The sequence below is a fragment of the Malania oleifera genome, chromosome 4 (genome assembly GCF_029873635.1).
Source record: "Malania oleifera isolate guangnan ecotype guangnan chromosome 4, ASM2987363v1, whole genome shotgun sequence".
Classification (NCBI taxonomy): Eukaryota; Viridiplantae; Streptophyta; class Magnoliopsida; order Santalales; family Ximeniaceae; genus Malania; species Malania oleifera.
The window spans coordinates 102096376-102240554 of NC_080420.1; the positions used below are offsets into that span (position 1 = coordinate 102096376).

Sequence of the window (144179 nt, forward strand, 5' to 3'; positions counted from 1 at the left end):
CTTTAATCCTTTTTAATAATGTCAACTGGATCGCCAAGTTAGCAATGAAAGCCTAATGATTACCATCCACCAACTCCATGCCAAGGCTTTCAAGATCCCATCTAATATGATGATGACCTACTACTGTAGATACTAACGCGTGCTTTGACTTTCGACTCAACACATCGACTACCACATTAGCTTTCCCCAGATGATAGCTAATGGTTCAATCGTAGTCTTTGATTAGTTCCAACCACCTTCTCTGCCTCATGTTCAACTCCTTCTACGTGAAAAAGTATTTAAGGCTCTTGAGGTCCATGAAGATCTTACATTGTCCACTGTATAAGTAGTGTCTCCAGATCTTCAACGCATATATTATTTCCGCCAACTCCATATCATGCGTAAGGTAATTCTTCTTGTACTCCTTGAGTTTCCGAGAAGCATAAGCAATTACTTTCCCCTGTTGCATCAGCATACATCCCAAACCCTTTAATGATGTGTCATTGTAAATCACAAAACCACCGTCCCCAGATGGGATGGTTAAAATTAAAGTAGTGATCAGTTGGTGTTTCAACTCTTGGAAACTCTACTCAAACTCGTTGGTCTAATCAAATTTCACACCCTTCCTCGTCAACTCTATCAGAGGGCCAAATAACTTAGAGAATCCTTCCACGAACCGCCGGTAATACCTAGCCAATTCTAGGAAACTCCGAACATCCTGCAAGCTTTTTGGTTTCACCCAATCAACCACTACTTATATCTTACCTAGATCAACTGAGATACCAACTCCTAACACGACATGGCTAAGAAATGCGACCTGATTCAACTAAAACTCACATTTCTTTAACTTGGCATACAACTTCTCTTCTCGTAGTACTTGAAGTACCAAACTCAGATGGTATTCGTGCTCTTCCGAACTCTTAGAATATACCATAATATAGTCAATGAATACCACTACGAATTGATCTAGGTACTCATGGAAAACCATATTCATTAGGTCCATAAATACCGCCGAAGCGTTAGTCAACCCAAATGGCATGACCAAAAACTCGTAGTGACCATATCTGGTTCGAAAAGCAGTCTTTGCAACATCCGCAGTCCTAACTCTCACCTAATGATACCTTGACCGTAGATCGATCTTTGAAAAGACCTACGTTCCCTGCAGCTGGTCAAACATATCATCTATACGAGGCAACGGGTATCGGTTCTTTATTGTTACCTTGTTGATCTCGCAGTAATCAATGCACATTTGCACTAACCCGTCCTTTTTCTTCACAAACAATACTGGAGCTCCTTAGGGCGAAATACTAGGTCAGATAAAGCCCTTATCCAATAGTTCCTGCAACTGCTCCTTCAACTCTTTAAGTTCAGCTGGAGCCATCTGGTATGGAGCTTTAGAAATCGGTGCCTTACCTGGCAGTAATTCAATAGCAAACTCCATCTCACAATCTGGAGGTAAACCGGGTAAGTCTTCCAAGAATACATCCGGAAATTCATTAACCACTCGGATATCTTTGAGTTTCAAATGATCCTATGGTGGTTCCTTCACATAAGCTAGGTACCCTTGACAACCGTTCAAGAGTAACCTTCTCGCCTGCATAGCCGACAAAATCTATGGTGTCGAAGGCACACATGATCCCACGAACTCATATTCCTGCTCCCTAGGAGGTCTGAACACCACCACTTTTCTACGACAATCAATCACCGCAAAATTGGAAGATAACCAATCCATCCTCAGTATAACATCAAACTCGTACATGTCATATACAACCAGATTCACTGGTAGCGACCTTCCATGGATTAGCACCGGGCAGTTCTCTAACATCTTCCTACAGATCAATACACTCCCAGATGGTGTAGCCACATACAACCCCTCATCCATCACTTGGGTTTCAGCCTCACATAGTTTCACAAAATTCACAGATATAAAGGAATCGATTGCTCTTGAATCGAATAAAACAACAACTTTATTTAATAACATGGTACCCATCACCACGTTGCCAGCATGTTTTGCATCCGTTGGAGTAAGTGAGTATACCCTCGCCTGAGCTGTGCTCTCCCGAGGCACCTGGTTCTATCCCCGGTTCTGACTCGGTGCAAGCGTACCAATCATTTGCGTATGATAGGCTCGGGCTTTATGGCCCAATTTGCCACAGTTGAAACAGTTACCCCCAAACAACCGACATTCACCATCATGCCATTTATGGCACCTGATACAATGCTCGTGAGTCTCTTGTGGACTCCACAATTCCATACCCTAGTGATTACCCGAATCGTAGTTCCTCTTTTTCCACCGCCCCTGATGGGAACCAATCTGTGAACTAGAAGGCACCAGCCTCTAATTTTGATCCTGTACCACCTCATCCTCTCGGAGCCCAGCCTCAACTACAGTGGCTTTCTCCACCAGAACAGGAAACTCTTAAATCTGAAGCATTCTCACCAGCCTATGGATATCCTTCCTTAGACCCTTCTCGAACCTTCGAGCCTTTTTGTACTTGTTCGAGATCATACACAGCGCAAAGCGAGACAACTCTATGTATCTACCTACGTAACTCTGCACTGTTAAGGTCCCCTGAGTCAGACTCGAGAACTCATTTGCCTTTGTGTCACGGACGGAATCCGGGAAGTATCTCTCAAAGAATACCTCCTTAAAGTGGCCCCATGTTATCCCTGATGAATCAGTTCTCTGCTCCTCAAGCAGACTCACCGACATCCACCACCTCTCAGCTTCTCCTGCCAGCTGAAACGTAACATAGAGAACTTTTTGCTCGTCGGTGCAATTCAGAACTTTCAGTATCTTTTCTGTCTTTTGCACCCAGTTCTCTGCTACAATCGGGTCGGATCCCCCAATAAACGTTGAAGGATGCATGCAGGTGAACTTATCAATGGTGCAACCTGCAGCCGTAGGTGGACACTCGCATCCTCTAGCACTTCGCCCGATCTCTCACATAATATGCCTAGTCAAACCTTGAGGCATGGAAGGTGACTCTTCACTCGCTGTCCCCTCCGAACTACTATCCTAGTTGCTATCCTTAGGCTCCATACTGAAAAATAGTATAGGAATAGGTTAGCATTCTTATAACATTGCACAATTAACACAATCATTTGCAGAATAATCATGTTAAACTTTAGATTCTCAGGCCTAGGTCTACCCTACCGTCCAAACACGAAACCATCAATGGTTTACCGTGATTTTACTGAAATCATTATTCTAGGAAAAACACATAACACCCTCCCAATGAGTCCCTGTCTAGTTGCAAGACAACTCTTTACCTACTCTACCTATTTCCTACATCCTATACTATGGTATGTTCACATAACTATGCCAAACCAAGCCTACAAGACCTAATAATCCGGATAGCTCTGATACTGAGCTGTCACGCCCAAACCTGGAAATGGGCCTCAAGGTATGATTTAGTAACCTAACTTGTCCCTGTATCATACAACATCCATGATACTACACAATATAAGGTCTGACCTCGTGGGGTTCACGTATACCCTATCCTTCATCATATACACAAGATATATATGCAGTGGAAAAATTCAAACTAGTACATCCATAAAACCATACCAGAGTCTATACAAAACAGGATCTAGTCCTATAATACAAAACATGATTCCAGGGTATCCACATAACCTAAAATGACACTCCAGCCACGGTTTAGTACTTACACAAGTACCTAGACAGTGCTAACTAACCACCACGCTCCTGAACTGCTAAGACACCAGTTTCGGCTACTCGAGGGTCCTGAAAAACATTTGTATGATAGGGGTGAGACACCTCTCAGAAAGGGAGAAACATGTAATATCAGTGTGTGATACATGAGTGTCATTTCAATGGTAAAACATAAACATTTCACAATTCTAGTATTTTCACAAACAGTTCCAGTATATATCTCACAAAACATCTCGGTTTAGTGTCGTCACACTCTTCGGCCTAAGACGGCCGCACAACACGGTGCCCCCAGTAACCCAATGTAGCCCAAGCCTCACAGCGTTCAACCGGTGCAAACATTGTACAAACTTATACCCTTTGGTGACCAACCAGAATCATAGGTGGTATCGCACACCCTCGGCCTCAAGTTGGATATCGCTGCCTACGGTATTATTTCGGCATGCCTCATATCTCTGTCTTGGGTTGATAACCGACATGCTTCGATTGTCCTAGGCCTTCAGTTTTATCTTGACTCAAAATTTTCACAAAACATGGAACAATTTGGAACTCACGTTCCTATATCTCATTTCAAGTACTCACAGCCTACGGTAGTTAATCGGCACGCTTTTCCACCAACATACCATTCAATATATATAAGCTCATTCCACACTTATTTGGGTACACAAACAATATCATATAAGGTATTCCAAAAATACAATTTAAATAATCAAAGGTACATTCATCTCTATATTACAGTTTAATCAAATATATAGTTTTCCAACAGAAATGAAGATGATACCCGAAACCCCCAATTTTTCCCAAAAACTGTAAACCCGAAAATCCCGTCATTTCACTTGATAGATTTTCCCAAATAAGTAGCCAAAACATCTGCATAATCGTAAAGCATAGTTTTCCCGATTTAGATTACAAAAATAACTGATATAAATAGAAACCCCTTACCTTTTCCCGAAAATCGAAACACAAACTATACGGCTCCTAAACAGTGAACCAAGTTCCTAAAACCTAAAAGTTGAAGAGCACAACTTCAATATAATCCTACGTACTACACATCTACTAAACCGAAAATGAAATCGGACCCTTACCTCGATTTTGAAACAAAACCCGAAAATCCTAGAAATGAAATTCTGATCCGCTAAGAATGTAGAGATTCTCCTCTTGATCCATGTGGTAACATCGGATTGTTGATTTGGGTAATAGACAGCCTGAAACCCTAGAGAGAGAGAGTGTGCATGGTTCGAGTTCTAGAGAAAGAGAGAAAGAGAGAGAGAGAGAGAGAGAGAGAGAGAGAGAGAGAGAGAGAGAGAGAGAGAGAGAGAGAGAAAATTTTTATGTTTCTTAACAATGAAGCAACAAAAAATTCAATTTATAGACTTTTGACCCGGCTAGACTCATCGACGAGACGACGTCCTCGTCGATGAGCATAAGAAGGGAGTTCGTCAACGACAGAGTTGCCTCATTGACAGCCTGAGATTTTAGAATTTCCCAAAATCCATCAGCATCCTCTCATCGACGAACCTCTAAATTTCATCGCCGAGCTATAGAAGGGGCCTCGTCGACGAGAAAAGGAGCCTCGTCAACGAGCCCTACTAGTTTCCCCTTTTTAATTTCCTTCCTCTTTTCTTATTTATTTAATTCCAAATTCTCGGGTTGGTTTCTTACACACATACACAAAAATTACAAAAAGAAGAGAATTCAAAAAGAGAAAAATAGACAATTCCATGCCCGCCATTCCTGTGCTGCCACCTGGATTACCCAATTCACCTATGCAGGGAGGAAAGAATGAAATTAGTTAGCAGCAGAAAGGAAAATACAAAAACAAAAAGGAAATAAAAATGCCCTGCTCACCATTCTTGGGTTGCCACCTGGGCAATTCATCTATGCACAAAAAGAAAGAAATCAGAAATTCATAAAATCAAAAGGGAGAAATCACACGTGAGTTCTTAAAGGGAATTTTTCCCCAACACAATTCGTTAGAGGGGAAATTTGTTAGGGGAATTGGCGCCAAATATATTCCCAGACTCCTTATAAATAGGGAGTCCCAACACTGCAGCAGGACACAGAGGAGAGCATAGGAGTACTTCGCGAAAATTGAGAGAGAAAAGAAAGCAATTAAGAGTAGAGAGGTTATGCCAAAACAAAACATGAAACAAAAAAGAAGGGTGATGGTTTTGCTGGGTTGATAGCAGATAAAGGCTTTGCACTACTCAGTAAAGGGAGCAGAGGATAAAACTCTAAAGAATTTAGAGCACCGAAAGCAGAGAGAGCAGAATTCAGAGCGCTAGGACAAAGCACTGTCACACACAAAGTTAGAAAAGAAGACCAGAGGAGAAAGAAAGAAGAGGTAAAATACAGAATATTCACTTTCCTTTCGTTCAATTCCTATCGATTATGGGTAAAGTTCAAGTGCAGGCACTTCCCCCCTCGGTGTTCAAGTTATAATTTTAACTAGAACCCAGGCTCTTTGAAGGTCCAAACCCATACCCGAGTTCGTACCCGAATAGAGATCTGAACCCCTAACCATGTGCCTCGAACCACTTGACCTGAACTAGGGTTTGGGTTCAAAGCCCATCTTAAATAAACTCCCAATACTGGTTCATTAAAAGGAGCCCACTAACTCCAATTTTCTTAAACTGAGCCCATTAGCCATTTTCAAAAAAAAAAAAAAAAAACCTGAAGCCCAATTTGTTTTAATAATAAGTCAGGCCTTGTTTTAAAATAGGTGTGGGTCGGCCCGTTTTAAAATAATAAGATAGGCCTTGTTTTTAAAAAGGAGTGGGCCGGCCCATTTTAAAATAGTAAGTCAGGCTTCGTTTTAAAATTGGAATGGGCCGGCCCATTTTAAAATAATAAGATAGGCCTTGTTTTTAAAAAGGAGTGGGCCGAGCCATTTTGAAATAGTAAATCAGGCATTGCTTTTTAAAAAGAGTGGGCCGCCTATTGTTTTTTAAAAAATCCAAATCAGGCCCAAAATCACTTCCTAAGATACCCATGCCCAACTCACTTAAAAAGAAAAAAAAAATCCAAATCAAGCCCAAACTTGCTTCCTAAGATACCTAGGCTCAACTCACTCAAAGCCCACACGTGTCTTGGACAAGTGACAGAGCCTATGTGGCTCACCCGGGGTCACCTGGGTTCACACAACCCATCCAGGTTGACTTGCACCTAACTCACACAATTCACCTTGAGTTCACTCACATGAGTCAACCTTGGTTTGTTACGCCCAACTCACTGAGTCGAAGATGAGTTGCCTCGTCTTCAACCTTCACCCACACCTGTGCCCTAATTCCGGACACTAGAAACTGAAACCCCTCACCATCAACACAAAGAATGCAGTTGATACATCACTAGTATTTTTCACAACGAAAACAAAAGAAAAATAAAAGCTGTAAAATAAAAGGTGGGGGGGGTGGTAGAGGATACTTAGCTTGGTTAGGTCTTCAATGGTTTGATTGGTTGAACCTCTGTCTCAGGCTTTATGTTCAACCTTGCTCCTGGGAGCACCCTTTGGTGTTTAGGGTTTGAACTTTGGCCTTGCACCTCCGAAGCCTGTAGTAGGTTTGAAAGTGTCTAGGAGAAGATACTTAGGGTTACAGGGAACTAGGGTTTTCAGGAATCTGTTCGAAAGAGAGAAACCAAAGAGAAGAGGGAGACTGAGAGAGGAGAATAAAGGAGGATGGAGGAAAGAAAGCAGTCTTATTCGCAAGAAAGAAGAGAGAAGAGACAAACAGGGAGAAAGAAAGCAGAAAAGAAGAAAGCAGAAAGAAAGACAGAGAGGGTGAGAGAAGGGGGAAGAGAAGAGAGAGAGAGAAAGAGAGAGGGTGTGTGAGAGAATGAGAAGCAAAAAATGAATAGATTTTTTTTTTTTGCTTAAGTATCTTAAGCTCAGGAACCGTAGAATCATTCCACGTGGTAGTATCCCTCCCGTTGGATCAAACCGCATATAGGGTCTCCTTGCAGCCGTTGGATCTCTAACCTTATCAATGGTCTAGATTGTTTGTGTAAGGACCCATTGTAAGAACCCAACCCGTGAGATAGGGAATAAATAAATAAGAAAAGGGTAAAATAATAATTTGAGTAGGCTTCATCGACGAAGCCAGTGTTTTTATTGACGAAGGCCCTTCTATTGTTTGGCGACGAAATGCAAAGGTTTGTCGACGAGGAGAAGCTGAGAGGTTTTGGGAAATCTTGAAATCTCAGGCTCGTCAATGAGACTACCACTACATCGACGAATTTCCTTTGTTGGATCGTCGAGAAAGACGCCGCCTCATCAATGAGGTTGGCCGGGTCAAAGGCTCTATAAATATCTACTTCTTTGCTTCTTGGCTAAGATATCCAAATTTCTCTCTCTCTCTCTAGAACTCGAAGCTCCACTCTCTCTCTAGATTTCTTCGCCGTTCGTCATTAGAATCGACGAACCGACGTTACTACGAGGATCAAGGAAGGAATCTCTATGTGTTATGTGGAACGGATCGTCATTTTGAGGTCTTCAGGTTTTCACCCAAAAATTGAGGTAAGACTCGGTTTTCATTTCCGTTTCAGAAAATTTGTAGAGAGTAAGATTGTAAGTAATTATTGTACTATGATTTATAGGTTTTGGGAACTTGGTTCGCTGTTTAGGAGTCGTAGAGTTTGTGTTTGGATTTTCAGGGAAAGGTAAGGGAATTCTGTTTATATTGGTTATTTTTGAAATCAAATTCGGTAGAACCGTGGTTCACGATCTTGTGTGTGTTTTGGATACTTATTTGGGGAAATCTAACGGGTAAAAATTATATGGTTTTCATGTTATAGTTTTGGGAAAAAGGGGGCTTCAGGTTGCATCTCTGGTTTCGTTGGAAAACCGTGGATATATTATTGAGTATATTGTGTCATGGAGATGATCGGTAGCCTTGACTTGTTTTAAACTGTATTTTGAAAATCATGATTTTGTGATTACCAAATAAGTGTGGAATGAATTGTTATGTGAATATGCATTGAGTTGTGATTTGCCGAAATGAGATATAGGAACGTGTGTTCTGAATTGTTCCAAGTTGTGAAAGAGTGTCTGACTCTATATCCGAGGGTGTGAAATACCACCTGCCAGTGGAAAAAGTGTCTGACTCTATATCCGAGGGCGTGAAATATCACCTCTTACCGGCTGATCATCGAAGGGTGTGGATCCACTAGATGTATCGGTACGATGCCATTGGAGCTTGAGGCTACGCCATGTGCCGGGGACGCCATGTAATGCGGGCCGGATTTGTGCCAAAGAGTGTGACGACACTGGGTTGATTGATCATATGTGTGTTGAGAACTATACTGGAATTGTTTTGTGAAAATACTGGAACTGAATTGTGTATGTTTTATGTCATGATAACACTCAAATGTCACACACTGATATAACCTGGATCTTCCTTATTGAGAGGTGTCTCACCCCTATCGTACGTACATGTTTTTAGGTCTTTCAAGTAACCAGAACTAGCGTCCTTGTGTTGGGAGCGTGGTGGTCGATTTACTACGTGGAGTACTTGTGTAAGTACTAGGACTGTAACGGGGTTGTCGTTTTGGGTATTGCTGGCACCCTGGGTTATGTTTTGTAATATGGAGATTAGACTTTATTTGTATAGACTCTAGTATGGTACAATGTATGTATGGAATGAACTTTTCCACTGCATATATGTTGTGTATGTGAAAGTGTATAGGGTGTATGGGAACCCCATGTGGTCGGACCCTCATTTTTTATAGTATCATGTGTGTTTTGTATGATACAGGGACATGTTAGATTATTACATCACATCCTGGGTCCCATTGTCGGGTTTGGGGCGTGACACCCATCATGAGGGTTTGCATGTCCCTTCGCTCGCTCGATGACACGTGCCCGCACCGCTCCCTAGACAATCAATGCTGATGGATGTCACTTTCCTCCGCCGTTGGATCATTGCTTCTATCAACGGCGTGATCTTGTTAATGTCAGCACCTCTGATATGTTTGCTGGCCACCGTTCGATCCAAATTCCTCGGAGGGCCACGATTCACCCTTGCCAACAGCTCTGATGCACCCAACTTCGAGTTCGATCTCCATCGCACCAATGGACGAGATCCCACTGATGTCAGAAGGAATTAATGATGACATGCACGCTCCCACATGCATGGCGACACATGGCTGTCCTGCCCTCCGCCATTAATGACTCTCCGCAGCTCGCCGCAGGCCATTGGATCGCCCTTCAGGTGATGCTCAAGATCGTGCCACGTAGTCGATCCTTACTTGCATGCCCCTTCCACTTAGATGTTGCCACATGTCCACCTGACCCTGACCCAGCCTTAAACCAGTCACCCCCCACTCATTGACCGGTTCCCGAAGAACAACCGCAGACTAGTTCCTCCTAACCCAGTATGGCCTTGACCTTGCCTAAAACGGTTGTCCAGCCCTCCTTTTGACCGGTTCCTCTCTGAACCGGTTCGGTCTTCTGAACAAGTGGAAAACCAGTTCAGCCTATTATTATTTAAACTTTAAATAATTCATAGAAAATTTAGAAAAACTCATAAAATTTAGAAAAACTACCAAAGTCAGGAAAATTTGGGAAAAATTCTACAAATGTTTTAAGCTGGTTCTCATTGCTTTTTCCTTCTTAGAATAATTCTTATGTTAAAAATCATCAAAAATAAAAAATACAAAATTTCACAAAAAAATATTTTTTTAGATTAAAAATTGTTTTTGAACTTAGGAAAAATAACAAAAAATCAGAACATTTTTTGAGGCCTTGAAAATTGTTTCCATCTCGAATAAATTCAAAAAGCTCCCGGAATATTATTTTTCGCTTTGAAAATTCTATAAAAATTTCAAAATCTAGGGAGTGTATTTTCCTAACTGTTTTCTCGATTTTCCAATCCCGATGATTGCAATGGGAGGCATTGAGCTCTTCGGAGTATGGTATGCCCTGATTCTATGAGAATACTTATATAGTATTTTATTTTGTGCATTTTCTTTGATTTTTGAAATTGAGTAATTTTCAAAAGCTTATTTAACTTATTTTGGGATAATTTTCAATTAATCTAGTACCGTTTGTAAGAACAAGCGTATAGGGGGTGCTAATATATTCCCCTCGCGTACCCGTACTCCCGGACCCTACTTTAGTAATGTAAATCGATTCTACCCTTAATTGGGTAGTAATTAAGCGTTTTAACCACACTTCAAAAGGTTAGTGACGACTCCTCACACCTTATTTTTCCACAAAAATACTTTTTCAAAATTCACACAATTTTTCCCAGTTTACAGCCACACCCGTGCCAGTGTTTTGGCAAGTCCGGGACGTCGTGACAATTATGCTCAATAATTTTTAAAAATAAATAAAAAAAGCTTCCATAAAAAATTTAAATTGACCGCAAAACTCCAACTATCATATCTTCAAGAAATTCTTTCATGAGAACACATTAATTTGTCATAACCATTAATTCGGTCCCAAACTTTTAACATCGAGAGATCCAAGAGTAAATTACAACAATGTCCCTGTTACACATTCCCAAAGATTGCCATAACTTAAGGAGGGTGCCGTCATTATCACCATTTCTATCTTACTTCTCCAATAAAATATATCATATATAATAGTTGCAGGCAGGTGCGATGCGCGTGTTCTACAATTTTTGAGTAATAATTATAACAAAACAGATCAATAAATAAATATATTTAAAAAATATTATTTTAAGATAGTTATAGGTGATTATAGAATATTTTAAAAATATTTATGGGTAGTTATAGGATATTTTAAAAATATAAATGAATAGTTATAGGGATATTTTTAAAATTTTTATAGATAATTATAGGGGTCTTTTGGAATATTAAAAATCATACTAAGGAGGGGAAATTTCCTTCTTAATAGTAGAGATAATATAGGTCACGTCTCAAATCAACCCTACATTCTTATTGATGGGCGGTCCTGATGATATACCACATGATTAACATTCAAACGCGAAGCACTGTATCAACACACCCTTACACGGCTAATTAATTAATTAACGAGGAAACGAAATACAAAGTGGCGGTTATTTCAGTTGAAAAGGGAACCGTTAAATTTCAAACATGGGATGTTCCCTCTTCCCTCTTCCCTCTCTACCCTGCTTGCGCTGGTATGCCTCTCTCTCTCTCTCTCATGGCCGCTTGTTTGAATTCTCTTAACACTATTATTAATTATTAAATATAATTAGAATTATAAATCATTAATTGTAATTATAATTTTAATTTTTCATATCTCTTGATTTGTAAGTTTCAACGTGCAATTGAAAACGCAGAGGAACTCTCCACCACACTATCATTCTGGGCAGTCCAATGATGGAGCAAGGTTAATTCACAATTTTCTCATCTGGGTTTTCAAAATTATATATATATTTATATAAGTTAATAATGCTTTGAATAATGCTTTTTTTTTTGTTCCTTGGGCTCAATTTTAATTTACTTAATTTATTTTTATTATTATATATGCGGGTATTTGAAGGTGGAGATGAACAGAAGAAAGAGATGGTGGTGCAACTAAATCCATATGAGGGGAGTTCCTCTCTGTTGGGATTTGGGGGCACTGGATTTCCCAGTGGGGTTTATGATAAGCCTCTTTCTTGTTTCGGTTGCGGTATCGGATGGTTCTTGTGAGTTCTTAATTTTATACGTAACAATAATCTTTTTAAATGATCGTGTGCCAGCATCGGGTGACAGGCCCCTGCTAATTCGAAGGGGTTCGGGATTTGATTCAGGATTCAAATCCCAAACTCCTTTGGGATCAACTTAACTTATTATGATTGTTACTTAATAGTTGTTTCTTTGCATTTTCCTTTATTACATATATAAGAATCTAGCTATAATAATTTTTTGAATTTTTTTTTTTTTTTTGCAGATTTATTGTGGGGTTTGCATTTCCACCATTCTGGTACTATGCTACCATTCTTTATTTTAGAAATTACTATCTTGAAGACCTGAGGGAGAGACCCGGGCTGGCTGCATCTGCAATTGCTGTAATGATTAAATGAATTTTTCAATCATTTTTTTTCCCCTCTGGGGGAGGGAGAGAGGGGGATGTTTGGGAAGTCAGAAAATCCAGTAAATTATTTTCTTAGCACGTTTCAGTAATCTTTGGATAAATTTTTTACTGATGATTTTTTTTTTGGGGGTTGCAGGCATTGATTTTGTCGGTAGCTGTGCTGATTTCCCTGTTGGCTGTCTTGTGTTAGCAATTTTCTTAGTAGTCATTAGTCATCAGTAGGATTTTTCAGAAACCAATTTTCTTGCAGTAGGGGGGAGAAAAAGAAAATGCACATGTTTTTCGTTGTCTGTAGGCCTTTTTTTCTTTTCCCATTTTCCCTAGAGCAAGAAAATTCGGGTTTTACCCTTGTGGGTAATTCACTGCTTGTATCCATCAATTGTAAAACACGAAACTTCATAAATCCTCCTCCTGAAACGTGTTTGGAGGGTATCATAATATTAGACTATTATATTCTTTGTCTTGGATATTCCTTTGGTTCCTGTTTGTCTGATGGGATGAGGAGGACTTGGCCGGAAAATGCTTTACTATATTTTCTTATCAGGAATATAAGGAATGGGCACAGGATATATACCCTTTGCACATATTATCGAACTAGACATAAGGGAGGAAGTGGTAGAATGCCATATCCCGTTCCACTCTTTCTTGTGCCTTCAAACAAAAACAAAAAGGCCAGAAGATAGCAGCTCTCACATACTTGGGGAAATCTGTGAAGGGAAGGATAATCAGAGAAGGTGCTTACGTGATTACCAGATATTTCGAGCTCGACCATTATACCTTAACATGTGATCAAATTATTATTCTTTTGAAATTTTGCATTTGAGAGCATGATAATTGAAGTTGCGGATTTGAGATCATGTAAAATTTTCATTACCAAAAATTAACTTCATTTTACAAGCACTGCATCCATGTTCCTATTTGCAGCCCTTAACATTTATTGGAATCAATTTGCATACAGGCTGATATGCTTTAGGTTTTGTCTGTGTATTTGTATTTGTTTTTTTTCTTATGGCATACATTCTTCAATTTATTTATTTATTTTTTTCAGTTTGAAGATAAATATTAGCCAAATATTAAGCATGTTTCATAATAAAGAAATATTTGTCACAAAAAAATATAACAGTAAAGGATTTTGAGCACAATCTCACAATTGAGGCATGCATAAACTTGTAATCTTCACTGTCCATCGCTTGAGGTTTCCTCATCGACAGGCTCCTTAGAAGATGGCACAGAATGGGAATTCTTTAGTTCCTCCAACTGCAACACAAATGAGAAAAATGTGATTTTTGAGATCAATATTGATAGTGATATTTTCAGTTAAGATCACAATAAAAATGTAATTTCTGAAATGCCAATGCTAAAATAGACGAGTGGTAAAATATTAAGACTCCATTTGGATTAAGAATTTTGATTGGGAAAAGGAAAAGAAATGATAAGGAAACTCATTTTCCATAATATTTTCTCTATACTAAATACTAGTAAAAATGAAAATTTTTGTTCAATGATTCAAATTTTTTTTTTTTTAAAAAAAGTTAATTATTTGGAAAATCAAATTTTGTCCGTTAAATTTGATGTACTTTTTGCTTTCTCTCACTTTCCTTAAAACCAAACATGAAAAAAATAGATTTTTTTTTCAAATTTTCCTTTCCTTTCCCTAACATTCCAAAGTTCCAAATAGGGCACAAAGAATAACTTAAGTAATAAACATATTCGTAACAAGCTCAGAATAATACCAATAGAAAATAAGGGAGAAGCGACTTGAATGATTTGATGAGATAAGGGAGAAGCGACTTAGATGGCTTGGGCATTTAAAACAAGGACCAAGTAGTGCACAGTGAGAAGGAGCAAACTAGTTATTGGTAATGTTACTAGAAGAGGTAGGAGTACACCTAAAATAACTTAGAATGAGGTTATGTCGTTGTGAGGAATGATTTAAAAACTCTTAAGTTAGTCGAGGAAAATGCATTTGATCATGTGAATTGGCAAGAAAGGATTTATATAGCCTACCCCATTTAATGGGACTTAAGACTTGTTATAGTTGTTAAGGTGAAAGTTCTTGAATCCTCTCTTTCCAGTCAAGTTGTTTAGTATATACACTTAGGTGTTGTTTGGTTCACCCCAACTGTCAAGATTTATGAGAATGTGGTGCCAATAGCATTTCATTCCCATGATTGTTTGAGCATGAGAACCTAACCTAACAGGAATGAGAGATTTCTTGAGAATGTAAATTGTAAAGATTCCCACAACACATGGGAATCCCATTCCCACCTCTCCCATGGATAAGTTTCATAAAATCTCATTCCCATGGAAATTCTACTTTTTACACCAAATTTTTTCTAACTATTTTGGCATTGGACAATGCTCTTATAATATAGTACTATCACACTCCATTATTATATTTAAAATAATAAATTATTAGTAAAATGGAAGTAACGATATTATTATTGTGTTATAATAATATTATATAATGGTTAATATTTAGATACCATATAGATCTCAACTATTTTCATTAATTAATTATTAATTGTTGGAATTTTTTATATATGATTTTTGAAAACTTTAATACATGAATTCAACTAAGTACGTAATCTTAGTAGTTTTCATGTTAAAAATTTAATTATTCTTCATATATTAGTCACACATGTCAATGGTAATAACGATTATCTTCTTGAGATATTGATCAAAATTTCCATGTTGAACCAAACATGGACATGGAATCCTATTTGGAATTCTTACAAAGTAAACTAAATTAAAAATATTCCCATGAAACAGACATCCCATTCATGGGAAGGAGATTCCTAGGAATGCCATTCCATGGGAATATTTTTTATGCTGTGAGCCAAATGCCCCCTTGGATTACATTTGGTTGGAGGAATGCCTATTTTTAAACATAAATCAGTTATAATAGAAAAATTTTGCAGTTGTACAGAAAAAAATATGATATTGTTGTAAAGGAAATAATAAGATATAACATTTTATGAATCCATAAGAAGGAACAGACAAACAATAGTTATTCCTAAATTTTGCCATGAGAATATCTATTTCTTTCCTATTTCATATTGGATGAAATAACAAGTAATAGACAAGGAATAACTATTACTATAGGATTGCCTATTCCCCTCATTGTATTCCATCTTATTCTTAAGAATAGCTTCCCGTGAACCAAGCATAATCATAACACCATTGGAGGAATGTGTGACTAACATAACAGAGTATTAAATTACATTGTTTCCTATGTATTTTGTAATGTATGAAGATAGCACTGCATTAATCTGGAAGAGAACTATAGATGCATCTATTAGCTACCCAGCAAAAAATAAACGATGGATCTATTACCATTAGCCTTGTTCCTCATAAGCCATCTTCGTATTAGCATTAACATTTTGAGATGGGGTTCCAGCATTCGGTAGCAAGAAAAAAGAGGAAAAATAACTAAGATGCCTGAGCATAGTTACAATGTTTCAAATATTATTCACTTCCTGCCCTAGTATGGAGAATGCAACTACACAATGAAGCATGATTGGTTTCTCACACAGGAAAAATGGACCCAGTCAGAAGAAAGATGGGAATGTTAAGTCGAGTATCAAATACTATAGAGCTCATACTTGTCTACCCTGATTGTTGTAGCAATTCTTGCTGCGGTGTCTGACAACTAATATTACAAAAATAGGATGGCCAGTTTATTCTTGAACATTTTGTTGAATATATATGTTCTGTCGGTGGAAGCTCTAAGAAAGCTGAAAAAGGAGAATGCCAATTTTGGATCAAAAGGAATTCCGCATAGAGCTACAAGTAGCAAACTGATCTAAGAACCACAACAAATCGACATAATAACAGCCTAAAGAATCAAGTAACTTTAGTCAGTGACTGATGACTCAGTTTTTCAACAGCTATAGTGATATGCATAAACCTCACCCAAGATTTAAAATAACTCTTGCTATGAGATAACATTTTTTATGTACCAACATCATATGCCCCTAAATAGAGCTAGGCAACCCTGTCATGGCTACCTTTCCTATGAAAATGGTCAACCAGGGAATCTGCTTTCAGTAGGTTTTGATAGAACTTTCAGAATAATGAAATTGAAAACAGATGATGAGATAAGAGAACTTAAGCCTGCAAACTGCTCAGCAATAATTTACGATAGTGGTGCCTTGTCATAGAAGTAGTAATAAATTCATTAATGAGAAAGACAAGTTTTCAAGGGGTTGGAGGATAATAGATCCTACTACAAAACCAAAGGAACAAAAGAAACAAGTACGGTAATGCTCCCCTCCAATTCCTCCGAAGATCTGAAAAGAGTATTCCCCAGAAAGAACCAAAAGAATGAGCCCAAAAAAGACGCAAGGAAAACCACTCCATCCAAAAGGATACAAAGTTGGGTTGCCTTGCCATTAAAAATCCTTACATTCTATTCCGTCCAAAGAGTACAAAAGGATGGCTAATATAGCACATCTCCAAAGGGCCATCCCTTCCTTCCTTCTCCCAAAGCCTCTATAACGCACTTTTAAGAAGGCTTCAAGTGTCCGTGGGAATACCAAATCCTCACCAAAGACTGAAAAAAGCCTAACCCAAATCTCCTTAGTCAACAGGCAATGAAGGAACAGATGGTCGATAGTTTCATTACAACCTAGCACATTAAACAAATATCTGGGCTTATAGCTTTGTGAGGCCTTCTTATTTGCAGAAGATCATTGTTATTAAGCCAGTAAAGGACCAAGGGCCACTTGAAAGCCCTTATTTTGAAAGGAAACTTAACCTTCCATATGAAGTTATTCAAAGGGAAAATACAAGGGGACTTGAGGATGTCACAAGTTGGGAGAAAAAAGATTTGGTTAAAAAAGGACCAGATGAATCCCCTAGCCAAATTTACGACGTTTGGGCTCCCGAATATTCAACTAACCAATTAATTCTTTATAACGTACTCTTTTTTTTTTGACAAATAAGTTATTAGTTGTTGACATTTTCCCATAATTTTCAGTAGACCTCTTTTGAGATAAATAGTCTTTTCTATGTAATTCCAAATGCGTATTATGTCTCTGTATCTTATTGGTAAAATTGAATACTTGAAATTCAACAGATCTCTAGAGTCATCTCTCACCATGGGAGAAAAAAATTCCAACACTCTCGATAAAATGGTTAAATCATCAATCTCATTAAGAATCCTGAAAAAATGAAACTACCAAGAGAGACAGCCCTTTTCCGAAGTAGAAATTAATAATCAGAGTTATATGTAATCTAGACAATATAAAGAGATGGGGGACTAAAGACTCCAATGGAACCTCACCCGCCCAAGTGTCTTCCCAAAAAGGCATGCTATTTCTGTTCCCAACTTGGAAATAAGTGAAAGGATTGAACAAATGGGATATCTGGGTAATGAATTTCCAAGGACTTAGATGAATCACTTCCTCTAGCAGCGCACCCATTCTGGTGCATACCATATTTACTTCAAATTACCAAGCGCCAAAGGGAGTCAACCTCCAAAGCCCTTTTCCAACTAGTGATGTTTTTAGACACCATGCTCCCAAGGCCCAAACCCCCTTTAAACTTAGGTCTTCTAATCCTATCTTATCCCATCTAACTAGGTAATCTCCCTTACCCTTCCCTACTCTTGACCATAAAATCTCCCCCATAATCCTATCAAAGGCCTCTGGCAGCCCAACAGGAACTTTGAGAAGAGAAAGGAAATATATAGGTATATTTAGAAAGAGCAGCATTAATGAGAGTACGGCAGCTTCCTAATGATAGGTAACTAGGTAAGCCCACTTCCACGCCCCTAATCTATTTCCCACTCTCTCCACAGCAGGATCCCAGCACGAGGTATAGCTAGGGTTACCACTAAGTGGAAGACCCAAATAAGTCAGAGGCCACTCCAAAATTGTACAACCTACTAGGTTAGCCAAGCCATCCAACTCTATCAAACCTAAATTGATACCAGTTGTCCCACTTTTAGGCATGTTAATTTTGAGTAAGAGTTTTGCAAGGAAAACAAGGGTATCATCAACGAATTGGAGATGAGAAACAATGACCTTCTCCCTACCTTACTTGAGACCCTGGATAACATTAAGACCTTGGACATGTTTTATCATCCTACTCAGCACGTCCACAACTAAGGTAAAGAGAAATGAGGGGAGAGGATCCCCTTGCCTCAAACCCCACGAAGGTAGAAACTAATCCCTCAGTTGGCCATTCACAACAATTGCCATTGTTACTATGAACAGACATCCTTAAATCTACTTCCTCCAAACCCCATTGAACCCCTTCAAGGCCAACACATGATCCAACAAGCTCCAATTAACCATATAATAGGCCTTTTAAAAATCTAACTTGAGTAAAATACCCCTTCCCCCCCCCCCCCCCCCTACTCGCAACATTCTTCACCACGACATTGGCCACCAAAACAACATCTAAAATCTGTCTATACTTGATAAAGATAGATTGTTCAAGACTATAGATTGCTTCTCAAAATTCACTTAAATAGCTCTCAAAAAAGTGATTTTGGAAAAGTACTTTTTGCAATAAGTGTTTGTTGTAGTACAAGTCAAATAATTTTTTTTAATTTTTTATTTTTGTAAAAGTGCTTCTTTTAAGTGATAAGTGCTATAAGAACTTTTTTTAAGTGCTCCCGAATGGAGGCCAAAACCACTTATGCAGAAGTGCTTTTTAGAAGAAGTGCTGAATTTTATAAGTGCTAATAATAAGTGATGAATTGGAAAAGTGCTGAAAGTAAAGTGGTGTTTGATTGTGTTTAAAATAAATGGTATTTAGATACTTACTTTTATTATAGGGACTATATGATTATTCAAAAATATATTTTAAATTACAAATATTAATATTTTTATTATTCATTTCATTAATAATTATTTGAATTATTTATTAAAATTTAAATATTTTTGTTAAAAAATAATATACTATTATTATTTTTAATTAATAATAATCTTGTTATTAATGTATATCTATAATATATTACTATCATATTAATTTATAATAAAAAATATTATAAAAATAATATGATATTATAAATAATATTATTATTTAATGTTTTTTATTCATTCAAAAATTTAATTATATTTTATTACTAATTAATAGGTTATAATGCATGATAAAATAATATATGATTAATGTTTAATTAGCAATTTAACTAATAATTATGTTAATTGTTATCTTTAATTAAAAATTAAATATTTTAATTAAGAAAAAATAATATAATATTATATTTTGATTAACAATAATCTTGTTCTAAATGTAAGTTTATAACATATGATTATCATATTAATTTAAGTTGAATAATATAATCAATTAAATTTGTATTTTAATTTTAATATTAATTTAAATTAGATGGTTCTTCTTCTTTATTCTAGAATTGAATTATGTTTCATTGATATTTAATATATTATAATACATATTAAAATAGCATATGATTATCTTCTAATATACTTTTTCAAAATTATAAAATAGCCACTAAATATTCATATATTTACAAAATTGACCCTATCTATGAACAATGCCACTTATAAGTAACCAAAAAGCAATCTTAAATTGCTTCTCAAAATTCACTTAAATAGTTCTCAAAAAAGTTGTTTTGAAAAAGTACTTTTTGTAATACAACAAGTCAAACGCCACTTTTTATTTTTTTGGTGTAAGTACTTATTTTAAGTGATAAGTGCTATAAGCACTTTTTTTTAAACCATTCTCCCCAACACCTCTCAAAGCCCTTTAAGTAAGACGCAAGAATTTTGTGAAGGCTACTAACCATGCTTATCAGTTGAAAGTCTCTCACCCTCTTATCTTAGGGACGAGCTATAAATGTAGTGTTCACATTCTTACCCACCAACCCATTTATGTGAAATTCACGAAAAAGTACATAAGTTCTTGAATCACTTCCCAACTATTTTGGAAGTTACGGTAAACCCATGAAGGCCTGGGGCGTAACCCCTATCCATCTCAAAGACTGCACCCCCCCCCCCCCCCCCCCAACACCCCAAATCCTTTTAATCTCCTTAATGTCAAAAGGCTTTTCTAGCCATGTAACAAGGTTTTCATTGATAGCACTCCAATTTGTACCTTCAATGACCCACCCATTCGAGCGCCCCTTAGTGTACTACCTTTTGTAGAAATTCATTATCACTTTAGCTGTTTCCAATTCCTTAAATCAAATTATTCCTCCTCCTCCCATTGGCTACTTCATGAAAAAGTTTGGTATTACAATCCCCTTCCCTACCCACTTCCACTTAGATTTATCCAATTTTTACTATTTTTAAAGATAATAACCTCCAAATCATTGCCAAGTTGTCCTTTACTAAGTCTATCCTCTTCGCTAGCCAAGCCACACTCTTCCCATCTATCCAAACACTCAATCTCATTTAAAATCAGTTTTTTTTTTTTTGGGTCTCTCAAATCACCGAAAACTTCCTTATTCCAAAATTTCAATCTGCTTTTCACATCCTTCAACTTTCCCATAAATCTAAATCCACCCAACCCTAAACATTTTTCTCTTTCCACCCAGACTTAAAGCATTCCCTAAAAGAGTGGGTCGACCACATATTCTCAAAACAGAAAGGAGTAAGTCCCCAACAAACAAGGTTGGAATCCAAGAGAACTGGGCGATGATTCAACACTGGTCTAACCATAACCTCCTGGGCAGCATTTGGAAAAGTATCCTCCCGTTCATTGGTAAACCAAAAACAATCAATACGAGAGGAAGCAATCCTATCTTCCCAAGCTACCCAGATAAAGTGGTCGTCACTTAGCAGTTTATTAAGTCCACACTCTTGAATAACGGATTAAAAAATTCTCATGCTACTAATCACCCTAGAACCCCACAAGGAATCTTCCAATTATGCTCACTTGGTGTCATGAGCCATGATTGTCTTAGGTCTTGTCCTTGCCTAGAGCGCTTCTCTCATGCTCATTCAGTGGGTAATGATCATGTAATAGTGATGAAGAATTTGCCTTTTAAGTTGAGGGTGGCTAAGGAAAAGAGGAGAGTATGATTCCTTGATTATATTGATATTCCGTTGTGTTAGGGTGAGATTTGCATAGAAGCTTTTTAAGAAAAGGTAAGTGTTTATCAACAGTGTAAAATTTACTAGCTATTGTAATCATGTTTAGCCTACTTGGCTCACTGCATAACACACATTGCCTACGGAGATATAATAAAGAGGATTCATGTCGCTTTGCTATTCAACGTATGATTCACTCACTTTCATTGAGAATCCTAAAGAAATGTGTTGCAATGCTAAATATAGAGGAGAGAAGACAAGAAGAAGACAAGAAAACAGGAGAAGAAGAGAAAAGGAGGAAAAATCATGCAATAGTTTCCTGGAGTCTATGTAGGGATCCATGTCTGCCCTCTTATATATTATTAATAATAATAAAGTCTTAAATACAAAAAAAAAAACCCTATTAACATAAACTATTTACTAAAATAACATATTCTCTTCTAACACCCTCCCTCAAGTTGGAGGTATATAAATATCACCTAACCCCAGTTTGTAACAACCATTAGACAAGGCAAGCTTAAATAAAGGCCTCATAAAGCATTGCCAAACTGATCTATAGATTTTACGAAGGGAGTCCTCATGACCTTCTTCAACCCAATGTCTCATACTAAAGGCAATCAACTTCTATGTTCCTTGTACTCTCATGAAACATTGGATGGTTAGCAATATAAATGGCAGCTTAATTACCACAAAACATATTTATTGGCTTCATTACTAAGAATCCCATCTCTAACATAAGAGACTTCAGCCAAATAAGCTCATTCACAATATGAACCATAACCCGATATTTTGTTTCAGCACTACATCGTACATTAGTTTGTTTCTTACTATGCTAGATAACAAGATTACCTCCTACAAATATAAAATATCTAGTAGTAGACCTTCAATCATCATTAACAGATCCAGCCCAATTTGTATTAGAGTATCCCACGATCCAGGAGAGCCTTTGAGATATTGAAAAATCCTACAAATAACATTCGAATATGGTTGTTAGAAATTTTCTATGAACGAAATCACCATTCCCAGTGCAAAAGATACGTCAAGTTTAGTGACAATCAAATAAATCAACTTGCCAACCAACTGCCTTATTGAGGTTTGTCTTCAATGTCCAGTCCAACATCCCTAGACAATTACAGATTGGGATCCATAGACATATCAACTGCGAATAAACCAAAATTTTCACTTAGCAAGTCTAGCATATATTTTGCTGAAATATATTCAACCTTTTCCTAGACTGTACAATCTCAATACCAAGAAAGTAATGCAAAATAACCAAGTCCTTGATTTGAAATATTGCTTGAAGCCACTGCTTAAGATCTGCAATCCCGCTTTGGTCATTGTCAATGATGATGTATCATCAACATAAACTATAAGAACTAGAAGTACCACACCTGTCTCTTTTTTGGTGGACAAAAATTGAATAACCAGAGTAGCATTGGATAAAGTCAAATGCAGAGACTACAACACTAAATCTGTCAAATTAGGCTCGAGGAAACAACTTAAGACCATATATGGCCTTATGCAACCTACATACTTTACCATCCTCCCCATGAGGAACATACCTAGGAGGTTGCTCCCTATATACTCTTCCTACAAATCTCTATACAAGAAGGCAGTCTTCACTTCCAACTGATATAAGGGTAAATAAAAAATTAACTGTCAATGAGATCAATACACAAACAGAATTTAGTCCAGCACCAGGAAAGAAGGTCTCAAAATAATCAATACCATCTGTTCAGGTGTACCCCTTGGAAATCAATTGAATCTTAAGCCGTTTAATAGAGCTGTCAGGAAGATATTTCATGGTGTAGGCCCAACAACACCTAATGAAATCTTTACTAGGAGGAGCATCTACCAAGTCTCATGTCCCTTGAGTGGTCAAGGTATCCATTTCTACTTCTACCACATGCTTCCACCCAAGGTTAGCACTTAGCAGGTGCTTCAACATACGTGGAAGGGACAGAAATTGAGAAGATTGACAAGGCAAAAGAATGCATAGGATTAGGAAGGTGAAGAACTGAAACATAATAAGAAAAATAAGCAACTAAGGACTATTGAGCACATGTTTGAGTACGTTTCTGGTGAGCAATGGACAAATCCCACATTGGGATGGATCTCCAAAATCTGAAGTCAAAAAAATGATAAGCAGAGGAGGTGCCTGCATGGAGATAGTGACGTTTGTGTTTGCTTTTTGTTGTTCATAAACCTTCAATTGTTTCTCTTGATCAATGACTAATGGATTTGGAAGAGGAGCAGACGATTTCTTGAGAGGGATAAGGGTAGGAAGAAGAGTATCAACACAAGAGGTGGAACCATAAATTGTTAATGGAATCAAAATAGAATCATCCAAAGGTGTTCCCCATGGTCTTAAATTTCCATAAAATTGTTGAAATTTTTGTCAAAATTTCTGCTTTCCATCACCCTTGAGATTGAAATGACAGTTGATTTCCATCTTATAATTTAAGTCAAAACAATGAATCGACCAAAATTCATCTAAATCTTGAAATTTCAGCAAGACTTGTTTAAGTTTTAACTATAGAATGATATTTACTTGGAATTCAAATGTGAGATTCATATGCAAAATGAAATTTCATTCTTAATTTACCTTATTTTTTTATTGAAGCAAAAGATTATTACAAAGGCTTTTGAAATTATGTAAAAAATAAACACATTTTATTTAGTATTTGTATATAAATAATATTTAATTGATTTATGAATTTCATTTACGTTAATTGAATATGTTCAGCACACACATTAAATTACAAATATGACATTAAATTACAAATATGTTTAATACAAATATTATATTACAATTGTTGCACCTCATATGCAACATAGATGTATTTAATTTATAATTTGTTAATTCTTAAACGTACACTATTTTGTCTATTAACCATTTCTAAAGTTTCATAAAAAAAATTTCATGCTTCACTACTAATTTCCATCATTTTCAAATCAAAATTTCCATAATTTTAGTGCTTTGAAATTTTAATTGAAATTGAAATTTAAGGCCTTAGTGTCCCCTAAAAAAGGTGACATCGACACTAAAGTGTTTCCTATGATTGTGGGATCATAACATATATATGCTTTCTGAGTTCTCAAGAACCCAACAAGGACACATTTAATAGAACGAGGAAAGAACTCGTCCTAGCCAGTATATAGAATGTGAACAAAACATGTGCACCCAAAGACACGATGATGCACAAAAGAGAACATGAATGTTTCTGGATCCATGATGGAGAAGGGAATTCGCTCCCCAAAGAGAATCCTGTCGTGTAGAAAACAGGCTGCAAGAAGAGCATCGATCCAAAAGGTTTTAGGAATATGCATATGACGAAGTAGAGTTCGTGCTATATCAAGTAAATGTCTATTTTTCGTTCAGCTACACCATTATGCTGAGGGTTATGTATGCATGATGTTTGATGAATAATCCTTTTGGCCAGCAAAAAGATTGAATCTCATTTGAACAAATTTAAGTGCATTATTAGATTGAAAAATTTGAGTACCAATGCCAAAATGAGTTTTTTGTTTCCTAGCACAATTGAGTAAATACATTCAAAAATTCAGATTTATCAAATAGATTCAGGTCATAAGCAAAAAATCACCCACAAAGGACACAAAATATTGATGACCAGTTAAATTCTTCACTCCACATGGACCTCAAATATCTGAACGAATAAGGGAAAACAATAATTTACTACAACTTGACTTTAGACAGAAAAGATGTCATAATATGCTTTCTCAATTGACATGCAAAATACTCAAAATGAGAAACGGAATTGAACATAGTTAAAACTTGTAATTTTTAAATGGATGGATGACCCAAATAATTGTGCCACTAATCAAGAGAAACACCATGAGTAGAAATTGAAGAAGCCGTACAACAAGAATTGGATCCACCATGACCTCTATCAAAATAGTATAGGCCATCCTTCTCAAGCCATCCACCAATCCATTTTTTCATTCAGAGATTTTGAGTAACACAATGAGAAGAAAAGGTGGTCACAAAATAGTTATGAGACTTAGTTAATTTCGAAATTGATAGCAAGTCCAAGGGAAATTTAGGCGCATATAACACAAACGAAAGAGGAATAAAAGGAAAATTGACAGAACAAGAAGCTCATGTAACCAAACCATTGGCAAGAGTAACCTTAGAGTGGAAAGTAGTGGGGCCACAGTAACACTAAATGTAAAAGACTGAGTTTGGAGTTGTTGAATCATGCAAAAAAATTGTTAAAGTCCTCTTGGGACACAGTAGATAATATACACAACTCCCTAGTGGAATAGCTAGGTGCATTTAAAGTGTCAATAATAAAATCGCCCTTTGTAAGAGACATATTGACCCAATTATGTTTTCCAAGGAGATTCCAACAATGATCAATGGTATGATTTTCCTTATCAAAATGTGTGCAAATGCGAGAATTGCCACGACGAACTCCTTGTCCTAACACATTAGCTGCCATGACCACAATCCAAACCTAGTCCTCGTCCTCGTCCTCATCCTCCAAAACTTTCCCTACTATGTTTAGAGGCAACATCCATGGCTGAATTATCAAAGGAAGGATCTTGAGAAGAAATGAAGCAGCACACACTAGCACAAAATAGCACTTTCAGGACCTCAAAAAACCAGAACTTACAACACTTCAGACCTTCAAAAATCCAAAACTTCAAGAGGCAGCTATGACTACAGAACTGAGCTTACAATATCCTAGGAGGAATAACTTAACCACAAAGAACTGGGAAGACCACAGCAAAGTGCTGCAAGCAAGCACCTGACAAACAACCTGGCAGCAGCTACAGGAATTATGGCTGGCAGCGACTGGGAACGAATGCGGGCAAGAACATGAAATAAGTCTTAGAACACCAACAGCAGCATAATGGAAACAGATTTAATGGACTTCAGATCAGCAAATCACCAAGAGGAAAGGTTTCTTTAAACTACGCTCAAACCAACCAGAAAATTAGATTTGAGGACTGATTACAGGACAATAAGGAGAAAACCATAAAAACAAAAAACAAAAAACAGAGTATCAAAATCAATTTAGATAAATCAGATTTGAAGGAGATCAATGCTCTGATACCATGTTGTAAAGTTAAAGATAGAGGAGAGAAGAAGATATGAAGAGAAGAAATGAGGAGAAGAAGAGAAAAAGAGGAAAAAACTGGGCAGCAGTTTCTTGGAGTCTACATACAGCTCCAGGTCTGCCCTCTTATATATTATTATCAATAAAAAAATCTTAAGGGCAAAAATACCCCCATTAACACAAGCTAATTACTAAAATAACATATTCTCTTCTGATAAAATGGAAATCCCAAGAAAGGAAACCCCCCTCAGAAGAAAAGAGAGAGCTGATTGGTGCGTTATGCATGGAAGAGAGCTTAAAAAGATGAGCGATCAACCTTTCCAATGAGACATCACCCACGCAAATGTCTTCCCAAAACTGAATCCTGTTGCCATAACCCACTGTGAACATGATAAAAGGAAAGAAAAAACAGTCAACCTGAATGGACTTCCAAGGACTTGCATAAGGAACAAGACCACTTCCTAAATATCCCGCCCATTTTGATTAACTCCATACTTCTAATCACCATGTGATATAGGGAATTAACCTCTACGAACAATTTCCAATTAGAGAGATGTTTTCAGAAACCGCATTACCAAGGCCCCGTCCCTTTAGACTTAGGTCTGCTAATCACGTCCCAACCAATGATATGGTCCCTCTTATCCTCCCCAATACCAGTCCAAAGAAAATCCCCATCAGTCTATTATGAAAAGTAACAAAGTATATCCTTGCATTTGATTTTGAATCCAATCAAGATCCAACCATGGGACAATGTTTTCCTGGGTTCTATTTTACTTACAACACTCATTTATTGCTCAAGTACGTGGTCACTCCTGCACATGTGCTTTACTTGTGGAAATTGCAGGATTCAACATCATCTGTCATCATCTCTAACCGCACAAGACAACATGCAATTGGTTGGATCCAAAAAATAAACAAAACATTTCATTACCGCAGCAATGAATTTCTACTGAAAGAGTGCAAGATGATAAATTATCATTCTTACAACATGAGTATCTGTCTGTGTGTGTATTATTCATCTGTATATCAATGTACACTATAGGCAAGATCCACTTATACCTAAGCTTAAAACTCGTTGATTACCCCTCTCAATTACTTTTCATGCACTTCATATTTTGACATCCCAACCATTGGTTCACATTATCATCTTGTTTTTTTCAAGTCGAAACAATGTTTGATAAACTCTTTTGGTAAGCATAAAGAAGGTATATATGTATACAACATGCCCAATTATAGGTGTTAAGGCTTGATATACATTGTTGGCCAACACTTAAGCTTTTAGGTAAAGTGGTATTCTGACATGGTATCAAAGCAGGATACCGGGAGGTTGTGGGTTCTAGTCTTATTGCCCGTGTTTATTATGTGATGTTTACAAAATTATTGTATCCCCTGTAATGGATGTTAATTATCGTGTGTTCATCTCCCCACATACTGTCAGGCTGCACGTGTGGGGGAGTGTTAAGGCCTGGTACACATTGTTGGTCCACAACCTAACAGTCAAAAGGTAAAGTGGTATTCTAACAATAGGAACTCACTCTCACACACACACACACGTGCACGCGTGCACACTCTCAAGCTGAATCTTAGCTGGCAGCATAGGCATCCAATAAACAACCTAGCACTTTAAAATTTTCAAAGTTCTCAACTGAGGATCAAAAAAACCCTAGGATGTGCTGCCTGTACCATGACATGCATTTACTGAAACTTATGAACTTCTAATCTCAGTCTACATACATGTTGTACAAAACTTTTGCAAGAGCTTGTTGCAGCAGTTTATTCAGCAGCTGCTTTAAGAACAAATCAAAGGATGCAAATTTTTAATTCAATATTTTCAATACAACTTATTATGTCATTAAAAATTCGAGCATTATGGCATTATAATTTTCTCATCTATCAATATGAATATACTTCACCAAAGAATATCTCTTTTAAATTTACATCCTCAACATCTGCTCAAATACATTAAAGTGCAATAACACTTTTCACCTACATGTTTACATATGCATACAGCAAAAGTACTTCATTTTAGAGCATGTGCTGTACTGCAACCTGCTCCTGTTCCATAAGACCAAAATGTTCTATGTTCTAGGTGACATGGAAATATACCTAGTCTTTTTCTGAAAAAAATTTTGTAGTTTCTATTGACAAATGTTGTACCCTAATCATGTCTATGAACTTTCAGAAAGTTTGAAATTTGAAGCTTTTTACTTTCAGGAAACATCCATGGGTACCTCAGCCAACAATTCAGAATCCATAAATAAGCATTCATAGTTAAAGCTTGATATACATTGTTGGCTCACAACCCAACAGCTTAAACATTTAGGTAAAGTGGTAATCGAACATGGTACCAGAGCTGGTCACCACGTTTATTGTGTGGTATTTAAAAAATTGTTGGATTCCATATAATGGGTGATATTATCGTGTCCTTATCTCTCCATGTGCTGTTGGGCAGCACGTGCGGGGGAGTGTTAAAGCTTAATATACATTGTTGGCACACCACATAACAGCTTAAGCTTTTAGGTAAAGTAGTAATCTAACAAGACAATATTTGGACTACTTCACCGCATATATAAGTGCAAATCCTGGCACAATTTGATTAAAGTTATACCTCCGTGCAGGTCTTTTGGTGCATGACTACAAGGTCATTATACTTCATTTGCAAATCTGACAATTCAGCTTGCAGCTTTTCATATTCAGATACAGTTGGACCACCTAATTTTTGTTGTATGAACCTGTCAAACCGAATGAGCATCTCATCAGACTGCTCTGCAAGGTTATTAATGAAATATATATATATAAATATATATTTTATATGTATGATAGCTTTGTTTGATAAGCAAGTGATGTCTCTGAATTATAATCTAAAAAATGAGTTTTCAGTTATGGCACATATTTGTAAAATGCTTACAGAAAACACGTCATTTTAATGTAGGCAACCAGACAGAGGTTCTGCAAAAATACTTACGGAAAAAATGTTTTGTTTTTAATATAGCCTTCCACATTGCATGTTATAATATCTTGTTTCATCGTTCCCTACTTTGCCAGGATCTGATATGACCCTTTCCCCAATCAGGAATGGACAGCAGGAAACATAATGGGGTTTAGCACTACCATTTATCCACACCCACCCTCATCCAGTCATCCCCCAAAACAGTCGTCTAAAATGATGCCATGATTTGATTTCAGATCTGGTACAACCCCCAGAGACTCTCAGTGACTATAGCTACCTTGATCTTTATCAGAAGTAGCTGATTTTTTTTAAAAAAAAAATTATTACAAGGATACTCGAAAAAAGTATTTTCATATAAGCATTATCATAACATCATATCATATGTTTTTCTTACCAAAAGCTATAGACATATAATGAAACTAACTTTTAGAAGTAGAGATAAAGAATGAAACTAAAAGTTCAGAGTTTTAGCCAAGTTTCAATATCCATAGAAATGAACTTACTCAATGGCAGAGGAAGGTTTATCATTCTGCTCATATAATGCAACAAACACTACAGCAAATTTTAAAAAAAAATAAAAATGAATCAATATATTATTATAAAATGCAACCATCAAGAAACTAAAATTTCATAATTTAAGGAGCGACATTGGTGTATAACATGGAGTACTCGAAACATTAAACAAAGCAGAACCTTTGGTTAGAGCATCGAGAACTCCACTAGACTCTAAATACTTCCTAAAATTTTCCTTCTTTGCTTCTTTTTCCTGCATTAATTGATAATAAGATAAAAAAAACATAAACGATTTTATGATGATGATAAAAAGATATAAAGCTAATGTCTAAACCAACTACACACTTCGCCTTTGGCTTCTAAGGTTTTTGTGGGGTGTATGTTCGATGTTTTAGAGAAGAGATTAGGGAATGGCTCTTTTGTAAATTGTAATTGTTATTTACCTTTCTTTATTACTTGTTAAAGAAAATCTTGTCCTCTAGCTCTTGTACCTTTCCTTCTTAACAAATTTCTTTTTCTGTCTAAAAAAGATCCAAACCAACTTATTATTGAAATTTATAATTAGTCAACTGTGCCTTTGATGATCAGATGATAGCATAAACCAGCAGAAATAACAATCGTACAGACATTTTAGTCCGCTCAATAGTACTAAAAGATATGCATAAGACTTTATGCTTTGGCTTTGATTTTTTTTTTTTTTCAACAGGCATGGACTACAACAGAACTGGTTCTCCATTGCAACAATATCTGGTTCTTTTAAGCCAAAGATTTACCTTGAAACACTCGTTACTCCTTCCATCTTGCTCAAACCTCGCTTTGTATACTCAACAACAGATTATACAACAAATTGGGGTAAAAAAAAAAATTAGAAAAGCTCTTCAACCCACAAATTTGAGCGTACCACCAAAAGAAATCTCCCAAGTGACTTGTCTATTTGATAATTGTAAGCACAAATTCATCATGAAAAACCCATCTACTGCCAAAAAAAAAATCAGTAATAGCTCCCAGGACAACCCAGAGCTCAATGCAATTAATTCAATTTCAAAAACCACTTAAAAACCTTATCCATAGAGAGATTACTTTCCTAGATCTACCTCCAAAACTTACAAAGACATTCTTGTCTGAAATAAACTAGTGGAGAGAAAGTGAAGTAAACTAAATCAAAATTAAGATCTCACTTAAATGAGTAATAGGGCTTCAAAGCTGGCCCTCTTCTCCATCATTTTTCCCCCTGAAAAGTTTGGTCCTGAAAGCTGGTTAACTAACAGAGGACTTGGTGAATGGAAAAGGATCCATAGAAACCCAAGAGATCTCAACATCTGTGCTAAAGGTTGAGAGTGTAGCTCATAACTGAAGGGCCAATCTTAACACTAAGCATTTTCACAACTATCATAAATAATATGCTACTGGAACTACAATGGTCACCCTAATAAAACACCACATGCATGTCACAAACATAACAGCATAATTACAACGTAAATAACTAACATAAAAAACACACATCCGCACATGACGAAACTATCCCCAAACCTTGGATAACTGGATACCTACATTGTGAAGGTCCAAAAGGGTTGTAAACTAAAGCTGAAAAACAACCTGCTAGTTGATGTCCTCGCATAATAAAAAACCCGCTGAGCTTAGAGACAACCTTGGGCCGGCCTTCCTCAAACACAGATGGAGAACTATGTAGTCTTGTACTGTTTGGGCCAGCTCACTGTATAAACACTTCCTCCTCACTGTCTGTGGGTTCTCTCATATACGTGGTCAGTCTCTTTTCTCTTTGTTCTGGATTCTATTTGACCATGTTAACAGAATTCATTTTAGGACATGCGCGGGAGAATGATCTATCGCACTACACCCATATAACTCCAACCAGTGTTTATCAGGATTATTTGGTTCAATTGGCTAAAGCAGAGTGAGAGTAGTCTCAAGTTTGGTCTCAACATGGTCCAGCCACTTCTTCCATCTGTCTTTCAAACAAATAAATTCCTTTTTCTCCATCTTTTGCATAAGTTGCACCTTGTTCATAGAATCAAAATGCCAACTGTTAAGCTTTGTATTAGTCCCACATTGCATCCACAACTCCCTTTTCCTTTACTATATACTCAGTGGGGTCAATTTGATTCTGAGGTCTATGAAAGATCTGCAAAGACCAACAACACTCCCACAAAGGTCCGTGATTTCTTTATGTGCTGTTGATGAGCTATTACCCTTGTTTCTACAAGGATGTGGATGAAATTTTTCAATCTTTAAGTTCATAATATCCCTTTAAAGTGGTCAAACTGATGCTTGGTCACCATAGTGTCTTTTTCTCCTTTTTATTTTTTATTTTTTGTTTGACTAGTCAGATATGTGTGCACTGTGGGGCAGCTGTTGGCTGGCTTGCTGAGTAAAGGTTTGCTGGCTCTATAGGATCTTTTTGGCTTTTGAGCTATTGGGTATGAATTTGGGTCATTGACAGGCTACTGGTACAGGTATTTGGGTCTACCAGGACAATTTAAGTACTGGGTCAGGCTTGGACAGCTAATATCCTTAATTTCTTGTCTTCTAAACACGGCAGACAAGGGAAAGAAGCTGCAAAAATGCATTAACGGTTTCTGCTGCGATTGTAAGTTGGAGATGAAGGGCTAAATGATGTTGCAGTTTTTAAACAGCGAGATTCCTTGGCTTTGGTGATATATCAAGGGCTAGTTGATCAATATGGTGTTGCTGCAACAAGATTGCTCATGCTGGTTCAAAGAGAGACTGATGATTGACTGGATCAACACAGTATGGGAGTGGTAAACACAAACCACAATTAAAATTTCCTACTAAATGAGGAATAGGATTTCTACACTGGTCTCTCCACATGGACTATCCTCTGCACCATCACCATCCCTATATAGAAATCAGAACTTGTTTAAGGAGATGAACCGCATCAAATGTCAGGCTAAAAAAAAGATAGGTGCACCACTGCTAGCATCAAAGCACACATTAATAAAAAATTATCCCCAAGTTCCCATATCCTCTAGATAGATCATAAATGTGACAGCCCACACCATTAGACTTGCCAGACCTTAGTAATCCACTTATTATGATCCCAAGTTCCCAACCTTGAACTCTTTCAACCATAATTCCCCAAAACCATTTACCTAGGATGCCCAACTCTCCCATTGTTAGAGGTTTCCCACTTTCTTAACAAGTCTCCATATCTTACCAAGTGAAATTTGAAGTCCTTTCCTGCAATGCTCCAAAGGAAATCATTTTGAATGTCCTCCAAACTCATTGCCACAAAATGGGAAACATAGAGAAATGCATTAAGTAAATAACAATTTCAAAAGTGTACTATTAACTATTGGACGATTATTTCTCTCCCACCAGGCTAATTCCCTCTTGGAATTTCCCCTCAGTTCAATATCAAACACTTCTTCTCAAAACTAGCTATGTAAGGAAGATCCGAATAGGATATTGGAAGAGCCCACACCACCCAAGCTATTTGCTGAAGATGCCCATTTATACCCTCTCCAATTGAAATCAATTTGCTCTTTTCCAAATTGACCTTAAGCCCAAACAGCACTTCAAAGCACATAGAGAATTTATTGCATCTCTACTCCACAAAAAAAGATGCAAAAAGTGGTTATGTGAAATAATACTCATTTGTCATCACTTCTACCATAAAACAACTCACAGTCCTTTTATCAATAGCTTTCAAAGTTCAAACTGCCATCAACATGAAGAAAAATAGAGAGGAGAGAGGGTTCCCTTGCCTAAGATAGAGAAGGAGTGAAGGTCTATAGGATCCATAGGGTACCATTGATAAGAATGGAGAACATGTGTCCAAATTCACCTCCCAAATCCTCATCCATTTTCTCCAAAGTTTTTCGAAGTCCATTCTCCCCAAAATATTAATGAACATCCCAACTAATACATTTATAACCTTTCTCCATATCCATCTCACACTTCACACCTCTATCCCATTCTTTAATTTAATCATTAATTCCCTCATTTTCTTTTAGGGGTGGTCAAGATTTGTCTCCTTCAATAAAGGCACTATGAGAAGGCCCAATATCCTTGCTGATTACCTTCCTTGGTCTCCTACCAACACACTTTGGGGATTAGGATCACTCCACAAGACTGAAGGAGCCTAAGTCCTTGAAATTGATTGTGCTGTTTATGTGGTCTTTGGATCATGAATTCAACCAAAAATTCTTGGAACCCTTGGAAATCCCATTGGAAATGATACATATTCCCACAAAGTTCTTCAACATTGGCATTCCTATCTCCATTTTAGAAGGTAGGTATCTGGATTCCCAACTTGTCAAAATTATTAAATATTATGAAGTGGCAAAAAAAGAACATAATCATATTTTTTCAAATCCAAAAAGACCCTAGTTACAAAGTCAGCTGAACATGATTAAAAACATAGTCTGACACGCATATGTTTGAAGAGTATTCATTATTATGATAATAATGATTATTATTGTTGTTGTTATTGTTGTTTTTATTATTGTTATTATTACTTAAAAATAGTTATGTTATTGAATTCACCTTTGAATTATGTAGTAGTTCATAACTTTTTCTATTAATGTTCTTGGTATTGTGGTTTCAATGAGTGGGCAATTTTTAATATTTTGTTTTATCCATTGAATTTTGTGCTAAAATATCATGTACAAAGCGTACAAACCATTTTTTTATTTTCTTTTTGTGAAGTATCACTTGTTGAACTTAAGGATACTTTGAGAATAGAAAGTTATTTTATCATCGTTCCCCAAAAATGAACCCAAGAACATATGCTTCTAGACAAAACATGAGAATTCTATATTTCCACTAAGTCTATATCCTGGGTATCAATATTCTCGAGAATCACAATGTTGGAGGACATTTTACATGCCACGGAACAAACGCCACATTAAGGATTCAACATAGAAGTATCGCACAAACAAGCAAAAAAATCGCCTTTCTTGTAAACTCATCCACCGAAAGCTTCATCACCACTACACTCATTGTTTTGAATAGTTCCACCCCGTCAAACAGCCTATCAAAAACCATTCGTCTCTAACAGAGTCCTATCCAGAAGCTGTGAATACAGATACAGAATTTTTAATACCGAATTGAATACAGACATAGTACAATTAAGCCCACGATTCATTTTTCAGGTGCTCATTTGCGTGGGGAAAATCGAATCGGCCAGCCGAGATTCATAAAAGGAAATTTGGCAATAAACACAACACCTTCAAATTTGACATGAACATTATTCGTGCGTCGTTGAATTAACTTCAGGTAATCACTATCAGATTAAATTTAAGAAGGTACATTCCTAAATAATGAAGACAAGATTAACGATCATAAATGATAGAAAATTATGGAAAAAAACAGTCAAAAATGTGTCAAGTTGGATCTAGAACATACCATTTCTTTGCTGCAGCTGTAAAGTCCAAACCTAGGCCAGACAAAAGGAAATTTATTCTGGGTGTGATTGAAACTTGGCTCCGAGGACATGAGAGAGAGAGAGAGAGAGAGAGAGAGAGAGAGAGCGAGAGAGAGACACAGCTCCCGACAGTAGTCTGGTGAAGTGTCTCACGGTATGTCATGGGTAAAACGGTGCCGTTTATAATAATAAGGACAAAACTTATCTCCCCCCTAAAGTTAAACTTTAGACACTTGTGCTATTTAAAATTTTTTATTATTTTTTTCTCCACAAAATGTAAGAAGAGATTAATGTCTCTTTGACAAAACTCAATCAAGGTATGCCAAATTATTAAAATTTCAAAGAGGTCTTTTTGGTTTTTTGAAACTTACAGAGGTTACTGTCTTTTAGTCAAATCTTAAATGAGATTAGTATTTTTAATCTCTCTTTTTTTTTAATTTTTTTGAACTTCCATAAGACAATAATTGCAACCACATGCATACATCATCATTAGTCCAATTAAAAAAATTTTGGGGATTTTTTATCATGATAATAAGAATGACAAATTTGCGCTTTCTAAATTATCAAGCTATTGCAGAGATACAAAATCACAATAAAGTTTAGATAATACTCACTTTGAACGAACTTTCAAATTACAATGTAAGCCTTTTTTTTTCTTAGTGATTTTGACGCTAACTTTCAAACAGCATAGCACTAAAAAAACCTAAGCTCTCTAAATTCTACATGCCAAAAATGTTGATTTTGAGCTCCAAGCACCAATTTTGGACCCTAAAGAAAACTAGTTTCGAAACACCAAACATAAACTCCTAAAATACACTAAAGATACTACTTAAGACGTTTAAAACACGAATTAAATGACTAATTTTGAAACATAAAAAAAATTAAACTGAACCACATTGTAAAGGAAAGCTAAACATTATATGTGCCAAACTTAAATATAAGCTATTCTCCCTATTAAAAAAAACAAAAAACAAAAAAAACAAACTAAAATTTAAGCATCACTACTAGTTGGCCACATTTCCTCATTGAGAATTTGAGATATAGGTCTGCCTTGATCAAAAGGGCTAGGGCGTGAGCTTGGCTCCCTATCCTGACCATTGAAATGGCTAAAAAAAACATTGTCCCTCCTTTGTGAGCTTGCAACCATTGGGCTCTACCACAATCAATGATTACGAACCTCCCGTGGGCTTAGTATGCTTGAATCTAAGTTAAGGCAAAGTTGAGGTTGCTTGGTGGGAGAACTCATGCCGCTCTTTGAGAAACCTTTGAACATATCCTCCATCCAAACCTTCCCTTGGTCTTGAAATCCACTAAGGTGGCTTCATCATCGTAATGACCTCTTGGGGGGGCATTGGAAGTCAAATTTTGGTTTTCTTTAGCTATTAATTTTATATGAATCAACTTGGTAGGAACTAGGTTCTTTCCTCGTTGTGTTTCCTTTTTCGAAATTTTCTAAGCCAAGACTTTCTTGGTCTCTGTTTTCAATAGCACCATAAGGGTGGGTACCTCTAGGTTTGGCGTTGATGGTTGCACCTTTTCTACTTCATTTGGTAGCTAGCAACACAATGTGGTCCCTTGTGTGCGTGCCAAAGATGTGTTTGTTGATTGTTGATGCAAACACCTTTTTAAATGTGGTGTAGTAGAAATAGATGTGGTACTAGGGTTGTTATGCCTACACATGTCAGAGTGATAGGAGTCCTATTACACTAGGGAGTGCCCTATAAGATAGGGAGATAGATTCGTAGAAATTGTGGAAGGAGGGAGAAGTGGGGAGATGAATAGAGAAAAGGGAATGAAAAGAAAGAGAGATAGAATAAAGATAGCAAATAGTATGATAGAGAGAAATAAAACAACTTTGTGGGTAGTTGTATTAGCATTGGTGTGATTCAAATGATGTGTTTAAGATCATTTACAAGATTAACATCTATTTATATATACCCATTCCCAAGTCGAGTTCTATCGTATCAAAATAGTCATAATATTTGTGTCACAATCTTGCTAATCTAAATAATCATGTTAGGAGATGTGTGGCTCATATGTGTGTCGGCAGCCGCACCCAGCTGAAAATGTTGAAACTGGAGATGGACGGCCACCAACAATCTGCCTACCACGTTGACATTACAGTTTCCTTATTTGACTTCTTCCCCCTTCCATGTGTGTATATATATATGTGTGTGTGTGTGTGTGTGTTTGTAATTATGTGTGATATGTGCGGTGAATTGAAGTAGTGTGTGGTGAAGCTGCAAAGACTTGTGTGGTGCTGTGTTGTGTGAGTTGCAGAGTGCTATGTGTGAGACAGAGTGAATCCTTGTAGCAAGAGTGTGAGAGGAGTTGAGGGCAGTAGTCTCCTCCTTCTCCTTATGTAATTCTCCCAAAGATTATAGTGATTTTCTGCTCTCCCGTGAACATAGGTCATAGTAGACCGAACCAAGTAAATTTGGTCTCATATTTTGGTTGCTTAGTTTTGCTTGAATGATTGTTGCTCGAAGATCACTTCCCAACAAATCATATGCTACAAACTACAATGGCGGACCACATGTAGATGCAAAAAACTATTGTCCTATATGATAATATGCACACAACAAAATGTATACAAGGAAACTATTGAGAGAGTAAATTAACAACATATGATAATATGTGTACAACAAAATATATTCGTGAAAACAATTAGTAGATGCAAAATAATATTACATGCAAGGAGGTTGAGAGAGAAATATTGAAAATTTACTCCTATATATGCGTTATACGATTCTGAAAGAGTGAGAGCGAAGAGAGTAAATTAACAAGATATGATAATATGCACACGAAAAAATATATATGAGAAAATAACTATAAACAAAAGAAAAATAAATTGAAAAAAAAAGATATGTAGATACAAAAATATTACACCCAAGGAGGTTAAGAGAGAAATATTAAAATTTATCCTTCCCTTCTTTATATGCATACAAATTATCATTATATGACTCAATATTTTGTAATATATATATATATAATTAAAAACAATTTAATTACAAATTTGTTAATATAAATTTAATTTTTATTATTTATATTTAAAATAATATGGTTGTGTGCTCCATCCCTAGTGTTTAAAAAAAAATATTAAAAGAATTGACAAAGTTTTGGTAGAAATCATAGGTTGCCAAGTGACTTATCATTTGGCATAAATATTATGTCTCAAAATCAATGTACACTTAACACTTTTCCCTCCCATTATTTCTTCAAAAAATAATAATAGCAAAAATCATGTCTTTGTTATGAAAATAATTAATTAACTAATTAACCTTCAAGGATTCAAGTCCCCTTGGTAAAGATATCTTCTAATTTTTATAAAATGGAGTGGAGGGAAAAGGTTGCAGAGAAGTATTTATTTAGCGATATTATGTAGTGTGTACTCACAACCAGTTATTAATTAAGGGAAGCATGTATGGTTTTAACAATCCATTTTTCTTCTCCAAAAGAAAAGCCCTAAATTTTCTATTTATATTTATAATATTTACAAATAATGAACGTATAAGTAATTTAATATATTATATTTTATTTAATTTTTTTTAAAAAAAAATTATTTCCCATTATCACTTAAATTCTTATTATCCTCTAAAAAATAGTACATTTGGAAAAGCAGGGCATGCATTTAAAATTCAAATCAATATTTTTAACTTCTAATTATCCCTTAAAAATAATAAATTTAAAAAGTGAGGCACAATGTGCCCACAATTAGCAGTATTAATTAAAGAGACCCTAACCTGTTTTTAACCTTCCTTGTTTTTCAATTATTTTTGGGAAAAAAATTATTTCAACACCCTTCACATTTTACACATATTTTATTGAAAATAAATTAAATAATTAATATTTATTCAACCTATTAATTTCCAAAAATCCAAAATCATCTCTATTTTTGTTTCAAAATTTAACCTACACCTAAATTTTCAAAAGAGTAATCACTAAAAGTACGCCCACATTTCCAAAAGAAAATTAACATATCTCGACATGGTCTAACATTTTTATTTTCGTTTGAAGCTATAAATTCTAACCATTAAAATTTTATTCTCCCACCACATCACATCCAAAACTCCAAATCTCAAATATTATGTTAAGTTTTTAAATTTAAAACTTTTAGACTATCACATATATCCTTTATAAAAAAAATATAAAGAATTAATTCCATTTCATTGTGTGGTATAAAAAGTCATTAATGTAACAAATTCGACTCTATTCCATTCTTGTGCAGCAAACATGTGTTGTCTCCTAAAATATGAATTTCTTAAATTCAACTATGTAAATTTGTATGAAACTCGATAATATTTTATTCTATATTTTATCCAAATATGCATGAAATACAAATCCAAAGTTCGAACCAAGATCCCAAGAACAGCGTTGAGTTAACTTTGGTGTTTTCATCCAAGGAATATAACATGAACTTCATGGAACAAATAATCTGTGATCTAGAAAGGACACCCTTCAATTAGAAAAGGTAGGCAGCAGCTGGGATAAGAATTCCCCCCAACTATACACTTGCTGTAAACAAATCTGGTGCAGTAAAAAAGATGGGCCACTAGGAGAAGCAAATTTGATAATGGGAACTGAAGTTCAAAGGAAATCTACTTGAGTGGAAATTCTGCAGAGGATCAAAATTCTCATAACACATTTAGAGAGAGTTGAACGCTGGCTGTTTTGATAAATGTGTCAAAATAAGTGTCTAAAGGACAGAAAAATCAAATAAAGAATGTTGCTTTACACCTTCATCTTGATAAGCAGGTAGAAACTACAGCCACAAACAGCATTATCACCAAGCCACAGTTTACAAAGCTATCGGTGTTTTCAATTTTGTCCATGGTACTCCATAATTGTTTAAAAGCACCCTGTTGATCCTGCAGCATATGTGCCATGGCCTTAGTGTCAATGTAAAGGGGAACAGTACAAAATCAACAGCGAAGAGAACTTCATAGAACCAACCTTTCTGTCTGGGTAACTAATATCATCCAGATCATTTGAGTTTATTAACAATCTCTGTCCATCATTGTGCGTGGACAGCTCCAATGGCATTTCAATTTTAACGTTGCTGGAGTATTTGCTGGAGGGAGCACTATAAGCTGAATCAGTATGAATTGTCTCCATGACTGAACCAAAAAAGTTTGTTACAGGTACCTGGAGAGAGAGAGAGAGAGAGAGAGAGTAGATGTCGTTTCAATCTGATTAAAATGCAACATAATCACCAGATTGTAACTGGTTTGGAGAACACAGACTAAAGCTTTAGGAGGTTGACGGGAAGTTTTTCAACAAAAATTTGAAAGGTCTGATAACCTTTAGCAAAACAAGCATCAAATACTTAGAAATAAGCTATTTTTTGTTTAACCTACTAGAAGCACATTGGTTTATGAAACAGCAATCAACTTAAACTTGGAAATTACAATGACGACATCCAGTCTTTCCCCAGCACCCTTTTTCTTTTCTCTCATTTTCTTTCTGTTTTCACAATTTCAGGACTTTTCTGCTCAAAATAATTGCAAGGAACATTTTTGCAAATTTAACATCCACTAAAATATTTTTTTTTTTTAAAGTGAAGGACTTTCCAACATTTCCAATAAAAAATGTGATGCAAAAAGCAATAAACTATTTCTCAATTAATATTTGCAACGTGAAATACAATAATTGAAAGAAACAAAAAGATGCGTGACAAGGTTTAATGTTCAAAATTATATGTATGCAACCATCTACCGTGCTACAGAGAATAAAACTCTTCACATTTCATAAAGGGATGTAATAAGTAAGGCATGATGGGGCTCACTCTATTTTAAAAGCACAAACACATTTAGTAAAACAACTAAGAGAGATCAACAATGGCCAATGTGAGGCTAGACATTCAATACCTCCTCCAACCGTCGTTGGTATAGATCTGTTCGGTAATAGGCAGTTGACATCAACAAATTTGGATTGTATGAACTGAAAAGACTGCAAAATAACCACAGAATTTACAACCATGACCCGTACAAAAATTTATATTGGCTATATAATAAAGATATACCACAAATAAACATATTAATAGCATAAGAAAATGTTCATTCATAACAACAATAACAACAAGCCTTAAGTCCCACTAGGTAGGATCGGCTACATGAATCATTTTCCACCAATTCACCCAATCGAGAGCGTTTTCCTCTATTAGATTAAGGAAAAATGGTCATTCATGTAATAAAAAAATGTCAGAACACGCATTCCTTCACTGGAAAATACAAAACCCAGAAAGCATTAAAAAATGTTAGTATTCTCTCCCACACAATAGAGAACTGTGGGAGGTATGGACAGTTTTCCTGCCAAATGGATTAAATTAGCACATACATAGCTCCAACTGGATTCCAATAGCAATGATAATTCGGAATATCACACACTACATATTTGATTCCATCCACAATTTCTTTTCCCTGAGTTTGAGTCGAGATGGCTTTTGCCATAGTTTTGAAATTGAGATTCTAATCGTGAATCGAAATTACAATTTTGGGAATTGTGAATCGTGAATCAAATTGAATCATCAGATTTGGTACAAATTTCCAACATCAATTCTAAGTGACATGCATATATTGATATATAAACAATAAGCAAAATGGTACAATACATTTACATTATAACAATAAAAAAAAAAAAAAAAACACACATTTCATGTGTGTGCTTTCACTAAATAAATAAAAAGTAAGGGAATGAGTCAAGAAATATTATTTAAAAAAATGGACATCATGCTCTTTTATGGAAGGAGTCGAGACAAAATAATGAAAAAAACTGAACTTTTGGTGATTATCAACAATTGAAAAAAAAAAAAATTCATGCATATTCGTTCTTGATTAAAGAGAAAAAAAAAATTAAATTTAAAAAGGATAATAATTAAACAAAATACTAAAAAAAAGTAATTAAAACAACTTTTGAATCTTAACAACAAAAAAAAGTAACGCCTTAACAGGTGTGTTCTGCCCCTTCTTCATAATGGCAGAGCACTATACTTCAAGAGTGAAGAATGGTTTTTGTGAAAGCAACATAAGACCTAAAGTTCTATTTTCTCCTTTTTTTTTTAGCACAAAAAACTGATGTAGACAAGGAATGGAAGCTACCAGTGTAAATTTATTTTTTTATTTTTTTTTAAAAGCAATTAAGAAAGATGAGGTTTTAAACCAGTCGGGCTTGTCAGGATACAATAGGTCTAGAATCGTGTGAATCAATAGATTCAAATCGATTCACTAGATTCACAAGGTGAATCGATAGATTCAGCAACGATTCAATTGATTTTAGATTCGCTCATAAGATTCAAATCAATTTGGTGTGGAATTGATATGAGTCGTATGAATCAAATCATGAATTGTAAGATTTTAACAAATATGGGTTTTCCCAGATGAAGAGAAAATTGGAATCAACAACAGATATGCAGTACTGCTCTTATTATTCAACCAATTTTCCAGGTTTGTTAAAGCAAGTAGGTCCATTCATGGTCAATTTTGGTTGGTTTCAGGCTGCCTGCATCACAAAAGAATTTAACAGAGGCCACAAGATAAGGATAACATCGATACACTCAAGAAGAATAATTTTGATGTAGTTTGGTTGGTGCATTCAGTTTAGAAGGTCAACTAAAGAAGTTGGAGTTTACATCTTAACAATATTACTCAAAACAAAATGGAATGGGAAAACAATCTTTGGAAATCAGTTAATCATCCAAACAAGTAATGGAGATTGAGGATCAGAATATCAATAATATAAACGTCTTTGTGCAAAAATGTAGTCACAAACTTTCAAAAAAAATATAGGTGAGGAAAATGGGAGACCACCGAGGGATGATGGTTTTTTTTTTTTTTGGGGGGGGGGGGGGGGGGTTGCATGCCAGCACAATGGGAACCACTGCCAAGAGGGGATTCGACAGAGTAGCCCACAAGTAGACCATGGGCCCTACCTTGGGGCCTTTCCATGGAGGCTGCAGGCCTCAATATGCCTTGTCTACCATAACATAAGAGCTTAGGCATTTAGGCCAAGGGGTTACTTAATATTTACAGCCATTGTTGCCAAGAGGTTGGGTTCATTTTATGTTGCCTACACTAATCATCTATATGTTAAATTTTCCTATTCCCATGACAGGCATTGTTCAAAATTTGTTCATTTCTCCATGTGCAGGGGAGTGTTAAGACAAGATATGCATTATTCTTAATGGAAACTATTTGGCCAGTTTACCTGGTTATTAATAGTTCATGAACAGTCCTAAAAGAAAAACACAATTTTATTTTAAAAAATAAAATGTAAAAAGAAATTGACAAAGTTGGAAGAAATCATAGGTGCCAAGTGACATATTATTTAGCATAAATACTATCACCTCAATTGTGATAACGTTTGCAGTTCAAGAAGGAAATGTCATTATCCACCAAACACTTGTTGGTGTGGTGAGGTGGGGTTGGTGGGGTGGGGTGGGGAGGGGAGGGGGGGGGGGGGGGGAGGGGGGGGGGGGGAGGGGGGGTGGTTTATTTCCCAGATAGCTAAAGAAATGCACATTACCCAAAAAAAGAGAAAAGAGGATGAAAAAAGACATGTAAATTGTCTTTGGCATGAAATTAATAATTAACTAGGCCTAATCAATTTGTTGGTTTTATCAGTGGAATCAGAGAGACAGATTTGATATGGAGATACAATATAGCCTTTAGTTTCAGGCTTAAAATTTAAGCATAATATCAGAATTTAACGATATTAGGACACCCAAAATATAAGTTGTTCTTGTATTGGTAGTTAAATAAAAGCAACTTCAAAATCAAATCCTAGTAGGAATATGGCAGGGGCATATTCTTTCATTAATATGAAAATCACGGTAATGCGATTTTTTACAGTTGACACACCATATTCCTGCTAGAATCAAGAGTTCAGTTCTTTCTGAAAACTATACGGGCCTATAAATATAAAAATATAATATGATATAAGAACATAAAGGATGCTGAGAAAAACTGAACCAAAACATAGTATTGTCTATTGGCTGCTAAGAAACAGTAAGCTAAAGCAAATCATAGTATCATCCATTTACTTTAACATAGCAATCTAAGGCCTATAAATATAAAAATATAATATGATATAAGAACATAAAGGATGCTGAGAAAAACTGAACCAAAACATAGTATTGTCTATTGGCTGCTAAGAAACAGTAAGCTAAAGCAAATCATAGTATCATCCATTTACTTTAACATAGCAATCTAAGGCCTATAAATATAAAAATATAATATGATATAAGAACATAAAGGATGCTGAGAAAAACTGAACCAAAACATAGTATTGTCTATTGGCTGCTAAGAAACAGTAAGCTAAAGCAAATCATAGTATCATCTATTTACTTTAACATAGCAATATAAGGTCGTTGTATACCTGCTCAATGAAGCATTATCATACATATTTAGCCTTTCAAAAAAGGAAAGGGTGTAAAAGGTGAAACGATCCACAACAGAGACACCAACCTGCATTGAAGAGATAATTTAGGACAGCACAAAAACCCATAAGCAAAACAAATCCAATTGATGTGATATAAAATATATAGCTGGTCAAGGTCAAATTCATATAAATGTGGCAAATAATGCTAAACTCCACACTTACATCAGAATCTAAGTGGTGTGAGTATGAATTTTCTCCTTTCATGCTACTTCCGATGGTTAGAACACCAGGTGAATGAAGCTGCAGGACAAGTAATTGTTCATTTTATATGAAGATCATTCCTCAAATAGAGAATATTTCTGAATTCAAAACAGTACATCAAAATCTCCCACAAACAAACACTGCCTAAAGGGAATCAAATAATCAAAATTGATGGCCAGGATAAAAAGATAAAAAATAAAAAAAAAAAGCATAACTTTTAAAGAAAAACTTATGGTTGACCAAAAAAATATAATAAAAATAAAGACAAGGACTGTAAATATTTCAATTTTCGAGGTTTTGACTGTTAATATTTCAATTTTCAAGGTTTTGTGCAGCAAAGTAGGTAATAGCTATGCTCTTCAATGCATTGAAATTGACTAGCAATAATCATTAACAATAAATAATATCTAATGTAAGAGCAAACCCAGAATCTTTGAAGGGTGAAGTGGTCCTTTTTGGTTTGTTATGAAGGAGAGATATGATTTGGCCTCACCTTGCGTTTGGGATTTGGGGCTTTCAAGGGACTACCTTTGGTTGATAGTAAAAGGGATTGTTGAACTTGCTTCTTATCTTTTTTAATTTTTTTTTTTTTAATTTTTATTGTTATGCTTTCTTAATGAAGAGATCTTGTCCTCCTTTTCCCGTTGTATCTTCTTTCTTCCTTAATATAATTCTTTGTTCATAAAAAAGGTTAATAAATAAATGAAAGTGGGATACAGTGGAAGGATGCGCACATCAGAATGGAATGATAAAATATATATATATATATATACTAAGATGCCATACAAAATATGATCCCCTTAGCAAGATTATAAGTGTTGTACGAATTTGATATTGAAAATGCACACAAGCATGTCAATTGCAATCATTTCTTGTATGTTTCATTTCTGAATATTCTGCAAATGTATAAGCTCCTGAGATGAAGTAGCATGTGACCCCATCCGCTGGGAGCTGTAAATTTTAGGGAGCATGGAACATGACAAGAGTAAACTAAATATTGACATGCCTATCTCAATCTCCTTGTTTTCATCAATGAATCTTCATTTGACTTCTGTAAAAAGCTTGGTATGAGGTAGGTTGACACATTGTCACTTATTCTATTTATAGTGAACATGAATGCACGAATTAAGTTAGAAAAAGACAAGGGTGGATTGAAGGATACTCGACCATCATGCATATATATTATATGCCAGGGCCTTCACTTCTTTTGTACAAATAGCGATCAATTCTTGAGTTCCTAGTGCAATCATTGTTGTTTTCAAATGGACAGGGGGCATATGGCAAATCACAAAACAGTTAGATACTAATGTGAGGGAGCTGCTGAAAGAGGTCATGCAGTCAAATTTGGATGTTCAATGGATTCTATCCCTAAAAATAAGATAAGTTTTCTGTGATATAATTAAAAAAAGATGATCATCTCAGTGGAAGCAATAGTTTGCAGTATTGACCAATATTTTCAAATCCTTATTTACATTAAGAAATACAAAAATAAGTGAAAAATCAGCAAGATATCTCCAGCAAAAAATGGTCTGTCAATGCATTGCATGAGATAAATCCAATATACACATAAATTAATTCACCCTAGATTATTTTTATGCATTAAATCATTCTTTCATTCAAAAGTACAAACTTCTAACGGTGAAGTTAATCATCTATAAATAGAAGTAGAGTTTTAGGATACTTGAGCATTATTATCATATGCTTCTACAAAGTCCATATTTTCCCCATTTATTTTATCAATCCTGTAATTCAGTTTTTTGTTCTTTCTCTCAGATTTTTTTTATTTTTTTTTATTTTTTGTCTTCATTCCAGGCATTTAGAATTTAAGGTGCTATGACAGAAGACGGGCCTTACACTAATAATGATGTACTTCTCCAGCATGATTTTTATTCAATCCTCCTTCCATGATGCTGTCTAGATCTGGAGAAAATTTTATAAAATATTCTTCAGGAAGGTTTACTAAAAGCAGGTCACTTTCAAATTTTCAATTAACGTGAATATTAACAACCACTTGTTCTAAAATCTTATGTGGTTAGGTTAAGGTATAACAATGGTTTAATACTCTACCATCATGTATGAGTCTTCACTCAATTTTGTAGAAATTGTGAAAAAATAGGGCTTGATTGGTGGATTTGAACACTGGACATTGTGGCCACAAGGACTCTAATACCAATTCAAATTTTCAACAAATCCATAGCAACTAGGCAATGTTAGCCCACTATGTTTCATGTTGATTTTGATGATGACAAAACAAATAAGAATTAGTGCATGTGTCATATTAAGAAAATTAATTAAATTAAGAAATTTGAGGATTTTGGATATATATATATATATATATATATATATATAAGTATATATAAGTAAGTATATATAAGTATATATACATATAAATATATATAAAAGTCTAAAGTATGGATAAAGGAAAGAAAAAAAAGAAAGAAGGAAAACTTAAAGGCTAAGTTTCTGGAGAAGCAGGAAGAGGAGAAGAAAGAAGAAAAAAAAAGATTCACGCACAGAACAGTAGGGAAAGAAAGAAAGAAAATAAATAAATAAATAAATTCTCTCAGCTCACATTCTCCACTCCTCTTCTTTCTACGATTTCGCGGCAGATTCTCGGCTAATTGAAAATCCGAGAATACCACCGAACTCCATTCTCCGCCACCGACATATCTACCAAAGTGGATTTGTCGTAAGAGTAACGTGGGCATATCTCCTGGGGTAATCCAAATTCTCATTCTTGTCTCAATTTTTCTTAAATTTTAAGCCATATGGATGATCGAACATCACCACGAGAATCTAGGGATGATTCTCTACAAATTTAGTAGAGCGAATTTCTCGTGGGGTCGTTGTGGAAATAGCCCCAAAACTAGGATAAATTGGTTATTTAGAAATTAATAGTTATTTAATTATTGTAAATTAGGAAATGTTAAAATAATATTTTATTGGGGTTGATGTGATTGAATCAGGGTTTGGGTGAGCGCTGTGGGTATAATCTTGGGAGCCCTACAGGCGTGGTTCAGGAAATCAAGTAAGGGGGAATAAAATTATATCAGTATTTTATTAAAGTGAACCGGTTATTTACAAGCGTATGAAATTTATTATCTATATGATTTTTAGAACTGTCCGAGTATTAGAAAATGATGATTTTATTTAAAGTTTATATTTGGGATAATTGCATATGATATTAAATTCGTGTGACATGGGAGTAATTTTTCCTAATAAATTGAATATGAATTACTGTGGTATTTCGGTTTGCATGTGGGGGTGTTTGGAATGATTATGACATGATGAATGAATTGTTATATTTGACTCCTGTGTGGAAATGTATTGATCTGTTGAGATACTGTGTAGAAATGTATTGATCTGTTAGATTACTGTGTGGGAATGTATTAATCTGTTGGATTCCTGCGTGGAAATGCATTGATGCGTCTGTGTGAACTAACTGGTTTAGTTATTCGTATGCATCTCAATATAACGTTGGCATGAGAAGGTTGTTATATTGCCTAGATATAAATCATGAAATGATGTTGGCAAGTCGAGGAGCTTGTCATATTGTCCATTATATGGGGTAGGACATTGGCAGGTCGAGAAGCTTGTTCTACTGATGTATGACGGGTAGGTCATGGGGATTGGCTACTCGTGAATAGTGGTTCCTGTGTGGGCCACGTGTTGCGGAAGCTGGAGTGGTGCCTGTGTGGGCCACGTTATATCCAGTGTGGATAATGGCGCCTGTGTGAGCCATGTTATGTACCCTGTGTGGGTAGTGGTGCCTGTGTGGGTCACGTTATATTCTATGTGGATAATGGCGCCTGTGTGGGCCATGTTATCTACCTTGTGTGGGTAGTGGTGCCTGTGTGGGCCACATGTAGATAAGAAGTACGTAGGTGCCTGTGTGGGCCACGTACTGACATGTGCACAGTTGTTCTGTGTGGGTCACGTACTGAGGACATTGGAAGATGAAGTATGAGATGCATGATTCTTGTGTGGATATGTTGTGCGCATGTGAATTTAATTATAGCATAAAAATAATGGTATAGCATATTGGGAATGCATGTATGTGTATGCGGTAAGGTAAACATACCACCGGGGGCTTGCTGAGAAAGACGAGTGCTCTGCTAAGTAGTTTCTTGGTATCAGTACAAAGGGATGCTACTTGTATAGGCGGGTAGACATCCCGATCCTCAGAAACCTTTGCCTTTAAAATAATAAAGATGTGTGTACTGGCGGTGAGTTAATACTTCACCTGAGGGCTTACTGAGAAATGTGAGTGCTTTGATAAGTAGTTTTTAGTACCAGAGCAGAAGGAAGCTACTTATATGGGCGGGTAATCTTCCCTATCCTTGGGGACTTTCGCCTGCATAAAAATCATGTACTTGTGCATATTGGATGTGTGCATGATATTAGATGTTGGGGATGTTATTAATGGTACATTTTTTCAGTTGTTATTGATATTATGTGAGAAACAGTTTATTTTGATATGTAAATATTAAAACTCAGTTGTCACACACTGTTATAATTTATTCCACCCTTACTGAGTAGTGCCTCACCCTAGTGGATTAACAATTTTTCAGGTTCTTCTGGTGACCAGGTTTGAAGGCCTAGGCTAGGATTGTATTTGGTGGTTTCTTTTTGGGGTATTGTGAGATATTGGTGTACATATATATAGATGTATTTGTACTGAGTTATGTTTTAAATGCTGGATGTGGATATGGATATCTTGATGTCGTAGTGTTTGTTTTTGGGTCGCTATATAGAACTCTGGTATTTATTTAAGGTTATTTATTTATGTTCCGCTGCGTGCATGTTAATTATGGTATCAGATACAGGTGATTGGAACACGTGGCACCTGGGCCCCACTTGGCGATTTTCGGGACGTCACATTGTGGTATCAGAGCATTAGGTTATAGATTCTGCAGACTTTAGGATTGATTAATACCAGAGTATAGGTACGAATAAAGATAAGGATAGGAATTGGTAGATTAGGATGTTGATAGGAGATTTTGAGTTTTGTTTCGTAGCATAGAGGTAGAAATCCCTTGATGGACTTCTGTGAGTTTCTGAATCTGGCCAGTTTCAAAAAAGCACAGTAAATCCGTCAACGGTGATGTTTCTAAATAGAGAAACTGGAACTCAGAATTAGAACTTGAAGGTTAAATTGATTTGGGGATAAGTTGGTCGTTTGATGTTTTAATTGAGGATTTAAATGTTAAACTAATTCGTTGTTTTATAATTGATTAGCAAATTTCGAGGACGAAATTCTTTTAAGGAGGGGAGAATGTAACGACCAAAAAAAAAAAAGAATAATTAAAAAAATTTAATTAAATTAAGAAATTTGAGGATTTTGGATATATATATATATATATATATATAAAAGTATATATGTAAGTATATATATATATAAGTATATATAAGTATATATATATATATATAAGTATATATAAGTATATATATATACATATATATATATAAATATATATAAAAGTTTAAAGTATGGATAAAGGAAAGAAAAAAAAAAAAACAGAAGGAAAACTTAAAGGCTAAGTTTCTGGAGAAGCAGGAAGAGGAGAAGAAAGAAAAAAAAAAAGATTCACGCACAGAACAGCAGGGAAAGAAAAAGAAAATAAATAAATTTTCTCAGCTTACGTTCTCCACTCCTCTTCTTTCTACGATTTCGCGGCGGATTCTCACCCAATTGAAAATCCGAGAATACCATCGAACTCCATTCTCCGCCACCGACATATCTACCGAAGTGGATTTGTCGTAGGAGTAACGTGGGCATTCTCATGGTTCTCATTCTTGTCTCAATTTTTCTTAAATTTAAAGCCAAATTGACGATTGCACACCACCACGAGAATCTAGGGATGATTCTCTACAAATCTAGTAGAGCGAATTTCTTGTGGGATCGTTGTGGAAATAGCCCCAAAACTAGGATAAATGGGTTATTTAGAAAATAATTGGTGTTTAATTATTGTAAATTAGGAAATGTTAAAATAATATTTTATTGAGGTTGATATGATTGAATCAGGGTTCAGGTGAGCGCTACGGGTATAATCTTGGGAGCCCTGCAGGCGTGGTTCAGGAAATCAGGTAAGGGGGAATAAAATTATATCAGTATTTTATTAAGGTGAACCGGTTATTTACGAGCGTATGAAATTTATTATTTATCTATATGATTTTTAGAACCGTCTGAGTATTAAAAAATGATTATTTTGTTTAAGGTTTATATTTGGGATAATTGCATATAATATTAAATTCGTGTGACATTGGAGTAATTTTTCCTAATAAATTGAATATGAATTACTGTGGTATTTGGGTTTGCATGTGGGGGTGTTTGGAATAATTATGACATGATGAATGAATTGTTATATTTGACTCATGTGTGGAAATGTATTAATCTGTTGAGATACTGTGTGGAAATGTATTGATCTGTTAGATTACTGTGGGAATGTATTAATCTGTTGGATTCTTGTGTGGAAATGCATTGATACGTCTGTGTGAACTAACTGGTTTAGTTATTCGTATGCATGTCAATATAACGTTGGCATGAGGAGGTTGTTATATTGCCTAGATATAAATCATGAAATGATGTTGGCAGATCGAGAAGCTTGTCATATTGTCATTTATATGGGGTAAGACATTGGCAGGTCGAGAAGCTTGTTCTACTGATGTATGACAGGTAGGTCATGGGGATTGGATATTGGTGAATATTGGTGCTTGTGTGGGTGTCACGAGCTAAGCTTGTTCAAAGCATTATGCTTGCCTATGACCGCTTATCTCGTGTGCTTGGGATGGGTTTCTATCATGTAAATACTAGTGTAGGGTTATTTTCTGCTTATAGAGTCTTTGTAAGCCAAATAAGGCAGTATGACTCCTCGGTCACTTTGATGTTTCCTAGTGTCAGGATGATAATTACATAAAAACCTCTTTAGGGGAGGGTGAGTGTTCATCAGTCATTGTAAAACTCACTAGCAATTGTCAACGTGCTTAGCCTACTTGCCTCCCTCACTAAGTACAACATGTCAACGAAGGATTTGTTAATGAATTACGTTTGCTTCAATGTTTACTGCTTGCTTGCCACGACTTTCATGAATTGATTACTATTTCCGCCGCTATCTGAATGAATGTTAATGAAAGTGCTTCGTGGATGAATGTTGGTAAACGATAGGCTGGCTAGTTAAGCAAGAGTGCTTTAGCTAGCGCCGCACGGCCCTTCACAATGGTGTGAAAATAGTCGGACCATGACATTTGGTATCAGAGCAAAGTCGGTGACACTTGGTGAGAGCCCAAGGTTGAGTTGCTACGTGAATTCGATTTCCTTCGTTGTTGGATTTGGGAAGCTTTGGTAAATGACCATGGCACCAAACACTGCTAAGAGGATTAGCGTGCTGGAAGCACAGGTTGAGACAACAACCAACACTATGGCCGCAGAGGTGGCCCAGATGAGAGAACTTGTTGATGAGGTGATGGGATCACAAAAACATCAAACAGGTTTGCTAGGCGACTTATCAGAGGACTATCACCACACAGTGGAAGCTTTGCAGGCCCGGATGGCAGATCTGGATGCAAAGATGAATGTGATGGTTCTTGCTATGGGAAACTCCAACACTCCGGGAGTTAGCAAGACCAAGGTGCCAGAACCCAGGACGTATGGGGGTGCCTGAGATGCCAAGGAGTTAGAGAACTTCTTGTTTGATGTGGAGCAGTACTTCGCGTTGTGAGGATGGCCTCAGAACAGGCAAAGGTGGATACTGCGACCATGTACTTGATTGGTGATGCCAAACTGTGGTGGCGTACCAAGTACAGAGAATTTGAAAATGGAAGCTGTGTAATTGATAGTTGGGCAGACTTGAAGAGAGAGCTCAAGGCCCAATTCTTTCCTGAGAATGTTGAGTATAATGCAAGGAGAAAACTGAGAGATCTCAAGCATACGGGGTCGATCAGCGAATATGTGAAACAATTTTCTACTTTAATGTTGAATATTTGGGATATGTCGGAGAAGGACAAGTTGTTCTATTTTCTTGAGGGGATGAAACCATGGCGCCAAGAACTGAACTTCATAGGCAAAGGGTTCAAGACTTGTCAACTGCACAAGCGGCTGCAGAACGCTTGACAGACTACGCTAGTGATGAGACCGCTTCGTCCAAACGGTTTGGCGAAGAGGGAAACAGTGGAAAGTCTTTCAAGAATGGCAAACCCAGGAGTGGGGGAGCCGACTCTAAATCATCAACCTCAAAGGAAGCTTCGTCGTCTCAAGGGTTCAACACACCCAATGGAAAGGGGAAGAGTAAACTTGAGTGTTTCTTGTGTCGAGGTCCTTATAGAGTTTTTGAGTGCCCTCACAAAGCATCACTTAATGCCTTATAGGCTTCCATTATAGAGCAAGCAGTGGAAGAGGATGATGCCCCGAGGGTGGGTTCAATGCGGTTGGTGAACGCATTGGAAAAGCAGGCAAAAACACCGAAAGTTACACGAGCAAAAGGATTAATGTTTGTGGACTTGAGAATCAATGGGAAGAGTACCCGCGCTATGGTGGATACCGGGGCTACCCATAACTTTGTTTCGCAACCAGAAGCTTGGAGACTCAACTTATCCTTAGAGAAGGATACAGGACGCATGAAAGCAGTTAATTATGCAGCCCAGCCTACTCTGGGAGCAGCCAAGCAAGTGACTATAAAGCTTGGACAGTGGGAAGGTCATGTGAATTTCACAGCGGTGCCATTGGATGACTTTCCAATCATTCTAGGAATGGAGTTCTTAAGGGGGACGAGGGCAGTGCTGATGCCTTCAACTGGTTCCCTATGTCTGATGGGAGATCACTCGTGCATGGTGCAAGTCGTTGCAACGAAAGGAGACAACGGGAAGTCCCTTTCAGTTATACAACTCAATGAAGGATTGGGTAAGGGTGAGCAGACACGTCTAGCCACGGTGGTGGTAGACAAAGAAGTAAGCCAAGAGCTGGAGCCTACGACCATCCAAACGGTGTTGGATTAGTATAAGGAGGTGTTGCCGGATAAGCTGCCTCTCAATTTGCCTTCACGACGGACTGTCGAGGATGAGATCGAGTTGTTATCAGGAGTGAAACCACCTGCTAAAGGGCCATGTCGGATTGCGCCTCGAGAGATAGTAGAGTTGGGGAAACAACTTGATGAATTGGAAGCGGAATGTGTTCGCCCTTCCAAAATGCCGTTGGGAGCATTGGTATTGTTTCAGAGGAAACATGAAGAGCATCTACGGAAGGCGTTCGACGGGCTGAGGGGAAACAGTCTGGATGTGAAGAAGGAGAATTTCTCTTTCACTCGGCGGAGCAACAAATTCCTTGGTCAAGTGATTGAACAAGGTCGTATCCGGAGGGATATGGAGAAGGTAAGGATGATTCAAGAACGGAAGATCCCCACGACAGTGAAGGAGTTGCGTTCCTTTCTTGGCCTTACTAGATACTGCAAGAAGTTCATTGAGGAGTATTCATGGAGAATGACTCCAATGACAGGACTACTAGGGAGGTATTATTGGCCGCACACACGGGATGATGTGGTTGATTATACCAAAACTTGTCTCACTTGCCAACAAGACAAGGAGGAGCGGAAGAAGTATGATACTTTCATGGCCGCACCAAAGTACTGTTTGGCAAAGGAGACGACACAATTGTTCCTTGTAACTGTTGAGAAACATTGGGGTGTTCCCCAAGTTATTATTTGTGACCAAGATTTAAGGTTCACTGACAATTTCTCAACAGAGTTTTTCAGGATATTCAGGTCACATCTTGACATCTCTTCGAGTTATCACCAACAGATAGACGGATAGATGAAGAGATTCAGAGAGTTGCTAGATAAGTACTTGTGCCATTTTGTCAACGACAACCAGAAGAATGGCATGCAACTACTTGATGTGGCTCCGTTCTGTGACAACGCCCAAAGGCGCTCAACAACCAACAAGAGCCCTTTTGAGCTTGTTACAGGCTAGCTGCCGCTGTTACCTCACACAGTGGGCGAGCCGTACAGACGAAAGAGTCCCAGGGCATACATCTTCACCAGTGAAGGGAGACAGAATGCAGAGTTTGCCCAAGCCTATCTGGAGAAAGCTTCTGAGGAAATGAAGAAGTGGACAGATAAGGAGAGAAGACCGTAGTTTCATGTCAACTGCCTCAAGCCATTTAACGCTAACACCAATGACCTAAGCAGAAGTCAGTCAAACAGCGTAGAGTTGAAGACAGTGGAACTTGACAGACATGAAGTTGAAGAGATCCTTGCAGATAGAAAGTTTATATCCTCAAGGAAGAAGCGATAGAAGTTCCTAGTGAAGTGGAAGTGCCTTGATGACAAAGAAATCAGCTGGATTTTTGTGGAAGAATTGAAGTCGTTTGTGGACAAAGTTGAAGTGTACCTACCGCCAAAAGTCTACGAGGACGTCGACCACATAAGTGGGGGAGAATTTCACGAGCTAAGCTTGTTCAGGGCATTATGCTTGCCTATGACCGCTTATCTCGTGTGCTTGGGATGGGTTTCCATCATGTAAATACTAGTGTAGGGTTATTTTCTGCTAATAGAGTCTTTGTAAGCCAAATAAGGCAGTATGACTCCTCAGTCACTTTGATGTTTCCTAGTGCCAGGATGATAATTACATAAAAACCTCTTTAGGTGAGGGTGAGTGATCATCAGTCATTGTAAAACTCACTAGCAATTGCCAACGTACTTAGCCTACTTGCCTCCCTCGCTAAGTACAACATGTCAACGGAGGATTTGTTAATGAATTACGTTTGCTTCAATGTTTATTGCTTGCTTGCCACAACTTTCATGAATTGATTACTATTTCCGCTGCTATCTGAATGAATGTTAATGAAAGTACTTCGTGGATAAATGTTGGTAAACGATAGGCTGGCTAGTTAAGCAAGAGTGCTTTAACTAGCGCCGCACAGCACTTCACAACGGTGTGAAAATAGTCGGACCGTGACAGTGGGCCACGTGTTGCGGAAGCTAGAGTTGTGCCTGTGTGGGCCACATTATATCCTGTGTGGATAATGGCGCCTGTGTGAGCCATGTTGTGTACCCTGTGTGGGTAGTGGTGCCTATGTGGGCCACGTTATATCCTATGTGGATAATGGCGCCTGTGTGGGTCATGTTATGTACCCTGTGTAAGTTGTGGTGCCTGTGTGGGCCACGTGTAGATAAGAAGTACTTAGGTTCCTGTGTGGACCACGTACTGACATGTACGTAATTGCTCTGTGTGGGCCACGTACTGAGGACATTGGAAGATGAAGTATGAGATGCATAATTCCTGTGTGGATGTGTTATGCGCATGTGAATTTAATTATAGCATAAAAATAATGGTATAGCATATTGTGAATGCATGTGTGTGCATGCGGCAAGGTAAACATACCACCAGGGGCTTGCTAAGAAAGGCGAGTGCTCCGCTAGGTAGTTTCTTGGTATCAGTGCAAAGGGATGCTACTTGTATAGGCGGGTAGACATCCCGATCCTCGAAAACCTTTTCCTTTAAAATAATAAAGATGTGTGTACTGGCGGCGAGGTAATACTTCACCTGAGGGCTTACTGAGAAAGGTGAGTGTTCTAGTAGGTAGTTTTTAGTACCAGAGCAGAAGGAAGCTACTTGTATGGGCGGGTAATCTTCCCTATCCTTGGGGACTTTCGCCTGCATAAAAATCATGTACTTGTGCATATTGGATGTGTGTATGATATTAGATGTTGGGGATGTTATTAATGGTATATTTTCTCAGTTGTTATTGATATTATGTGAGAAACAATTTATTTTGATATGTAAATATTAAAACTCAGTTGTCACACACTGTTATAATTTATTCCACCCTTACTGAGAAGTGTCTCACCCTAGTGGATTAACAATTTTTCAGGTTCTTCTAGTGACCGGGTTTGAAAGCCTAGGCTGGGATTGTATTTGGTGGTTTCTTTTTGGGGTATTGTGAGATACTGGTATATATATATAGATGTATTTGTACTAGGTTATGTTTTAAATGCTGGATGTGGATATGGATATCTGGATGTTGTAGTGTTTGTTTTTGGATTGCTATATAGAACTCTAGTATTTATTTAAGGTTATTTATTTATGTTTCGTTGCGTGCATGTTAATTATGGTATCAGATATCGGTGATTGGAACACGTAGCACCCGAGCCCCACTTGGCAGTTTTCGGGGCGTCACACTTACTGTAAGAACTTTGAAAATATTTCATTCTCTTTTATATGAAAGCAGACATTATGGGGCTTCCAGAACAATATGACACACTTAATTTGAATAAATGATCTATTTGTTATAAATTGTACAAATCAGCCAACAGATTCTGGCCTCTATTATAAAAGCAACTCAACATATTTGTAGTGTTTGAATATTATCTCTTCTACGGCTACTCCAATTGTCATGTTTCTTTTTTTATTGGGAACTAGACTCGTTGATAAGTCAATATGAATTTTTATAGAATTTTATTTGGTACTTACATTTTCATTTGTGATTTTATAAAATATATCATCTCACCTGATAATCAGATTTCTTATAATATTATTGATTGTTTAGCTCCAACTTGATTCACATGGAGCCAAAACCTCTCCAACATCTAGTGGACAATTTTGGCTATAAAAGGAGCCCAATTTCAAGGAAGAAGAAAAAGAGAAATCGCTATAAAAGTGGTCTCCCATTCACCTCCAGATTCCTAAGTGATAAGTGTTTTGTTCTTACTTAAGAGAGCACTTTATTGTAAAAGTTTTTTTCATTGGTTTTAACTTTATACAAGTTCCAAGTCTCATTCCTTTGAGAGAGTTTGAGTTGTAAGCTTGAGTTGTTACATCAATCTACTTAGAGATACTAAGCCACATATCATTTGTAATTGCTCATTATTGTGAGTGTTGTTTTAACCCCCGATGAAATGCTTATTTTGCATTCTAGTCTCGGTGATAGGCTAGATCTTGCAATTGTGCTCTTGTTCCGATTGAAAGGCAAGAAGTTTGCTAATGGAACCTCAACTTGGATTTGGTCAAGAGAGTGGACGTAGGTGCTCGTGAAGGAGATCAAACTACTATAAAATAGTTAGCATTTCTCTCTCTATCTCTTACATTACTTATTATTTGATTGAATTAATTGCTCAATTGTGTTTGTGCATATTTCATACATTATCTTGGGTTATTGAAGCATATAGGGTGAGTTATGACTTATTAGTAAACATAAATTTATTCTTATTTAAGCTTCCGCAATGCATTTACTAGAATATACATACTAGACTATTACTCACCATGAGTTTGATAAAAGGACTAAGTTTCATAAAAAATATAAAAAGACCTAATTCACTCCCCTCTTGGGTTTCCTAAGGAACCAACAGGGAATACTGGGGACAATGGTGTAATACTCCCCATCATGTGTCTTCCCTTGAGACATAGAAATTGTGAATAATAGGGCTTGATCTGTGGTTTTGAACACTATACATTGTGGTCGTAAGGACTCTAATACTAGTAAAAATTTTCAACAAATCCATTGCTGAAAACCCAGGAAGAATGGGGACAGAAGGGAAGAATCATGCCAGCTGGATTCCAAACCCAAAAGCTTAAGCCTTTGGATGATATACAACCAGTAGGTATACCTACAAGAAGTCCAACTCCTAATTGATGCGGAACATACTCCAAATACACCCCCCACATGTAAGTTGTAGGGGACTGGAAGTGCGGGCTAAAACAAACCAACACTTGTACTAAACTCAATGAGAAGAATATTAGGATTCTAACTCTGGATCCCTAGGTTAGTGATGGTGTAATCCCATGTTAGGTCACCAATTATTCCAAAAGCTTAAGTTGTTGGGAATACATTCTTGGGGGATTTTTCAATTCAAAATTTGATGTAGCCAAGGTAATAAAATTTTCATTTTTTTGGACAGAAAAATAAGCTATATTAAAGACAGAAAGGAGAAACAAATAAAATAAATGAGAATGAGAAGTTCTTCCTCAAGAAAACATAAAAAAGAAAATTAACAACCACTTATAAAGCTGCCCAATTGTTGATTCGAATGCGCAGCGGAATCACACACAACTCAATCTGAAACAAGTAATGCAAGCACTCAACGATGAATACACGGAACAAGCAATCACAATGAGAATAATGGAACGCAATAAAATCAATGACACAAGAAATTACGTGGTTTGGCAATATCCCTATGTCCACGGGAGCAAACGGCTGCTTTTCACTATCAAGTTGTAAAGCTTACATCAAAGGGTTACAAATATATAACCCTATGCGCACAGAATACTTAGAATACATCTAAAACACTTCTGTATCAAATACCGGAGGAAAAACCTCCGAATCCCCCAATCTGCTGATCTCCAAATTAAAAAATTCGTAACCTATGCCGAACAAAACCGTCGATGGTTAAATACTGAGAGCTATTTCTTCTACAGACTAAAATCGTCGACCAAACAGTCGACGGTTTCTTCCTGCAACTAGCTTCCTTGTTCTTTGAATCACTACGCTTTCCTGGTGCATGCGTTCCACTCAATATGAGCCACATCTCCAACACCAATCTTGGTTGACCTACTGAAAACAGTGGCCCTTAAAACATCCTGCACTATCAGCTCAAAGAGAAGCCAAATACTACACCTTGTCCCAAAGAATACCCATTAATAATATCTTGAAAAAATTCTTCTTTCCAGCCGAATTCCCTAAAACACATCAAAGGGCATACCTCCGGTCCTCCATAACCTCTTAACATTCTCACCTTTCCCAAAATTAGTGAACGAAATGATCAAGAGCTCCTCCAACCGATTTGGGCAAGCCCACACTTCACCTAGAAGTTCAGAAAGTTTATTCCACAAGCCCCATGCAAATGCAGAGAGTAAAAAAAAAAAAATTGATGATCAAGAAAATGCATGGTTAGTTTACAAAAGGAAGCAGGATTGACTATCCAGAAACTTTGGGTTTGGATGAGAATAAATGCTTGTACAGAAAGGGAAAAAAAGTGGTTTTGTTGATATCACCAGCATTTTTGGTTGTGTGAAGGGAGAGGAACAAAAGAGGATTTAAGGGAGAGGTGCTAGAAAAGCTCAATGGTAGATATCTAAAGAGTTCAAACTATTTGCTACGATGTGTATATACATTCTGCTTTTAGATTTAATCAGTTTTTTGGTTAGTAAATGAGCCTTTTTTTGTACCAAATTTGGGACTCCCTTGGTGCCATCGATTAAATATTATGCTCAATCTTTACTGAAAGGGGGAAAAAAAGAAAGGAAGAAAGAATTTATCCACTGGTTGCCTTTTTTTAAAATGAGGTTGATTGAATTAATAATACAAGACTGTCACTTTGGCATGATGTACAAGAGAGGGAGAGGGAGAGGGAGAGGGAGAGAGAGAGAGAGGAAAAAGATTATTAAACATATATACATAGTGCTATGTGTAATTTCCAATAGTTTAATTAAGACAAAAGTTATAATTCTAAGTGGTTTTAATAAGGCATTTGTGTTGATAAGTCCTGGAAGAAGACTAAAGCTTGCTCTTTCTTTATTGTAAGATTGTTAGGCTGCTGTGGATTTATCTGTTTGATATTTTAATGAGCTATGGGCTTGTCCAGCTACAGTGGTAGACTATATGATGACAAATTTTTGCAGTTTTGGGAGGATTAATAAGAAGGTGGTTTTCAGTCAATGTGCTTGATTTGCCATTCTCTGGTTGTTCTGGAATGAATGGTTTGAGAGTTTTTTTTTTTTCATCATCATCATCATTGGTTTGAGAAAATTTTGCAGGATTAGATCACTTCGCCTTTGCTTTGGGATAAAATCACTTTCTTGGCTTCACTTTAGGCTTTGCTTTTGTGGTTTTTTGAAGGAATTTCCTTTTTAGTAATTTGCATTGTGATTAGAGAACTGTTTTGCAGCAATTTTTTTTTTCTTCAGAGAACACCTTGTCCTCCTTTAGTCCTTTTCATACATTTCTAATTGCTCTTATTAAATCAATTTTTTTTTTCTTTCCTAAAAAAAAGGGTTCTAATTGGTTTCAAATCCTCAATTTATTTGGTGATATTTATTATAACCACATAAATTGATCAACGCTTTCTTCCTTCTTCTCAAAAATATGCCTCAACTAATATGTAATGCAAGTTATGAATGTTGTTTTAAAGAAGTCAAAATATATTACTCCAACATAAAATTTTCTTAACCATAGTAATCCAACTAACTTGACCCAACGGAACTTGTGTGCCCAAGGATGGGTAAGGCTTGGCTTGTGCAGCCTATTTATCCCCTGGGTTGTGCTTGGATTGGCATAACCCAACTTAAACCAGCCAAGTTGCAGTCATAATACCAATAACTAAAGCTTCTCTGAGTGAACTGAGAACCAATTCTACACTTTTCATCTTTAAGATGACCCCTCTTGGCCATGGAGCTCCAACTTAGTCTTCTGACAAAGATCTTTCTCTAAACCTTACTGATCCATAAAATAATAAAATAAAATAAAATAAAACCCATAACTCACCTCTACCTTTACCTTGCAGATGGCAATGGCATTCATGGAAGTGCTAAATAAGTTGTCTTAATAAGTTTTTTTTTTTTTTTTTCCTTTTTTCTATTTTTTTGATAGCTAAATATTCACACCCCAAAATTTCATAGATACACAACCTCCCAAAAGAGAAGTGGAACCCTGGCCATCCCTGTTGGTCAGGAGATGAATCGTTGTGCCACAAGCCCATGCTCATAAATGATTTTCATCCAAATAATCAAGCCAAAATAATTTATTATAGGTAACTGAATATTTATATTTTGTAAAAAACATTATCTCACTAGGAAATAAATGACAAACCTGAGAGAAAAGAGTGGCTGCTTGGCAAGTGTCTACCATTATCAGCAACTCCTTGAATCTAGAATTATAAACAGCAACAATTATGTATCAGTTGATTATCAAATGATTGGAAAATATACAAGAAAAATAAGGCAAAGACACATTTTTTATAAATATTTCTCCATCAAAATAAGGCAAACACACATTGTTTATAAATATTTCTCCATCAAATTAAATCTAAAATAAACAAAATTCACAAAGATAGCAATTATTACATAGTTCCAAAGGAAAGCATCGTACTAGATGTTGTTATATCCATCCTTTGTCACGTCTTTCTATTTTTCATGTACAGTACATTAATGATAAGGCAGCAAACATACAAGTAAAACACTCACCTACGCTTTTCTTTCATTTGTTTCACTGCATCAGCTAAATCATGACTCTGCAGCTCTTCTGAGTCTTGAAATTTCAGAAATTCATCTCCTCCATGCCCTGTCATGTATAGAAGAATGTGGCTTCCTTCATCACTTAAAAGACGCTTTGATCTTGGAACAGCAGTCTCATGACGCCCAGTCAAAACTCGTAAAAAGTTTTCAACTGTGACTTCATAACCGCGATAATCCACCTGAGAGATTGGAATACAGTATCAGGATTCCCTCCAGATTATAAACAACTAAAAAACATTCAAAATCAAGAATCCATGATTGACAACAATTAAGAAGATATCCCTTTTCCAAATTTTTATACATGATAGAAAGCCTTACGATAATCTTACACAAAAAGGGGTGATGCACACACACAATGCTCATTTGTTCATTCATTGTGTAGCATAATAGCACACAACACTCATTTGATAATGATGCATGATACAACAATAAAACCATTCGAAGAGAGTAAAAAAACCATTGATAATTTTAACAATAAAGGCAGACAAAATAACTAATTGCCTGGCTAGTGGCTACAATGGATGAACACCAGGATGAAGGACAGGTTGAAAAGAATTATCCTTCATACTGCATGAGTAATTATTGACAATTATTGATGTTAGCACTCAGCAGACAATGTGAATTGGTTCAAGTCTTCTATTACCATGATGCAACTAGATTTACTTCACCCTTAGAGCCATTTAATAATCTTGCTATACTTTCAACTCATGTATTTTTTACCATTAGATACCATAGGACTTCAAATTCACCCAATACAAAAAATTCTACAAGAAAGAAGCATTATTTTACAAAACAACAATATGCAAAGTGAAGGGCACAGTGAAAATCCATCCTGATAGGCATCGAAATATGGGCTGGTGGCAGCGCGTGCTACTCATCCTCCCTCATTAACGTCCCCACCTCCTCCAGCTTCCATACCAAAAAGGTGGGGATGGGAAAAATAATGTCATCTAGATGTATAGACTGCAAATGTGAGGAGTAAACTACACCATTAATAATGATCAGGCACATAAAAATGAGCCATGACATTGACACTGCACATTCTTGTGGAAATTTACCACTTCACAGTTGAAGGCTAACTTCTCATTGGATGTCAGGTGGAAGCAAGCCTAATAATAAGGTGCTTCCTTCAGAAGGAGAATTGGAGACCTAATTCGATTCTCTGTTTCCCCTTATTTTTGTTTTGTATTTTTTATTGAGGATTTCTTTGCCTCTTTTAGTTTGTAATCTCTTTTCTTTCTTAATAAATCTCTTTATAATTAAAAAAAAAAAAATTCAAAGACATACAATCCACCTCAACATTATCTCCATACAAGTTAAGTCTATGATTTTCATTGTTGAAAACTTGGGCAGGATACTTGTTCCTGGCATTGCAAGCCATGTCATCTGCCAGCATGAGTATTATTCTCTCATCAGGTATACCCAGTCGTTTAACTGTCCTGAAAAAGGGAAGATGAAAGCAAAAAAAAAACAGAAACATTAATATGGGAGAAAAAATAATTGTGTGGCAATATAACCCAAATAGGGCAATCTTATTTACCTGTATAACGATAGAGTGTTGGCCATATGTCGATAGTTAAACCTGGAGGAACAATTTATAACATTAGTTTAATTGGCAAAATCATTGTATGCGGGAACATGAAGCAATCTGCTGGCATGGAAAGTTCAACAGGTTGTATTTTAACCATGAAGATAGCTCAATAATAAAATAAACTAAAATGATGAAGATATCAAAACTATGTAATTGGTACTCGACCAGCCTACTTCCTCTTCAAGTCTTTTTTCTAAGTAAATATTAAAAAAAAAAAAAGCAACAGTAAGGGTTGTGTTGCTTGTACATTGAATAATAAGAAGGAATTTCTCACATTTTCATATTAAACTTACTTAAAGAAAAAATTTATTTTAGTTGTACCTTTTTTGTATAGATAAAAATAAACTTGTTACTGACAAGAATATAAAATGCATACAGAAGACTAAATGGCAAACGCTTGACATCTTTCACAATTGAGTCCCCACTCCTCAACAGAACTCAAGGACATCGAAACCATAACCATCAGCTTCAAAGCCATTGAAGCGTCTTTGAACCCAAAAGCACTTGCAGGTTTCCTTGATTCACACTTTAAAAATCTAGGTCAAGAAGGGAGGCATGCTGCAGAGAGGAATATAAGATGTGCAGTGGAGAGAACTCAGAAATGAGGCAAAAAAAACAAACCAAACAAGGTGAAATGTAGCAGTCATCCCGTACCAAGTTATCTGTGTCCACATAACATATTCCTGATTCAGCTTACCTGGCCCCAATTTGGGTAGTTCTATATATATCGTGGCTCATTGCAAGTTTTGGAGCAAGATCTAGGCCCTTTATTTGCAAATTGAAATATGAACATGCAACTTTTCCAGCCAAGGTTCTTGGGTCAAAAAGTTGGGCATATTTACACATAAATGAAAAGAACCAATAGGAAAATAAGCATAGGTAAATGGCACACAGAGAGTGTTGACTTTTTGAGTCCGATCCCTGTTTTGATATTGATAAAGCACTTGGAACTAATGTGTGTGCCTAGTACTTGAACAGGTTAATAATTTAGAACACACACATGAAAGAGGATTGATGGAAGCTTGAGGGACATAAAGATCATATCGTCTGGCATTTTCCACAATCAGATGAGCAAAAGAAGAAGAAGAAAATATTTATTTTTATTGTAAATGCATTTAGTATTTGAGTTTTGTTCTGTAATAATGCGTGGCATGCATGATGTGAATGTAAGCTCAAAATAACCATAGACTTCAGTAGGGAACCAAATCTTCGGTCGACTGACGTTGGATTTTTTAGGTCAAATTAAGGGCAAAATAGTAAATTTTAATGCCCTCGGTCGATCGACCATTCTTGTGTTATAATCCAACAATCAATCGAAGCATTGTTTGCCCGGAGTCAACTTGTTGACCAAGGCTCAGTCGACTGACCCAGTTTGAACGTGGCTTCCACAGTCGACTGGCCCTTTAAAATTAACCTTACCACTACCCTCGGCCAACCGGTTTTTTAGTTCAAAATGACCACGGTCGACCGAATCTTATGAGTGGCCGACCCGCCTTTTGTCACAGTCGATCGAACCCACGGAGGTTCCCATGTCACCTTTGGTTCAGTCAACCGACCTGTGCCTTGGTCGACCGAGTCTCTCAGGTCAGACCATTTTTATTGCGCTAAACTGGGTTAATTTTTCATTAAAAAATTTCAAAAATTCCTAATATGTTCCCAACAGTCACATTTTTCCCAAGGTCTATATATACCCCCTCATTACTCAATTTTAAATAGACGATTAGAGAGAAAATCCTCCCAAATTATTTTTGTTCCTTTTTCATTTTTACTCTCTTTTAATCATTCTTTTGATAAATTTTTACTGAAAGAGGGCATTCATTTTTATTTGGGCATTTGTTATTCAAAACAATTACTCTCTCTATTTGATCTTGATTTTGAAAATTATTTTTAAGAGTTGATTTAGTGCTTCTCCCATATATCTCATTTGATAATCATTTATGGGAGTAAAACATTTTTGCTTGTGATTCTTGCACATTCATTGCAAGATTCATAAGCTCATTTGAGCTTTATTGCAAAATCATTTTTGGGCTTGAACCCTAGATCTCCTGCACTTTATTTCTAATATATATATTTTGGAAATTTCATTTGAAGGTTTTCTTGAGATCTTTGAATTGCATATATTTCATATTTCATCTTTATCAAAGATCACATTTATTTTGTTTGGGAAAAATCATTTGAGAAGCAAAATCCCTAGGTTCTCCCATTATTCTTTGAAATATATTATTGGAGAAAATATTTTGAATATATCTTTGAAGTGCTTATCATAAATACTTTTATTCAAAGATTGAAAAATTATTTTTAGAAAATCACACACTCACACTGAGCTTATTTTCATATCATATGTGAGTGCATATTGTGCTTATTGGTGTACATCATCTGCTTGTTGTAAAAGCATTCTATTTGTACACAAATTTGATTATCTGTTGTATTCCCGACATGTGGTCGGAAGAGGGAGACTTGCCTTGTGAAAAGTCCTGAATTGCTCAGACTCGGTTAGGAAAGCACCAGATTGGTTCAGGCCCGGTTAGGAGAACTAGGTGCACCACCCTATAAGGTGTATTGGTTGGGTTCAACCCTGTAATTTGAGCCAGGGGTATACCTCGCCCCTTGGAGGAGAGGTTGTAATCAGTGACGCTCCACCCCTTAAGCAAGTACTTAGTGGAATCCTTGAGTTGTGGCTTGAGGCAGGGGTGTAGGTAGTATTGGCCGAACCCCAATATCATTTTCTGCTCTTTAATTTCTGCACTTTAATTTCCTGTACATGTATGCGTATATCTAATTTATTTTATATGTTGCGCATATGTTAAACATTGTGAATGATTGGAAAATGCTGAGCTTGCTATATCTAATTTTAATATCTATTCAGTTATATTGTGTTGGGTTTTGGAATTGCATAGAAAGACCGTAAGTTTGAGTAATGCTGCTGTCATTTGATTTAACCAAGGAGAATTTTTTTAAATACCCAATTCACCCCCCTCTTGGGAATACACCAATTCCAACAATTGGTATCAGAACCTAGTTGCATAGACTTAAACGTTTTTGTAAAAGATCGCAATAGCTCAATTTGGTATATCCCCATTTGGTAAGGGAAAGTCACTTGCTAGGCCTCCTGCATTTTGTGGTGTCAATTACACCCATTGGAAAATTAGAATGAGCGTATTTTTAAAATCAATGGACTAGAGGGCTTGACAAGTGATTGCTAAAGGAAGCTGTGCACCAATAGATAAAAATGATTTCAGATTGATTAATCAAAATGCCATGGATATATTGTATTGCACTTTAAGTTCTAATATCTTTCTTGAGACTATGGCATGTAAGTCTGCAAGGGATATATGGGAGGAACTCGATAGGAGATATGGAGAGACCCAGGAAAATGAAACCGCCACTCCAGAAGTACCAAGCTTAAATGATCAAGAAGTGGTGAATCATGGGCAAGTAGCGGTAGTAGACGAAGAGGTATATGATTCTAACTCTGCCTCTATTGATGATCCTTGTGCTAATTGCTGTTTTACATCATATGTTTAATCATTTGTTGAATCTAATGATAATACTGTTGATGTTGCATGCAATGATTCATGTGTTATTCATTTTGAAAATCTTGTGATGAATCATATGATGAGATTTATGATGAAAGCATGTCTTCTCTTGAAGAACTAGAAACTGCTTCATTTATAATACGTAAGGTTCTAGCTAGGATGTCTAAGAAGAAAATCTTTTTGATTAACGAAAGCAAAAGGCTGGCAGCACAATTAGAAAATCTAAAAAATTATCATGCCACCTTAGTAAAGAAAAATATTGAAAAGGTATTGGAAATTATCTGCTTGGAGGGAGAGATGGATGATCATGCTAGAATATCATCCAAAGCTAAAAATGAAAAGATTTATCATGTTAAACCCTTAGGAATTAAAAGACTTAAATCTTTCAAAAAGGGTTCATCTTTCAAATCCCATAAGCATTCTTTTGCCTCATCCAATAGAAACAAAACGTATAAGCATAACTCTTCACATATATATAAAACTTGCTTATCTTGTTGAAAGAAAGTGCACATTAGAAGTGCTAGAGGCATGGATAAGGAAATGATGTGGGTAAAAATGAAGGCGAACCCCGTAGGACCAAAGGAAGATCGGATTCCAATAGAAATTATATAAATATATTAATCCTTCCTTTGTTATTAGGTTCAGGGGTAGTGATGAACAAAAGGCTTGGGTAGTGGTGTGTGCTTAAAATGAAAAATCTTAGTATATGTATTCACTGTCCACTATCAAAATACTAAGAATCTTACAAGAAAGTTAAGCCAATGTGAAAACTCAAATCATATATCCAATCTGAACTTAATGCGTATATATCATAATGATTGGTTAAAATATGAAATTATTAGCAATTGCATGCAAACTTTGAACCAAAAAGGATTGAGATTGTCTTTGCTTGAATGGGACATGTGTGTCGCCTTTATTCATATCATTCCTCATTCAAAGTAAAAGTCGAAAAGATAACTAGCTAAAAACCTAGAACCTTATATTTCTAAGATGGCAACATAAATCATAATATCCTGAATATTATCACAGAGGCATGCTTAAGTAAAACCCACTTCCAAATGGACGAAGGCATCCTTGCTTGGTAAATAATTCTAAATGCTTAACCCATGTTAAGATGAAATTCTCTAGTTAAGCATACTCTTGTCCATTGCATAAAATTGAGCTTTAGGGAATCCATGTCATTTTTCCTAAACTCATTTTTGAATACAAAAGCCTTGATCAAAATGTTAGTCATCACTCTAGGCTTGAGTACTGATAATCATAAATTGCTATACTCTTAAGTGCTTCTAGTCTAAGCTGAACGGACATATTATATTTTGAACTTTGTCCACTTGTGCTCACTTTTGAATACTCTTTTGAACTCCATAGAGATTTAATCTTTAAGAGTATTTATCCCTACTAGTTTCATAAGCTCTCAAACATTAACATCAAATTATTTAGAGCTTCATCTCATTAGAACAAGTTAAATGGCAAAGATGATTGCCTAGGTTTAAATCTTGAGGAAGCATAAATTTCAAAGAAACCTATGCACATGCAGTGTAAATCGAAAGCCATTTGAACTTGAGCCTCTCATGAATTGAAATTCATATGAAAAGAGGCTGAAGAAGGTTTATTACTCTTAAAGGAATATTCATCGTGACTTTTTGCTCTAATAAGCCTATGCATCCAAAGTCAAGTCTAAATCATTGAAAATCTTAAGTCTTGGCTAAAGAATTTGAATAATAAAGGCGTAAACTAGAAATGAGTTGTAGTGCATAACTCAAAGGGAGCATTACTCATTATAATTTCATGATTCCATAAAATGCTCTCATTTTATGTCCGTATGCCTTTTATGAAAACAACACTGTAGCCTACTATCCATTGCCTGCCTTATGATTATATCTTTTGTTGGATAGTATATATGAACTACTGAAATGCATGCTTGTATGGAACGCCAACTGCATGGCTAATGCAGTATCTTGTGTATTGCATGCTAGTGGTGAGTATAGGTTCTCACATGCTTAAACTGAATGACATCTGCATGATGCAGATCATTATAAATTGCTTGCTTGAATCTATCAAGTACAGGTTTTAAGGGAAAATGTCCAATTTACAGATGGCATGCTGCTGAAATATCGTAAACTTTTCCCCAGAATAAAACCATGTACAAAGATGATTATAATGAAATGAATGTTATTATATTTTGAAAGGATGAGTGAAAACTAAATGAATATTAAATTCCATCCTTACATAATCATCACATGTTCAGTGGAGTTGATTTCCATCCCTAAGAAAAGGGCATAAAAGACGCATGTGAATCATGTCTTACTTTTTGAATATTGAGACCCTTCTAAAAACCTGGAACATTATATACAGCTCTTAAAGCTCTACAAACAGATATGGACTGTTCTCAGGTTTATGAACTTTAGAGTATGCCTTAATATTTCTTTTTATGATGCATGGGTGAATTTTAGGGATAATTATACCGGTTGCACTATTAAGTAAATGAATCTTTTATCCAGTATACTTGATTTAAGAAAATTAAAATGATTGCCTATACTGCTTGATAATCTTAATGAAAATAATCTCTTATTGGTATAAGAAGCTCTTTGCGTCTAAGCATGTATTCGAAATGGGGGAACTCTTGAAATAACCTTTCTATCCTGTTTGTGCTCACCTATTCTTATGCTTAGATATCTATTGAACACAATGTGGTATGTGCTTAAATGAAATGATATTATTGAAAATCTTAATTTGAAACATGATGTTTAGCCACACTCATTTGTTTTGTCATATGATCTTGCATTTAAAACTGTATATCTTTTAGTTTCATATGGTTGTATTTTTCTGGTCATGAGTTGTTTTGTGTTTAAATGTTCTCCAGAAAAATACTGTTTGCCTGAGCTTTATTAAAGTTTCCTTTTCAGCAAGCATCGTCCTCGGTATTTTGTTTGAAATTCTTGAAGGGGATATTTGTTTTATGGCAAGAAATATTTCAAAGTTAAAATCCTTTATATCTTGCCTTATTGATTACAATAACTGATTCAAGGATTTCACATAAAAATGCAAACGAACTAGTTAGACAGAAATCGTGCTCAAACCTACTATCTGTTATCATATGCCGCATGCTTTTAACTCAAATTTTTTCACGGGTCTTATGATATATTTGAACTATAATGGTTTGTGAATATTTCTAGTCTGACTATGTTTATCATGTCATTTTTATATTTTATTGACCAGTTATACGATTGTGTGTGCTTCCTTGCAAAATTTTTTTTTTTTTTCAAATCAACAGTAAAATTTTTATGCCCAAATGCCTTAAATATTTTTATGCCCAAATGTTATATCAAAAGGGGGGAGTGTTCTTAAAAGGGGGATAATTTTTTTAAGCAAAATGAAAATTATTTTTGAAAGGGGGTGTGCTATTTTAAGCTAAGACTTCTTTTAAAATGATCAAATATTTTTCTTAACTTAACCCTTTTGCTAATACCAAAAGGGCGAGAGGGAGAGCAAAATGATAAAATTTTTGAGCTATATATTGCATGCTACATGTATGTGCCTTATTGCCAAATCTAAATGCAAATTAATTGAAATGTCTTCTTTCCTAAATATGCTTAGGCTATATTGTCTACATTTTCAAATTATGCATATTGTTAGGGGGAGCCTTTTCAGGCTTATCCCAGAAAGAGGAAGAGAGAGAAGAAAGATAAGCGTGAGGGCTCACCAAAAGACACAACAATTCAAATTTCCACTCTAACCGAAAACAATGCATTTCTTCTAATTACATAAGCTTTAGTCCAGGGACTACTTAAGAAAGAAAAACACACAAAAATCCCAAATAAAAAACATAACTAATTAATACTCCTAAACTACCAAGAACTTATTCCCTTAGAAAAATATTGCTCCTTTCTTACATGCAAAATCCACAAAACTATGATCTAGGCTGTCAAAATCATACCAATTCAACCAAGCTATATGTTCTGCATCAATTCTTCCCCCACTTGAAAGAATTCAACTCCAACAAGTAAAAAGCAGGTCCAGAAACACCACCACAAAAATCGCTATCAATGAAGAGTGAACCATGTTTCAATTCACGATCCTGACATCTACGGTGCAAGTGAGAATGTAAGTTGTCTTGCCACCAAGGAATAAATGCATGTTCGCATCTTCGGCATGCTATGCATCATGATCCCAAATCCATGGTATTCCCAAAATTATATGACAAGAGTTTTAGAGGCAGAACTCCACATGTAACTATCTCCTTAGGACTCCCAGCAATGAAAATAACTGGACATTGTTTATCGACCTTCAACTTGATATTTGTAAGCCTGGAAACTTGGTTTAGGATGTGGCTCAACCCTCAGTTTCCCACTTTTTTACAGCATCCTTGGCACATTAGTGCAACTCCTACTACCAATCACCAATGAACAAATTTACTAATATATATATATATATATTTTTTATATATAAAAGAAATTCATTAGATAAAGATAGAATTTAAAAGCAGGAGAAAAAACATCTCCTTAGCAAAGTCTAACAAAATCCTCAAGAAAACCAAAAATGAAAATTGCAAAAACAAAAAATAATAAAAGAAACTCACGGCGCCCTAAGAAGAGACTTCCAATTGTGCTAAACATCTTAAACACACATTCCCTTGAAATTTTCATAGCCCATACACCATAAAGAAGCCATAAAAAGAATCTTTTCCCACACCAACCAATATTGTAACTTCTTCCCTGCAAATATACACGCATTACGTTCCTTCTTCAAGCCTCAAAACACTGCAAATAAAGCACAATTCCATAATGCAATTCCTTCCTTCTTCCTCCCAAACCCCACAAAAGAAATTGCCAAGAACTACTCCACTGTTCTAGGACAAACCCAGCTTTCTTCGAAGTAATTGAATAACTTGTTCCAAACCTTCCACGCAAAATCATAGTACCGGAGAAGGTGTGAAACAAACTCTGAACAATTAAAGCAAAGCATACATATATCAAGAAGGAGAGCCTTTAAAAGTCTCCACATCTGCAATAAGTCATTAGTTTTTATCCTATTAAGCACAACTAACCAAAGAAATTCTTTGATTTGATGGGGAATTTTGATCTTCCATATAACCTTGTGAAGTGGAAAAGAGAAATTTGTCCCAACCAAGAACTCAAAGAAAGATTCAGAAGAATAGACTCCTAAAGAATCCAACAACCAATATTGACTATCGTTTTCGGAAGATAGCCTACAATTATTCAACATAATCAATAAAGAAGATAACTCAATATTTTCCTTATTAGTCAAGGCTCTCTTGAAGTGAAAATCCCATGAGGGCAAAGGACTGCCCAAGCCTACCTAAACGAAGAAATGGGATCATTTTGCCTCGAGCTCAATTGAAAAAGGTGAGAAAAATAGGTGGACAAAACAACATTCCCCATCCATAGATCTTTCCAAAAACGGATATTACAACCCTTACCCAAAACAAATTTAATGTGGGGCATAAAGAGAGGGTAAATATGAGATATAGCTTTCCATGGACTTTTCGAAGAGCATCTAAAACCCAAATTAGTATCCCATCCATTCCCATCAAATCCAAATTTAATTTTGATAACTTTGTGCCACAATAAAGAAACCTATAGCAGGAACTGCTAGAGTTGGCCAAAAGAGCTATGTTCTTGGACATCCAATTTCCAAGACCAAAAACACCCTCTCTCTTAGTCCTACAAACCACCTCCCAACTCACCACATGATCCCTAGAACCTGCTACCCTTGACCAAAGAAAATCTCTCATAATTCTTTCAATCCTACTAGCAACTCCCATTGGAATTTTAAAAATAGAAAGAAAATACAACGGAACACTAAAAAGACATGCTTGAATTAGAGTAATCCTCCCTCCCAAAGAAAAAGGGCTCCCTTCCACCCAACTAAACGCTTGGACACTCTCCACCACAGGATCCCAAAAACTAGATAATCTAGGATTAACTCCCAAAGGAACCCCTTGATAGGGCAATGGCACCCAGCTCAGCGCAACCAACTTCCATAGCTAAATCCCTAACACACTCTGCAAGCACATTGATAGCTGCAATACCACTCTTACCCAAGCCCCAAAGCCCTTTCAAAGATTTGAAGAAGCCCCAAAATATTAATGAAAGAAGGGTTATGATCCTCTAGAAAAATGATAGCAACATCCACAAACTATTGGTGCAAGACCGTGATTTCCTCCCTACCCACTTTAAGGCCTTTCACTAAACCTCTATCCCACCGCCCTATCAACCATCCTACTCAAAACATCAGCCACTAGCACAAACAAAAAAGGAGAAAGAGAATCCCCTTGTCTAATCCCCCTCATGGCCTTGAACCAAGATTTGGGCTCACCATTCACTATCACCGCAAAATCCACAATAAACATACAACCTTTCATCCATCTATGTCATCTCTCTCCGAACCCCTTCCTCACAAAAATCTGATCCATAAAGTTCCAACTTGCTCTATTGTAAGCTTTTCGAAGTCCAACTTAAAAACAAGCCCCTTCTTCTTCCTCCTCCTAATATCCTCAACAGTTTCATTCACAATCAAGATTGCATCCACAATTTGTCTAACCCCCACAAAAGCACTCAAGGCCTTAGAAATAGCCTTATCAAGCACCACACTTAACCTTTTAGCAAGCACTTTGGTGATTATTTTATAAACACTTGAAACTAGACTAATTGGTCTATAGTCAGAGATCTTGATAAAACTATTTTTTTTAGACACTAAAGAAAGTTATAAATGTAGAATTAATACTCTTACTCAAAACCCCATTCCAATAGAATTCATTGAAAACCTTCATCAAGTCATTCTTTGCCGCCGCCCAAGAATCTTGATAAAAAGCTAAATTAAAACCATTCGGCCCAAGAGCTTTATCCCTCTCCACACAAAAACTGTAGCCCTAACTTTTTCTTCCTCAAAAGGTCTCTCTAACCAAGCTATCCTATCAACAGGAAAAGGATTCCACATCCTTCCACCATCAGTGTAGCCTCATCTTCCTCAGTATACAAATTATAATAAAAATCAGTAATCTCAGGGGCAATTACATTAGGATCTAAGATAATAACCCCCCTTCATCCACCTTCAACTCTCTAATCAAATTCTTCCTCATTTTTCCATTGGTGGTCCTATGAAAAAATTTAGAATGACAATCACCATCTCTAACCCATTTAAACTTTGTATTTTGCCTCCTACTTCTCATCCTTAAAAATTAGCTCTTCCAATTTGTTCTTCAAAGAAACCCTTTTAACCTCTTCCTCCCTAGAATGGATCAATCCTTTTTCCTTTCTAACTCTTCCAACTCTCCTAGAATAATAAACTTCTTAATCTTTATATCTCCAAACACCTCCCTATTCCACACTTCCAAATTTTCTTTCAACCTCTTCAACTTCTTCATAAATCTAAACCCCTCCCAACCCTTTCCACATCCCCACTCCATGAGTCCCTAACTAAAGTATGAAAGGAGCCACACTCTAACCACATATTCTCGAACTTAAACAAGTGGGACCCCAAGGCACTTTCCTAGATTCCAACAAGATAGGAAAATGATTAGAACTAGATCTAGGAAACACTGCTTGAGAAAGATTAGGAAACTCCTCCTCCTAGTCAATGGAAAACAAGAACCTAGTGATTCTACTAGCGACTGACCACGTAAAATTGGCATTGGCCAAAGAAAGATCCCTCAACCCTCCTTCCCTGATAACCAAATCATACTTCTGCATAGAGGCATTAACCCTGCCACCGCACTTTTTTTCCTAAGGGAACCTAACTGCGTTAAATCACCGCCCACTAACCACCTCGGCAATCATAAGCCAGAAAAAAAATATAGATCATCCCAAAAATTTTCCCCTACGAGTGGGCCCAGAAGGACCATACACAATACCATTGACCCCTATCTCTAATATCATGCAAGACACAAAGAGAGAAAAACCCCACTAAATTGTCCACTCTAGTAATAGACCTATTGTCCCAGAACACTAAAATGCTGCCCGCCGCACCCCAAGATGGTAAAAAATCCCAATCCATACACCGCTCTTCCCAAATCCCTCTAACTACCTCCCTATCCATTAACTCAAGCTTAGTCTCTTGGATTAAGACAATATCACGGGAATTCCTTATCAAAACCTCCCTAATCAGGCTTCTCTCTTCCTAACAATCCCTAGACCCCTAACATTCCAACTAATAATCTTCATAATCAGATGTGCTCACCCCAGCATTCCAACAAACTTATTAATATTTAACTTAGTCTAAAAGATTTTACCTATGACTACATCTATAAATCATCCTTCTCAGCTTGCTAGTCACCAAAAGAGGTGGAATAATACCCACAAATTCATATAGGTCTTCAAATCTGCAAGTTCAAGAGGATCAATAATATCATCACAATGGGATCACATACTTCGTCATCAATTAGGGGCCCCTTAGAGATATATTGGTACTGAAAAAAGAGACTACTATATTCTAGGCATTTAAAACACCTTGATCTAGAATTAGATTTGCTACTCATACTCTAATTTGTTGAGGTCGTCCTAGTTTTTTAACATTTGATAAAATTTCATGTTGCTTCTCTAAAAATCATGAAATAATTCATCTATTAATTTTTTTTTAGATTTACATTTAATTTAAATTTCTGCTAAAACAATTCTTAGTTTCTCTTTGCATCAGGCAAGTACAAATTGATTCATCTTTTCATTTCATTTATAATAGTTAAAAGGAGGAATCTTCTCTTAAGAATCATTAAATCTTATAAATGCTTGTTCTGATTCTAACATATTATGGAAATTTTTTAAAATGTGAGAACCAAATAATCCTCTGTGGTGGAACAAAATATCTACCATTACCCCCTCAAATAGGTTCTTCTTTTTGGTTTCCAAAGGAATATTGTTATATAATTCCTGAATTAAATTCTTAAGACTCAGTGTATGTTTTTCTTCCATTAATGTCCATATGATTCCCAAATTAAATTCAGAATATTCAGCATTGTCATAGATTTATAACATATATATCTTATGAATGTCATCCTCCCACTGAGTTTTGCTTTTCATACTCACGAGTTCATTTGCTGATTTGGTTCAAACAATTCCTAACGAGTTCATCTGTTGATTTTGTTCATTTATTGATTATGCTGACTCCAAATTAATATAACTCACTAATTCCCAACCCTTGTTATCATTAATTTTCCAAATAGGCTTGCTCTAAATCATGCAAAACAGAATGTGGCTTTATGGGCGTCAGAAGCAATTAAACATAAAAAATTTAAAAATCGACGACCAAGATACACGAAATAGACCGATGACAAAATCCAAACAAGGGCATTTTTTGATCATCGAAAATGATAAAATGGATATGCTCACTTGGTTCAAACAAGAAACAGGGGATTTACCAGAAACGAGAGGTGCAGACCAAGACGGCCCAGTTGTTGGTGTGCATGGTGGTTACAGAAGGCGGAGAAGAAGAAGAAGAGCGAACAACAGAATTGCAACATAGAAGCAAGAACAAGGAGAGCAACAGTGATTTCATCCTCCCCGCCATAGGCTTCAAATTGGCGTTAGACTTCGAACTCCACTTCAAATATCGAAGAGAGCTTCTGTTTCTTCCGAATCGTCAATGCACACATTGGAGTACGTCGAATTTAGCACGATCTCCTCCAAAAACCCATACCAGTCTCCCCATTCTCGTGTTTGTTTCAGGCTTTCAGCAACAAACTGCTGTGAGAGCTTGGAATAGCACTTCAAACGGTTGGGTTTTCAATCACCATTGATGGGCGGAAGCGGAGAGAGAGAAAGGGAGAGGAAGAGGACCCGAATTGGCATTTGCGGGTTGCCCCTTGGCGCGGCAGGACTTGAATGACGTCGTTTTGGGCTTCAGCTGCACCTCATTGTTTGTCGGCTAGCAGAAGATAGAGGAGAAATTGTAAGTGTCCGTCCCAAAGTGCTTATTATTACTATTTTATATGGATCTTGTATTTAGATTTATTTTTTTATTAAATATATGACATTTTGTCGCAAAAATTATAGGAATCAAATATCGATCATATCTTAGAGAGATCTTATTTATTCATATGGTCAGACGCCTTAATCAATTATAATGAATAATATTTAAATAGAATTAGACCGAACGTTACATTTAAAACTAATACCACTTTAGGAATAGTATATGTGTATTAGCCTCATGTAAAAATGTAGACTACTACAACAAAGTCGCCAAAGATCAAATGAGCTAACATTTCACGATTTGTTTTGATAGTTTTGCTTTTTACTAACTGCATCATATTTTAGCTAGACGGGAAATATTTTTCAACTAAAGAAAAAGAATTATTTAAAGTCATTTTTATTTAACATGTCTAGATTTTTGTAAAATTTAATTTCAAATTTTTTAGGTTCCATTTGAAATTTAAAAAACATTCAAGGAAGGAAAAAATTTTTGAAGGAATATAATTTCCGTTTGTTCAGTTGTCACAAAAAGTGAAAGAAAGTAAAATATATAATAAAGTAATAAACATAATTTTAATTTTACTTATCAGTAGCATTGATTTTTTCTTAAATTGATTTATTTTTAATAGCATTTAATATCAAGAGAAACTATAATGCAAAATAAGTTTTTTTTTTATTTTTCTTTATTTTCTTTTTTTCTAAAATGGGCCTCGTTTGAAATTCGAAAAATATTTAAAAAAATATTAAAGGAATTTTTTTTTTTTTATATTTGATTATCAAAGAAAGTGAGAAGAAAAATGGACAAATAACTAAATAAATATATATGTACACACACACCAAATCAATGAACAGAATATTGATTTTACGTACCACAAACGTTTAATTTTTCTTCATGTCTAATCACATCTCAATTTTCATTTTTAGTATTATTGAGAAAATTAATTAAAAATTAAATTTCTTTTTCTTTCCTCCGAACAGAATCTTCCATCCAAACAGACCCTTGAAAATAGGAAGAAATAGACGCCAACAACAGGATGATCTTTCTGAAACAGCACTGACCACAACTTGCGCATCAACTTCAAAGATAATATAGCAGCCAGCCAGCCAGCCAGCCCAAGCTTCCCCACAACAATAAAATACGCAGCCAAAGAATAAAAGACCACTTCCCAGGAACAACTTTATTAGGCATAATCCAAATATTTTCACCAAGAACTGCAGTGCTGATAGGCAAGGTACCAAGCCTCTTCCAAATTAAAGGCTTGCAAATAAAAATAAATTCACCGCTTCTGCTAACATGACAGATAACAAATCTTATAGCAGGTATCATTTTAAATTTGAAAACAAGAGGGGAAATTGCGACAACTATGCTAATACCACAGGATGTATATAGCATTGTCCACTTCTGAATTGAAGATTGTTTAGGAAATCAGTTGACTATATTGAGAAGGAAAATCGAACACTTGTGAAAAAAAATTTAACCTTAATTTTCTATCCTTCACAAATGACAGCTACTTGTACAAGAGCAGAAATTCGATGTTACATTGGATAGGGAGCAAATGCATCCCTGTTTACAACATGGAAGTATAAAGCTAAAGAAAATTTCAAAGAAACCTATAACAAAAAATAAACATGAACAACCCCTTTCGGGCATCGACAGTTGAAGAGGCTGTTGTGTAAAACTATACAACTAAGGTGTTCAGGGATTCTGAAACAGAGCCATCCAGCTTCAAGCAATGAGAGGGTGACTAGTCAGCACGTGGCAACAAAAAACTGAAGCCCAAATTCTCACGAATTAGTGGTGGTGGTTCGATGTCTGATATATCTATTTGTTCCATCGACTTCGATATATCATCAACTGAGAATGGAATACTGCAATATAAATGATTATTCATGGTCAGCTACTGCCTCAATATCACATTGATAAATAACAAAACAGGTGACATGGATGTCCCAGCAATGATTCTAATTTGTTAGATGACAGTATGACACAGCAAAATAACATCCTTATAGAGACATTTTATTTTATTATTTATTTAAAATTTGTGATCAGAAGGAAAAATAAAACCAACAATATAAAAATTAGAACTAGGTTAATGTGTACTTTGTTAACTAATCACAAAATGACATTATTGGGGAGTTTTAGTTCTCCCTTTGGAATTTTTGGAGGAAATGTAAAAAGTAACAATTATATTGACACTGTGTTTCGGAGCATGGATTTTGAACCTTGGATTTGGATTTAAGTGGATTTGGACAAATTTCAATGTAATTTTATATTACATTTGATCCAAATCCAATACAAATCCAAATCCAAGGCCTCTCCAAACATAGGGTAAAATGGTAAATGCATGCGTTACGTGAGATTTTTTTGTCTTTTTTTTATTAATTCTTATAATTCAGATTTCCCTTAACAAACCATTGACCTCTAAATAAATTAAAAATTAAAACTCAAAGATGCATAGAATTATTTTTTACCTTTAATCTTTGTAACGCCAAAATTTGAAAAGAGATACTAATTTTTGATAATTTTTATTTCTAATTTCTCTAAACACCATAAATTAAAAATATGAAATTTAAATTTATATAAATGCATCATTTTGAGGTTACCATGGACTAAAAATAACATTCTTGATGATAGAAATGAGTTGACAACAAATAGAAATATTATGGTGAAGAACATGGACAAAAATGACAACCACCTCAAATGTTGAGGGCATAATATGTCCTTTTGCCCCATTCATTTGATACTAACTTTATTCAAAATCCAGAACACATATCCAAGATGTGCCTGAAAAGTAAAGTCAGCCAAACATCAAAGATTTCCGGCTTGGGTTTTCTGTTCATCTTTGATTTTTATCAGTACATTGTAAAAAAGGGTGTCCGTAGGCTACAAGGCTCCTCACTTTGAGAGAGTGGGGGAGGGAGGGTTGTCACACCCCTGCTTTTATGCAGAGAGGCTATTTCCTTGGACTCAAGAACCATTCTTGAAATTTTATGGTGATGTGTACTACATAGCACAAAACTTTCTCACAATTCCACAACCTTATAGGTAATTTTCCATTTAGATTTTCATGAAATGCAAAGTAAGAAAATTGAAAAACGAAAAACAGAACATATCATATCAGATGGTTGACTATTGTTGCTAACCTGGAATCGTCATCCAATAGGAAAGAGTTGCTCACTGCATTGTTTGAATCTTCTGTCATCAACACCCTCATGTTGGATATAACCTAAATGGAGGCATTAACACAGGGCACAAGCCTATTGTGAGACTTTTACTAATTGCATGTAATAATATAGAAGTACATTATACTACACTGTGACGATGATGACTCGAACCTAGTTTGACTAATTTCATCCATAAAAACTTACATCCGGGGACACACTATGCGTGCCATACTTGTCATCCCAGTACATGGTACTGATCCGGTACAGCTGCTGTATACTGAGCACCTATTAATGGAGAATTGAAGCTGGCTGAGGCCTGAGGTAAAAACAAATTTAGAAATAACTGTATTTTGTGTTTTTCTTTAGAAATTATCACTCACTGGACATAGGTCATGGCTTATTTCATCCAGTGTTTTCTTCGGCTTTTGATGGATGACCTAAAACATAAAACACAACAAGACAATTTAAGCATTTTTTGATTTTAACAATAAAGCAAGCAATCTTTCAAGGAAATATAAGATAAAATGGGAATTAAAAAACTTACCAGAAACCCAATAGCCTGTCTGATATGTTTGAGCTCATCCCAAGCTGAACCTGCATACTGCATTTGTTTTTGTTTTTGTTTTTTTTTTGGGCGGGGGAGGGAGAGAGAGGTTTATTTAACAAGCAGAAGCTACACAATCACTTGGTAAAATAGCAATGAAAAGCAGGTACCTCATCAGTGGCCTTGTAACACCAATGCTCAAGTTCAGCCAATCCTGCTTTAACATATTCTCCATTACTAAATGAACAGCATTCCCGCCTTAATAGAAGGCTGCAACAAGAAACATGGGACAAAAGATGAGAAGGTCTGTGGTGTAAGAATAATTCAAACGATACCACATAAAAAGGCATTTGAAATCCACACCTGTTGAATAACTGGACATTGATGAAAGAAAATATTTGTGTGAAAACTTTACGAACTAAAAATGGGGGTACCTGGAAATACACAAAAAAAAAAAAAAAAGTGATCCCATAATAAGAAATAAGAACAAGAGAAAGCAAAAGAAAAAGAATATGGAATGTAATTTAATTAGTCAACCATGTCAGGTGCACATTAGCATGCCAACCAGTGCAGCTACAGCAGGTTTTAAAATTATAATTGAGAGCACTGAGGGACAAGCTTTGAACCAATTCTAATCATTTGAGTATTAAAAAAAAAAAGGAAACTATAATGAACTAAACAAATTCACAAAAACTACACTTACATGATTTTCTTTCAGAGTGTTCAAGAAATTCCCAAGGCTCTTCACAATTCCTTGCCAGTGAGCAATTAATGCTTGCTGGGCTGCAGTGTTTGCAACTGATCGTGATGATCCCTTAACCAAGCTGGCTCTTGATGTTCTTGGTGCCTATTTAGACAGATACAGGGGAAAAAGACTAAACATGTAAGTCAAAACATTGTAGTCCTTGTGGATAGTCTGGAATATAACAAACCAAATGAAGCAATGCTTCAATTTTCATAATTTGTCACTTTCAAAGAACACATTGAGTCACCTGAATGCATAAGCCAAGCAATGGCGAAATTTCTTTTTTCAGGTTATCTCGGATCATTCCATAAATCTTTTCTACATATGCTGTAAGCTGCTGTTTGAAAAGCAAAGCAGGGTACTTCGCTTCAACTTGGCGTAAGGATTCCACACTACCAGACATGCCACCATTCACAAAGGAAAGATTGACTCCTTGTGGAGCTCCACGGAAGCTCTGATGGGAAATCATACAAATAACTTAAGTAAAAACACACACAAAAAAAAAGGAAAAAAAAAAAAAGGTTACTGGATGGCATAATTAAGTTCAAATAATAAACTTTTATGTACCTGCGTCATTCTCCCAAATAAGGTAGCTGATGATGATCGACGGCGCTGTGGAGCCATTCCAGCTGCACCACTTGCCTTCAACGTGCGCTGGAGTAGCAACAGAAGTGTTGATGCATTGGACAACCAATACGCTAATACATCATTGTTATCCTGGGTCTTCAGTCCAGAAAGCAATATGTAAGTTATAAAATGAAGCTTGTGATAAAAAGGAGATAACAAAATGCAGATCAAGCATACAAGCAGTTCAAACCTCAATAGCATGGCCTATCGTCTGAATGATTCGATCAAAAATGCTAGTCCTTTCAACTTCAAAAGATCTCCACTGTAGAAGGCACTTGTATATGATACAGGCAGCGATAGGTCTACTCCCTGCAAAGCCCAAGTGTTGTGCAATACATCGAATGAGCAACTCTTGATTCTCCTGCTGCTTCTCATTAAGTGATTTTTGCGGCTTCTCCTCTACTTCAGAGAGCTCCCTTTGAATCATTGAAGGGCTACGTATGTCCTGAACCAATAAAAAAAAGAGAAACTAAAATCATCAACAAAAGAGTAAACTAAATAAAACATAACGTTGCTGAAGCAATTAAACAATGAGCTAAGAACTCCAGCTCTGGATACAATGCCGAGAGCTAATCTGGGCAGCTGGGTGCTTGCATAAAGTCATAATTTAGTTCATTTTCACTCCAACTCTTGAAAAAGAGGTTATGATGCAGAATTCCATGGTGAATTCTCCACAAAATCATCCATGGGATGCTACTGTAATGGAGCCCCTTTGTCCAGTTGGGCCCTCCGGCCCTCAGCCATGGATTAAAATTGATCTACCTTGAATTTCTTGTAAATAAGTTTCTACTACCATATAATCTTTCTATTATTCTTGTGCTCCCTCCCTCCCTATGATATGAAGAAATAAATAGGTTACAGAAGAGATTTCACTTACCAAACCTGCCTTTTGATCACCAGGTATATGACCACTTTCACCTCTCTGCCATTTATCAGACAACAGGTAAATATATCTTGAATACATGTGGTATTAAATTTAAATTACCAGTCTAATCTGTGAGATTTAAATCTGAGAATACCTGAAGAATTGATTTGGAGCGTCCTGAAAGGAACTTGTTTGGAGCCATGGACACAGCTTGTTGACGGAGAACTTTATTCTCTGATTCTATATTAGCGAGCTTCTCCTCCAGCCTAATCACAGAAGTTAAAGTTTGTAATTAAATACACTGCAGTGCAGTGCTGCCTACTTTCCATTGTATAGATGTAACATTTCCGTAGCATGCAACCTATCAATTGGGTTTATCAAGAAAAAACATAGGTTGATCAAGCAAACATTGAATTGGTGCTCAACACATGCAGAAGCACAAGCGGTCTAATATAGGAGGAGGCCTGGAACAATTATTTCTTTTATAGAGATCATCTATACTTCAAAAAAAAATTATACATTCAATTCATGCAGCAGAAACATTATTAGTTAGATTCATGTGGTATAAGAGGATCAAGAATGCAGAAGCTACAAGAGGCATGATACATCCAGGTGTCCAATTTCTTATCTTCACCAGGGTAGAAGGAAAAGAGGGGAGAGAAAAACACTTTGATGTATGGAAAATTCAAAATTTAATTTGATAATTGGTTTGTAATTGCTATCTTGGTACCTCCTATCCCTTAAAGCAATGATTATAAAATATAAATACACTCAACCCACCCCACCACCAACCCCCCCCACCCCGCCTTTTTCTATAGTTTTAACAATAGTCATGCTGTAATTAATTCATAGACAGCCAAAACACCATGTTTCCAGTTAAAATAGTAGTCAAAGTAACTAGAGAATCACTCTATTCCACCATTTGTTTCATAGGCTAAGATTTCTTGGGATTGGACTGGCTGAATAGTATTAGACTGGACTGCATAGGATAATTATCATATCACATGTTTGGTCTGCCATCTATAAGAGATAAGACAGGACATTGGTGAAATTTTCTTTTAAATTTTTTATTTTTGGTTTTTATGCTTCTTAATTCCCATACCGTGAGCTGGCTGGTGGGGTGGGAAGCCCATGTGAAGGGGCTAAGACACCTCCCCCCTAACTGTTCCTATCCTACAGTTGAGCTGCACCAAATGTAGGCTAATAGTGCTTAGCAAGCCTATCCCATGAGACAAGCACACCCTAGGTGGCTATAAGGATGTCCAATGAGAACTTCTGTCTCTTTCTGCTCCATCTAGAGTGCAAAGGCCGGTAGAGATCATTTGACGCACTAACCAATACCAGTGTAAAAGGCAACTAACCTGACACTCACATATAAACAAATAATAAGGTAGAAATAGGTAATTTGTAAAAAAATATCTTGTTTATTGTCAGACAAGCAAGATTTTTAAAATTTGATAAACCAAAGACAAGAAAAAAGAAAAAGGAAAATAAACGGGCCGGCCGATTTTTGTATTACCTGCTTAACGATTCCTGAAGTTGTTGAACTTTGCTTTCTGTTTCTTCAATTTTTTTTTGTTTTTCTTCGCTGCATTCTTGGGCTTCTATACATTTCTTGTCAGAATCATCGGCTCTTTGTTCCTCCGATTCTAAGAGAGCCTGCGAAGAAAAAATTCAATGTCTAAAAATGAACCGAATGAGATGATCATGACCTATTTCTGAAAATGAGACCGGAACAGATGACTCATCACATAAGAAGCTTAAAAGCACATTAATCCTTGATGAGGTGCCAAGGTATTACTGCCACCTTGGTGTCACATACAATACTTGGTTGCCTTATTCATTGAAGTGAGGCACAAGGTAATAACAAAGAATCCTAAATTTGATGTTTTCACCAGTTCACAGTAGCATATGTCTTCATATTAGTGCCTCCTTTTAAAATTATTTATTCGATAAACATTCATGTAATAAACAGCCATATTTTTCTTTGTCAAAGAACAGTTTGTTAACAATTTTTTTAATGAACAAAAGAAATCAATAGTGATTGAAAATTAAGCTTTTGTTTATTAAATCTAAGCCTCCAAAAAATGCCATTTGGGTTTTCTCATTCCATTGTACAGTTGAAATCTATGTCAACCGCAGAGGATGCACACTCATTTTCTCCCAGTCATGTACAGACTTTTCATGTTTGTTCTCTAAATGCACTGAGTAATCCAATACAGGTCAGTACACCATGTTATGTCAAGCTACAAAATTAAGATTATTTTATAAGCAACCTGATATTGAAGATTTGCTCTAGCAGCTATAATTTTGATGTGCCAAACAAGAATTTAGTCATAAACATATATCAGACCTTATTTTTTGTCCCACGAAATCAGCAGATGAGGATATACACCACTTTTAAAACATTAGGGACACAAAAGGAATCGTATTTTATATATATATGTATATGTATATATATAAATATACACACAAAATTTCTTTTACCATTCATAATATTATTGATTTTTATTTTAATGCAATATGCAAAGATTATAGCACTTTATGTACTAGATTCCACTCATACACATGACAAGAGAATGGTTGCAGTTAGTTAGGTTCAAACTTATTACCTTCAAGCTCTCCACTTCTGCAGTTAAAGAATCCACTTTTTCGGTATCTTCAACCATCACTTGGGTTTCTTTAATAACAGGAGGTGCTTCTTCAATGGCTTTCCTTGCAGCCTCTTGCTCTTTTACAAGCAGAGCATTTGTTTCATCAATTTTGCTTTGCATAGCTTGCAAAAAATTTTGCAACTTTGCAATCTCTTGTGCTTTTGCTTCTTCCAAGTCAGCCTGCATACATGATTTCCAACCTCAGCACGGTGGCATATACATTAAACAGCACAGAATAAAAGCTCTGAGTTGTTAGATAATGTAGGATAGGCTTTGTCTGGCTGGAAAACAGGTTGGAGGGCAGCCCTTTTGTAATTTTTTCTTTTTTAGTTTTTCTAAAGGAGATCATCTTGTGCTCCATTTCTCACATTTTTTCCTTTTCTATCTTCAATGAATTTCTTTTTTATTTAAAAAAGGTAGTGCTAGATGAGAAGATATTGAAGTATAATAGTTCTTTAGTTGCCTAGTTAATATATTAATTGGTGGGCAGTAGGCACTGACACCATTAACATAGCAACATTAATTCTATTGGTGTAACGTATTTGAAATTAAAATAGAGTATTCATCTTTAGAATTGAATCTCCACAAATAAATAGTACTAGTTACCCTCAATCGTTTTTCTAACTGCAAACGCCAGGTGAGCTCCTCCACTTCTTTTGTAAGCTTATCCTTTGCTTCTTTAAGTGCACCAGTTTCTCTTGCAGCCTGCAAAATAATGATTCCACATAAAATTAAAGGCATGATATAAAACAGGTCGCAAAGATGTATCAGAAACAAAACATATTTATAACAGACTGTTTTGACATGATCATTATAAGATGTCAATATTCAGATAAAATCCACTTAGATATGCAGTAAATATTTGTTAAAAAAATATCCTCTTTGATTCAGTTTTATATCTACCTCACTACCTCAGTAGAAGCCAAATTTCAAGCCAGTTTGATCCAAAACAATATTACTATGTTAAAAAATATTTAACAAGGAGCTTAAGTTAAACAAATAAAAAAAAAGCAAGATCACTTGAACTGTTAAGGTTTGAACTGCACATTTTTCATGTTTTTAGCATTTCAATGAATGGTGAGTTCAAAACACAAAATATATCTCCACGAAGGCAAAATTCAAGGACAAACAATGCCTATGTATTGTGATTAAAAGATAACTTGTAAACTAGCAAGTTCAGCCTGTCAAACAGTTAAACCCGTTTTTACCTGCTTTTGTCAGTTTTCAAAATGATAAAAGCTCTTGGTTTAACTGGACCAATGCAGCAGCATTGTTTGAAGTTAAACCACCAATTAAATTAAGTCCTTGTAAAATTGATAATTTGACACTCATTGTCATAAAACATCTAAACACAACTCAACAAAACCTTGCTTTCCAACTATCAAGTTTGGTTGCATCTCTTCTTTTTATTCGATGATTCATGTTCAAGTTGGTGCGACAAAGGCTTTTTATTGCCCATTAGACATTGCACCTTTATGCACCCTTCTGTGTTTGGCTAAGGAGTTAGGATCAGCTACATCTCATGTAATCACAATCAGATTACTGATTACACGGGTAATTCCCTGGTCTTTGTCTCATTGATCAGTAGTCCAATAAATTAAATGGTATTTGGGAACCATCACATCAAACCAATGAACAAAGAAAGTGAATTATATAAAACATTGATAGGAAAGCTCACCATTTTAAGCTTCCTAAGCTCTCTTCGAGCAAGTCTTCCCCTCCATCTGCATTGTGAAACAACTGATGCTCGCTTGAGCTTCTTATAATATGACGAAGCTCTATGACAGCGGCAACGAGTCTGCATAAATGTTTTTCCCAAGAAGAGCATTTATTTTTTAGAACTTAGTAGTCTTAAAAGTGGATCTCCAAGTTATGAGCTATTACGGAGGAAGTACCTGAATAATAATGGCTGCTTTAGTCTGTCTCTTCAGTCTATAGTCCTTACGAGCAGCCATTGCTCTTAAACCTGTCTGCAACACAAGCCCTGAAAACCGAAGTTTGTTGTAGGCTTTTCTGGATTGGTATCCACGCAACCTCCTTTGAATGTTCACTGCAGCTGCCTCCCTTTTCATGTGCCCATAAAGTTTGCAAGCCAATCTTCCTAAAAGCCATAAAAAAACACAAATGCAAAATTTTAAAAAGGCAAAAAAAAAATGTCAACTAAATATCTAACTAGTCAACTGATGCCCTGATTAATGGCATCACAAAAAAAATAAAATAAAATAAAATAAAAATGCAATCAACTCTTTCTAATATGAGGTCTGGCTCATAAAATCAAGGAGAACAGCACTACATGTAGATACCAACTTGATTCATATCATTAAAAATATCAGACAACAAACCTCTCCATATAGATTGCACACAAATGGTGGCCTTTCGTAATGCAATGAATCGTTTGCGAGCATTATGAGTCCGTATGCGCCGCTGGATAGCTTTGGCCGCATTACTAAGTACCTCAGCTCTGCGTGCATCTAATTCAGCCATCTGACCAGCTCTTAGGAAAACCTTGGTCTTACCTATCTGCAAATCAATTTGTTGAGAATTTAACTAAACATCTAGCAAAATGTGTGTGGACGCATGAGCTTCCATAATTTCCACTCAAATAAAACCATTCAAGCAGAGCATGCAGCAACCCAGTGATCATAATGTCTGGGGAAGGTGTGTATCATATAATAGTAGAAGATATCCTAAGGTTTGCTGCAGTATGCATGCATGTTAGTTACTAGTCAAAGTTTAGAGTAAAGTGCAATATCAAAAAACTCATTAATAACTGTCATCTGGACCATCAACAGTTATGACAAGCAGCAAAGATATTTCTGGAACTACCTGAAACCCTTTAAGCTGCTTCTTTTCCAATATCTTTTTGCAAGCAACCTTCTCTTCGTAGCTGGCCATAAATGCAATAGATTCAGAAAGGGGAACAAGCACATCAAACTAAAAATCATCAAACTGACAGAATAAATTCACATGTGATGTGGCCCAGGCAATAAAACAGCTTAGAACATGTCTCCCACTTAAGCATTTATTCAATGTTAAAGAGTGGACTTACTTCCCCTCGACAACCTCTGGAGCAAGAAGTCCAAATCGGTTTATGAATTCAAAGAAAGCACGGCGTGTGGGGAATCCAGCACAACTGATCCTGATTGCTTCTAAAACACCCTACAGAAGCATCAATTAGCGATAACCGAACACATAAAATTCTAGCAAAAGATCATATGCATATTATAAATCCAAGTCAAAACTACAAAATTCAACTATACTCACACCACATCGCAATTGTTGCATGATGTTGACATTCTCAAATATGGCAGGTTTTAGAAGGTTGTTAGGTTTTACGCATCTAATGTAGTGAGGCTCTGTTGAATTCAATGTTTCCATCAGTTGTTGTAGTTGTAGCTGCACCATTTAGAGCATAAAATATCAGTTTTCAATCATGGCAGTAAAAAAGTCGGCACCTTAGGTTTTCATGGGAAGCTCCGTGATAATTGTTCATATTTTCACATTGACCATCAACTGTCCCAAATAAAGTCCACTAACATTGTCACCAAGAGAATAGCAGCAACGATACCTTAAAACGAGAACCAATTGAAGAAAACTTAGAAGATTTGGCTGTCTCTTCAGGTAGTGGAGGGAAAAGGCCTGCTACAAAAGGACATTTGGAAGCACCCAACAAATCTTGATGTTCTGGAACAACATAGTCTTTGTTTTTGTCCAAAAATTGGTCAGATTTATATTGGACCTTGAAAAGAAAATTAAAAATAGGTAAGGGAAGATAACTAACTGTAGGATCAGCATGCATTATTTACCACTTTATGCTTTATAATCCTACATACCTCTCCAGCATAATGAGCTATAGTGAAATCTGTGCGAGAGAGTTTTGGCTTGATGAAGCGCTTGTTAACTTTAAATGTCTGATAGAGCTTTTGCGAAAATGTTTCATGTGTTGACTTTGGAAACATGCTGGAAATCATGATGCCCAGTGACCAAAACCAAAACAAAAATACAATCAATTCACTCTTGAGGTAGCAGCAGAGTATGATTTGCACATGTTGAAAAAATATTCAAGCACTTCCAGAATTTAACTGTCTAAAAGAAGAATAAAAAATTTCAAGCTAAAATTTCCAAGAGTTCCATGCATATTTTCATTTGGGAAAAATAACAGAAGTTAAGAACAAAGGTAAAGTAGTGTTGTTGTACCATGCTTCATCTAGGAGAGCAACGATTCCACCAGGTTTCTGCAAAAAGAAAAATCAATTTAGAAACTGATGGAAAAAAGCTACCTTTAACATATTGAAAGTCAATTTAGGATCCACTGATGGGTCTCACTATAGGTCCCATATGTTAACAATGTATTTCTAGTGATATGACTATGTTAGGTTCTAGCATCCTCAAATTTGTCAAGTTTTTTAGGTACCCTTTTTTCCTGGGGTACAAGATGATTATTACAATAACGCGGACGCCCCAAAGGGGCAGCCTAAAACAAATTCTATATTTTAACCACACCCCAGCAGACTCCCTTAGGAGATCTGAAATTCAGATTCCCATGTGGGAAGCAGAAGATGAATTGTTGCACCAAAGGCAAAGTTTGTTTTTTAGGTTGCTTGGTGCTCAACTTACTAATTGTTTAGTCATGAGTTTCCTTGTGTGGGTTTTGTTCAATTTTTAGAATTTCTACTCCTTCCACAGTCCTTTCCTTGGTTAAGTCAACTTTCCCATTTTTGAGTCAGAATTTCAGAATATGGATTTGTAAATTAAGCATCTTGGTTATCCAAAGTGCAAGGCTTGTATGGCCTATTACCTACAAATGATGAATAAAAATCATATACGAGTCGTTGGCATTTGTTAATGACTAGTAAATATATTTCATGTGTTCCGCGTAATTACAAGTGAATAGTCTTGAGTAATATATTCACATACTTCCTTATATGGTTTAGATATTTTTAAAAACAAATTGATAACATATTTTTTTTTTTTAAGTCTGTAAACTAAAGTACAAATACTCTATTTATAAAAATTAATATTTTCTTTGGAATTACAGATTATGGACACAAACATGGGATACTGCTAGGGCACAATGTAGATACAGAGACACAAGCCTAAAAATATAGGACACTCAACACACTAATTAAAATCATATAATATTATATTTCAATTTATTGCATAAGAAAAATATTATATGTTCATATTTATACAATACTATGCATAAAAATAAATAAATAAATGCACATCATTTTTTTCTTTTTTATTTTGTAAAAAATGTCAATATAAGACTTCTTCTGTTGAATATGTCAATAAGTTTATGGTAGTTTTCTTGAAACCTAAACCTATAAGCTCTTCTCTTATAATTATGATTTTTTATGGATCAAATAAAATAAAGTTATATTACAATGCATCATTATATGTTCAAAACATGTTTAAAAAAAATTTCTACATAGCAAGTGTTGTAGAAGTATGAGACATTCCAAATGTATTTTCAAAATTATAGCTACAATAGGAGTATCAAAAAGTGTCGATGTTATGGATGAAACATGGGCACAATACTCTTAAAGAAGTGCTGGTGGCATATGGTTTTGCAATAACTAAGATATGATATTTATAATATATTATACTAAATTTCTATATTTTTTAAAAATATCCCATGTGGAATGTGAATGGAGGCGCTTTCATGGCTGGTATCTTGTGTTCAAAGACGGGGACCTTTCCTCTGAACTATCTAGGTCTCCCATAGTTAAAAAAAAAAATATCTAGGGACCTATTGTTAAATTTGAGAAGCCGACTGGTTGGAAACAAAAACTGGTCTAAAATTGGACTGACTCTCATCAAAAGCACTCTCTCCAACCTCGTAATTTAACTTCATGTCACTCTTCCCCATTCCTCGCTTTGTGGCCCAAAGATTGGAAGACATTTAAAAAATATTTCTTCACGGAAATATGGGGCTGGTTTTCAAATTCTGCTTAGTCAACTGGTAAATTGTTTGACAATCAATTCCAAGAGGTGGTTTGGGACTCAAATGTTTCACACAATTCATAAGGCCCTCCTTGGTAAATGGCTTTGGAGATTCATGAATGATAGATCACTACTATGGGAAAAGATTATTGCATCAAAGTATGACTTTGATCAAAAAGGGTGGGCATCCAAAGAGCCCTAGCAGTCCCATAGAGCAAGTGTTTGGAAGTGGATTAATAAAGAGTGGGAGGATTTCTTCACTCCCACTGACTTCCATGCTTGAAAGAGGGACAACATTTACTTTTGGCATGACAGACGGTACGGCTCATCCCCTCTTAGTTACCAATTTCCTGTTATTTTCAATGTAGCCTATAGCAAAGATACTTTCGTATTTATGCTGAGCACTCTGTGAATGGGACAGTTTGAAACCTTCCCTTTGTGAGAAATGCCCATGATTGGGCACTTGATTCTTTTGCTAATTTCAATGGCTGCTTATACAGAAATGTCCCCAGTTGGACCAATTCAAAAGTGCCTATATGGAAGCTCAACAAAAATGGCTATTTCACACAGTCAATTCCTTCTACAAGACACTTGGCGGCCCCTATGAGACCAGGCCTAAATTTACCTGTAAAGCTATTTGGAGGGCACCTGTGCCAACCAAAGTTGATTTTTTTGCTTAGGCAGTAACATTAGGAAGATCCTCTCTCTTAATAACCTTGAAAAAAAAGGGTTTCACTTTGGTCAATAGAAGCTTTCTGTGCAAAGAAGATGCTGAAACCGTGGACCATTTGCTGCTCCACTGCTGGGACCATTACTTTTTTTAATCTACCAGCACTGGGTCACTGCTGAAACTGTGGGAAAGGTAATCTGGGCTTGGACAGTATGCCTATGAACAGGAAAAAGAAAAAAAACCTGGTCCTTGCTCACTCTTTTTCAGATAGTGCTGAGAGAGAAATGCTAGAAATTTTGAATGAACAATTACTTCTCTCACAATCCACAATCCTCAAGGTTAGATGGCTTACAACTCTTGCAAACTGGTTTAGTGGGCTTTACATGTCCACACAAATCTTGATTTCTTGGATGCCCTAGAGTTTATTCAACACTTTTAGCTTCTCTCTCTTTTCTTTGCTTGTACAAGGCCAACTTTCCTTGGTGCCCTATTAATGAAATCTAAATTTACTAACAACACACACACACACACAAATAGCAGTATATATTAATCCAATATGCTATTAGAGTAGTTATGTGGATACGAAATTTTAAAAGATGCATGCAGACATAATATGTAACAGACATGTGTAATGTATTTTGAAAAAAAAAAAATGGTATTATTGACTATCTAAAGGATATTTTTAACAAAACATTTAACATATTTTTATTTTTATAGAGAGTTTGTGACAATTTCATTTTATAAGATACTTGCATGCTCCATGTAAAAATGCTTGCATGCCCCATGTAAAAATGCAAGGTAAGGCTACGTACTATAGACCCATTGCGGTCCGCCCCTTCCCCGGACCCCACATACTTAGGAGTTTGTGCACCGGGCTGCCCTTCTTTTTTTTTCCTTGTGTGCTCCATGTAAAAGTTTTAATATATGAGAATTCATTTTTAAGTTTTTGTATCAAATTTTATTTTTTTATAGGAATAATATCAACTCTTTGTACCTCTTATATGTGAATCACACTTTTTGATTTAAAATATTAAAATAATATTTACTATGCATACAAAAGTCATGAAATGACCCATGCACGGATTTTAAGTTTTGGTTCACAATTTCAATATGTATTATAGTAAAAAATATATAAATTAGATTCATTAGCTAAAATGTGTGCGACAGCTATTTTTTATTTACTTAATGTTCAATTAGTGAGTTTTTTTTTTTCCTAATTTCAAATAAATTTGACTTTTTTTTATCTGAAGAGTAGTTATAGGTATATGATTTGATTTCTAATATTCATACTTTCGAAGTTAGACCATTGTTTACCTCAATGATATTAGCCACTATACTATAGTTTTAGAAGTTGTCAAAGAGGTTAACTTAGTTTATTTTGGGATATACACGTTTTATTTAGCATTAATGGTACTGATTTAATTTTGTTTTTTAACCAAAAGAACTTTCATTTTTTAAGATTCAAAGTTCAAACCTAAGGTTACATTTGGTTTCCGGAATAGCTATTCCTAAGAATAAGATAAAATAAATTGGGGAATAGAGTTAACTGTTCTTCCTTTTTATTCTTTGGTATTCCATCCAATGTGGTATACAAAAGGAATAGAAATTCCCATGGTTGGGAATAGTAATTCCTTATCTATCCCTTGCTATGAATTTGTAAAATTTTTAGATTGTCATTTGCTTTATGGTAATAATACAAACTACCAAATTCTTCTTAGTGGCTCTCAACTCTCAGGAATGGAAGGAATGCTATCAAAGCAAAAATTGTTTAGGCTTCTCTTGTTTATCATTTTTGAAAGGCAAGAAACAGCTGCTTATTCAAGAATTAAGTAATCACATCTAAAATTACTACTCAGAAGGCTCTTTCTGAAGTTCATGGAAGGTCCTCTAGCACCAAGACTGGTTGATGTTTCTGTTTTAGCAGTTTAGTTCTGTCTTGGTGGTTGTTCTGCTGTATTCTCCCGGCAAGCTACTATATTCTATTCCTAGGAATAGGCCTTCCACAAACCAAACATAACCTAAGTTGTTTAACATAAACTTTCTACGTGTGATTTTACTTATTTTTGGTTGAATTTAATTCTTTTTAAGAATATTGCCTCAGTTTAAAAGATAAGATATTTTGACCACAAAATAAATTAGACTATTTGAAACTGAATTTCTTCACTCAATACTCCCATAAAGCCTAAGTGAGATTCTAAAGTTTTCACTTATCTTTATCCATATATTCTTCTTTATTTTTATTTCCAAGATTAGTGTTCCACTTTACAATCACAATAAGCCTTCCAAGCTCCAACCACCTGTCTGAATTTCAATCCCTTGAACACTACATGCTAATTTGGATTATTCCCAACATAATAACAAAATCCTTGCTACATTTGGGGAGTTATTCTAGCCTACAAATCACCCAAACCCATTACAATCATCCTGAAATTCACCCAAAAATTATGAAACCATTTTTCCATTCTGTAAATCCTAAAAATGGAACCCGAGCCCACCTATTTCTCACTTAGGCAAACTTATTCTTTGCAGATTGGGCTGTACAACATCGGCAATTAATGCATGAAAACTAATCCATAGTTGCATATGCAAACACCTACCAAAAGAAAGTAGCATTTTCACACAAAAGAACAAACAAGGGGGGAACTAAAGCTTTGACGTGTCTCTTTTTGAAAAATGAATTTTAACGAAGATAATAGGAGAGAGATTTAAGCATTCACATTAATTCAATGACTGTCTATGATGTTCACAGGATGAATGCATGGATCTGTACCATGAAACATATGCAAAAATCTACTCTTTTATGCATTTTTTATGATACTTTGCTTTTAAATAAACCTAGTAAAATTTAAAATTATCTGCTAATCTTATTTTGAGACAATATCTTTAGAATGTGCGTGCAACACCCAATGCACAAGGTCCCATGCTGTTGAGGGTCTGGGGAGGGGAAGATTATATTGTCTTACCTCCACAATTGGAGATACTGATTTGCGACTTAAACCTAACCTTCAGGTTTAGATGTAACATCCTTCCTAATGTGTCAAGGATTGCCCTCATCAACATCATTAAAATGTTGAAATAAAATGACTACTCTTGTCTATGCGCATGCAATAAAAGTCCCAAAAAGTAAGAAATCTTTTGTCTCAATGATGACATGGAAACCTTATCATTACCTCTCCCACAAAAAACATGGTCCCTGGTGGACCCCTGATGCACAAACCTAATAAAATATACCATTTCAATAATATTAACCAAGTGACTCATAGGGTGCAGTTATCAAAACTACAGCAGCTTAAACAGCTGGACGAGTGAACCAATCATCCATTTTTCAAGCAGTTTGGTTAAAAATAAAATGAACTAGCTACCAAAATTATGCAAAAGCAATCGGTGCGAAATATATTGACAGGGTGAGTAAGCTGGTTAAATCATGAACCCTGGATGGATAATGTCCACCTCAAGTCTGTCCTAACAAACAATAAAAAGCTGTTAATATGAAGCAGCAAGGAGAAACCTTTTCAATAAGATCCAAGACATCTTGATTATCGACAAATTCAATGTAGCTCCAATCTATCTCCTCTTTGGTGTATTCTTCTTGTTCCATCTTGAAGACATGCTGCAAGTTGGCACCAGAACCTCTTAAGAATTATGGTTGAACTAATGCTGAAGTAGCGAGTATGATTTGACAACTTACCTGGTTGAAATGTTGCTGTAGCTTCTCGTTTGTAAAATTAATGCAGAACTGTTCAAAACTGCATGATATGATATGTTGAAATTAAATCAAAAGAACTACCAAACCCATGTAACTGCATGCAATTTCACTTATTAGGAAGAAAAATGTATGCAAAAATATCTTAAATATTACAAAATATTTATAACTTTTCTCCTTTTCTTCTTGGCTAAATCAGTGATTACCTGTTATATTTAAAGCTTTCAAATCCGTAGATATCAAGGACCCCTATCAGAGATCTTGAATTAGGATCTTGTCCAATTGAGACATTAATTTTATCCACCAACCTGCATGTAAAAAGATGTCCATACTTAGCACTGCACCCACATCTCAGTTCTTATTCCAGTTTGTGTTGCTCATAAGAGTTGGAAACTATTACCATGTACCGATGCCAAAACTTAAAAAAATCTTACCAGTCAAATAATCGAGAGTATATTGTCTTAGCGAAACCATCTCTGCTAACTGTCGCACCAAGAGGATCAAGACTCCGCTTGATAACTTCTTCAGGGGTGATCATGACTCGTTTACACAATGCATCTTCCAGAGCCGCAGAATCACACCTAAAGAAAATATTAAAATAAGTAATTCCAGCGTGTAGGAAGCTAAATAAATAAAATTAAAAAAAATGAGAATTGTGAAGGCAATATCATAACACAGATCATACATGAGAAGTTCTGATGTTGTTTTAAGATGGAATTCAGACTTCTCGTCCTTCAGAACTGATGAATCAATTTCCTCCCCTTTAGCAAAATCTATATTGCCAATATGAAGAATTGCAGCAACAACTCTAAAAATTGCTTCCTGAGAGAGAGAGAAAGAGAGCATAAAAGAGGATGGTCCTTCTGAGATGTTACTTAAGAAAATCAAAGCATGCAATGAACCTGCTTCTATATAGACTCTACCTGTTCCTTTTCACTTATTCCAACAATATCCATTGCTCTTCTGGTGGCAAGATAGTCATGAGCATCACTTACACCAACCAGTTCGTAGCACTTTGACTGGTTAAGATAATGAAATGATTTAGGATTTCCTAATTTGTACTTCTCAATTTCCTGAAATCATTAAGAACATTAACCAAGTATTAAATGCATGTATTTGTGTAGGCATGTGACTGAAATATGCACCTGAAAAGAAAAAGAACAAGAAAATCTCAATTACAGCTGTTATTCCAGCAAGAAGCTACCTCCTGTGGTGCTGCACAAAGAAGGTAAAAACAGTGGTAGTTACGCTCTGGATCAGAAATTTGGCAAACACGTGATCGCTCTAGAAGATAAGTTCTGATAGCTGCTCCAGATATTCTTCCATGCTTATCAAACTGGATCTCAACAAATTTACCAAAGCGGCTGTACAAGGATCAGATTTAGGAGATCATCATTCACCAGAAACAAATTTCAAAACTACTAATTATACATTTATACAGAAAAGAATGCTTAGATGAATGAGTGGTATAACATTGAAAGATAAATTAAGGAATGAACATATTCGTGGTAAGTTAGGTGTAGCTCCTATAGAAGATAAGATAAGGGAGGGACGACTCAGATGGTATGGACACTTGCAATGTAGGCCACGTAGTGCACCTGTGAGGAAGAGTGACGTAGTTACTGTGGGGGGTAGTAGAAGGGGTAGGGGTAGACCTAAAATAACTTGGAAAGAGATGGCGAGTAAGGATTTAATATCCTTGAATCTATCAAAAGAAATTGTCCATGATCGCATAAATTGGCGGAAAAAGATTCATATAGCCCCGACCCCACCTAGTGGGACTAAGACTTGGTTTTGTTGTTGTTGTTGTTGTTGTTACAGAAAACATTAAAAGGAAAAATCAATTGTCAGCGGAATAATTCCTTTTCAGTAAAAAAAAAATATATGTATCTGATATAAAATTACAAATGAATCAACAAATAATTGTCAGTGCATTAACTTCCAAAGTTGAACATAAAGGTAATTGAATAAAATTAACATTGCAGCACATTAAGTGGAAAGACATCTCACCTAGAATTGTTATTTCTGACGGTTTTGGCATTTCCAAATGCCTCAAGAACTGGATTTGACTGCACTCAAATCAATTAGTATAATTTCATGAGAATTTAAGTTAGGTTGAAACTTATTCTAAATATAAAACAAGAGCCAGGTACTCTCTCGTACTTCAAGAACTTGTTGTTCAACAGTGCGCCCTTCAGTAGCCGCTCGGCCACCTAAAAAGGCAAGGTATCGCATGAGCATTTTCGTGGTCTCTGTTTTACCCGCTCCACTTTCACCACTGACAAGAATTGAATTGCTTTTTCCCTCATTGATCATTGCCCTATTTTCAGTGGAAGCATTGCTAAAGACAATGTATTATCCATTAGAATGCATAAACTAATCTGAAAAACTGATAGTGAGTATCACCTGTAAGCGACATCAGCAACTGCAAAAACATGGGGGCTTAGCTCTCCCAATGGTGCTCCTTTATATTGTTGCATCATGTGAGCATCATAAAGGTGAGGTAATCTTTGGAATGGATTAATGGCAATAAGAATATTTCCCGTGTATGTCTGTGAGATGTGAGTCATTGAGAGAAGAATATCATCATGTCGACCATCTCTTTAGTAAGTTAACAAAGAGTTTTCTATTAAAACTATAAACATCAACAGTCATTACAGATAAATGGTCATGGAAAATTACATATATTTCATTGAGTTCATATCTCGTTTTTAAATTCTGCAAGACTCCTGGCTCATGCAAATATGATAGCTTTGTCATGTCATCAACTCCGCCAGCAGGAGCTTCCATATCCTTGGGATATATTTTTGATAAATTTGCAACAACCTAAAGAGTATCACAATAAGAAAAACAATCAATGATGCATAAATATCAATAAGAAAACAAATCTGAACATGATTTCCAAGTTTCCAACAGCAATGTTTGCATATCTTTCTTTTAGATAAACAAAAGAATTATGTTAACTGAGAAAGGAATGGAGGATGAAGCATCCTTCACTAAACAAAAAAGAAAAAACAAAAATAAAATAAAAAGAAAAAGAAAAAGAAAGAATAAGACAACTTATGAACAGAAACTCTCCAATCGCTTGGTATAGATGAGTCAAAGGAGCCCTTTAAAAATAACAATAAAAATATTTTTTTTTAAAATAGCTGAATGCTGAAGTGATGCCAAGAACACCACCCTACATAACAAAATAACATTAGTATTAGAACCCTCAACGACTCTAGCACTGTCTCCAACTAAATGCACTAAATAACTGCAAACATATTGCTGCAAAGCTTTTCTTTCCTTTCATTGCTTAAGCCCGTGAAAGAAAAGAAAACACATACTCTCCAAAGAGAAAGGAAAAGCCCATTTTTCCCCATAAAGACAAACAATTTGGTCCAGACCTAAATGCAAGAAACAAATGAGAAATTGTTTCCCTGATATAATACAACAAAGCACATAGGCATAAGAGGAGAGAACTTTATGGCCGTTCGGTATCAATGTCAAAAATTATGAAAATGAAAACTAGAAGCCCAAAACCAGCTACTTGTTTAGTTAATATTTATAAAACTAATACAAATTTAAAAACTTGATGGAACAAATGCTCAATTTGTCATTGAATTGAATAACAATGAAGAAATATGATTAAAAATAATAATAATTGAAAAATATTATAATAAAAATATAATTGTCACGTCCTCCTCCGATTTGTTGCTGCCTAGGGGGGTCCAAAGGGTTTGTCTAGGTTGGTAGTCCAGGCAATCAAAATATATATATATAATTATTATAGCTCTTTCTAACGACTAGGACAATCTTATCGCACATGAGAATTGAAAATAGTAAAAATACTTTTTTTAAAATTACTTTTTATTTGTTCAAAATGTTATAATTTTTTTGTGGATATATTTATTTTAATTATATTAAAATTCATATAGTCATTTTATTTTAACTTTGATCAAAATAATTTATAAAATGAATGATTTGATTCACAAAAGTTAGTTCTGCATATTAAAATATTCAAACAGGTTCCAAAAACAACTCAAAACCATAAACAGAAATGAAACCAAACAAACCCTTGTTTGGCGTTCTTCTCCATAAATCACTAGGATTGGTACTTTCAAGGGCGCTGTCCACATAAAAGCCTTAATTTTGGAAGGGACACTAGATTTCCATAAAATAAAAAAAAGCAAATGGAAAGGAACAACATTAGGAATATGAATATCAAGAGCAGTAGCAAGTTATAAGAAAAGCCCATGAGATAACACCCTTTCTGCCACTCCCCTCTGAAAAACGAAAGGAATGAACAACATTCAGAGACAAAATAAGATCATTAGTCTCCCTCTCATTTAGGTTTCTAAAAGGTGAGTTTCTTTGAAAAAGGAAGAAATCATGAATAGGAAAACCATGGAAAATTGATAAATGATAAATACAAGAATACTGAAAAGAAAGAAGCATTTCCAATCCAATGACACCCCCCCCCCCCCCCCAAAAAAAAAAAAAAACTGAACCCTCTCGCCATTATCAACTTTATACCTCACTTGAGAGGGAGAAAAAGTGAGAAATTTGAGAAACAAATTTTCAAGGGCTTGCCCCTAAAAGTAACTCCAACTCCAGGGTAAGATGATGGGAGAAATCTGAGAAACAAATTTCCAACGGCTTGCATGGTTGAAATTAACTCCAACTCTAACATTGCACCTATTGTATTGAGGATCATAAACAAATTCCAACAGCTTGCATGGCAGAAATTAACTCCAACTCTAACATTGCACCTATTCAAAAGTAGGCAGTAAAGGAATCGCCATATGTAATTCACCACTAAAGTTAATACTCCTTGGATACCATTACCTAGAACTAAACCTCCTCACTCTTGAACACTCTCCCTCACTCTCAAGTATTGAACTTGTATTGGATATAGGGCAACGACATTCACCTCTCCTGAGGTTTGGCAAAAAGACAGGGACCTTCCCTGAGATTTCAAAAATTCCATTAACCTCCCCTAAGGTTTCAATGATTCCAATGACCTCTCCTGAGGTTTGCTAAAAAGACACAAATCTTCCTTTGTATTTTGCAAAATGACAAGTCTTTTGAGGGGAGACTTGTGTCTTTTTGCCAAACCTCAGGAGAGGTCTATGGCATTTTTGAAACCTCAGGGAAGGTCTCTGAAATTTTTGAAACCTCAGGGGAGGTTAGTGTCTTTTTGTCAAACCTCAAGGAAGGTCAATATCTTTTGCCCTTGCATATAATAAAAATCAGACCAGATCAGTAACCTTCTTAAACAAAAAAATTTATTAATATTAAGAAATGAATATGAGAATAGAAGAAGAAAGACAAGATAACCTCCTAAAGAAAACAAAAAAATACTAACTCAGCAATGCCATGATACATTTACAAAATTTAAAAATAAGGGGTCATTTGGTTTCACACTATCACTTTCAAAGATTATGAAAACGGAAACCAAAAATGAAAAAAAACATTTGAAAAACAAAAAAGACAAAAACTAGCAATTGTTAATATTTCCAAAACTTAAACAAATTGAAAAAATCTAATTGACCTCATATTCATCTTCGCCCTTGAATCAAATAACTAAGAGAAAATATTATTAAAATAATAAAAATGCAAACAAATATAAATTAGAAATTATTATAATAAAAATAGAAACTACTTATAATAATTTTATTTAATTATTATATTTTTAAACTCATTTTTAGTGCTTTGTGAACAATACTATTGCAAATGACAATTGAAAAGTGGCAAAAGTGATTTTTTGAATGACTTTTATTTTTTGTTCAAAATTTTAGAAATTTTATGGATATTTTTATTTTAAATATATTTTAAATTTTCACATGGCCATACCATTTTTATTTTAATTAAAAAATTTGTATAGAATGAATGATTTAACCCATAAAAGTCAATTCAAAATATTAAAATACGGTAGCAACAAAAGGTTGCCACAACTATTGAAAACGATAAATCTGGTTTTTCAATTTTAATGAAAAATGACAACACAAACAGAAAACCAGCAATAAAAAAACAAAAAATCCGAAAAATAGAAATGATACCAAACAGCCCCTAAAATTTTCAATACTCAACATGAATCCAATACTTGTATAAGCTTTTAGATATGTATCCTGCCCATTTTAAAACTGAAAATTTACCTTTTTCAAGGATAAATCAGAATAAATTTTTGAATAGAAACATAAAAGATAATCTTATACAAATTTTAGCTAATCTATTTGAAGGATTATTCTTGAATAAATATATTCTTTGTTGATGTATCCTGGCCCTATCATACCCTAGTCTGCACTCTTATTGACACTTCATACGTTACACATAAAAAAGTTTTAAAAAAAAATCATAATCCCAAAGAAAGTAACTTTATGTACTTGTCAGTTGAGAACATGAATGAATGAAATTTTGTGACAACAATAATATCAAAGCTTATAAAATATAGAAATATTAATAGAGATACCACATATTGACAGATTATTAACAAAATAAGTAAAATGTATATATCAACTAAAAAATCAATTAGCAATTTATTTTTCATTAAATTATTTTAACATGTGAAATGAAATGCTTTTAAACTATAGCAAGAACCCACTTTCTTCCCATTGCTGGTCTGGACCTCGGCCTCCTCTCCAGTAATCTTCAATACCTGTCCATCTATCCAAGCTAATGCTGGGTCCTCAAGCCAGACATGAGAACCTACAATAATGTTCACTGAAGTGCCCTGCAGAAATCAAGAATTAATGCAGATGTCAAACCATACAATTTTTTAAAACAAAATGACCTGAAATATATGAGGACAGAAAGAAAAACAAAGAATATGAGGATTTGGTTGGACCGTTGCCAAAAAGGATATTTTTAGATTTCAAGCACAAGCCTGTAGATTCGAATCTCTCATCTGAAATACTGGAGCCTAGGACCATATCTAAATTACCCCTCCCAGGATCCCACTGGGCTGGCTTTGTGAATTGTGAACCATGCTTAGAAGGCCTCACACTGGTCAATAGTCCCCTTTTCTGGTTTTGCACTATACATTTGAGCCCCTTGCATGGTAATCAAACTTCGGACCTAAAATTATCAGAACTAAATATGATCTTAGTGCCCTGACTAAGGGCCTTCCAACACAAGCTTTCATATTTTTTATTTTTTCTCTGATTGAAACATTTTCATTTATGAACCCATAACTTGTTTAGTTCATAAATAATACAATGTCCACCACAATTTCAATATGATTTTGCTTATGGTTAATCCTACAGTTTACCTCCAGAGAAAATTATTACACTAAAGTCCCAAACAAGTTTCTTTTGAATAAGTGTATCTCACCAGCTGAAATGAGAAGTAAGGAAATTCATAACACCAATCTATTAATGGTAAATTTCTATTACAAGGAAACAGTTTTCTTTTCTTTTTGGTGAGACTCCTTCAGAAAAAGAATTATGAAATTGGATGAAAATGCTATTGTTTCAGTTACCAATATTATGAAATTAAATTACACATTTAGGAGGATTTAAGCTTATGGATTGGACAAACTTTAAGATATATGTCTTTGCAGTTAAATACATAATAGCTTTAGTTATGCCAGGGCTATATAAGAATGTGTCATAGATTTTTCTCATTTGGAGATGGATGTGTCATAGATTTTTCTCATTTGGAGATGGATTCAGCTCCTTCACTTATGAGTCTAATTTACAGACTATGTGACCTCATCTAGGGACAGAATTGAAAGCTTAGCTTACTGTGTCATGATGCAATATAATTCAGCTCTGTTAATTTACAAGCCTAATTCACATACCATGTGACTTCATCTAGGGACCTAAAGTTGAGAATTGAAAGCTCAAGGTGTCATGATGTTACATTTTATTTTCTGCAATTCTTCATTGAAGTCATGTGTAATATGCTAGATTCTTTGCGCCTCAAATAGTTTCACATATATAAAAGCAAGCTTATAACTACAATTGTTTTTCATGGAGCACAAACATATCTATTCATCATTTTCACATCTTCTCGTTAAGTTAAGTAAAAAACATAATGCTGACAAACTTTGGACAAGTTTTGGTTTTATGACAATAACCTCTTTCCATCTTTGTGTTAGCATCAAAGTTTTTTCTAATTTGGGAGTGTTTGTGCACTTCCACGATTATATAGGCTACCATGGAACCATTCCTTAATGTTTAAAGATCAGTACCATTGCATTTGTTATGGGAATAGATTGTACTAGCCTCTTTGTATTGTCCTACTTTGGGATCATTTCATGAAGTGTCATTAAGGGATAATTGGAAGACTATTCTATTTGACCCCTATTTGTATTTTCTTGTTGTGTTGCTCTTTCTTTTCCTTTTAAAGGACACTTATCCTCCAACACATAATCTTCTTTGCTTCCTTATTCAATAATTCAGCTTCTACCTGAAAAAATCCTATTCCTTCATCATGTTTCCATATGTTTCTAAATTTTAATGGTATTGCTGTAACATTGCAAAACATTTCCACAGCATTTCCATTTCTGAATGAATTTAATACGTGCTAAAATTTTCTTCTCTTCTTAATTCTTTGCTTAGTTAAAAGGAAAAAAAATGCATGCAAAAACACAAAGACAACAACAGTAACAAATATCTAGATTTAAAGTTTCCCCCGATATTTAGTATCATGTGCCCCAACTCGTCTTACATATTTATTAGTCAATTGAACATATCCAAAATTGCCACCTTCTGCTTGTGCATCAAATAGGGGAAGTAATTTCTAATTAAATAAGTGTTTTAGATCCTCACCAAGTCCAGTTGCCCGTCAATATGTTATTATACTGGTTTATTCCTTTTCACTCAGAGCAATGGAAACAGTGAGATAATAGGAACTCAGCTGCTTATTCCATCCGAATAAAAATACATTTGATCTTCCTCAATAAAGTATAGATTTAGACCCCTCCAAAAACACAAAAGCATAAGACATGCTACTTTTTTAAAATCAAGTGCACAAAGTTTCTTTCCATAATAAACTACTTCCAGTGTTTTTCATAATGCTTCTATTCTCAATCATTTAAATGCGATGAAAAACTAGAAAAAGAAAAAATTCAGCTGGTTTAGAGAGAGATGCATGGAAATTAAGATTCAGTAGAAAAAGCAGTCCACCTAGTACAGGGAGGTTCTTTCTATCCTTTGTGGTTCCAACAACCATGTTTTCCAAAAATTAAAATTTGTGAGCCGAACACGTGTATATATATTGCATCATTTTTTAATTAATCCCAGCTCTCAAATCTTGTGAATAATCGCCAGATGTAATTGTATTTTCAATTTGGATTCATCATTTATGTCAACATTGTAAGAGCCTAACCCACTCCAGCTTTCTACATTAAATTTTAAAATATTAATAATTATACTGATAGTGATATACATTCAATTTCAATTTCTTCAGGTACTTCAAATGTACAAATGCTCAGACGAAGTAATGTGCATAGAAATGAGGTCCAGCATCCAAAGATTGAAAAGGAAAAAAAAAAACAGAACAAAAAGAAAATATATTCCTTAGAAAGGGAAGCATATACACGAACACCAAACATCATATAACGGAATCCATAAGAGTTCGAAAACCAGAAGATGCAAATAAAATGCATTAACAGCGAGTTAACAACCCAAAAAATCACGTACCATTGTAATTAAGCTTCAATCAAAACCTCACATAGTCAAAGACCTATCCAAATGAATCTTCCCCACCGGAAAATGACCCAAATTTCAAATCTCGCGCATTCAGCCGTTTATTCTGATCGCAAAAATCGCGGCCTCCGAAAATTCCCCGAAAACGCCATTTTGCAAGAAAATTGGCGAGAAAATGATGCCAATTGAGGGGACATAGAAGCAAAAAAAAAATAAACAAATTAAATATTCAGCAACATTTAATGCAGATCGATCTTCTTCTTCTTCTTCTCCTTTTTCCTCTTCAGGAAGCGTGTGGGGTTGGTTTGGGAGAGTGACAATCCTCAAATGGCCCTGGAATTTCGTGTCGCTGCTTTTGCTCATGATCTCTCTCATCCTCTTTCTCCTTCAGAACTCCGCCAATTTGTCGGGGATTCGTGGCTGCGAATCGAGTCTCCTTCCTCTTTCTCTCTCTCTCTCTCCCCGCTAATTTTAGCTCTGCTCTCTCTCTCTCTCTCTCTCTCTCTCTCTCCTCTGAGTCTCCACTCACCCACTGCCAAATTTAGCTGAGGTTTTAGCGGAGAGAATGCGAAGTGGCATCCGTATAACTTACAATTTTCTTTTTAAGCTATTGCAGCATTCATTCAATAAAAAGTAAAAACACTACCTTTTTCCCAAAGGGCCGAAGCATATAAATTTAGTTATGCTATTAATTAACCTTAGGTCACGTGACACGAGCCCATGATAATACGGATTCATATGATAAAATATTAGTGGATGCGGCAATATTTAGTAATGCTAATGTTATCGACAGTACTATGTGATATGAGTTCTTATCATCAGAGATTCGCATCCTTCTGTATTTTTTTAATGTCATCGAAACTAATTGCAAGTTCCAAGAAAATATAATCTTCTTTATGTGAATTTCTTCAATGAAAGTATTTGTATGGCATCAAGATAGAATTGGCTAATCTTGAACTAGTCTCGAGTATGTGCTATGTGTGTATGAAGTTATATTCAAAATTCAAATTTAAAATTACTTTCACAATTTCTCTTGTTTTTCAAAAGATATGAGAAATGATAGAGATATTTTTAAAATAATGAACATCTAAATCTGAAAATAAAGAAGGTGTTTTGTTTGAAAGGAAGGTAAATTCGTAAAATATAATTTTAGATATTTGTCCTCATTTTGATGTTGGTACAGGTTAAGGATTTTTTAGGGTCTTTAAAAAATATGATGATTGAATAAAAAAATAATGATTCAAAAATATTATTTTCGGGTTTGTTTAAGTAATAGCAAAGATAATATACATTGCATAAAGAACACAACAATTCCAAATTCAATGTGCCTTAGATTGCATAATTTTAGATTGTTCACAAGCTCACACACCTACACACACAAATACTCTCTCTCTCTAACCCCCCCCCCCCACCACCTCTCTTTGTGTGTGTGTGGAATTACGAAAAGCATTTTCCTTTCTAATTAAATAAAATTGTTAATACTATTCAATCAAAGAAAATGTCAACTGATCAATAATTAAACTACGAGTAAAACTTAAAGTTCTCTCTATTTTTCATCCACTTTCTTTGCAAACAAATAAAGCATAAATGGATGTATAATGACCCAAAGAATAATGACATGTAAATATTAAAGAGAGGGAAAAATGGAGTTAGTAAAAAAAAGGGCGGCAGCAGACTTCGTTGACGATCGTGAAGCATTCGTCGACGACGTGACAGTTCGAGCTCGACGAGGGTGTGCTTCGTCGACGAGAAGATACCAAGAGTGGGTTTTGACAATTCTGAATTTCGTCGATGAATTGTCTTCGTGACCTCATCGACGAGATGACGTGACTCGTCAACGAATGTTAGTATATAAATAGCCCTAAACACACTTTTTCAGTTGAATTTGACTGCAGGAATTCTCTCTTTCTCCTTTCGATTTTCCCTCCTTTTCTCTAGGATTTCAGGCCGATCTTTTGCCGGTTCGATGATCCGAGGCCACCACGACACTATTGGGGAAGTTCTCTGCAAATCTACTGGAGTGGATCGTCGGTGGGACGAGTTTGAAATTCATCCCAAATCCAGGGTAAGACTTTCTACTCAATTTTTGACTTTACGATAGTTGTAGAAAGCGTAGTACGCGTTGAAATACTGAAATTTAGTTCTGTGAAATATCATTTTCAGGGTGTTGAATAGAGAACCCTGCAGGTGCAGGACTGTTTTCTTAAAGGCTTTTCAAGAATCAGGTAAGGGGATAAACTAAGCTAATTGTTTTATGAAAATTATGAGTAAAATTGTATAACATTTGATTTCATGAAAATATATGTATATAAATAAATAAATATATATATATATGAGTATTATGTTGAGAAATACTGCTAAAAATGATAATATGTTCTGGATATATATAATACCCATTTTATGTGGTATGAGTAGATTTTATGATGAATTACCATTTTCTGGGAACATGATGATATTATGGATTTTTATAATGGAAAACCGGTGTACAAGCCGAGAGTTTTACATGACTGCCGGCGTATAGGATGAGCTATGGATATGTTTTTCCGGCGTACGGGGCGAGCTATGGATATGTTTTGCCGGCATACAGACTGAGCTATGGATATGTTTTGCCGGCGTACGGGCTGAACTATGGATATGTTTTGCCGGCTTATGGGCCGAGCTATGGTAAATTATAAAATGTTGGCGTACAGGCCAATGATTTTTTATGATGTGCATATATATGCAAAATGATGTGATGATATTAACTTGGCAATTATTAATATGAAATATTCATGTATCACAGTTTGATTATATTCTATATGTTATCAGAACCTAGTTGACTTGGTCTAGGATAGAACTTGCACGGTACCGCTGCTATGTGTTCATGATCATCATGATATTGTGTTAACGCTACTGTACGGAGTAGCGTGAGGACGGATAGTCGATGTGGTTTTAAAAAGTGTGGACACCCCTGGTGTACGGACCAGGTTTGGCATACCCATCGGACTTACAGACTATACTTTTGACTTGGTAGTGGTCGGCCAACCATTGTCAGGTCCCGCCTTCGGGCCACACAACCCAGTCATGTAGGGTAATACATGACAACAGCCAGCTAACCTACCAGGGTTGCTTTCGTATTATTATTATTATATGAGATGAATTATGCTATGAAAATTCATTATGTTCTTTCATGTTATGATTGTTTTCCCAGAATTGATACAGACATATTTACTAGATATGCTTATATATGCTCTTGTGTATGACACGGTTAAACTCGTGTTGTCACACACTAGTATTAGTTTATTTCCCTTATTGAGAGGTGTCTCACCTCAAATTATATGAACATTTCAAGAGCCCCTGATAGGAGAGCGGATAAAGCTCCGCTAAGATAGATACAGCTGACCTGCCCTTTCTAAAGGGTAAGTATTTTATTAGGGTTAGATGGGTTTTGTAAGAAGAGACCCTAGGACTCTTTTGGAATGTGTATTTATAAATACGATGGGTGTAGTAACTCTGGTATTGAGATGGATGGTATTATGTGTATGATATTATGAGATGTTTATGATTTTATGTTTCCTACTGCTTAGGCTTCCATATTGTGTTTCTGACGTATCTCTAATACCCACGGGTTCAGGTTGATTATGATCTGCTGGATTTATTATATTGGTTTTGTATTATAAATAAATATATATATATATATATATATATATATATATATGGAAATTAAGTAGGTCTTCAAAGGATGGGTATGGAGACAGCAATATAAAAGATCATGAGCAAAGATCATCACATGAGAAGACAACTCACACTATGCAAATAGAGGAAAAAGAGAGTCGGATGAGTATGGTAAAAAAATGTGTTATGTTAGGATGTTTTATGAATCACATATCCCATTTTATAAAACCCAAGGTAAATTAAATGGTTGAATTTTTCAAAGCAATACAACAAAAGTTCATGATGGCATGTGATTCTTGTATTCTGTATTAAACCTCCTGTCATCACAATTCAAGGAAAGGGAAGACAATAGTTTGTGCTCTCCGCACACATGCACAATCTAAAACCTAGACAATAGTCTCTTTATGAATTCAATAGTGCAAGGTACAAGTTGTTTACCTTTTGTTTAACTTTGTGTTCATATGCTTTGTGGATTTAGTGGGATATTATTGTTGTTGTTAAGGAGAAAGAAATAGAGATACAAGAAAGAGAAAAATAAAAAATAAAAGAGAGTCAAATAGGGGGAGAGGGAGGTGAGTGTTTAGGAATAGTAGGGGATAAGTTAGTCAAGTGAACTTGCGAGCTACCGATGATCAACTCACTCTATAAGTCAACTCAATTCTACTTAAGTTTGAGTCGAGCTCCAACTGCTCAGGCAGCTTAACAAGTTGAGTTCGAGTTTAATATTACTACTTGCAATTATAATTGGGCCTAATCAAGATCTTTTATATTACATACATAATTTATGCATATATGTCATATTATGCATGCATTATATATATTTGTTTATGTATTTAATATTAATTTTTAATCAAATCAAATTTAATTGAGGTAAGCTCAAGTTTTAAGAAGCCAATAATTTTGAGATAAATTGAGTTCAAGTATAGTCGAATTTGAATAACCCATTATGTCAACTCAGTTCAACTTGAATACACTCATATGCAGTAATATCTTGAAATGGTGGCTTAGTGGTAGATTGGGGGGGGGGGGGGGGGGGGGGGGGAGTTTCCAAGTTAATGCGTAAAGAAGAAAATGAGAAGCTTTGGATAAGCTCAAATATAAAGATTTAAAAATACATGCAAAACACACCCCCCCCCCCCCCCCAAAACATGTGTATTTCTAAAAAAACAATAGCTTCATCTAATTGTTGTGCAACATAGCACAAATGATTTTTGTTTTTCGGTTTTCTTTAAGAAACAAGAAAAATTATTCCTTTGAGATTTTCAAGAATGATAAAACCGAATACATTTTCAGACTTAGTTTTATTGTTGTGAAATAACGCCTCCTCCAACAATGCACAACGGAATAACGATATTGTTGTAAAAGGTGTTGACTTTTTGAGTCCGATCCTTATTTTGATGCCGACAAAGTACATGTTTCTTATGTGTATATTTATCATGTGAATAGGTTCATTAATTTAACACACACATAAGGAAATGACGATGGAATCTTGCAGGACTTAAAGCCTATACGATTAGATGCATTCCATGAAGTCAGAAAAGTAAAAAGAAGAAGAAGACGTTTATTTATTATTGTAATTGCATTTAATTTTTATTATTTGGTCTGTAATAATGCATGCATCTTGCATGATATGATTTGAATGCTCAGATAAAATCGTAGACTGATCGTAGGAAACTAAAGGCCATAGACAGACCTTAGAACATTGAATTTTTCATCGAAACCCTTTTTCATAAAAGTAAATATCATACAAAGGTTTTAAAATATCCTTAGGGTTTAAATTAGGGCAAATCGGTCAACCGACGTTGGGTTTTTAGGCTTAATTAAAAGCTTTGGGCGATCGACCGATTTGTGTTATAGCCCTCGGTCGACCGCATACATTGTTGGCCAAAAATTCAAATAGTTGAATGAAGCCTTGGGCGATCGAACCAAAAATGAATGTAACTTCCACAGTTGACCAAACCCTGGTCATTGACTTTTCCACTGTCCCCGGGTGACCAAACTTGTAGTTCAAAAAGGCCTCGGGTGATCGAACCTTATAAACTGGTAGACCGAACCATGCACCAAGTGCCCGAAACTATGAAGGTTTGAAAAATCGCCTTGTCCCAGCCAACTGATTCTCCCCATGGAAAACCGAATCCAATTTTGGCTATGAGTCTGTTCGAGCGACCAACCTTATGAATCGGGCAACCGAACCTCTTAGGTTCACTAAAATGAATCGTAGCAATTGGAGTTAAATTCTAATTAAACAATTTCAAAATTCCCTAATATGTCCCTAACGGTCATAATTTTCAGAAAATCTATAAATACCCCTTCATAAGCTTAGATTAGAAACTTTGATTAACTTCAAAATTCTATCCTTATCTATTTTATTTCCGCACTTCAATTTCCATATATGTGTGTGCTTGTTCATTTAATGTTATAATTATTTTGCATGCACACGTTTAATTCAAATGAGATTTGTTGCACTTATGTATGTTCGCATAAATTGGTAAATCATTTTATATACACACTTTAAATATTCATTGGGATATGATGTGATGTATGTATGCAAATGTTTAAATTGCCTTGAATGTTATACTTTCTTTAAATATTTGCATACATGATCATCTAGGGGAATTAGGAATACTTAGACATGTCTCGGCTCGAACCCGCAGATGGGCCTCAGGTATGAATTTAGTACCTAACCTATATCTGTATCAATTAAAACATACATGATACTACGCTGAATGAGGGCCCGACCCCGTGGGGTACTCATATACCCTATATACATACACATCACACACGCAGCGCAAATGTTCTTTCTAATACATACAACATACCATACCAAAGTCTACACATAATTAGAGTCTACGCTCCAAAATATAGTACATACCCCGGGTGTCTACAAAACCCAACAATGACCTCCCGGCTACAAAAATCAGTACTTACTCAAGTACTGTATGCAGCTAATCGACAATCACGCTCTCAAATGCTAGGACCTAGTTTCGACTACTTGAAGGACCTGAAACACATATATATATTCGGGGTAAGACACCTTTAAATGAGGAAGAAACAGGTTATCTCAGTGTGAGGTACATAAGTGTTATTTCAACATAAAACATAACACAAAACAGTTCCAGTATTTTCACAAATTAGTTCCAGTACATACGATACAAAACATACGGTCAGTGTCGTCACACTGTTCGGCCGAAACAGGCCACATTACATGGGGCACCCGATACCCTGCAATAACCGAAGCTCCACATCGATATCGTTGCTAATACGGTGTCCACTCACACCCATCAGTGACCAATCGGAACAAACAGGTGATATTTTACACCCTTGGATATAGAGCCGGATACTCTCGCCCACGGTATTTAGCTGAGACATGGCGTTTGCTCACTGTAATTAGCTGACACATGTCAATTTCACAAAACCTGGAACATTTTGGAACTCATGTTCCTATACCTACCAGCTTATGGTAATTAGCCATCACGACTATTTTCACAAATCTAGAACCTTTTACATACAACAGTTCATTCCACACTTATTTGGGTATACAACAAATAATATCATTTTCAATTTGAGAATACAATTTAATACAAATACAAGTACGGTCATCTCAATACCACAGTTTATACAAATATACGATTTTCCAATATAAACATAGATGATACCCGAGACCCCCAATTTTCCCCACAAATGTAACCCGAAAATCCCGTATTTTCACCTAATAGATTTTCCCCAATAAGTAGCCAAAACATACATACAATCATAAACTATAGGGTTACTGATTCTGATTTCAAAAATAACTTATATAAACAGAATCCCCTTACCTTTCCTCGAATACCAAAACCCGAACTCTACGGTTCCAAAACTACAAACCAAGTTCCCAAGACCTAAACAACGAAGAACAATACTTCCTTACAATACTATTCTCTACAGATCTACCAAAACGAAAATGGATTCAAAGCCTTACCTTGGCTTTGGGTCAAAACTCGAAAATCCAAAAAATGAAGATTCGATCCACTATCCTGAAAGAGATTCTCCTCCCGATCCACGTGGCAAAGTAGGATCGTTGATTTTGGCAAAAGACGGCCCAAAATCCTAAAGAGAGAGAGAGAGAGAGAGAGAGAGAGAGAGAGAGAGAGAGAGAGAGAGAGGATTTTGGTTTCTTCTCCATTAAGCAAGTGAAATAAGATATTTATAACCAAATTGACCCAGCTAGCCTCGTCAACGAGACGACATCCTCGTCGACGAGCCGTAGAAGAGAGTTCATCGACGTTAAGGTGGACTCATCGATGAGTCTGAGATTTCAGAATTTCCCAAAATCTCTCGGTATCTCCTTGTCGACGAGCTACTGAATCTCATTGCCGAACTGCACAAGAGACTTCATCGATGAGAAAAGAAGCCTCGTCCACGAGCATTGCTGATTTTTACCTTTTTAATTTTCCTTTTATTTTCTTATTTATTTAATACACCTATCTCAGATTGGGTTCTTACAACCTCCCCTCCTTACAAAATTTCGTCCCCGAAATTTGTAATCTCTCATTTACCAACTCAACAACATACCCAAATGCATACCCAACTCTAGAAAGAGCCAGTGGCCACCCACATAGCAGCCCTGTCCCAAATACATACATACCCTCACTTACGGCGGAGGAATACCGTAGTTACATACATACCATCTTAAGAGCTCACAATATTACAAAACTCTCCCAAAGACTAACCACACATCATTACTACGATAATAGAATATTACATACATACCTATACTGATCCTGCTACCAAAGCTACTACTCAGAACAACTATGGATATTTCTAGTGTATTTCAATCTCTAACTCCCAAGAAGCTTCCTCAACTACGTGATTCCACCACAGTACCTTCACTAATGGTATATCCTTGGTACGCAACTTTTGAACTTTCTGGTCCAAAATCTGAACGGGTATCTCCTCATACGCCATAGCATCCCTAATCTCTAAGGATTCGTAACTAATCACATGTGACGGATCCGGCATGTACCTTCTCAATATGGATACGTGGAACACATCGTGGATCCGAGAGAGCTCTGAAGGTAGTGCAATCTTGTAGGCTACCAGACCCACTCATTCAAGTACCTCGATGGTCCAATATACCTCGGGCTCAGGTTGCATTTCTTTCCCAATCTCATCACCCCTTTCATCGGAGTGATTCTCAAAAATATCTTACCCCCTACCTCGAATTCCAACTCACGACGGTGAACATTCGCATAACTCTTCTGCCAACTCTAAGCTGATTTAATTCTATCCCTGATCAATCTGACTTCTCTTAGAAGCCTGTTGTACGAGTTCGAGACCCAATATCTGTCGTTCACCGACCTCATCCCAATATAGAGGATACTTGCATCTCTGACCATACAATGCTTCGAACGTTGCCATACCAATACTAACTTGGAAGATATTGTTATAGGCAAATTCCACTAACGGTAGAAACTGAATCCAACTACCGCCGAAATCTAACACGCAAGCCCGTAACATATCCTCCAAGATCTGTATCGTCCTCTCTGATTGTCCATTAGTCTAGGGGTGAAACGTTGTACTGAAAGTAAGTTTCGTCCCCAGTGCTTCCTATAAGCTCTTCCAAAATCAAGAAGTGAACCTTGGGTCTCGATCTAAAACAATGGACACTGGTACCCCGTGCATTCTGACTATCTCCTACACGTATAGATATGCTAGCCTACTTAAGAAGTAGCTAACCTTCATCAGTACAAAGTGAGCAGATTTAGTCAACCTATCCACGATTACCTAGACTGCATTCTGCCTGTGTTGTGCTAGTGGTAACCCAGTGACAAAGTCCATGGAGATGTGCTCCCATTTCTACTCTGGGATGCTCAATGACTGCAATGGCCCTGTCGGCCTTTGATGTTCATCCTTTACCATCTGACATGTCAGACATTGCCCCACAAATCAATAAGTCTCTTTTTTCATACCACTCCACCAGAATGATTCACGCAAATCCGAATACATCGTCGTGCTGCCCGGATATACCGTATACAAGGAACGATGTGCCTCTTCCAAAATTGTCCTTCTTATCGCCTCGTCGTTCGGAATGTACAGTCTATTTCCAAACCTCAATACACCTCACTTAGATATGTTAAAATCTGCAGTCAGCCCCTGCTGCACCTTCTTTACAACCTCGACTAACTTCGCATCATTAGCTTGGGCAACTTTAATCCTCTCTAATAATGTCGGCTAGATCACCAAGCTAGCAATGAAAGCCTAATGACTACCATGCACCAACTCCACGCCAAGACTTTCCAGATCCCGTCTGATATGATGCTAAGCTATAATTGTTGATACTGCTACATGCTCTGACTTTTGACTCAACGCATTAGCTACCACATTGGCTTTCCCCGGATGATAGCTAATGGTGCAATCGTAGTCTTTGATTAGTTACAACCACCTTCTCTACCTCATGTTCAACTCCTTCTATGTGAAAAAGTATTTGAGGCTTTTGTGATCAGTGAAGATCTCACACTGCTCACCATACAAGCAGTGTCTCAAGATCTTCAACGCATATACTACTGTCGCCAACTCCAGATCATGCGTAGGGTAATTCTTCTCGTACTCCTTGAGTTGCTGAGAAGCATAAGAAATTACTTTCCCTTATTGCATCAGCACACACCTCAAACCCTTCAACAACGCGTCACTGTAAATCACAAAACCACCATCCTCAGATGGGATGGTTAAAACCAGAGCAGTGACCAGTCGGTGTTTCAACTCTTGGAAACTCTGCTCGCACTCATCAGTCCAATCAAATCTCACACCCTTCCTCGTCAACCATGTTAGAGAGCCAGATAACTTAGAGAATCCCTCCACGAACCGCCGATAATAACTAGCCAGTCCTAGGAAACTCCGAACATCCTGCACGCTCTTTGATTTTGCCTAGTCAACCACGGCTTCTATCTTACCTAGATCAATTGAGATACCACCTCCTGACATGACATGACCAAGAAATGCAACCTTCTTCAACTAGAACTCACATTTCTTCAACTTGGTATACAACTTCTTTTCCCGTAGTACCTAAAGTACCAACCTCAGATGGTTTTCATGCTCTTCCAAACTCTTAGAATATACCAGAATATCGTCGATAAACACCACTACAAACTGATCCAGGTATTCATGGAAAACCCTGTTCATTAGGTCCATAAATACCATCGGGGAATTAGTCAACCCAAATGGCATGACCAGAAACTAGTAGTGACCATATCTGGTTTGGAAAGTAGTCTTCGCAACATCCTTAGTGCTAACTCTGACCTGATGATACCCTGATCGTAGATCAATTTTGAAAAGACCTACGTTCCCTACAACTAGTCAAATAGATCATCTATACGAGGCAACGAGTATCGATTCTTCACATTACCTTGTTGATATTGTGGTAATCAATGCAGATTCGCATCGACCCGTCCTTCTTCTTCACGAACAATACTGGAGCTTCCTAGGCCGAAACACTAGGTCTGATAAAGCCCTTATCCAGTTGTTCCTACAACTCCTCCTTCAACTCTCTAATTTCAGCTGGAGCCATCCGGTATGGAGCTTTAGAAATCGGTGCCTTGCCTGATAGCAATTCAATAGCAAACTCCACCTTACGATCAGGAGGTAAACCGAATAAGTCTTTCGGGAATACATCCGAAAATTCGTTAACCACTTGGATATCTTCGAGCTTCAAATCATCCCGAGGTGGTTGCTTCACACAAACTAGATACCCCTGACATCCATCCAAAAGTAGCCTTCTCATTTGTATAGCCGATATAATCTGTGGCGTTGAACGCACACACGATCCTACAAACTCATACTCCTGCTCTCTAGGACGTCTGAACACTACTACCTTCTTGAGACAATCAATCACTGCATAACTAGAGAATAACCAATCCATCCCCAGTATAAAGTCAAATCCACACATGTCGTACACTATTAGATTCATCGGTAGCAGCCTTCCCTGAATAACCACTAGGTAGTTTCCTAACATCTCACTATAGATCGTTACACTCCCAGTCAGTGTACCCACATACAACCACTCATCCATCACTTGGGTTTCAACTCCACACAGTTTTACAAAACTTGCAGATATAAAAGAATGGGTTGCTCCTGAATTAAATAAGACCACAACTCTATTCGAATGCAATAACATGGTACCTGTCACCATGTTTCCAGCATGTTCCGAATTTGCTAGAGTAAGAGAGTACACCCTCCCCAGAGCCGTGTTTTCCTGATAGTTTCCTCGAGACATCTGATTACTTCCACGATTCTGGATCGGTGCAGGCATATCACTCCTCTGTGCCTGACAGTTTCGGGATATATGGCCCGATTTGCCACAGTTGTAGTAGTTACCCCAGAATGACTGACATTCACCGTCATGCCATTTATGGCACCTGGTGCATTGCGCGAGAGATGGATCCCTCTTAGGACCCTGTCGTTCGGTATTCTGGCGATGACCCGAACCATAGCTCTTCTTCTTCCACGGTCCCTACCGAGAACTAGTATGAGAACCAGAAGATACTAGCCTCTTATTCTGTTCTTGTACCACCTCGTCCCCCTGGAGGTCAGCCTTAACTATGGTGGCTTTATCCACCAGAACAGAAAACTCTCGAATCTGCAGCATACCCACAAGCTTGCGGATGTTCTTCCTTAAACTCTTCTCAAACCTCCGAGTCTTCTTATATTCGTTCGAGATCAAATACGGTGAAAAAGGAGATAGCTCAATATATCTGGCAACATATCTCTACACCGTTAGGGTTCCCTAAGTCTGGCTAGAGAACACATCGGCCTTCGCATCACAAGTGGAAGTCAGGAAGTATCTCTCGAAAAATATCTCCTTAAATCAGCTCCAAGTCGCACCATATGGACCAGTTCTCTGCTTCTCAAACAGACTCATAGTTGTCCACCATCTTTCAGCTTTTCCTACCAGCTGAAAAGTAGAATAGAGAACTTTCTGTTGGTTAGTGCAGTGCAAAAATTTCAATATCTTCTAAGCCTTCTGCACCTAGTTTTCTGCTACTATCGGATCGAGTCCTCCAGTAAACGTCGGAGGGTGCATGCGGGTGGACCTCTCTATGGTACAACTTGTAGTAGTAGGAGAATGCTCACGTCTCCTAACACTACACCCAATCTCCCACATGGCCTGCCTCGTCAAACCCTGAGGCACAGAAGGAGACTCTTCACTCGCAATCCCCTCAGAACCACTATCCAAGTTATTATCCTTGGGCTCCCTTCTGGAAGTAAGACAGGAATCGGTTAGAATTTCTATATAATACACAGTTAACACAATCATTAAAAGCTAATCATGTCAACTAAAACTCTCACAGGTCCAGGTCTGTCCTACCACACCGACACGAAACCATCAATGGTTTGTCGTGATTTTACTGAAATCGTCATTCCATGAAAAACACAAAACATCACCAATGAGTCACCATCTAGCTACATGACAACCCTCGACCTACTCTACGCATTCCCTACTTCCTATACTCTGGTATGTTCACATAATTACGCCTTACCAAGTCTATAAGACCTAACAACCTAGTTAGCTCTAATACCAAACTGTTACGCCCTGAACCTGGGGTTGGGCCCCAGGTGTGAATTTAATAACCTAACCTGTCTCTATATCAATTAAAACATATATGATACTATGATGAATGAGGGTCCGACCCCGTGGGGTACTCGTATATTCTATACACATTCACATACATATACATACACATCACATACGTAACATAAATGCTCTTTCTAATACATACAACGTACCATACCAGAGTCTACGCTCCAAAATACAGCACATACCCTAGGTGTCTACAAAACCCAACAATGACCTCTCGGCTACAAAAATCAGTACTTACTCAAGTACTATATGCAGCTAACTAACAATCATGCTCCCAAATGCAAGGACATTAGTTTCGGCTACTCGAAGGACCTAAAACACACTTGCATATTCGGGGTAAGACACCTCTCAGTAAGGAAGAAACATGTTATATCAGTGTGGGGCACATAAGTGTTATTTTGACATAAAACATAACACAATACAGTTCCAGTATTTTCACAAACTAGTTCCAGTACATACGATACAAAACATACGGTCAGTGTCGTCACACTCTTCAGTAGAAACCGGCCACATTACACGGAGCACCCGATACCTTGCAATAACCGAAGCGCCACAATGATATCATTGCTAATACAATGTCCACTCACCCCCATCAGTGACCAACCAGAACAAACAGGTGATATTTCACACCCTTGGATATAGAGCCGGACACTCTCGCCCATGGTATTTAACCGAGACATGGCGTTTGCCCACGGTAATTAGCCGAGACATGACAATTTCACAAAACCTGGAACATTTTGGAACTAATGTTCCTATACCTCTCAGCTTATGGTAATTGGCCGTCGCAACTATTTTCACAAATCTAGAACCTTTTACATACAATAGTTCATTCCACACTTATTTGGGTATACAACAAATCATATCATTTTCAATTCGAGAACACAGTTTAATACAAATACAAGTACGATCATCTTAATACAACAATTTATACAAATATACAATTTTCCAATAGAAATAGAGATGATACCCGAGACCCCCAATTTTCCCCACAAAATGTAAACCAAAAATCTCGTATTTTCACCCGATAGATTTTCTTGAATAAGTAGCCAAAACATACATACAATCGTAAACTACAGGCTTACCGATTTCGATTTAAAAAATAACTGATATAAACAGAATCTCTTACCTTTCCCCGAATACCAAAACCCGAACTCTAAGGCTCCAAAACTATGAACCAAGTTTCCAAAACCTAAACAACGAAGAACAGTACTTCCTTACAATACCATTCTCTATAGATCTACCAAAACGAAAACGGATTCAAGGCTTTATATCAGTTTTGGGTCAAAACCCGAAAATCCAAAAAACGAAGATCCGATCCACTATCCTCGAAGAGATTCTCCTCTTGATTTATGTGGCAACGTCGAATTGTTAATTATGGCAATAGACGACCCGAAATCCTAGAGAGAGAAAGAGAGAGATAGAGGATTTTGGTTTCTTCTCCATTAAGCAAGTGAAATAAGATATTTATAACCAAGTTGAATCGGCTAGCCTCGTCAACGGGCCACATAAGAAAGTTCGTCGACATCAAGGTGGACTCGTCAATGAGCCTAAGATGTCAAAATTTCCCAAAATCCCTTGGTATCTCCTCATCAACGAGCTATTGAATCTCGTCGCTAAGCTGAACAAGAGACTTTGTCGACGAGGAAAGAAGCCTCGTCGATGAGCCCTGCTGATTTTTACCTTTTTAATTTTTCTTCTATTTTCTTATTTATTTAATACACCTATCTCGGGTCAGATCATAGGTTGTGTTATACTACTGATAGACGTTGAACCTAGGTAGAAATTTTTAAATACCCCATTCACCCCCCTCTTAGGAATACATCAATTCCAATAATTGGTATTAAAATCAGGTTGCAAAATACTTAACCACTTATGCTAAAGATCGCAACAGCTCACTTTCGGTGTATGCCTATTTTGAGGGACAAACCTTTGCAGATCCTCCACTTGCGTAGATTTTACTGTTTGAATATAGAAAATGTTTTTTTTGTACAATCAATCAATTGGAGGATTTGGAAAGCGTTTGGTATAGGAAACCATATCTCATTGAAAAATGTTTTTAAAATGCAAAGTATCCCAAACCTGGACATGAATTGAATGTGCATGACATGTTTCTTAATGTATATCATTTGTATGTCATGCATCTTTTGCTGTGCCTTAGTCACTAGTGCCTTTACATAGTTTATGATATTTTTTAAAGTGCTAAGGTTTTTGGGAATCATGAGGTATATAGAAACCGAGAGAGAGAAAAACACCACTCCGAGCTCAAACATTTAAGAAAGAGTAAAATGGAAAGGTATATCTAGCCTCCTTCTATTTTATTGATTATTTAATGTCATGATTCATGATGCTTTACTGTGTTGAATTTTATTTGAATCATATGAATTTAATTATGATTTCATGCCATCTTATGAGGTGCACTTAAAAAGAAATTTTTTACGCTCATAAGACTTTAGGAGTTGTTATAAATGGGGATTATTATGTTTTTTAATGCTTAAATAGTGTCCTGTGCTTAAAATTCCAACCTTGTGTATAGTATTGTTATACTAAGAACTTTTGGAACTGCAAGCCACAATGAAAATCCAACTTGATTATACTAATTTGTTCGCTTAAGTATGTATATATTATTATGATTGGTAAATATATGAATATATTGGCTATCCCCTGGAAATGGACAAAGTTATATTTATTTGTTAAAAGATTTTTAATGCTATATGTGTGTTAATCTTAAGTAGAGCACACTTTGTCCATCACTCTAAATTGAGTTTAGGAAATTAATTTTATACTGTATATCACATTTCCCTAAACTCAGCACAAAAAGCCAAGTTTTAATCATTGAAAATCTTAGAGATCTTGACAAAGAAAATGAAGAATATATAAAAGAAAAGCGTGTAAGGGGGAGCATCTCTTTTTAATGGATCTATAATTTAAATGCTCTCATAATTTATTTCGCTTACATGCCTACATAAGAACAGCACTATTGCATACTATTAATAAATTGATAATTGTTTAAATTCGTATGATGAATAGTTAATTATGATCACTGTACTGAGCTCTAAATATCCATTTCTGCTTAATGACATATTATCTAATAAATGGATAACTCTTTTAAAATTGCTTTAAGTTGAATGACACTGTCCATTTCTTGCAAAATGATCATATCTTCTGATAGATAGTTTATTTATTTTTTGTTGATGTATCTACTGAATGCATGCTTAATCTAGAGCGTCAACTACATGACTGATGCACTACATTGTAAATTGCATGCTGGTAGAAGATATAGGTTTTCGCATGCTTAAACTAAATTTTGAATTGTTTTCTTGAACCTATCGGGTATTAGGTACATGGTAAAAATGGGAAAATGTCCTATTTACAGACGGTATGCTGCTGAAATTTCGGTAGAATTTTTCCAAAAAATGAAACCATGTAATAAGAAAAATAATTTAATGCATGCTAAAATGTTTTTGAAAGGATGAGTATATGATAGACAAATATTAATTTTCATCCTTAGTTGAAAATGCATGCACAATAACATATAAGGTAAACTACACTGGTAAAATGATAAAATGCCTTAACAGATAATCAGTGTAGTTGCATTGAAAGGAGTGCTTATATTGTCTAATATACTCAACAAAATTAATTCTTGACTAGTATAAGCAGCACATTTCCCTTTCCTAGGATGCTAAACAATTGAATAGGCTAGTATATGTTAAATTGCGCTGAATTGAAAACATGTACACATTTTTTTGATCCTAGGGAAACTTATTTCATGGACACCATTTAGTCTTAAACTTGGGATATAAACTTCATGAAGGACCTAAATGGTTGATCATCATGTTATATCATTCAAGTTCATGAACTATAGGCAAATTGCATGACTTAGGGGGAGTTCTCGTGTTGCACACACTTATTGTATATCTTGAGTTGTGTCTTCTTTTTTGAACGCCTATTACATAACTCTTATTCAAAATGCAATATGTCATTTGTACGCGCTAAATGACCAATATTTGCTGCATACTAAAATCCTTTAAAAATGATGAATTTATTATGAGTGTCCTTAAATGACTATCATCCTTGAACTATAATGTAAGTATGTGTGCACGCAAATATACAGGGGGAGGCTAAGCCCCATTTTTTTATTAAGAAAAATGAACTTAACATCTATAATCTCTTGCATGCTAAGTTTTGTTACGAATGATGCACATGTAATGGATGTGCTTAAATGAGATTCATCCTTAAACATAAATGCACTTATGTGTGCTTGAGACTATATCGGGGAGCGTAAGCCCCATCCTTAAGATAAGGATTATAACTCACCTGCCCTATGGACTCACATAATTGTTGTTCCTACTTTTTGAGTCCAAAGTCTTTCAAGGTGCCTTGAACATCATTTACTACATTTATTAAATCAATATTTGATATGGATTGTTCTTGGGGACATATGAACACCATGCATGACTTAGTGATTGATTTTTAGCGCATGTGTGTTTAGGGACACTTTACTGGTGAATAAAAATTGTTTAACATATATCCAATAAAATCTATTAGGAAAGGTAGTTAACAGAATCTAAGCATGAATTCAAATTGATAAGGGGAGCATCTAAAATTAAAATTCCTATCTCATTATGCTCACTAATTTTTGGCTTAGATATGTGATAATTCATTGTGGCATATGCTTTATTTTAATGCTTTTATCGAATATTATAAATGAATTTTTTTTTTTGTTTGCCACAGTGTCTTAGGCTCTACCATGTGATTCGTGTTTTCAAATTGTTCTGATATTTTTCTGATCTACATGGTTGGTTTTTCTAGTTATCTATTGAAATATTTTGTGCATAAATGCCAAACCAGAAAAACATTTGCTTATTTAAACTTTATTTAAATTTTTTTTTCAGCAAGCACAATCCCCAGAACTTATTTGCAATATCATAAAGATATATGTGTGTGTGTGTGTATATATATATATATATATATATATATATATATTTATATTTACATTTATATTTTTCTTGGTAAGAAATGATTTTACATGAAAAATATTTTGTTTCTTGCTCGTGTGCTTAAATGCTTTCATGACTTATGCAATTCTGTGTTAAAATTTTAAGTCATGAATTTTCAAAATTTTTTAAGGGTGTTGCATAACTGGTTCATGGATTTTTCATGAAATGCATGTGAACTAGTTAGATCATGTTTATGCTCAAACCTATTTTTTATATATGCAACATGTCTTTAAATTCCAAATTTTCGCGGGTCTTATGAAATACTTAAATTGTAATGGTTTGAGGATATTTTTGGTCTGATCATGTTAACATGTCATTTTAATCTTTTAAATGACCAGTTAAACTGTTTTGTATGCTTAATGACTATATTTTTAAAACAGATCAAATTTTTATGCCCATAATCTATATTGAAAAGAAGAGAGTTTTCTTTAAAAATTATTTTAAAAAGGGGGGGGGGGTTCTCTTTGCTAAGTCTGTTTTTTAAAAGATCAAAATATTTTTATTACTTAACTTAACCCTTTTTGCTGATACCAAAAGGGGGAGAATTATATGAGCAAAATGATTATGACCAATTTGTTAGGGGTAAATATTTGAGTAGTGCTTCATTGCTAAAACTAAATGCATGATTAAATTGTAATGTCTTCTTTATATGCTTAAGTTATATTGTTTATTTTTATACTATGCATATTGTTAGGGGGAGCCTTTTCAAGCTGTACCCTGTTGACTTAGTCGGTCATATCCCGTTTTGATAATGACAAATAAACTTAGTATTGATGTTTGCACTAAGGCTTGCGTGTAGGTTCACTCTACGCATGGAATTGAAAAGAATGTTATATCATGATGGCGTATGGTGATATTACAAAAGACTGAGAATATTGTACTTTACTTGTAATTGTGTTTTTATATTCTTCATTTTGGGTTATAATTAATTATGGACTGTAACACTATATGGCCTATAATAATCTGCATCATGCATGGTAGGAAAATATACTCAGAATGACCTTAGGTTCCCGCACTTAGTGCATAAAGCCCCATTATACTTCACATGTTATCGGGGGTTAAATTAAAATCAAAGAATGGACCTTAGGTTAAAATCATGAGGCTTCGGGCGACTGAATCTGGCAAGTCAGATTACTTCGATCGATCGAACTATGGATTGGTCAAAAAGTTGACCAGGATTTGGGCGACCGAACCAAAATGACTTGAGTGTCCATGATTGACCGAACTTGTACCTTGTACATTTCAATCATTCCCGGGCACCTGAACTTACAGTTCATTTTACCCTCGGGCGACTGAACTTGGTAGTTCGGTAAGCTGAACTATGGTTCAGACGATCGAACCTTGGACATAATGGAAATCACCTTTGGTTAGCAAACCGAACCAAAACTCGAACTTCAAAAATCACTTTTTGTGTTATGTTTGTTCGAACGATCAAACCAAGGACTAGGCGCCCGAAACTCTCGGGTTGTTTTAATTTTTACCTTAGTTAATTGGGATAAAACATGGTTAATTTTTCTAATTAGTTTTAAAAAAAATTTAATAATACCCTTGATGTCTCCAATGGTCATAAATTTTGCCCTCTCTCTATATATGAGCTTATTTGCAAAAATTAACAGAGATTAGCATACTTGATTAGCCAAAAATCCTCTATTTTTCAAAGATCATATCTTTCACATACTAAGCCCATACACTCACTCTTTGCTATTCCTTTGAGAAATCCAACTTCCTAAGAGTGTTATTAAGTGATTCAAAGTGCTTAAACTCTCTTTGTTGTTGATTGCTTTATTATTTTTCATAGAGAGTTTTTGCTAGGATTTTCCCCCCAATTTAATCAATAGATCTTTGTGTAGGAAAGTCCTTGTAGCTAGTGAGTCTTTGCATCTTGGTTGCAAGACTCATCAAGCTTGTGTGTTTTTGACTTGCAAAAATATTTTTCACAAGCTTACATTTTTCAAATATCTCTTGAGTTATTATTTTGAGAAAAATCTTGTTTGAGATATTTTGAATATTCTTATTAAAACACTTTAAAACTTGTGGTGATTGATTTACTTTGATTATTTGTTTCAAAGTTTGCTTGGAAATACACTCTACATCTTAACTGTATGTTTACATTGGATTGAGGGTTTAGCACACATTATTAAGCACTGAGCATATTTACTATCATCAGTGCTTGCATTATTATCTGGACTGTATTGTGGTACATTTATGCTTATTGAGAAGCATATTTTCGTGTATGAAAAATTTATATTGAATATATGTTGTATTCTAGGCGTGGGCCTAAAGAGGGAGACTAGTCCTGTTAAATAGTCCTGGATTGGCTTAGATTAGGTTAGGAAAACTAGGTGCACTATTTTGGTAAGGTGTAGTTGTAGGTTGATGCCAGCTATATTAATTGACCTGGTTGTATTAGATGCCGCTTTACCCGTGAAGTAAGCTTATAGTGGAATCCTAGTGCTGGTGAGCCAAGGCGAGGACGTAAGCACTTTGGCTGAACCTCGATAACATATCATGCGTGTAATTTACATTTTCGCAATTTATTTGCCGCACGTGTTTTATTATGAATGATTGGATTTATAATTGCATAGATAGACCCTAGGTTGCGTAATACTATTGTTAGACTAGTTGACTTAGGAAAAAAAATTTAAATATCCAATTCACCCCCCCTCTTGGGATTGCACCAAAGCTAATATACCCATTTTGCTTTGGTACGTTTGTCATCATAAAAAAGAAAGAGATTGTTAACTTTTTGAGTCCGATCCCTATTTTAATGCTGACAAAGCACATGTTTCTTATGTGTGTATTTAGCATGTGAACAAGTCCATTAATTTAACACACACATAAGAAAACGACGATGGAAGCTTGCAGGACTTAAAGCCTATACGATCGGGCGCATTCCATGAAATCAAAAGAGCAAAAAGAAGAAGAAGATGTTTATTTCTTATTGTAATTGCATTTAATTTTTATTATTTGGTCTGTAATAATGCATACATCTTGCATGATATCATTTGAATAGACAGACCTTAGGACATTGAATTTTTCATCGAAAACCTTTTTCATAAAAGTTAACATCATACAAAGGTTTTAAAATGTCCTTAGGGTTTAAATTGGGGCAAATCGATCGACCGACGTTGGGTTTTTAGGCTTAATTAAGAGGCTCGGGCGACCGACTGATTTATGTGTTCTAGCCCTCGATCGACCGAACACACTATTGACCAAAAAGTCAAATAGTTGATTGAAGCCTCGGACAACCGAACCAAAAATGAACGTAGCTTCCACGGTCGACCGAACCCTGGTCTTTGACTTTTCAATTATCCCCGGGCGACCGAACTTATAGTTCAAAAAGGCCCCGGGTGACTGAACCTTATAAACTAGTCGACCGAACCATGCACTGGGCACTCAAATCTACGAAGGTTTAGGAAATCGCCTTGTCCCAGTCAACCGTTTCTCCCCATGGCAAACAGAACCTAATTTTGGCTATGAGTTTGTTCGGGTGACTGGCCTTATGAATCGGGCGACCAAACCTCTTGGGTTCACTAAAATTAACTACGGTAATTGATGTTAAATTCTAATTAAACAATTAAAAAAATCCTCAATATGTCCTTAACTGTCATAGTTTTCAGAAAATCTATAAATACCCCTTCATAGGCTTAGATGCGCAACTTTGATTAACTTCCAAATTCTCTCCTTATCTGTTTTATTTCCGCACTTCAATTTCCATATATGTGTGTGCTTGTTTATTTAATGTTATAATTGTTTTGCATGCACATGTTTAATTCAAATGAGATTTTTTGCACTCATGTATGTTCGCATAAATTGGTAAATCATTTTATATACACACTTTAAATGTTCATTGGGATATGATGTGATGTATGTTTGCAAATGTTTAAATTGCCTTGAAGGTTATACTTTCTTTAAATATTTGCATACATGCTCATCTGGGGGAATTGTGAATGCTTAGACAGACCCTAGGCTGTGTTATACTGCTGATGGATGTTGAATCTAGGTAGAAATTTTTAAATACCCAATTCAGCACCCTTTTGGGAATACACCAATTCCAACAAAAGGATCAGTCATACACTTGCATATAATGTAAATGATGAATACAAAATATATAAACAACCACAACAATATAAAGAAAGCAATAATAAAGGCAACGACACTAGGAATTACGTGGTTCAACAAAACCTACATCCACAGGAGCAATCGGAATAACAATATTGTTGTAAAAGGATCAATCATACACTTCTCTCACCCATCTCTTACTCTCTTACATATCAAAATATGCCCAGAAGAACATATATAACAAGCCCTCGAAGGCTTCCCTCTGAATCCCAATTGTTACACCGTTTACATTCAAAATTCAAATATTCTCTCGTGCCCCAGAAGCACTCATCGACAAGAACAGGGCACTCGTCGATGAGACAGAGAAGACCCCTTATCTACTAGTCTATCCACTCGTCGATGAGTCTTTAAACTCTGAGATTTTCTGGCTCTTGGTATCTCCTCGTCGACGAGTCAAAGAAGCCCACTGGTCGCCTAGTCTATCCTCTTGTCGACGAGTCTTCTACTCTGCACCAACATATGTTTTCCTCCCTTTGTTTATAAGCCCCCACGAAGTATAAGAGCCACACCATAAACAACAATCTCTACCTTGGCGATTATACGCCCCTTAGGAGAACTCGAAAAACATATCTGACTACTCCACCTTGAACTTGGAACGTTCGGTTGGGACTGTCTCCCTTCTAACACTTTGAGACATGCACCAAGTCCAAATAATGCCGCTTGAACTTGCCAATAATAGTTTCAACTTCTACCATCAACCTCAATATAGTTGTAGATGTTACACCCAAAGACTTTACCCTAGACTTCCAATAAAACCTTTCTACAACAGAAAACACAAAAAATGCTGCAAGCCTTATATCACCAAAGCCCTTGTATAGTCTTCAACAAAACTAACAACTCACGGTTCACTCTATTGCCTGCTAAAACACTCCATTACATAATCTTGGAGGACCTTTGATATATCCTGGACATCACAGCCCGTCCTTGGATACAGTACGGTAGACATTCTATATTGATTCTCCATAGAACCCCCTTGAGATAGCAAACGAAGTCTCCTTGTGGTTCCTTTCATAAAGCCACCCTGAGATAACACCAATCTCCCTATAGCCCTGTTCACAAAACCATCCTGAGATAATACCAATCCCCCTATATTTTTGTCCATGCGAATTAGTAAACCAAGACCCATCTTGGCAGTACCCAACACATACACGTCAAAAGCTTTCAATAGAGTTTCCAACTAATCAGCCTTAGTCAAAGCTTTTTCAGCCAATAACATGTTATTCACACACAACATATACATCACTCCATGACATCCTATAACCCTCTTCCAAACTGGAAGCCTCATCAACTCACCTGAGTAGTGGTCTGATAGTGCACATGGGCCCATCGTAATTCTACTGGTCTCCTGACCTGAAACTCCCTGCAATATGAGCTATGTCATTTCTGCCCTGAGTTTGTTGCTCCACCTGCATCACATCCCATTCATACCGAGATACTGTGACCCAAGATAGAACTCCCTGCATTTCTGACCTAAGTCTCTGACTCCACCTGAATAACAGAATTGCTGCTATTGTAGTTTTCTAGCATTTATTTCTCTTTCTTTATCTCAGTAAATAAATTTTCACAATTTATGCATAAACCCACCGTAACTCACTGGGCCGCAGTAAAGCGACTTCTCTGATACTTGAAACAAACCATTTTCCATGGCATTCATATTAAAAAAAAAATTCCAACTTTTCTATTACCACATTATCCGATGTTGATTGGGCAGGCAGCTTTGATGATTGTACATCCACATCAACATACATAAGTTTCCTTGGTTCTAATCCCATTTTATGGAGTTCAAAAAAACAGAAAGCTGTTGCAAGATTGTCAACCGAGGCTGAGTATAGATCTCTTGCCAATGCTGCCTCTGAAACCGTGTGACTGCTATCGTTATTCAAAGAACTCAGACTATCAATAAAACATACACTAACATTGTTATGCGATAATCTGGGTGCGACACATCTTAGTTTCAATCCTATTCAGCACTCTCGGATGAAACACATACAGATTGATCTACATTTTGTTCGTGATATGGTTCAAAACAAAATTCTCAATGTTTAACATGTCAACACTCAAGATCAGCTAGCAGATTTAATGACCAAGTCATTATCACGATAACGCATGGAGACTCTAAAATCAAGATTGGCTTAGCCGATGGCTACTTCATCTTGCGGGGGCTTATAAGGAAAGACTCCTCAAATCAAGCTTCCAATCACAAGTCCTGATTTATAGGCTGACATTATGTTTATAATAAATATTAAATATTCTATGCTGTAAATGTGAGGCTTGATTTTAGTTCTCTTGCATAGAATAGAGTTTGTAAACATGCACATATATATATATATATATATATTAAAAGAAGAGCGACACCTCCATTTATTTATTGATAAACCCTCACTTTTGGTGGAGGAAAACCGTGGTTACAAGACAATCAATGGGAGAAACAAAAGACAAAACATTAAAAGGCCTCCCAAAAAACAACACCAACATCCAGTCAAAAAACAAGATTACAAGTCCAAGTAAAACAAAACAAAACAAGGACCTACAAAACAAATCTCATGCAACAAAACAAACAAAAGATAAATAACATAAAACATAAACCAAAACCAACAGGAAATAAGTTAAACATATCTCATATAAGTCGTACCCATCTTCTCCAGTTTATACAACCCATTAATAACTCTAGGGAGTTGACTACTATTTGTAAACTAACTATTTCTCCCCATAGAACCTTGTCGAGCCAAGGCATCCACCACTTTATGCTTTGGAAAAAGTGATATGACATTGCAGGGATACGTAGATGCAAACTTTGCTGGCGAGATAGATCACAGAAGAAGCATTGCTGGATATGTTTTCACAGTAGGTGCTACTGCCGTGAGTTGGGTATCACAGATTCAGAAAATTGTTGCTCTATCCACTATAAAGGCAGAGTATGTGGTCATGACAGAAGCGAGCAAAGAGATGATTTGGCTTTAGGTTTTGTTGACAGAGCTTGGATTAAAGCAGGAAAGAAATGTCTTGTACAGCGACAATCAGAGTGCGATACATCTGGCAAAGAACTCTACATTTCATTCCAGAGCCAAGCATATTGAATTGCGTTATCATTTCATCAGATCTCTATTAGAGGATGAAGTACTGACACTTGAAAAGATTCAAGGTAGCAGAAATCCTGCTGACACGTTGACGAAGATGGTGACTACAGAGAAGCTGAACTTGTGCTCAACTTCAGTTGGTCTTCATTCTTGAACACAGATATGAGCACTTCATTTGCCTATATACTGGTTGAGATGCTGTCTATGTCTCCAAGTGGGAGATTATTAAAATTAGAGGTATAGAGTCGTTGACAGCCGCACCAGCCTAGCCATTAACTTTGACATTGGAAACCGGCGGCCACCAACCTCTGCAGACTACGCTGAAAATGCAGCCACCGCCCTTTGATTTTTTACTCCCCCTTGTATATATATATATATATATATATATATGTGTGTGTGTGTGTGTGTGTGTGTGTGTGTGTGGAGATTGTGTAGCGTGTGAGCTGTGTGAAGTGTTGTGTTGTGTGCAGAGAATGTGTGTGCAAAGTAGAGAGTTGAAGAAGAGAGAGAGAGAGAGAGAGTTGAGCAGTGAGGCTCATTGTATTTTTTTTTCCCAGTATAGTGCAGTGGTGTGTGCTCCGCGGACGTAGGTCGATTCGACCGAACCATGTAATTTCCGGTGTCTCCATTGTGGATGTTTATTTTTCTTCGTGTGTGATTATTGTTCCAGGATCCCCCATTTCTAACAACTGGTATCAGAGCTTGGAGAGGGTGAGGAGTGTGATTAAAATTTGATCTTACCTTTGGGTTCGGCGACGTCGTGACGAAGCTTGGACAACTGTGGCAGAGGCGTGAACGGCAACTTCACACACCACCATATCAGCTCCTCATTGCTTTCCCGCAAAAAGTTGTTTGCTGCTGATCGCAATCGGATCTTTCAGCCACAAGTGATTGTAGCGTCTAGTGAGGACCATATTTTTTTTCCTCTGCGTAGAGACAGAGACGGAGTGTGGAAGATTTCTCCATTGACAGCAATACAAATCTTTGTTCATATTTCTCAAAACTTCATCAAACCCACTGCTTAATACAATAAAATGTGTAAAATTTAAATTTTATTCATTGATTTGATATTTTTTTTTAATTTTTATTATCACTTTCCTTAATAGCAGAACATAAAACAGTATAACCTTTTATATTTTCCTTCCTTTTTCCCTATATTTTCCAAAATCCAAACAGGCTGTAAGAAAAATGAGAAACACATTCTGTTTCTTTCTCTGTCTCTATTATAACTCTGAATTTTTACTTACCTCACCTCTTCCTTTCCAAATCACTAAACACAGCCTCAATCCAACCTGATCTCTTCCTTTCCTTCGTGACATTTTTCATATTAAAACAGAAGATGATCAGATGCCCTTACCTTATCGGCACAAGTTCAAGGCACCAGCTGTACTAAAACCTTCTTACTTGTGCTTTCATCAACAAAATAAATAACATTTTGATAAAAAAAATAATCAACCATTATTGCTAAAAGCACTCTAAATTGCCATCAGAAGTCCTTTTCTGGAAAACTTTCCATACATATCGTAGCCATATGGAAACTGGTTACACCAACATAACTGACAATGCATAAAGCAAGCGCGTACCGATATAACCTACAAATTTACATGATGCACGACCACAAGATGGAATTGTCTCATCACTTGAAAACACCAAACCCAAGGTTTGTGACAGTAAGTCCCTTGGTCTAGTTCTTCCTGACTAACTCTTCCTAAAGTTCAGACGTTAACAAACCACTAAGTTCATCATTCTTACCTATTCAGTTCCCATGATCATCTGCAGCTTTCATGTAAAGATTCTCACCCCCATCTCCACCTTGGCCTCCAGAGCTCCCGCCCCTCCCTTCAGCGGATCCAGAACCCCCAAGATCTTGCTTGCCACCTGCCATTCCTCCACGGACAAAATCAGGGAACCCACCAGCCCCAAGCCCTCCACTGCCTCCTGCATTACCAGCCTCATTTTGCAGCAAGTGAAGTCCCGTGCTTACTCCAGAGCTCATGCCGAGCTGGCTGTGCAAAGCTTGCTGCTGTTGTAGTGAAAATGGCTGCTGGGCATACAGCATTGAGGAACGTGCAGCCAATAGCGACTGTGATGTCATCTGTTGAGCTTGTTGGTGTTGCATGTAGTGTGCTCCTGACTGCACAATGCCACTGGGAGGGAACTGCAGTACATTGTCAGATGCATGGTCAGAAACACAGCTTGAAGAATAAAGCGAATACCAAAAAAGTCACAATTTGGGAATTCTAAAGTCAATATCAACACCAAATTCAGAAATTTTGCATAAATTGATTTTAGAATTTGCGGTGACCTCCGGGGGCAAGTCATCAACTTGGACATTCAGGAGATTACTGATACCCATGGCAAGCAGTTACTGCGTTAAGTATCCTACAGGCAAGCTAGTCAATTTATGGCAAGAGGCCTCCTGTTCAAAATTTTTTTTTAAAAAAGAAATAGCAACCTTGCAGGTTGTAAGAGGAGTACAAGTTATACATTCAAAGAAAAAATAGGAAAAATGTAATCATTGTGTTTTCTTTTCCCTGGGTAAAACACAAATATTATTTACTACATAATAACTTTGTCATATGCAGAATAAAAAAGTGTAATTCAAGAGAATTATGGAAAAACAAAAATTAAAAATGAAGATGGTACTCAAAACAGTCACGGCAGCAGCCCTAGTTCTCATATTTACTTGGTGTTTTGGTGTTTGGAAGTATTGATTTTGGGGCTTGCATTTGGATTTGTATTTGTAAAAACTCAATACAATTTTATATTGCAGTTTGTCCAAATCCACACTAGGCCTTGAAATCCATGCTCCCTAATGCAAGGTTAATGTGCACCAAAAAGACTTGAAATTTGCATTCAATTTTATATTAACACGCACAACTGATTGACCTATGCTTAGATAAACACAAGTTACTCTTCTTTTTCAATATGCAAAAGGGTTAAAAGAAGGAAGTTTGTACCTGAGGATGCACAGTGGGTGGCTGGGGCTGCGAATCAGCAATAGCAGCCAGGTACATCAGATTTCGCTGTAGCCTTGCCTGGTTCCTGCAACAAAATGAAATGTATTACCAAATCTTCCAATCCAACAAATTAGTCCTCCAACATTGACAGGTTTCTTCAAACGTGGTAGCACTCAAGCCATATAAGTATATGGCCCGTTTAGTTGTAGAAGACTTTCATTTTTCATCTATAGTTTTCCAAAGAATACCAAAAATACCGCCATTTTTCCCCAGTTTTCCAACATTTGTATAGAAAAGCTGGAAATGACTTTTATTAATTTCCATCTTTTCTACGCAAATGTTGGAAAAATGGGAAACACGGTGAAATTTTTTTAATTTTTTTGGAAAACTGGAAATGGAAAACAAAGCTGCTTTCCACTAGTGTACAGGCCCTTGGCATCTCTACCTTCTATTAGGCTTAACATAAAAGTAAGGCAAAGCCAGCCTTTTTTCTTTTTTTTTTGGGGGGTCAAAAGAAAACAATAAATAAATAATGTAGAGACTAAGTTTGACCAAATTCTTGTAGACATTAGCAATTTTGTATTGGTCCTGCACCATGGTTCCATGTAAGTGTTCTCATACAAATCCAAGAACCATACTTTAGTGTTTCTGCAAACTGCAGTAATTAACCAAGCTAATGTTGCACCACAGTAGCAGTTGTCAGTTTTTTAACCACGCAAAAAATGAAAGTAAGATTCGAAACAATGGCTATGAGAATGATCAACTTAAGATCACAAGGCAAATAGTTTGCAAGCTAAGAGAATGGAATACACTAAAAACTGCAGTCTGTCACCAAAATAAGAAATTTACAAAAAAAACAAAAAACCAACTTACTCAGCACATTCACTCAGTTTTCCTGAATTCTGGCTCTCAACAATCTTGAGAATCAATGACTTATTCTCATCCAGATACTGCAGATAAAAATTATAAAACAGGAAAAATTATGAAAAATATAGAGATAATTCGCACATTGGTTTTTTTGGTGGGGATCAAATAAAGAAGTCTTATTTTTTATATGAAGATAAAAGTGTGCCATAATCAATTCACAATTTGGACAGAAGCAGAGAATTAGCAAAAGAATAAAACCTAAAGTTACCACAAAGGAATAATGCTACTGTTGAAGCATTCAACATGGTCAGGTTCAATATGGTAATGCCCCAAATGAAGTGAAAATAATACTCAATTTTATATATTTATTCTTTGGGGGAGGGTGTTTTGGGAAGAAAGTAAAAACACATAAGAAAAATTCATAAAATTTAAACATTTTTTTTGAGTTTGCCTTCCCCAGATCCACACTAGTAAATTGGGCATTTGAGTGTCTTTCAAAAGTCTAAAACCCCTTACTTTTACTTGAGCCCTCCTCTTTGTTTGAGGTGTGTTATTCCTCATTCTCACTTGTCACACATTGCTTGGAAGGCTCCCTTGAACCTTTGATGGATGCACTAGTTAGGCTTTGTCAATAAGCAAGCACCAAGAGCTCCCCAAACAAGCACACGATGAGGCATGATAATTCATTTTGAGAGAGCCTGTCAAAAAAGGGGCTAAGTGGGCATGACACATAGTCATTGTGCAAGGACAATGCAAATCCCTGATTTTGTGCTCTCTGAAGGGTTTAGGACCAGCCAATTTTAAATTTTTTGTTTTCTGAATCCTTCTAAAAAGTTATCACATCATCATCATCATTGCTTGATTTAGTGAAACATTGCACTAATTAGCGATTCCAAACTGATATTAATTGTAATTTTCTATTGCGTATGAACATAGCTTTTATATGTGTTAGGCGCATAATTGAAATCTTTGCAAACAAAAAAACCTGAAATTCTATATTATCATTTTCGTCTCATGTCCAATGCTGTTCCTGCTGTCTTGTTGGTAGGTATACCCTTAAGAGATGGCCCTGTTGTATCCCACAGGGCCTGTACAAGGGGTGAAAATCTATTCCAAGGATAGTGCACCACAGGTCTCACCCAATAAGTGCCACTGCCTTTCTCTGCCTAAATTAACTTTTGTATCCGCATTCTATTTATTTCTGAAACAATCTTATGGCATTAGTAACAGGGATGCTACACTACTAGGCACTAAGGTCTTTGGCAACACTTTCAAGATTGAATCATTTAAAGGAACCCATTTTAGAAAATGGCAAGAGATGACAAGAGAGGGTTTTTTCTACCTTTAGATATTTTTAATTTAGCATGATTTGACTAATTGAAATCCCCTAAGAAGGGATTGAAAACTATGAGAGAACCCTGTAGTAAAGGCACTTATGCGCACTGAAGGCAAAATAACTAAATTATTAGTAGAAAGAGAATCAAGTTATTAATCTAAATATATATTAATTTAGGAGACTAGAAAAAGCAATATTTAGGAAAGAGAAGATATTTTGTAAGTTTGATTGATTGATGACCAGTTGAGGTACAATATATGTATCTTCTCAGAAATGGAGATGAGGCAAGTGAAATTTTCATAAAAAATAAAAATGAATTCAAGAACCAACTCAATTATAAAAATTTAAAAAAACTGAAAGGAGGGGCTGTGAATCTACTCCACTTATTGAAATATGTGAAAAAGAAGGGCTAATACGTGATGCTTTGTCTCCTTATTAATGAGAATCCAATGAAGTTTCTAAAATTAAAAACAGCACATTAAAGGAAATGATGAATTACTTTAGCAAATAAGTTGAGGAGCACCTAACAACTTGTGCAGGGAAGCAATAATTTCTGCATGTCATATACAAAATAGAATTTCATATTATGAAAATTTAAGAGATATCTTATGATCTATGGAAGGGATAAATCATACTTCAAAATATTCTAAAGTGCCATCCCTTTTTGGGGGGGAGGGGGGGGGGGGGGGAAGGGATTGCATGGCGACTAGGATTATGATATCAAAACCTAGTGTTAAGGCCTGATATACACTGTTGGCCTACAACGTAACTTAAGATTTTAGGTAAAATGGTTTATCTAACATGGTATCAGAACCAAGTCACCAGGAGGTCCTGGGTTCTTGTCTTGTTGCCATGTGTTTGTTTGTTAAGAAATATCTTCATCCCTATAATGGGTATTGTACATTGTTTGTTTATCTTTCCATGTGCTATCAGGCTGCACGTGCACAGGACTGGTAAGGCCTAATATACATTGTTGGCATACAATCTAACAACTTAAGCTTTTAGGTGAAGTGGTTATCTAACTCCTAAAAAGAGGGCATTTAGGTCCAAAACTTCTAATTGTATGTTATTGAACATGCAGAGCATAGTGCAGCTTATATGTTTATTGGATCATCACATATTACTAGAAACTAAAATTTAGAATTCTTTGAACACATATTTCTTTTGAAAGTTAGTTAATAAAATTGCTCAAAACCTACAAGTGAACCTAAGAATGGTCTAATTGAGAATTCTAAAATAGAATTATGAAGTTTGACAAGGGAAAATGGAGATAAATATTACACCTTGGTTGATAATGGCCCACTAACGTATGATGAACTTGTCTCCATGCCTGATGCACCTAGGAAGCTATACATAATGATATTGAAGAAAACATATATAATCACATTCTGGAATTAGTAGATTTGCCTCTTGGAGCAAAAACTATGGGGTCTAAACGGACATTCAAGAAGAAATTGAGGACTAATAGGTCAATTCATAAATTTAAAGCAATACTATTTACTAAAGGCTACACAAAAAAAGAATACAATGGACTGCATTGACACTCTAGCACTGGTGACTAGAATTTCTCCTATTAGAGTTTTAATTGCTATAGCTTCTGTATACAGACACATAAATTCATCAAATAAATATTAAAATAGCATTTCCTAGTGGTGGCATTGAAGAAGAAACTTACATGACAAAACTTGAAGGATGTGCAATCACAAGTTAAGAAAGTAAAGCACATAAACTAGAGCACTCATGAAATTAAAGCGCACACTTGATGGGTGGTGTGCTTAGTTGTGGTGCACACTTGATGGGTTCACTTGTAGGACAGTGGACTAGAGTCAATACTATGTGATCTTAGGCAAGATATCTAGAGCACTCATGAAATCAAAGGACAGCGCATGGCCTATTTCTGCCATCCCATGTTGCATAGCTAGACTTTTAGAGTGTCACAATAAAGAAGAATGAATCATAAAATTTTAAATTTTACCACTCCCCTCCTTCCTCTAGGTCACTACACATCCTAGGTTTGATCCATTAACCCAAAAGGCTCCAAATACAATGTGTTACATTCTAAATTGATCGACCTAGCTTCTAGTTAGCTGCTTGATATATGTCAAGGATTGTTATAAATTAAGCATTTCAGTTTATTTCAAAAGCATAAACCTTTTAGTGTCCTTTTTCACGTCTTGTTCTTTTATGCCTTGTTTTGGACCTTATATGCGGATGCACTAGCAAGGCCTTGTGAATAAGCACGCACTAAAACTCCCTGACGAGCACATGAGGCAAAGCAAAGTCCATTCATTTCCCACGAGCAACAAAAGAAACCCCTACAATCTATCCTATAATCTTCATTGCTCCTTCTGTGTCAGTCTGAATTCCAATTTTGTGCTTCCTCATACGCAATCACACACTTATGGGAGGTATTGTTGTTTCCTTGAGGGTGGCCACTAAGAACCTTTTACACCATACCAGGAGAAAAATTTATCCCCAAGGATGCTGCATTACGCTATTTCTCTGCAATAATTTACACAACCTCTCGGGCCTTTATGCAACCTTTGCATCCTTATTCTAACAATTATTGCAATAATCATGTCATTGGTACCCTTGTCATGATTTTAATGCAAAGGATCCACCATCTTACTCTTAATAGCTATCATAGTAACCACAATCAAGAATTAGCAGGGTTATGCATTGTTAATTACGTGTCATACACGAACTTCAGTTGCTTGTTTGATTATAAAGGTAATCATACCAATTTTCAGTGTATGCAGAGACATCTACATGCTTTTCCATTTTTATAAAAGAAGTCATAAGGTCTTAGTGATCATCACTCAAAATGCTTATATCTGAGTCCTTTAGTAGTAGATGACTCAAGTTAAACATATGCATATTGAAGCATACAGTTTTATATTATCAAAATGCTAGCACAATGGTTGATTGTAAACAATGTGATTGCAAGACTTCCATGAGATAAATTTTCACTTTTCAAATGAAAAATTTTAATAATTAAAAAAAAAAAAACTACCATTAAGTTTTCTCATAAAAATGCAGCACCAATTGGAGAAGGTTCCCATGCCATTTCAGGGTAAATAAGGGCACAACGTATATATATAATATACAATGTGCTTATTGTTGCTTGATGACTAGAAATTCAACATTATTTTTCCCTTTTCCCAACAATGTTTCTCTTTACAGAATTATTTTAGTACCTTAAACTATCACATTTCATTCTTAAAAACAGCAGGTTTCCATAACATTCAAAATTATCCCAAACATTGGCATAAATTTGCTCTTTAATGTTTAAAGCAGGGTTTTCCACATTCTTTAATGCCAGAACTGATTTCATCCAGATACACAATTAGTTGGCACAAGGACCATTCTAGTTACAGTGACATCACATAATTTCAACAAATTCAGCTAATTAAGCATTTCCCCTCTTAGGATCACTTACCTACTAGTTCTAGCCAGTAAGAGTATAAGGAATGGATACATGAAAATTGAAATACCACGAGAACCACCCATTCTAAGCTATCACAATTATACGTCTTCTTAAAAACATGTAAAATGTCCACGTTTTTAGAAATATGGCAGCTGGACAAGACAAAATCATCCACATGCAATCAAATTAGCAAAAATAAATAAAGAAATAAACAAAATAAAAGCTTTTCAATCATACTAAAGGAGAAGGCAAAGGATGAGATAATAAGAGAACTGGGCATGAACCACATAATAAGAGAAGTATTCCAAATGCTTCCAGCATCACCTTGAAAATACACTGCTATACTTTTTACCAAACCAGAATACTAGACAAAGGAATACGTTTACAGTGTTACCCTGGGTCAAGGCATATGTTGACCTTTTATCTATATGAGCTAATATTAGAAACAGAGTGGGAGACCCAATTGTAGGTAGGTTCTCCAGTTCCTAGAAACTTCAATCTTTCTGTTCTATTTTCATTTTAACATGGTATTATAGCAACAATCTGGCCTAAAAACCTCAAGGGCTGTCATCGCCAAGCTGCTGCCAAACCACTTCCACCCTTATGGTTTTTCATCACCATCACCGAACCCTAAGGCCCCACCAATGTTGAGGATTGCACAACTCATTCCACCGAAGCTTCCCAAATATAGCTGCATTGACCCCCATAATTGTAGATTATTATATTTATTCTAGGAGATTAGTTTCCATTATATTTGTAATCTCATTTAATTGTAATTATCTCTTGTAAATATAAACATAGCAATCCACACCCACATAGTGCGGTGATTTCTCAAAATATTCACAACCAATTGGAATTCTCATCATAAAACCATTCTTGCCACTGCTAGTCTGATCTGATCTAGGGTCTAATTCCGAGTGGTTGATACACTTTTCTAACTTCAAAATCTATGCCTTTGGCTTGATCAAATCTAATCCTAAGTAGAAGCCAACATCCATTCAAATATAATGATCCAACCCTATTGGCCCAGCTTTCATGTAGCGTTGGACATTGGACATCTTCAATCCATGTAAAATGGTGAAGAATTAGATGGCCATCTAAATCCTAGCATGCAAACAATTGACTGGACATAGTTTGGCCGAATACGCATGAATTTGTGACATGACCCTATTGTAATGAGCCAAGCTTGTTTGGTGCCTTATGCTTGCGTGATCACTTGTTTTGTGCATATTGGGTCAGTAACTATCATGTAAATATTAGTATAAGGCCTATTTTTTGGGTAGTGTAATGCCTTTGGGTAAAAAGGAAGCCCGGAGCTTGAGCTTGAACCATTCTCACCACTGCTAGTTTGATTTGACCTATGGTCTAATGTTGAATGGTTGTTAGATTCCCACTTCACCAAAAAATCTTAAGCTATTAGGTCGTAGGCTAACAATGGAAATCAAGCTTTAACACTCCCCCCACTTTGTTGTCCCAAAGGCAACCCAAGGAAAGGGGGGAGCGGGTGAATTAGGTTACTTAAAAATTAAATTTAATGACAAGAATTAAATGCATGCAAGCAATTAATACAAGTACACAAAGATAAATAAGATAACGAGGAAAAATGCGCAAACTCTTAGTGGTCTATAGTAGTTCGACTCCCTTAAGCCTATGTCTAGTCCACTCTCTCAAGGATCAACCCGCCTTCAGGTTCCACTAAATCAAACCTTCTTACAGTACCCTTGCTTCACCTAATGGCAAGGTCACCAAATATGATGAAGTTGAAAATTAAGAAAAGCGACTTCTTCACTTGGAAAGATATATAAATGTAGCACTAGTTGTAACTCTCAAAGAATAAAAGATATTATGGCAGAAAGAGTTTTTAAAACTTAGCTCAAGAGTTAGAAAATTTGAGCACGCAAGTTTTTTAGAGATGAGAGTGTTTGAGACCTTTTAAATATCAGTATGGATAGCTTAGTGCGGTTCATTGGGCTTTGGAGGGCACACATATGGATTTCTGATCAAAGTAGCCATTTTTGCCCGTTGGAATCTAATTTTTGACAAGACCAGTAGACCATTCCCGGAGGTTGGTCAACTTGGCACTAGCCGTAGGGTTGGTCGAGCTGTCCCTTGGACTAGTTGACAGCCCAGGCCAATTTCAATTGACTGCCCTCCTTGGGCTGATTGACTGCCTCATCATTCTACTAAGGGGCCGGGGGTTGACTGACCTAGGCTGATAGCGTGGCCTTTCAACCATATTCCAGCATTTCAACCATATTTCCACAAATCATCAATCCATTTCCAGACACATGAATCCATATCAACCATACACGTGAATCCATACACACATGAATGATTATATTGATGTATTTGATACTAGTTAAGATTGATATGCATAAACATGAGCTATGCTTAATTTTGAAATTTTTGCAAATAGGATATGCTTATGTTTAGGGGGGGAGCTTTTGCCCCTATTTACTCAAAAGGAGTTTGTTGTAAAAAAAAATAAAAGGAAAGATTGTTTGCCTCAAGATTTCATGGATTAATTGTGATGATAACAAACTATTTAAGAACTAATTATTTTGAGCTTAAATATGTTTTCACAAATTCACGTTGGAAGAAATGGACAAGAACTATTCAAGACTTTCTTATTAAGTATTTGGTGTATTTATTGAATTGTAATGAATTTAAATCTCCTAAAATATAGTGAACATGGCACAAAAGTAACAAAACTAGGAAAAAGAAATGATTTAAAAGACTATTTTGGGCTGTCTACCTTGGGCAGCTAGTTGACCGGCATTGGCAGAATGGTCAGGTCATCAACCGCCCTCCTTGGACACAGCGGTCAACCGATCCAAGGGATAAATGTCAACCTACCCTACTTTTTAGAAGCTCTAACGGTTTTTTTTTTTTCCTTTAATGACTAGAGCCAAGTTTACCGGTCTGTTATTCAAGTGCTTGGCTCCACATAATCATTTTGAAACAAGCATTTCTCCATTCCCCCATATGGTCACTAATTTTAGAGTCAAGTCGTCCAACTTCAGAGTCAACAAAATATCCCCATCTTCCTCAAAGCAGAAAATTTTCATCACACTTGATCATGAATAGATGCAATTACAACCATTCAAATGAAAGATAAGCGTTTGAATATCGTCCTCTGAGAATGACATCATTTCTTCATTACACTTGATCAATAGAGGTAATTACATCCACTCAAACGAACATTAAATGTTTGAATCTTGTCCTCAGAGAATGACATCATTACCAATGCAAATCTGACAACGCTACCAAGAAACAGCAGGAAAACGGCAAGAAATATATATATATATATAGCAGATGAGAGGCAGTGCTGCTATAGATTTAGATTCAACTCTCAATGGTATCAGAAAGAAGAAAACTGCGAAAAAAAACTTTAAAACAGCTTGCATGTTATAGGGACTGCCGCCAAAGAAGAGAGCTGCAATTCAACTATATCTTGCAAACGGTAAACACACACACACACACACACACAGAGCTATAAGCTTTGCAACAAAGGAGAGGAAGATTAACCGTATAATGCCATTGTTCCCTACAACCAAAAAGTCGTCGTAGGATGATCAGAAAACATCACAACGGACAAACCGCTTATTCACCAAATGTAATCAAAACTTGACAAAAAATTATAGTGCAGAAATTTTTTAGAATAATATATGGGTATCCATCCGACAACGCTCAAATGACTTTGTTTTAGAGAAGTATCTATTTAACACCACTAACGAAAAGAAAATTATTCTCTAAATAAAAGCATTCACCAAGCACCAACCTACCAGACAGCACTATTGTCATCCATTAAAAAAAAACATGATAAATGTCCACTCACCAACAATCATCAAAATGACTACACAAACAAATAAATAAATAGAGGCAGTACTTTTTATCACTCACATAGCAGCACCTGCCCCCCCCCCCCCCCCCCCCCCAAAAAAAAAAAACCCATTTATGATTATCCACACACACATAATTAGAGACAGATCCTGGGGAGTGATAAAAATCTCAAACAACCTTCAGAAAAATCAATACTTTAAAAATCAATACCTGA

At 36.1% G+C, this 144179-nt stretch overlaps 4 protein-coding genes across 5 annotated transcripts in view; all 4 read right to left on the bottom strand.

Annotated features, from left to right (window-relative positions):
- Window positions 1-13718: 13718 nt before the first annotated feature.
- LOC131153587 (uncharacterized) lies at window positions 13719-35773 on the bottom strand. 2 transcript variants are annotated; one of them, XM_058106000.1, is made up of 7 exons: window positions 35594-35768; window positions 30386-30458; window positions 30196-30244; window positions 29351-29474; window positions 22732-22817; window positions 22508-22622; window positions 13896-13913 (listed from the first exon to the last, which is right to left on the bottom strand). In XM_058106000.1, exons 1-6 carry the CDS (start codon window positions 35681-35683, stop codon window positions 22511-22513), a joined length of 534 nt encoding a protein of 177 aa, XP_057961983.1. In that variant the 5' UTR covers window positions 35684-35768; the 3' UTR covers window positions 13896-13913; window positions 22508-22510. The 2 variants fall into 2 exon arrangements, with proteins under 2 accessions (XP_057961984.1, XP_057961983.1); XM_058106001.1 differs by lacking the exons at window positions 22508-22622; window positions 22732-22817 and having other exon boundaries at window positions 13719-13913; window positions 35594-35773.
- Window positions 35774-40165: 4392 nt separating this feature from the next.
- Window positions 40166-77498, bottom strand: LOC131154209 (uncharacterized). The gene is made up of 10 exons (XM_058106827.1): window positions 76966-77498; window positions 64006-64047; window positions 63760-63904; window positions 62415-62644; window positions 62041-62098; window positions 45210-45287; window positions 44985-45073; window positions 41480-41561; window positions 40566-40757; window positions 40166-40480 (listed from the first exon to the last, which is right to left on the bottom strand). Exons 1-10 carry the CDS (start codon window positions 77112-77114, stop codon window positions 40352-40354), a joined length of 1194 nt encoding a protein of 397 aa, XP_057962810.1. The 5' UTR covers window positions 77115-77498; the 3' UTR covers window positions 40166-40351.
- A 1431-nt stretch (window positions 77499-78929) lies between these two features.
- On the bottom strand, window positions 78930-106641 carry LOC131154192 (myosin-9). The gene is made up of 38 exons (XM_058106785.1): window positions 106064-106641; window positions 103021-103149; window positions 99117-99260; window positions 98841-98986; window positions 98598-98754; window positions 98445-98503; window positions 97639-97798; window positions 97358-97507; window positions 97120-97256; window positions 96869-97015; window positions 96641-96742; window positions 96420-96477; window positions 96240-96341; window positions 90313-90350; window positions 89949-90075; window positions 89684-89854; window positions 89380-89511; window positions 89165-89274; window positions 88942-89002; window positions 88458-88635; window positions 88011-88216; window positions 87794-87913; window positions 86722-86820; window positions 86074-86295; window positions 84981-85120; window positions 83616-83727; window positions 83474-83518; window positions 82787-83041; window positions 82537-82692; window positions 82217-82423; window positions 81928-82071; window positions 81588-81658; window positions 81395-81494; window positions 81225-81281; window positions 81061-81117; window positions 80885-80965; window positions 80660-80742; window positions 78930-79384 (listed from the first exon to the last, which is right to left on the bottom strand). Exons 1-38 carry the CDS (start codon window positions 106064-106066, stop codon window positions 79261-79263), a joined length of 4590 nt encoding a protein of 1529 aa, XP_057962768.1. The 5' UTR covers window positions 106067-106641; the 3' UTR covers window positions 78930-79260.
- Window positions 106642-132993: 26352 nt separating this feature from the next.
- Window positions 132994-144179, bottom strand: part of LOC131153099 (GRF1-interacting factor 1) — an 11993-nt gene continuing 807 nt past the window's right edge. The window contains exons 2-4 of the mRNA XM_058105150.1: window positions 135366-135442; window positions 134493-134577; window positions 132994-133690 (exon numbers count right to left, since the gene is read on the bottom strand). Coding sequence (XP_057961133.1) covers window positions 133289-133690; window positions 134493-134577; window positions 135366-135442 — 564 coding nt within the window. The 3' untranslated portion in view covers window positions 132994-133288. The remainder of the gene's footprint in view (window positions 133691-134492; window positions 134578-135365; window positions 135443-144179) is intronic.

Coding starts and splice junctions, on each gene's coding strand:
- LOC131154209 (XM_058106827.1), bottom strand. CDS start 77,114: ATGGCGGGGAGGATGAAATCACTGTTGCTCTCCTTGTTCTTGCTTCTA. Junction 64,048..76,965: donor GTCTGCACCTCTCGTTTCTG/GTAAATCCCCTG, acceptor TTGTTCCTCCAG/GTTTAACTATCGACATATGG. Junction 40,758..41,479: donor ACCAACGACGGTTGGAGGAG/GTATTGAATGTC, acceptor CTCTCTCTCCAG/GTACCTGTAACAAACTTTTT.
- LOC131153587 (XM_058106000.1), bottom strand. CDS start 35,683: ATGTCCTCGGAGCCAAGTTTCAATCACACCCAGAATAAATTTCCTTTT. Junction 30,459..35,593: donor ACAGCTGCAGCAAAGAAATG/GTATGTTCTAGA, acceptor CAATTAATGCAG/GAAAAAGAAGCAAAGAAGGA. Junction 30,245..30,385: donor TCTCGATGCTCTAACCAAAG/GTTCTGCTTTGT, acceptor AATTTGCTGTAG/TGTTTGTTGCATTATATGAG.
- LOC131154192 (XM_058106785.1), bottom strand. Junction 97,016..97,119: donor ACAACATCAGAACTTCTCAT/GTATGATCTGTG, acceptor TATTTTCTTTAG/GTGTGATTCTGCGGCTCTGG. Junction 96,478..96,640: donor GAAAGCTTTAAATATAACAG/GTAATCACTGAT, acceptor CATATCATGCAG/TTTTGAACAGTTCTGCATTA.